Below are 144179 nucleotides of genomic sequence, written 5' to 3' on the forward strand. Positions count from 1 at the left end.
TTGGGTCATAGTTGTAAAACATATAGTGCATTTTACATAGATAACCTTTAGACCATGACTGACTGACTCCTCTTGCATTAGCTCCATTGCTCCAAGAGCTTGGGGAAACTTATAGATACGCTTCAGACCCATATATATATTCAAGCAAAAATTCAAAAATGCTAGTGAGGCTCAGGGACATTCAGACAGGCTACTGGCCTGAAAGAGATGAAAATCAAGGCATCTTAGACAGTTGGGAGGCAGATACAGACAAGACCACCTGTTCTGTAAAAATGTAACTTAAAAGGAAATAGTCATTAGGCTTGTATCTCAGTAAATCTCTAAGCTATCAAGAATGGCATCTTCCTAGAGGTATAGTACAGAGAACAACCTGACCAATGTTTAACAGAAGCCTATGAGCTTGATGTGGATAAAAATTACAATCCCTTAGGTTCATGCTAGAAGGGAACACCCCTAGAGCGTGACAAATGCACCTATTCTGCAGTATTAGCAGTACATCTCAAGCATTACACTTGTGAATTTAGTCTATTTTTTTTAAACTCTCAAAATAACTACCCCCAAACACTTTAGTTACACAGAGCAATCCTGTCATTCATAAGGTGCAGAAAGGATGTCAACCTGTGTATCAGAAGTTGGAACAGAGATGACAATCAAATGTCTTTGGCAGAGGTAAATTGTTACAGTGCCTAACTACTCTTACAGTTAGGAGTTTTTACTAATGTCTAACCCAGTGGTTCCCAAACTTTAACAACTTGTGAACCCCTTTCATTAAAATGTCAAGTTTTCTGAACCCCCTCCTAAAAATGAGTATTTCCAGGGATTTTCCCCTTTACCTGAGTATAAATTATAAAAGCAGTGATCTTGGAAATATAAAATTTGTTTTTAATGACATGCTTATTACACACTTTATTATTATTATGTATCATTACAGTGTTTTTATTACATTAATAAAACGGCAACACCCTTCTAAGATCTCACTTTTGTAGCATGTATCACTTTGAATAAGCCTGTTATACGACAAGGCTCCTATGTTTCATCAAGGAGTATCAGATGTGAAACAGCATGAAGGTTTTTAAGAAGCCAACTCAGAGTTCCTCCTGCACAAGCATTCAGGCCTTGAGCAGTCCAGGCAAACAACGCAGGTTACAACCAAGCTTAAACTTGTTCTTCATAATAATTTTAAAAACAAATACTAGTTACCTATTTAATTTTAAAAGCAGAAAAAAATATCTACCTCCCTTTCTATTTCGTATAAGGAGTCTTGAAGTTTAAATCTCCTCAGTGTGATAGATATGCTTGCTTTGATCTGCTTAGCTCTTGGAAGTCCAGGGGATCCAGGCTGCAGACCCCATGCTGCCTGGGGTCCCTAGAGACAGCTCTGTTCACCATTAGGGAATTTTTTCCCCCGAGAACCCCGTAACATTTTGTGAACCCCAGTTTGGGAACCACTGGTCTAACCTAAATCTCCCTTAAATTGCAGCAAAAGAGATTTAGGATCTAATGAGGGATCCAAGGAAATCCGTGGTAAGGTAAGGATGGGCACCCCTCTTTGTTTGTACTACTCGTACAGGGATGCTACCCAAGTCACTACCCAAACCTAAACATTGCATACTACATGGTGGACTGAGACCTGGACCTGAAAAGTTTGGAGCTAGTTATAATTAGAGACAGGTAGCCCACAATGTCAATAAAATTAGCTCCTATGAGAGGAGTCACCTGTCAGTGTATTTTTGATGTTGGATATCAGAATGGTTCTCAGTCCCACATATACAGTTCTAAATTTAAATAGGACCGTCAGCACTCTCTTCTCTGAAGAACCTTAGCAATGTGCCTTTAATTCCCTGAAGAAACAGCAACCCTTGAATGCAAAAGCAAAAAAGAGGCTCTGAAGTCAACAGGCACGACTTTCTGAAGCAGACTGATTCTATGACACAGTAACCTGTTTTTCCTATGGAGGCTGCATAGCAGAGAAATCTTTGGGTCCATGAGATCTCAGAACTGATAGAACTGTGGTGAGTATATGACCCTCAAATCCTAAGGGAGCCTCTGATCCAAGCACCAGTTCTCAGCAGCTGTATTCTCGTAAACCTGGTCCAGGGCAGCTGAATTTCTACTAGACTTACCCATCATGGATTGGCTGGAAACCCAAGAGAACCGGAACATGTCCAACCCAGAACTAAGGGAACTGACAATTTCAGAAAAAAGTAAACTGGTATCCAAGACTTCAGACAGTATGGGGCATGGTACTTCAGTCTGCATCAGAGGGGTGTAAATTTTAATCCATACCAATTAGCCTGCTTGAACCCTGCAGGCGTGCACTAAAAGTTCCCTAGGAGCATTAATGTAGTACTGTTTGAAACTGGACTTACAAGAGTCTAAGAAGGATCCAGACCTTTCTTTTTGCCTAGAAGGAAGGGCCAGACAGATGGGCACCAGAAGGGGAAAATCCCTCTCTCAGACAAACAGGGCATCTGACAATGGCCACAGAGGAAGCACAACATTAAAACTCTGCACTGTAACAGAATCTAGCATTCCAGGTCTGATCAGAAGCTTTTAACGTACTTTCCCTTATCAGTGTTGTGAGGAGTGCCACAGAGGATCTGCTTCCTAACGCTACTATGTTGGGCATAGAACCAGAAAGGCAAACAATTCTGCAAAGATTCTGGTGTTGGAACTTGCAGTAGCGGACCACACCAACCTGGGTAGATTCAGGGGGGGTCTCAGTGATAAAGAATCACTAGACAAATTGCTCGCAGAGATATCAGATCCTCACCATGTCTGGATCCTGGGCAAATGGATTCATTCTTGGCAGTCCTTCAAGTTTGGCTGTTGAATCCGAATTCAAGCGATGACCCTGGATTCATGTTCACCTGCTAGATCCAAATGCAGGATTGCTCTTGGCTCTGAATGCAGATCCATACTCGTCAGCCAGATATCCATACTCAGCATTTTTGTTGTTGTTTTTCCTCTGGATCCATATCTGGGTTTTGCATCCCTGGATCTATCCTCCGTTGCAGGATCCACTCTCTGCAGATCTAACTTCTTTGGAGCACAGATCTAACAGCCAAAGAATCACTTTCAGTGTATAGCTAGGTCTCTAAAAGTCCACATGGATAAACTCAGGGACCTGACAAAGCTTGTGCCAGAGGGGAATATTTTTTTAAATATTTTTTAATTTAGCCAGATTGACTAAGTGGAAACAAAATTTTCTCTAAAAAGCCAGAAAGATTTAAAAAAATAAACCAACAAAGAAAGCAACAAGGACACCGTTTGTGTGTAATCCGAGCTCACTGCACCTTTGGTTGTTAGAAGGAACTGAGGAGTGGTCACTCCTCTTTTTACTGCCAGGGAACCCTCCAGGATGGGAGGTAGAGAGAGGGGCGAGTGGCCTCACAAGGCAGGAACAGTTAACCCTTAAGAGGGAAAATGCAGAAGCTCATCTTGAAGAAGGAAGGGGGCTGTTACTGAAAACAACAGATATTTCCAATGTGCTGTGCACACTGGAGTTTAATAAAGGATAAAAAAAATTCTGTAGTCCGTGTGAAAACCAACTGTGGTGTAACATGCTGAGCAATGTATGTGTTTAGATCATTTGATGCACAAAAGAAGCTGAAAGGTGTTTTTCAGTTCAACTTAGCAACAGCGTTGCCTGAGGAACTGCTTTAAAAGACAGTAAAGAAAAAAAAACATTCAAACAATTAAGCACCCACCAACAAGTGTGTAGCTAATAAAAGGTGTTTCTCTCCTCTTTTATTGTGTAATACTTTATCACAGAAACATGATATTTACATATATACAGACTGCTGATCATAAAATCTTACTGAAGAATTAGTCAAAAAAAATCAATTTACAAAAACCAAAAGCTGTCAAGAGAGATTCTGGGTGCAAAAAGTCATTGAAGTTCCTAGGGGACAGTTCTGTACAGATAAGGTTTTCAGTTCTTCAGGTTTTGATAACTTTAGACAAAAGAGATCTGAACCAAAATGAGCTAAATTTGTCGGCTGTACATTTGAGATGAGGCAGTTTTTTTAAAGTGTTCCTCTTCACACCGTTTTCTTGATGATCAATTCAACAAGTCTCAGGAGGCACTAGTTTGTATGTTTTTGGAAGCCGCAAGCATCGCTCTCACTTTGGCCATAAGATCCTGTAGGGAGTAGAGAGGAAAAATCGTCAGAAGTTTCCTTAGTTTTTAATCAAGAGTTTGAAATGGAGAACTCTCTGCACTAAAGTCAGCAGTCCTATTGGTAAGTTTCCCAGAGGGTGACTACACTCAGTCAGGACTTAAAAGCACTGGCCTCTTGATTTCACAAAACCACATACTATAATTTTAAACTAATATATATATCAAAAGCAAACTTTTTAAATAGCTAAGAGTTAAATCTCACTGTAAAAAATCTCAATAGCAAAGAGAAATGAAACAACAAATGATAGGGTAGAACATGTGTGAGGTGAGTAGGTGGAAAGAATGGAACTGAGGCAGTGGCTATCCACAATACAACACAAGATGAAGGGCATACATTGCAGCATGAACTTTCATTTTCATGATACGCTGATTCCAATGGTACCAAGCCCCCTCCCCCCCACCCCAAAAAAGAGAATTTGGAGAAGACTCTTGCTGCAGCAATTAAAATTCACCTTTAGAACACTAGTATACAGTATTTTAAACAAGTACTTCCACAAAGTCAGAATAAAATATAAGAGAGCTCCTGTCCAGAGTCACAGCACTTAATTCTGTCCTGCCAATATCCAGTAGAGGCAGTTCCTCACAAAAGAAATGTAATTTTATGTAAGTTGAGCCTGATGGCTTCTGTGAAGCTTTATGACTACAAAATATTTTAAAAAAGCTTCTGAATACCAAATGCAAAATTACTAAAAATGTGTTTACTTCGAAACAGTAATATCCATCTTCCATAATGCATGTCAAAAGATGACTTGCGATACATAGGCTAACACATAATATCTAGCACTTATAGACTGCTTGCAAACACTTTACAAAGTATGTCAATATCATTATCCTCACTTTATAGACGGGGAAATTGAGGCCAGGAAGGGCCACCACTTGCTCAAAGTTACCCAGCAGGTAACACAGCTTTTCCGAGTCCCAATAAAGTGCTCTATCCACTGGCAAAATTAATTTACTTGTGTTTCAGAAATCTGTGAGACCTGAATGTAAGTCTGATTTGGAGAAACAGCACAGAAATTCCACAAACAAAAGCACACTCCTCCTCTTTTTGCAAACAGTAACTGTTTTAACTACTATTGAAATGTTGGAGCTGTCCTTCAGACATATTTTAACATTTACTGCAGCTGAGAAGCTGACATCAAAGGTTGTAGATAATACCTTTTCTCTTGTTACGTTTGTGTTTTGAGCAAAAGCTCAAATACAAACTGCTTGTCACAGAAACAATTTAGTCTATCTAGGAGCTATTTGTAACAATAAAAACCTGTCTCAATTATGCTTTTCTAACTGATACTTAATTCACTCCAAGGACCCTAGCACCTCTTATAGCTAACTAATAATTCTAGTGCATTTACTTGGCAGATTACTAAGAGCTATGTACTAAGAAAACTGTCTCTATTTTCCCTCTGTGGTTGCTATATTTCTGATTCCTTCTCTTGGTTTTTCTTTCTGCAGCAAAAAGTAAAAAAGTATTTTGGAAGTGTGTTCCTTTGACAGAGCAATGGGTAAAGTACTAGCCACTTGTGTATAAAGGAATTACATTTAAGAACAGTTTTCATTTTCTGGAAGAATCATCAATTTCTACAAAATGGGAAAAACAAATAGCGTGCGCGCGCACGCACACACACACACAAAAGTCATCAAGGGCCAAATTTCTCCATAGCAATTGTGCTTCTGAAAATGACAAAAACTGCAATTAAGGTATTATAAAACAGTCTTCCTCAAAACTGACATATACAAAGAAAGTTAAATACTCTCATTTAGAAACTAAGCTACTGAATCAAATTAAAATTTTATGTGGATTATCTTTTTTAAAAGAAATGGAATATAGTTTGAATATCAACTCAATATTTTCTTAATATTAATTGTGTTAAAGGAAATGAATGTACTAAATAGCTTTAAAACATCATTTTGATTAGCATAAGAAACAAGCCTTTGATGAAACCATTCATGATGTTAAAGTCATGAAGTGATCCACAGCAAAATAACGTATATCTATATTATGCCTAAATGGCAAATAAGTCTTACTACATCTGTTTAAAAAAAAAGTGGTTCTTGTGGCACTATTATATTTAAGGGACTTCTTGTTACAAATAACCTATTTTTAGATTTATAATTCAGCACCAGAAGAAAAACTTTAGAAAGTATTATTTTTGTCTATTTTCAGCCAAAATTTTAATAGGATGTGTAGCATCCACAGACACAGTAGTAAAAAAAACAACCACCACCCTAATCTATAAAAATTAGAGATGCAGAGAGATAAGCATGCCCCTGCAGACATGAAGGGCCCATTACCTACTAGGACTTCTTGTTTTACATACCCCTCTGTATACACATCTCTCACACACACACACAGAGAATGAAGTCTGTTAACACAAAACAAAACCCCCACAGCAAATCATGGGGTAAATGGGGCGAGGGAAGCATGGTCAGCCGAAAACTCCTCCCCAGAGCTCAGAATGAAATGTTTCCTATTTCCAAGCACCACACTCACATCTCTTACACCTCTACATTCCATCTATATTTCTTGTGAAATGCACTACAGAATGCACTTCAATTGGAAGTCCATTTCAACTCTTTTTAACTCTTCCATTATGCCTACGCATTGCAATGATGATTTTCCAAAAACTGGGTGATCCTATTACTGTTGAAATTCACTCGTCTGGATAGTACAGTATGATTCTAGATCAGTGTCCCAGCCTTCACTCAAATTTTCTAGCTGTAGCTAGCAGATATTTTTATGCAGAACAATATTGCCAATGACTGAACAGTTTCTAGAAATAGTCTTTTCTACTTTTATTTTATCACCCCTATGCCTGGTTAAGCCTTCCCCACCAATGACAACTGTTTAAGCAAAAGTAAAGAATGTTTAATATAACAGAAGCAGTTCTGCTCTGAAAAAGGTCTCAGTAAAAATGGCATCCATGTTTATTAGGTCTCAGTGACATAAATATTAAATATTGACCGTTTACAAGAAAAATGATTTTGCCCCCACACGAGCTTTGCAAACTTAACCTGGTGTCAAGATAGGTTCTTCAATAAAAGATGCTGCATGGCAAATTAGACTCTCAGTAATTTTTGCCACTTATGACTGAATTTGCACAGGTCTCATTCAAAGCATAATTCAGCCTGTTGTACTTTTATTACTGGTTATGGTGTAATATAAGGCCAGGTAAAGTTTGCAAGCATAGCAGTTGGAAAAACTATTTTATTGTACAATGAACTATTTTAATATTAAAACATAGAGCATGGACTCTCACCATACTTAAAGTTCTACATAACACAATTATACAAAATGCCTAAATGAGCATGCTACAATGATGGTAATACACTTCATTAAACAATAAAGAACGTCTTAATTTATACCTGAGTTATTTTACTTTGCACTGAAGACACGATTGCTGAAGAGATCTGGCCATCTTTTTCCTGAGAAACGCCCCTAAAAATTAAAACTTAAGAATTAGAAATGTATATATTTTCTAGCTGTATCTCAGGCAACAATTCTGTCTTGTATCTGCATAAGTCTCCCTCATATTGCTCAATAGTTTTTATGTTTCACTGGACTATAATCAATACAGGTCACTGTCACAGAGGTCATCTCTCACATACCTGTGGCCAATGCTATAGAGCTGGGGTTCTCAAACTGGGGGTTGGGACCATTCAGGAGGTCGTGAGGTAATTACATTGGGGGAAGGGGAGGCAGGTTTTGCAAGCTGTCAGCCTCTACCCAAAACCCTGCTTTGCCTTCAGCATTTATAACAGTGTTAAATATATAAAAAAGTGTTTTTAATTGGGGGGGTGGGGGGGGTCCTCCACACTCAAAGGCTTGCTGTGTGAAAGGGGTCACCAGCACAAAAGTTTGAGAACTACTGCTATAGAGAGCTCTGAGTATCACTGCAGGAACTGTGAACAGACTCTACTCAATGGGTAATTCAGTTACGAATCCTCAACAACAATTGCAATCAAAAGGAAAAACAAAGAAATCCATCCCAACAAAGTGTTATGATTTTTAGTAACTTTAACCACCTTTTAACTATATGATTTAGATTATGGTGGTCTCAGTAGGATCACTTTGGTTCAAGTTGCACTGAGATGTCTATATGGAAAAGGAGCACTATTCCTGTTGTGTCTCCCTTAAATGACTGTTTCATCTCTCACATTTTACACTCACTCTTCCCTGTGCAATTGAGTTCTCTAGCATTTCCTCCGGCCTGAAATATTTTTTTAGAAAATTCACCCTTTTTGAAATTTGGCCCTGAGAGTCTCATAGGGTTCCCCACAATCTCAGGTCCCCAGCACAGTTCTAGTACCCCCTCGCCACCCGCAACCACACTGACTCACAGCCCTAACTTCTTGGAGCTCTGTATAACTTGTATTACAACCCTCCATGCACAAATCCAATCAAAAGATACATTCATGGTCAAAAGCTGTCAGTATCACCATATGCCCTTGTGAAAGTGTTACCTGGAGCGTTCTTGGCTGGATTCCCTACTCTCCACAGGAGACACACTAGTTGAATGTACAGAGTTCTTCTGTGTGGACTGTTTGCCTGGTGACATGGATGGTGAATGAGACCTAGCTTTGGACTTGGTACATGATCTAGACCGTCGTTTCTTCTTCTTTTCATGGGGGCTTCTGAAAAAGGAAGCATTTTATTGGAGGAGATTTAAAATTATATGTTGTTAACCAGTTTAAGCAGAAATCATATCAGACATTTCTAACAGATTTTCTAGCCCTCCTGGATGAGGTGCTCCTTGTGCATTGAGTACGCACTGTAACCATCATACCATGGGTAGTTATAGTCCTATGATAGTAAGAAGGAAAAACTCACAGGAGTCCTCATACTTAAGCGATACATTATGATTCCCAGACTTCAACCCAGTACCTGAGCATTAAGAGTACTTGCGCCTCAGCCCTTACTTGACCTTCACAGAAACACAGGAATTAACATACCAATCAGGAATCAGATGTTTCAGAGGAAGGTGCAAGAAAATCCTGTAATGGACAATTATAAAATAACCTGGCTGTAGGGAAAGTTTGATTCTAACTCCCTAATGACTTGAAGCATGAGTGTTCACAGTCTTTATTTTTTAATCCATTCTAGAAGAACTATGGACAGTCTCATCTAAAAGTCAAACTGATAGCTTATATTTTCCTTCTAAGCTAACAAATCTGCTTCTGTGACCAAACCTACTGCATGACAAACTTCAGTCCGAAACAAAATTACAACTGAGCTACTGTATCTCTCCAATAGTCCTACCCAAAGCAATATGCTTGGGATTGCTTTGAGTAGACAATATGACCGTTCGCTATAACTGACAATCACTACTATAAAAACAGGAACAAAGTAGACTTATGGGTACATAAAATTATTTTTATTGTTGACAAAACAAGGGGACTACACAAATATTCTAAAACTATATCCAGCACTGAACTCTAGTGTTGAATTCTACAAGTAAAACTGGAGATTGAGTAATCTAGATCTTTATAGCTGGCTATGAATTTACAGACTAACATCTCAGTTGTGTAATTAAGATTACTGATTCAACCTCCATGCAACAATTCATTGTATTCCTGTCCCCCACTCTCCTACTTTACATTCTCTCTATTTTTAAAAGCTTAACAAAAAACAAACTATTAATGTCCACTAGGGAATCCACAAAGTTCTGCTATAACTTTTACAGTCTACCATTGGAAGTAGATTATGAGTTGCTTGATGCTTCTAGTGTGCCTTAACATTTCAAGCCACATTCTAAATGTCACAGTTATTAACTCACTCCAATTTCAATGGAACTTTTCGCCCCTGAATAGCCCAATTAATGTACTTTTTAGTGTATTTACTAGCCTAAAAGAGTATCTTTAATCAGAAAGTTATTATAATGTCTGGAATGAAGTTCTTGAAAATTTATGATTTCCTAAAAAAGCCCAGCACATCTCTGGAAGATGAGAAAAGAAAAAAGTGTCTTACATTTCTGTGCTTAGTATTTTTCAGGATGAATGGTGGTAAAGTTGTAAAAGTACAGTCTTTAAAGCATTATATATACCCCACATCATTCTCTACATCTTATTCTTTTGGGTAAGATTTCCAGTGAGTTAACATTAGTAACCAAAAGGTATTGTTCAGAGCAGTCAGTGAAATAATTATTATGTTTTAGATGATTACTTTCGGACGGCACATAGTATTTAATGCATTCTATAAAATGAAGAATTGATAAGATTAAACACTAACTTGCTTAGGGAATAAAACTTCAATTTTGTTCTATCGATATAATATGAAAAATGGCAAACAAGTACTGTACACAGCTTAAGACTTAATCCAGGCAGATACTTCACCTCTGAAATATCAGTTAACATTCAGAAGTAAAAAAACCCCTAATCTTATAATTACAAAACTCTTACACTTTTACTTGCATTTTAAAACAGAAAACAATATTCATGACAAAAACAAATACATTAATTACTTATACTTACCAAGTGATACTGAACATCAGACAAGTTCACGGACCTATTTAAGCTCCCCATTACCATAAGGAGCAAAGCCATAGGAATCAGCTATCCCTTGACTAGTAAACTCTGTATTTTAATTGCTGTGTTTCTTAAGTAGCAAACTATAATTTTGTGCTGCGAAAATATTTCATAGAGCATGAGTATTTATTAAGTTTTGAATAGTGCTTTTCTAAAAGTAAAAATATGTTTCACTGTAAGCTTTTTTATTTTATAAGTTTTTATTCTAACACCATGTAATGACACACTGGTAGTAAAATATCAAACAATATTAAACTAATCACATCTCAATTTTCCATGGCTTATTTTTCAACAGCACATACCATAAACAGGATGTCCCAAATCTCTCTCTCTCTCTATCTGGAGTGGACGTACCATACACATTCTTAAACTAAGGCCATTTCTTGTTGTCACTTTTTGATTTGAACATACTCTACTTTTTTCACCAAGCTCATTGTAGGTTGATTATTACATGCAATTTAGAAATACAGAAATAGGACCTACACTGGAAAAGGCAATCAGATGTACTCTAGAAATATGTCCTACTATACTTAATGAACAAGAGGTCGCTAATTCATTGAAGTTGACACAAGGAAAGCTGGCTTCCGGGTCCTTGCAGGTAGTATGTTTTCCATTCATAAAAATCCTACAGGCCAGCTTCACTCATGATTTTTTGCCTAGAAATCCTTCGCTGAACCCCAGTAATATGACTAGCAAGCTCTCAGAACTGCCTGCATGTTTGTTTCTGTCTAATACTGTTTCCCCAGTTGTTTGAATTTTTGGCATTTACTGCCAGTTTTTATTATGCATTGTTCAGTGAACTATACCCACAAGACCTTCGTTTCAGCTTTGTGCTGGAGATCTGCTATATGGTTTCTAGCCATATTAAGAGTATAATGCTATTTAAAATAATTTTAAAGGATAAAAACAGATTTCCTTCTTGAATCATGGAGCTCTTCAAACCAAGCAGCCACAATTCAGCACCCCTAGTAGTCTAGCAACTGTAAGAATCCTCTATTCATTCAAACTACTGAACGGTCAGCCACTCATACCACTAAATACTGAACGTAAGTGTATGCACACCTAGTGCATGACTTGGGGGAAAGGATTCATTTTACTTGACATTCTGGTTTTTCAGGGAAAGGGAGAAGGTTAGACTTATGAATGTTGAGTCTTCTGATCTACTTGACCCAATCCACCAGGAGTCTGCCACAGGGTCTTTTGTTACTATGAGGCAATAAATATGGAAAACGAATTCACCGGATGAAGTAAACTGGTGAGGTTTCCTTTAAACCAGGGGTTCTCAACCTTTTTCTTTTTGAGCCCCCCCGCTCCAACATGCTATAAAAACTCCAGGGTCCAGAGGAGAGGGGGTGTTGAGGGGGCCTCAGGGCTTTAGCCCTGTGGGGTGCCAGAGCTCTGGCCAGGCCCCATAGGCGCAGTTTGACTTTTATTTTGCTGGGGCAGGGCCCGGTGGGGCTTGGGCCAGCTCTGCATAGCAGAGCCAGGAGAGAGAGCGCCACCTCCACCCTGACTCACCTCAGCAGGCCACGCAGGCTGTCTGAGTTGGGTTAGGGTGCAACCAAAAATTATAACTCAAAGGGAAGGGTGTGGTCAGCTCAAAAAGTATGAAAACTGCTCAGGTGCAGGCAAGGTGCAGCTAGGAACTGTATGCACACAGGGGGGTAGCTCAGGGTGTAGAAAGCAGGGGTGGGGGTGGGAAGGGAATCTAGGGGCTGTATGCCGGCAGGGGCACTCTGTGGTTCCTGCTCCCAGGGGCTCTGCTGGTCTCCCAGGTCCCCCCCACCCAGGTGGCTCCTACTGGTTGCATGAGCAGTCAAAGGGGGCTGGGGGCTGAGGAGCAGGTGGGGCTTTGCGCACCAGCAGCAGGAGATGGGGGTGTGCTGCAGCTGCCCGCCCAGTGGTACCAGCGAAAGCAGCAGCTGCCCTGCATTGCCTGGCTCCAAATTCCTGCTTCCAAGTTGGCCAGGAGGCAGGGGAGAGGAGGAGGTGGGGTGTCCGCAAAAAGAAAAGGAGTACTGGTGGCACCTTAGAGACTAACCAATTTATTTGAGCATGAGCTTTCGTGAGCTACAGCTCACTTCATCGGATGCATACTGTGGAAATTGCAGAAGACATTATTATATACACGGACACCATGAAAGAATACCTCCTCCCACCCCACTCTCCTGCTGGTAATAGCTTATCTAAAGTGATCATCAAGATGGGCCATTTCCAGCACAAATCCAGGTTTTCTCACCCTCCGCCCCCCCCACAGACAAACTCACCCTCTTGCTGGTAATAGCCCATCCAAAGTGACCACTCTCTTCACAATGTGTATGATAATAAAGGTGGGGTGTGTGTCTGTGCCCCCGGACTGCTCCACTTTGGTTAAGGAACTGCAACTTAACTCATGGGCTCAGGGCTTCTCCTCATGGATCCATAGAGGCCCGTGGACCCCTGGTTGAGAACCGCTGCTTTGAACTGTGCAATCACCCCCTCTATTAATAAGTTGCAGGAGTATGCAACTTGGATTCTACCAGGTTTTTAATTTTTGCTATCAGTACGAGAGTAAAAGGACGTATTATTCCTCAACTTGAATGCACTGCTGCTCTGCAATGGGATACATGATAGGAGGGAGGCAGGGAGGCATAGCTCAGTGGTTTGAGCATTGGCCTGCTAAACCCAGAGTTGTGAGTTCAGTCCTTGAGGGGGCCATTTAGGGATCTGGGGCAAAAACTGGGGATTGGTCCTGCTTTGAACAGGGGGTTGGACTAGATGACCTCCTGAGGTCCCTTCCACCCTGATATTCTATGATTCTATAGGGATTATTCTCATTTTTTAAAAAATAAGACAAGTGGAGACCAAGTACTTTTTTTAACCAAACATGGACAACAATGAAAACAACTTGCTCCTTTCCCACCCCACAACAGAGAGGCAACCTAAATTTGGGACTGAATAGGATTCAGAGACAGGCATATGAAATTGTGACATGCACACTTTAGATGCAGTTACCCCAAAGAGTGCATCTAATTTAGCTTTGTGAGTGCATATGCATGTGTGTGCTCCCAAGCTGATGACTGCACACATTGCACAAATATCTGCACATCTAAACTGAGAGTGCATGCCCATCAACCCTTAACAACTTTGCAAACGTGTACTATTCTACAGAGCTCACTGACCTGAAATGATGCTTTACTTATGTAATCTCATCACAGACTAAAACAGACAAAAAGCTTTTCATTTCAGAAAGACCGTATCTGTGTTGAGCATGTAAAGGCAACGGAGAAAGTGATTTATGGCTTATGACACAACACAGCAGTAATTAATTTTATTAAATTTTTACTGTGTTTTGGGCTGCTAAAATAAGTGATCATTTTTTCAGTATGCCTAGACTTTATATCGATTTAATGACTATAGTGCACGTCATCAAAATATATTTACGCTTAGTAAATATGCAGTTTAGCACAAAAATGAAGGTCTAAAAGAAATCAAATTTTATAACAGGCGTTTTAAATGTAATGTTTATCTCACAACGCTTATAGAATATGCCTGTTTAAAAATTTAGGACAATGGTAGATATGTAGTTACTTTAATTTGTAGAAAGATCTTGAAAAATACTTTTATTAATAAATATTCACAATAAGAGCAGCACATGACTAGAGAAGTGAATGTGTGTACAAAAAGTGAAACAGTAAAAAAAAAACACTCAGGTAAACCATGTTTTTTGGTATTGGGAATTTTTTTGGTCTAATATCCCTAAAGTAACACAAACTGCAGTTTCTCCTCTTCAGAGCACAGACTGCACAAAGCATCTCTGACAAAAGTAGGTAAGGGAGCATTTATTTTTCTCATCATAGAAACAAAACTTCCACATCTCCAGTACATAAGCGGCTGCAGTGTAAATGGCAGAAAGAAACCAGAACTCCTACAGGAAAAAACAGTGACCATTTTACAGGTTGAGTTCCACTTGTACATTCAAAATATATTCTACTCTAAAATGTAATGTGTGCTAAAGTGTGCTGTCCCCCCTCCCTTCCTCCATTTGTTAGCTTTAGATCCAATCATGACTATGCAATTTTCACTCAACTAAAAAGCCAATATGGCAGGGCATTTCGGCACACACTGCCAGAGAATCTTACCCATGGGGGAAGGAATGTAGCCAGACACTGGGAATTCCAAGTACAAATCTGAACGGTTTCCAATATTTGCAGGAAGGAAAGCACAGCAAAGATGTTTCAGACTGGGAAAGGGTTAGAATACTCCAACTACAGTGCATCAAGCAGCAAGCATGAACTGTAAAATAACCTGTCACTGTACCAGATACATCCAAAGCATGTACATGCTCATCACTTTATGATGTAGACCTGTACACACATTCTATACAGGAGGGACCAGTGTTTCTACCGCAAACTGTTTTTTCACAGGTTGGCTTGTTACTCATTATATAATACATGGCTGAACCAAAGCCTCAGCTCACAAAAGAAACAAGCTTTACATAAACAGTACACACAAAGCAACACACAATATTTAAAACTCCAAATAGGGCATTTGTCATGACTGGTGCACATACCTGGAACGTGTGCGTTTCCTACTCATTCCAGGACTGTTACTAATGCGATAAGCCGTTGGAACAGCCCTTTCCTCTCTTCGCCTTTCAGGTGAGTGGACCCTTCTCCGAGGAGATCTCGATCGTGACCTGACCGGGAGGGAAAAAAAGTTTTATTTTTTGTTGTTGTTATTGCCGTAATTTGTTGTATTATTTTTATTTCAGTGGAATACGTTGTCATCAAACCCAACTATGGTGCCATTCAAATGCTTATTTGATTTCATATCAACATGGGATATTCCTAGTCTCTAAGGCTTGCCAGGGTCACGAGGGTTTCTCACCATCAAAATATTTTATTTATATTTATGAGAATGAATTACTTGCTCTTCACTCTCAACAGGGGAAGAGGTGCCACGTGAACCACTCTCAACTCATATTAGCATTGGGATGTCAGTGCAGTTAGTCAGTTACCTCTCATGGGAGACAGTTTGCTAACTGTTATGCTTAAGTCCATTTTGGTTTAAAGCCTAGAATCTTAAAGTTAGACTTGACTTTGCCTTTCCAAATTAGCAGCATGCTCTAGTGTTGCTGCATCATGCAGGTAAATTGAAAACAGTGAAGAGACTGAGTTAAAAAGATAATTTTGTTTTGAAATTTGTAAGTTTCCTCTGAATATTGACAAGTCAAAGAAATTCTGTTCCTTATGCTGCAGGAAAATCCTGATTACTCAATACTTTCAACCTATGCAACTGACTAACTCCTGACCAAGACTCTTTAGCATTAGCACTTCAACTTGAAATGTCTGCCCTACAGAGAGAAACAGAGCGCGCCCAGTTAAGATCAGAGATCAATGTAAGAGCGCACGCTTATCTCAAAGATTTAAGGCTAAATGTTTGTAAAAGTAAAACCTGAGCATTTCCCAATAGAGAATACATACAATAAGAAAAAAGCAAAAATCTTTCCTTTACGTAGCTCTGTTCCCAATAAGATATGTAGATATAATCATTTTGCTTAGGGATTTTGAATTTTTACTCCACTCTCCTTTATACAAGACACTTTACCCTATGTACCTCAAGCATTCATTTTCTTCAGAAAACCTAATTTTGCAATGACTAAGAGACAAGCCATTTGTAAATCATAGATCCTATTACAGTCAAACAGACCTACTGAAAGGAAAATCACAACAGCAGTTAAGTACTGTATTGCTATTTAACTGCTTTTTCACTTAGAAATCTGACCTTTACCAGGCCTTTCAGAAGGATTAAAGGAAAAAACAGATTATAAAGTTTGAGGTCAGTCAGACACCTTGACGTTTTACCAGGATTTCCCTCTAAAGAGCTCCAGCAGTCAAATCTTTTCGTTGTCGAAGCTGCCTGATAATTTTCTCGCTCTGTTGCTGCTGCCATTGATGAGTTGCTCAGACTCGGCTCCATGCTCAGTGTCCCTGTGGATGCTGTGAGTCTGTGATATGGAGGCACACACTTCACATTGAGAATAAATGTGCTAGTTTTGGTATTAACTAGAATCCTGAAAAGACTTAATCCCTTAACCAAACCTGAACCTTAGTGAAAGCATGCTTATATGGACGAGCCTACAAAAGTCCAAACAATCAGAAAAATGCATTAGCTTAACATATTTATGAATTGGGTATGATTGTTTTGGTTCTGTAACATTTTTCCAATCACTTCAACCTGAAGAGATTTAGCCACTAGCCTTCAAATGATTAAAAAATGGCTTAACTTTCTCATTGGAATATATGGAATTATTATTTAAACTAGACTTCATGAGACATTCATAAGGCATTGTACTCCTTTAAATAAAGTAAGTTAATACCAGTCATATTGTTTAATACGCTCTCTTAGAAGTTCATTATTCTATAAAGTTGTCAGGTCACATTACATCTGAAGAAAGTGGAAGTATTTGAATAGATATTGCTTCCAAGATGAATAGATGGATTCTGGAGCAACAGGAAACACCCATTTTACAAATTAGGTGAGGGATTGCTATTTTGAGGTAAATTTTAGTTCAATTTTTGAAACCGGGCCAATGAAAAACATAGCACACGTTTACCTATTCCATCCAGCTTGGTTTACAAACTAACCCTTTAATGATGCATCCTGCTCCTAATTACTACCCATGGTTCATTAAGTGGATAAATGGAGTAGGTGGCTTAGCAGTAAGCTATTACTAAAGTGCACCAGGAAAGTGATTATCAAACGGAAGTTTAGAGCTTCCAGCTCTACTCACAAGTTCAAAATGCAGACTTACATTTTATCTGCAAAATCATTAAATCATTCACTATGTAATGAGTTGCTTTGCAGCCCCTTTTCTCCTCCCTTCTTCCCACTCATGCCCCATGCATTATCCTAGATTTTGTGCTATGATGATCTATTTCATACAAAATAGGAAGATTAAGACTCTCATTAATATGGTCATTATTTACATTTACTGGTCATCAACTGTGAAATTTGAAACTTCTCAGCCAGAACATCATGCGCAAAACTTCAGTGATTGACATTCTATGCTACTAAAACAGAGCACCACTATCAGATACAATTTACGTCAAATTTGTTATGGTGCTTTGAAGTTTATTAGAAAAAAAGGGCATTGATGGAGTGTTGACTACAGATGAACAAGAGGGTCCCAAAACTTACTTGTTTTCCAAAACAGTTCTAACAAATTCACCCACATCTGTTTGCATTAGACTTTAATAATTTGTGAATTTGAGGAAATATCTTTATGGAGCTAAAATGTCCACAGGAAGCAGGGCTGCAACACACTATGGGGCTATTGTGCATGCTTTATTGCTTTCTAAAACTCTAGATGCATCTTCTTGGTCTGCAATCAAATCCTTGGTATATCAAGAGCTTTAGGAACTAGTTTCAGGATACACATTTGGGAACAGTAATGGAAGGAATACATATTTATGTAGAAGAGTCATTTTTAACATGACAAGGACTGCAATAAAATTGGGTTCCTCACCCATCTACAGTTTTTTACCTTGTCTAGGAGAATTGCTTTGATCACATGTTTAAGCAATACCTAGTTAAATATCTTACATCAGCCTGAATCAGTGATGTTATTTGAACAGGAAGTGAATTCTGCAACTTCAACTGTAAGGTACAAGATTAAATTAAGTAAACTATTTAAAAATTAAGCTGTATTAACATCAATGGTGCATCATGTATATTTACTAAGCTGTGACTCTAGTATGTCAACAGTGTAAGAACAAAAAAATATATTGCACTCTTAGTCTCATTTATACCAAATAGCAAATTGCACTGGCAAATTGCTACTCTTCTAAAAATAAATACCACACAAGGATTTTTTTAAAGTTATGTAAAAGCCTCTAAAATCACTTGCTTGTGAGGCAAATTTGGCCTATCACTCATACAAGAAAAAAGGCAAAACAAAAATTAAATATGCTCTGAAAAGTTAAACAAACATATATTTTTAGCTTCACTTCCCTCAGCTCATCCCCTATTAACTTGCCCCAACAAATTAACTACAATTCTTATGCTGAACCAAATTATCCCTTGAGGATGTTATGCCCCGATGTATTTTTACAACTACATAAGCAATAGCAACCCAGGAGCCTGTAATTCAAATATCAAGGTACATGGAAAGTCAAATCAACACTTATACACACATTCTTTAACATTTGAAAAGAACAAATAGTTTTCCAAATGAAGTGAAATGTGTGCCAATAGGTCATTATTTGTTTACACATTTCACAACATAGAGTTCATTACTGTCCAATTAAAACATATCCTAATCAGAAATTTTGGAAAAAGTACAGCTTCTCTTTTGGCTGTCACAATTAATTTAAACTACTAATTTAAACAGCTTCAGACCCAAGACACAAATCTCTCCTGTGTAGATACATCAAGTTTAATGTGCTGGTCTGTCAAAAAGCTATGAAATTTTGGTAATTCTGAAAAGATATCCGTATTCTGGAGTGCTTTGTTGAACAGGCTCATAAGTCAAACTTAAAAAAAAAAAGTTAAACAGGAAGTCTCTCTCTCCGTAATTACTATCATTCTAATCTGCTCCATGTGCAAAGTAATCACTGACAACTGCTGTTAAAATCTGAAGGTTAGGAACTGCTGCCTGCACAGCACAAAATGAGATTACAAAAGCATAACACACCTGTTTAAAATAGTTTTAAGGTTGACACGGACAAATAAAGCAACTGAGGGTATGGCTACACTACGGACCTTACAGCAGCACATCTGTGCCGCTGCAGCTGTGCCACTGTAAGGTCTCCTGTGTGGCGGATCTATGCTGGAGGGAGAGAGTTCTCCCACCAGCATAATTAAACCACCCCCAACGAGCGGCGGTAGGTAAGTTGGTGGGAGAGTATCTGCCACTGACATAGCACTGTCCACACCAGCACTTTTGTCAGTGAAACTTGTGTCGGTCGGGGTGTGTTTTTTTCACATCTCTGACCAATAAAAGTTTTGCTGACAAATCTGCTAGCGTAGACACAGCCTAAGGCTGGTAGAATTTATGTAATTTAATACCAGTGTCCAGGCATTATATGATAGCCCTTTATCCCAGGTCACTGAGTGGGGCTACTCATCATAGATCAATCTTTACAAATAGTTTTGAGTAATGGATTACAAGTGGGAAACAATATACTTCTAATTAGTCTCTACATCTAAATAAGGTATGGTATGGTAGGAAGTCATAACACTGGGTCTTGTGGGAATCTAAAGACTGAGCAACATGCTTATTGCAATGTCTGACTCTAGGCATACAAAACAAGAAAGATGTGCGAGAAGCCACATTTTGTATGCGACATGACAATGCAATGCTTTAACAGCTCTATTGAAATGATTCCGACTTATCTACCAATTCAATTGCAAAGGTGTTAAACTTGCTTTAGTATTAGGTTACAGACCGTGAGTTACTTCAATTTAATTTTTTTTCATTTCACACTGGTGTCAAAGCTCATATTTAACATTTTGACACAGGAACGTCTCCATAAACTTACGCTGAAATCATTTTGTAATATTGTCCATTGTAATATTGTCTTGAGAAACTTTCAGCTAAATTGTTTTACCAGTGTGGTCATGTCATCATTATCTTTACAGGCTTGCATTGAAACAATTTGCCATTGTCCTGATACTGTAAAATTGTAGCCACAAGCATTCCAACGTGACACAAAACCCTTGGTTTTTACCCAGATTTCTGGGGAGTGATGAACATCAGGGCAATTTGATAGGTCTGGATTGGATTGCCATTTCTGACTGGTTATTCTGTTCTAGGGAGCTGTTATTTTTGTCAGTGTACTTTTACAGTTACGTCAAGGGTACAAAGACCTAAAGTAGGCACTTCCCTCTTTTTGTTGTGTATCTAAATCATTGTCTTCCCAACATATTGGGATCACAGCATCTATAAACACGCAATTATGGTTACGGTTGAAATGTTTTGTTTCAACATTGCAGTGACATGCATGCAAAGCCTATCCACATGTTATGGGAGCTATTTTTACAAAAAAGATTTTATGAAGGTGACAAGTACCAAGCATATTCAACAAGATTTATAAAATTTTGATGTCAGTTGGTTCTAAACTTAAACGAAAACAAACCAGCAATGCCTACTTAAAGGATTCTTGTCTTTCAATTAATCCTTTTCTGTCTAGAACTTGGCAAAGAAAGGGAAGACACTGTACCCAGAAGATTTTTTTTTTTTAAATATCTTCTTACTAAATACTCTGTAAAGATAAATGAATTCCTCTTTGTAAGCAAGCGAGCCTGGAAAAATAAACCTTATGCTTACATTAGCCTGAAAGTGACAAGGAAAGCAAGCCAAGGCCTGTTCAGAGTTGCATGAGGAAAGCTGAAGTTATGTACACTCATATGTGCGTTTAAATAGGTACATAGCAAACATGTAAAACCCTACGATCAACATTAGAAAATACATGTGAGACAGCAAAACACTGTTTTGAGACCCATTCACTTGAGATCAGATTCTTCTATGTTCACTGGGGCTGCATCTGTACACTCTGTCCCAAAGATACAAGGGATGAAGTGGGGCCAACTGCCACAGTTCCTTTGCCAATACTGTTTCCTACAGGAGTAGGTCTCCACATTAGCAGGGAAGGATGGTGAGCCAGGGGACCCGTGTGGGCAACACATTTTGAAGAATCAGTTACTGTAGGATAAGTAACTGTTCTTTTTTCTTCAAGTGATTGTCTACACAGATTCCACTGTTGATGACTAACAAGTAGTTGTCTACTTGCTTGGCAGTGGGTATTTAGAGTCCAGCCTAAAGGCCAATGCAGGACTGATCTACTAAAATTGGCAACCAGTTTGGAGGCCTGTACTAGGGAATGCATAGTAAATGTGTGGATCAAGTTCCATTCTTCTGTTCTATACACCTCAGGTATGGGTATATTACCCAAACAGGCACCTAAGTCTGAGCCCTTGTGGAATGAGCTCTAATATGGCTGATGGCTCTTTCCTGGTTAACTTGTAGTAAGTTCTTATACAGTCTGAGACCCACTAGGATAACAGCCGAGGATATAGGTTGCCCTGGGCCCATCAGCAAATGCAACACAAAGTTTATGGGTGTTCCTAAATTTCTTAATACTATCTGAATAAAAAGATAATGTTGTCACTACATCAAGCTTCACACAGGGTAGGGAGAGACTGAGGAAAGAATACCAGAAGATGAAAGAACTCATTTACGTGGAATTCCAAGACCACCGTGGGGAGAAACTTAGGGTAAGGTCTAAGAGTAACCATCTCTTTATGAAATGTATATGGAGGACCTGGCATAACAGTCTGAGTCTCCCAGCTTTACTTCCTTACCCTGGCTACAATTGAGAGGGTAGGGAGGGAGTGCACAACCCATCAGCCTTGGGTTCCAAGGATATGGGGCTCTTGAACTGGGGGAAAGACATATGAGCTGCTTCAGGAATTTTGTCACTGTAATGTGGGAAGATACAGTGTGGCCCTTAATAGAGAGATGATACTGCTGCCAGATGGATTCTTATTAATGGATGGAGTCCAGACTGCTTCAAGGTGAAAGTCCAAAACTGACACGGATGTTGTGAGGGCAGAAAACTGGTGCTGAGATGCCCAAATAGAAAACCTTCTCCATTTAGCTCTGCAAATAAGTCTAGTTGAAGGTTTCCTGCTCTGGAGCACAATGTTCTGAACTGCAGCAAAATAGCTTTGCTTTATAGGTAGGGTCCTACCAAATTCAGTGTCAATTTTCATGAATTTCACGGTCACAGCATTTAAAAAATCTTGAATTACACAGTTTCAGATATTTAAATCTTAAATTTCACGGTGTTGTAACAAAACATGAGCGTGTATTTAAAAACGGTAAAATACAAACCCCAAAGGGGGGTTGCAAGGCTAGCCTTACTTCTGCACAGCTGCTGGCTGGGTGCCCAGCTTTAATGGCAGCGCTGCTGCCAGCAGCACAGACGTATGGGTGGCAATACCGTGACCCCCTTCTATAATAGTCTTGCAACAGCCTTTTTGGATCAGGACCCCCAGTTTGAGAAACACTGTGTACTTTTGTATACTTTTACACTATAATATAGGATAAAAGTACACAAGAGATCAAATTTCACGGTCCATTACACATTTTTCACAGCCATGAATATGGTAGGGTCCTATTTATGGGATTCATTCAACCAGCATCCAGGCTGTCTAGTGCCAGGATGCTGGGTGTGGGTGCAGGATCTAACCATTGTTCTAGGAGACCTGAATAGAACAGGTAAGATGGTTGTGCTGACAGTCACCTAATCTGAACCTGAAGAACTGCTTGGCCCATGCTGAGGCTACTATGATTACGCATCCTGCGTTCTGCCTCAATTTCTTCACGGAACTTGATATCATGAGGTTTGGTGAAAGGCATATTATCCTCGGGGATTAAGAAATGAAGCCGCCATCTGACAGGGAACTTGGGACTTGTGCCTCCTCTGAAGCAGAAATTCTGACACTTCTTGTGGTTTGTTGCGAACAGATCTACTACCTGCAAAAGACACTGTGCAGAACTGACTCCTTGACAGACCATTTTTATTTCTTGGAAAAGTCCCTGCTAAGCGGGTCTGCTAGAGTATTTGAAGACCCAGAAGGTGCAGAGCTACTGGCATTATCTGGTGCTGAATGCACCACTCCAACACGCATACAGCATATTGACACGGTAGGGATGATCATGTTGCCCCTTGCCTGTTGATACAGTGCATTGCTGCAGAGTTGTCCACCAGCACTTTGAAGGCAGGATTTCACTGATCTTCTGTTAGTGCTATGGTGTCAGAGAATTTCTCCCTGTTTATACTGAGACCTACAAAGGTGAAAATTTTCAGGACTGTCTGGACTGAATCAATTACCTGTAGTGATCACCCTTGAATTAGACAGTCATCTAGGTAAGAGTATTGCTGGATTCCCTGTCTCCTTGGATGACTTGCCACAAACAAAAGGTATGTGATAAAAACTTGGCAAGGTAAAGAGGATGAAGGGCAGAACTCTATTAGCAGTAGGATGTTCCTAGAAGGAATTTGTTACTTCCTGTGAGCTGGATATATGGTGGTATGGAAACTAGGCACCTTGGTGGTCAAGAACTGTGGGAATCAGTCCATAGGATCTAATGAAGGAATTTATAAAAAAAAGTCAGAAATAAATCACCATTCTAAATTTGAAAATTGCAGATGAAGGTATTGAGATGTTGAGGATGAGCCTTCACAAGCCTTGTTCTTCTTTGAGAGTAAGAGGTAGTGGGAATAAAAGCCATTGCTCCTTGTTAGCAGATGAATCAGACTCCCAGAGGCCTTTATAGATTAACCGAAGTCCCACAATGCTTTGCATCTAAATCTTAGTGTTGTTGTTGACTGACAGATTGTGCATCCTCTTGCTTTGACCTGTTGACACTTAGAAAATTGTGTCCAGATGTCCAGAAAACCAAGAAAGGGAATACTTATTGTTACAGATCCCTTCTGTGATGAATGTCTTTAGCTTATATATTATGTAAATTAACAGGCCATGAAGGGAATTCCATGGCTCAACAGAGCATGAGAATGGAATTCTGTCTCTTTCGTAGACATATATGTTATATACAAGGATAAATTTCTGAACACTAGTTGGAAATAGACCAGGCAGCAGGACTGCTTCCCCAGATCAGTATTGTATTTGCTTTTCTTTATCATGCTGATTAACCTTTGACTAATAAACTTTGATTAATAAATTGATTGGGCCTGGATTATCTGACATCTCATCAATAATCTAAATTGAATTTTAACACATTGAACTCCAAGGGGATCCTCCTACATTGTTCCCAGTTGTAAGAGGCAGTTTACCTCTTGCTTCTTGTGGGGGTGGGGGGAAGGTAAGGGAGTTTCTTGTGAGAGGTTAAAAAAAGAAAACAGATCCCATGCTGGTCCAAGCAGGCTCCTAACAATAGCATTGACTCTTCGGCCTATTTGAAGCCCCAAACTGTGGAGCAGCTGAGGAGAGCAGAGGGTTGCCTCCACTTTAATTTCTGCCTCTTCCTTCGAGGCTGTGAGGATCCTAGTGATAACTGTGTCAAAGAACGCTGCCTGAAGCATGGCTTGTCTTGGTAGCTTTCTTTTTGGAGCAGAGACAGAACCCCAAGTTGCACAAAGCTGCCCTGAAATCTTTGAGCGCCTCACCTGTGTCAAAGAACGCTGCCTGAAGCATGGCTTGTCTTGGTAGCTTTCTTTCTGGAGCAGAGACAGAACCCCAAGTTGCACAAAGCTGCCCTGAAATCTTTGAGCGCCTCACCAGTGCCACTGTTAAAAAGACTGTTGCCCTCAAATGAAGAGGTCTTGATGACTTGAGCCCTGACAATCTCCTCATAGCAGCTGCAGTGGCCTTTGTTCATATGAGTGACAGACACATCCAGCACAGTCTGCAGAGATGTTCTGGCAGTTAGGCAGCCCTCAGTCAGAAGAGATTTCAGTTGGTGCTCATTGGATAATTTATCCACCACATTGGACAGTTTGTACCAATTCAAAAAATCATATTTTGAGGGTATCAAATGGCAGTCTTCTTCCCTCCTTTATAGGTTCGCAGACAAATACACCTTTTTGACCAGAAAATCCTAGCTTTTTGGGGTCTGTCTCACGAGCTGTAGACTAGTTCTTTTATCCTCTCCGGTAAGCTTCTACCTGCAGAGAGCCAGATATAGGATATTTGGTACAAGTATTCAAACCCCTTAGCAGGAATCCAACATTTTCTCTGTGCTTTTTTGAGATAGCAGCATCCATCTTTGCTTTGGGCCAAACTGATTTGGTGGGTTCCAACAGATCGAATGGCATGGCCAATCTCTCTGGAGTTGCACATCAGAGATCATCAAAGCATTTATGCTCCTTCTCTTGTATAATGATGATTCTGCTCAGGAGATTGCTGTTTTTTTCCACTCTCCTCTTGACTCTGCAGCAGCCATGGATGGAGTTGCCTATGGAGGCTAAATTTGCTTCTTCAGTGAGACGACCATTCTCTAAACACAGTGGAAGACACTAGCTTTCTACAGTAGGGTTGAAAACCCCAGAAAGCAGGGGATAGTGGCACAGTGAAGGATGCTAAGTGGAGTGCTCTTCCTAGCTCCCCTTATTGTTTTCTGGATTCTCTCCCTGATTCCCATTGAGCTACTTGGGAGGAGATGAAGGATAGGTAGGGGATATTTCATTGCTATGTTCATGGAAGGAGGAGAAGGAACATATCTCCTCTAAGGAAGGGGCAGTCCTATCTGAACACTTCACTGGCCAGGTTGGAAACTAGTCTACAGTAGGCAGGTTTGTAATAACCTCCCCAAATCTTTCTGGAACTCCAGAACTGAGCCAACCAACACATCACTTGGCAGCTTATATTGCTTCAGTGCCAAATAAGTTGATACTAATGCCTCAGGTCCCAAGGAGATAGTCTGTACTGATGTACTGGGTACAGTCACCACCAAGAATGTGGGAGTCAATGAGGACATGCTGGGTACCGAAGTCTGTGCTGAGGGGCCAGTGCTGGAGGCAGTGCAGTCTTTAGCTTTAAACAGTATCACGTGAGCTGCCATAGATGTCAGTACTGACTTATTGGCAAAGGTATTCTCTTACTTATGACTCTTGACTGAGCCTGGGGCCAAGTCCGGACGACTCATGTGCCTCCTGCTAGGTCCTGAGAAAGGCAACCTGTACTTTGGCTTGTCACTTCTTGCCTCTACTGAATGTCATTGCTGATGTAGTGGGGGATGAATAAGGGCTAAGAAGTGGCCTGTGAGTTCAGAATGGAGTCATGGCTCACCAGGACACTGACCAATCCACAGATTGAGGCTTCTCCCAAGACTTCTCAGAGTCTGAGAAGATCTGCACTGACTTCTCCACAAGGAGAAGTTTTATTCTCAACTCCCTCACTCTCTGGATACACCTGGAGAAGAAATGATACATGGAACAATGTTCCAGAATGTGCCCTTCCCCAAGGCATATCAGGCACCAAGATGTCCACTGTTGACTGGCCCAGCAGAGTTAGATGGGGGACATGTCTGACAGACATGTTTAATACCCTAGTGATTTAGCCTCTGCCGTAGTCATAGCACCGCTATATAGGGTGCAGGGGAACTGTCCTCAACAAAATGAAACTTAAGTGACTGAAAGAGGTCAAATTCAGGGTTTTATATACATGTCAACAAGCAACGGAAACTTAACTACACTAACACTATCCTAAATCTAAGGTGAACTGCAGAGTGAGCAATGATGCCAGGAGTTCCACCTCACAGCCACAGGCAGTAAAGAAGGGCCTGAGAGGTTGTTGGGCCTGCTCTGCCCTTTATGCCCTCAGACGAGTGAGTTGAGAGGGCATGGCATCAGGGCACCTAGGATGCAAGCATCCCCCAAGGTACACAGCTAGCCAAGAGAATCCGATGAAGTGCATAGGACACATGAGCACTAAGAGTGGAATCTGCGTGGAAAATCACCCAAAGAACTCTAAGGTACTAAAAGGGTTTGGGGACTTTTTCACAGTGTGGACCACATCTCAAGTGTCTCATGGACACCGCCTCTCCCATTTGCAATCATGCAACTTTCCTGTGTTGACTGCAATATTTGCTTATGTGGTAATATAACAGGAATGTAGTTCTGTATTTTTAACTGACTGTAACGGGCTTTTTTAACCAAGTTAGTTACACAGTTTTTTTGGCTCCCTTTCCAGTCTAATCTGTTTCTCTCTCTCGCTGATCCCCTGCCCAACTGCTTAGTTTCGTTCTCTACTCTCCTGAGTGTGTTGCTCAACCACCTGTTCCTCTCTTTTCCATTGCTTATCTAGACATGACACCTTGTTTCCTTATTCCCTTCTGCTCTACTTCTCTATCCCAGTACTAGCTGCAGAGCCATTGGTAGCTCCTGACACTCTTGCTTGCAGTTTGTCCTGCTGGTGGCCCTGGTCACGGAGGACAGCTCATACTTCTTCCTCTGCCGATGTAGCTGCAGATCCCCCTCCCAGCTGGCTCCCCACCTTTGTTCCCAGCTATTTTACAGGTGTCCAGGCTCCTCTTTGAAATTAATAAAAACACCTGTAGAAATAGGTGGAAATAGAGGGAGTCATCGCCCTATGACTTAACACAACCACAGACCATCAACAAGCGTTTAATGGACCAGTTAGAATCATTTAGTAGATTCACTCTAAAATTGTGCTTAGAAACTATCTTGCAAATACTTAAATGAAATCTTTCGTAACATTATCAAATATAAAGATTATATATTGACTCAAAGTTTTCCAGTTCTCTTATCTACATTATACAAGCGGATTTTCTTTCTAATGTGTATAGAAAAAGGTGCAGAGGCAAATTAAATACTAGCCCAAATAGAATAGTAAAGCATACTTTCCACTTCCAAACCCACCTTGAGTGCCTGACAGTTCTATAGGCAGTGGGAAGTGAATGCTTTGCTTTTGAATGTGATCTAGACCTGGTCTTAGACGACGAATGATATTTGGAAGGTGACCGAGATCTTGTCCGAGATCTTTTCTTGTGTTTCTTTTTTTTCTTTTCCTTTTCTTCATCTTTGGGAGGATCTTTGTTTTGGCTTGAAGGCCTTTCTGATGATTTCACTTCTACGGTGGGTAAAGTTCTGACTCCAGTCAATAAAGGATATGGCATGTTACTGACAGCCTGAAATAAGAAATAAATCAATTATTAACATGACTTTCAGTTTTCAGCAAAGATTATGAAGATTTTCAATGTGAGGAAATCTATCGGATCTCACACATATGCATGTTAGAAACAGACTGGCCTAGAGTACACCGAGCAAAGAGCTAGGAGCCAGATATTCAGGTCTAATCCTGGGACTGCCACTTACTTGCAGTGTAGCCTTGATAAAGTCACTTAGCATCTCCGTGTAATGGTTTTGCTATATGTACTTTACTGACCTTTGAGGGAAGGAATACTGGAGGAGTCTATCAGCAATCATATTAAAAATTAACACTCATTTATTTTACTAAATATTTCTTTTGAGTTATGAAAATATAAACTGAGGCATCTAGCAAAAGCCCTGGGCACCCCAACATAAATTAGATCAAAATTAGCTGCTAACTCCACAAGAGCTACCAAAACATAACCCCGTCAACACTTTACATTTTCAAATGCTGCAGAAACATTATATAAAACAGTCTGGAAAGGTAAGGCTGAAATCTTTCAAAATGTATGCATGCTTCAGCCAGAGCTTAACATAGGCCGACATTGCCCCCCATACTCTCACGCAAACAGGTTTGTGCGTGCCTAATCTGGGCACAATTTTGAAGATTACAACCTTGGTTTTAAAAGATTAACAATGGTTCTGAAGAATCTGGTAGTATCAGATAGACAGGTTCTCCTCAGTTTATGCCCTCAATTTAAAGGGATAAACTGGACACATATACTCTAAAAAAGGAATTCCTGTATACATTCAACATTCAGTTTTAATGCAACAAGGCAACCTTTCATCCAACACTGTATTAGTTTGATTGCAATGTTCACAAAAGTAGCAAAACGAAGAAAAAATACCACTACAAATCACCCCTCTAGTTTGTAAAGTAAACATTTTGTATAAAAAGGGTTCTAAGCCCATAAAACTACCTTTACCCTAAGGATCAAAAGGGTCATTGCTGAATTCATGCTAAATTAATAATTTAGTCTGCAGTCAATTAAACACTGCACACCCCAAGAAAATTTCAATTGATCATTTTTTGCCTCAGAACTCTGCTGAAATGGCTTGTGGACAACAAATCAAGTCAGACACTGTAGGTTTGCTCCTTATTTCAAATTCTGTCAATCCTCAAACTGCTGTTTCAAGGCACCTGGAGAAATCAGATTAATCCCACCGTAATTTCCACTCTGCTTGGTCTGACAATTCCACCATTTGATACTGTGATACCTGCTGTGACTTGAACAGCAACTAATATGTTAAAACTTAGAATAAGCAAATCAGAAATTGGTAATCTTTTCTGCTCTCCTCCTTCTTCTACTGTGATTATGTCAAGTCAACACTTCAAGACATTTGGATAATTGGAAGCTCTGTTTCTGGTCAAATATTATGCCAAAGTCATGTTTCCTCTCTGAGCTTTAATTGACAATAGCTATTTTACAACGATATTTACAAAAAACATGGCAATAAAGCTGTACTGTGGTAGTATGCTTCAAAGACCATAAAGACGACTGCATCAACACTTGAACTAAAATGAGACTGCTCCTCTTATTTCAAGATGATTAGTTTACTAGAAACCCGTTTCAAATAAAGCTACCCTTACAATTTATGTGCTATTTCAGACAGCTTTATCATCTCTAATCTTTAAGGTTTCCAAGCAGACTACTATGGCCAATTTTTGTTCTCCGGACATGTTTCATACATCAGCAAGTGCAGTACCCCAATTTTCTTTTTGAACATAAACCATTATGTAAGAGATTCTCCTAGCGTCTCTCCCTCCTACCATGTCACCTTTCTTCATTTCAGCTTCCCAAGGCTTATGTCTAAGCTCTCCTAAGCACCAAATCAATAAGCAATTGTGCTCTATAAACCGTAGGAGTGCATGAGAATTGCTGTGTGTATTAAACAAAACCAACTGACTCTGCCAAGGTTTTAATCCCAGACTAAAACAACCCCAAAAAACCAGCGCAGCAAATAAGGATTAAAAACATAAGATACAAAATGCCTTTCCAAAAGGAGGGATGAGAAAAACTTTGGGAAACTAACAGAAGCTGAAAAAAGTGAAGAAAACCTGAGAAAAAGAGCAACAGCAGAAAATAGCTTAATATCCCCTTAATAATGGGCACAATACAACTGTACAACTCCGAATTACTAAAAAAAGTTCATGTAAACTAAAAATATAAACACAGCTCAGTTAATCATTTAAACTATCTGCTTCATTTTGATGCTATCAGGCACATAACATTGTTATGCAATCTTTTACTAGCTTTATGCAAGAGTCATTTCTGTGTTTATGAGAAAGCTCCCCCGGTCTGAGAATAATGGGCGGCTCCTCGCTCTCCTTGATGGTTTTAGAATACATTATAATTTCCAATATTGTAATATACTTCACAAAGGCATTTTCAGAATGTTGTATCATAATTTTAAATAGGAGCTGAGTGAGAAAGCAGATGCCAAAAGGACGAAGCAACCAAGATTGTAACTGTAATTAAACAGGATGTGAATGCAGGTATTAGTATTAAATACTATGTCATTACTCCAAATGGCCCTATCACTAGTATGGCTTAAATTAATTTACCTTGCTACAGTACTCATGGCAGAGCCTTCTGACTCTTTTCCCTGGTTGATGACACTTCCCCTCTTGGCATTTCTGAAATAAAGAATTCCAAGTTTTTGGCTGACAATCCAGGAGGGCAATTGTTCCCCTCATGTGACAAGGAACACCACTTACTTATGATCACCATGGCTGCCTCAGGTCTGGGTGACATGTTCTGGTGGTTTGCATGAGGTAGATATCCACAGACTAAGCAATCAATTAACACCAACAACTCATTTCACAGAATGGAAACAGAGTAGCTGTCCGATGGCTTATCAAAGCAGTGACATGTGGGCAAAAAAGCCGTGAACCAAACACTACCCAGAGCAAGAGAATCCTGAGATGCAGTTTAAATTTAGCTATTGAAAAAGGCAATGTATCTTGGGAACAAAATGTACATATAAACTTAAACATTAAAAACCAGACAAGCCAAATCACGTTAAGTAGATCCTCATGTTAAAAAAAAGAAAAGAAAAAGAAAAAAAGAAGCAAATGACATGCATCAGGTAAACCCTTAAAAGTCATTTTCAGGTGAGTGAATAAGTTTTCAAACAACATTAATGTAGCACCCCCTTTGCTGAGATTCTACAGATTTAAGTTTGACAGTCGGTGTGAGTTTTATACATTTGCGATAGTGGGGAAATCCTGTTGGAAGTTAAAAGCATTCACAACTCAAAACACTGTTTGAAGAATAGTTGGGAGAAACAGCTCTAATGTAATTTGCCACCAGAACTTAAACTTGTCTTTTATTGTATCAAGAGGAGTATGACTATGCTATTTAATGCAGTTCCCTTGTAGACAAGAACTGCTGAATTTTTAAGGCTAATTTCTTTAGTCATTTTTCAGAACAGAGAGAATGTCTTTCATATATATGAGCTTATGCACACTATGGACCTGAATATCCAGAACAGTTATCACTGTTTATATATCAGTTACACTAGCATAATACTGGTGTAGAAGAAAGGAAATTCAGGCCCTAAATTATATAATTAAAGCTTTTCATTTAATACTTGCGCACTCAGTAGAAAGCTTGCTGGTGTGTGATGGCTGGTCAGAAACATTTATGACAAATTATGTTTTTAAATGTATTATTTAAGCAACCCTGAAAAATTAGAGAATTTTAAAGAATCACCTTTCCAACCACCTCAGCTAAAGTTATACACAGAAATCCCAAATCTAATATATATATGAACCAAAAAAACAAGAGTAAGCTCTGCATAATACCATAATAAAACACCATTCAACAATGTAACGAACAGCCTGTTATTCTTAAATAGAGATAACTTTGAAATTAAATTTACATTTGCAGAAAATGTTTAACATAAAACAAGTTGAAACTGTGATACCCACACTTAACACCTAGCACACCCCTAGTAATCTGTTAGAGCTTGAGGGGTGTATCTAATTTACATTATCAATTCTCATTCACCACAAATTAATGCACACAACCATGATATATACTCTATTTGTCTTTCGCCTTAATAGATTAACTCAAGCAACCAATTTTTGTTGATCAGCAATAAACCCACAATTTATCAACTCTCTACAACAGCAAAATAAGAACAAAAAGGGTTAACACTTGCTACATTTCAAGGCAACACAGATCATAATTTGGATATTTAAAAAACAAAATATTTCCAGAGAAAATAGGACCAATTAGCTGGCCTCTCACTACTCTGCAGATGATATTCTACACAGCAGATGAGTAGGATTATACAACTAGGCAACTTGACATGCCTTTGCCTTAAATTATACACGAATTTTAAAATATATAAACAAGCACCACAGCTGGAACAGAAAAATCAAACAATACACTTATTAACTACAGCATCGAAACATCCAACTCATGAAGAAATGCTGTCATAAGCATCAAACATTTTCCATTAGTGCAACTCAGACATCTCTTTGGATCACTTAATTTTTTCATGCAGCTACCACAATTCAGAGGTGTAAACACAACACTGCTCTAAAAATCTATGTAACAAGATTTTGGCTGTCAGAGGCAGGTGGGAAAATAAATGTATTACTTATTGCACACCTTAGGTCTGCACAGTACATCATATGCAGGATTAATGGTCTGAAGTCAACCTTTCATTGGAAGTGTAAATGAAACTGCTAAATTCAAAATAATCCAGAGAGTAGACCAAACTGCTGTACAGAGATTCAAATGTGGCTGTGGGTTGAGGTTATTAAAATGGAGATATGAAAAGTGACTAACATTATATTGGCACATTCCCTGGTTACAATATCCTGGTCCAAAGCCATTAACAGTAAAATGTTTGGAATTATAAATTATATATCTTGTACATAAAGATGCATCAACTGAGTTTAACCGTCCTGTTTATTTCATTAAAGAGCAAAGATCTATAGTGGTAGTTGTAGTAAATTTCCCCTCCAGTAAATATTTGTAGAGACCACTTTAAAGTATTCCTAAATTCAATAATTATATGATATGATGATCACTATGTAGCTGACAACTTTCACTGGTTTCATTAGAGCCTTAAAACAGGTTTCACTGCACAGTACCCTATGCACTGTCTAAATTTAGATCTTCATAGGGTGGAGATGAGTATCGTCATGTTCAACAGAGCTATCTTGTAGCAAGTATATTTTATGGGGTTTTTTAAAGAGAACCTTTTGTCGTCGTCAATAAATTCCATAATATGGCATTATCTGAAGTTTCATCTCCATCCAATAAACAAAAGTAAAACAGCTGAAGAAAACTATCATGATGGGTTTTGGGGGGAAAACCTTTATCAAGGCAAAGTTTTGTGTATTTTGTATATGTAATTGTACGTGTTTGTATTTTGACATCCTCTAGCAAAATGAGTGAGGTTTCACTGAAGTGCTGTTTTAACTATATGTAAAGACAAAAAATATTACTGATGAATGAGTGCTTCTGTTTTTTAAAGTATCATTTACCTAATTTCATGTTTCCTCACCATTGAATTATTGTATAAATACAAGCCAGTAGCCAAACATGTGGAAAAAAAATCTGAAATCCATGAAAACAAAATGTGAAAGACATTCTAGCACAAAAAATCCAAAAAACACAGCAGCTTGAGAAAGAGCACACACTTGACTTCAGTACTGACCGTTCAGCAAAAGTGTCAAGCAATTTTTTTGCCATAAGGCCCCAAATTACAGCCATTTCTTACAGTGAGAACAAACATGTGGGATCTTCTCAGAAGGACAGACTATGAGACAAATTAACTTTGAAATGAAGGGACAAAATACTGGTCATAAGTATATGACTACAACGTGAATGACATATTGGAAACCACAAAGGGCAGAAGGTGTCAAAAATAGGAATCAGAGACAATGCAGTTAAGTTACAGGATTTATGAAAGGAATAGAAAGATTGACCCTCATTTTGAACAGTAGCTTCTGATGTTTTACAGCTAAATTCCAAGAAGGGCTAGGATAAAACCAATGAATCCACATGGGAGCCTCATCTAGCAGACTAGATGAGAGCTCTTCGTAAAAAACAGTCAAACATTTTCCCAAAGTGCAGATAATCAAGGCTATACGAAAGTTGTGGTTTTGATATGGTCACACCAAAACCACAAAACTGCCCCACATCCAGTCGTACTCCCCACCACTAGGGTCCCCAGAAAAGAGTTGCTATCACAGCCCAGAATGGGCAGCTGCACATGGACCGGGCACTGCTACCACAGTGACAGCTCAGGTTCTCCCTCCACAGTGCCTCCCCTGCGCCTCTGCTCCCTAATGGCGGCTCATTTCAGCATGGTCATCCCTTGGATGCTACTGCCAGTGGCAAGGACAAGACTCTCCACAGTCGGCTCTGTGTGCCTCTGCTCCCCACCAATAAGGAGAACCACCTGGCTTGAAATAGCATCTCACCTCATGTGCCAGGTCAGAATGCCACTCACTCAAATTTGGCGCGGCCTCCCCTCCGTCATGTGGTTACCACAACAAAACTGCTGTGTGTGACTTTCTTACAGCCCTACAGTTGATGGAATCACAGAGGAGACACATGTCATTGCAGAAGGAACAGAGAAAGGTTTTGGAACTGAAGAGAAGGCTACCAAAAAACGTTTAACATCTGGGTACATTGTGAAGCTTTTGCACTACTACTAGGGCCAAAAGACCACGACTCAAAATGTTAATTAGTAGATTTTATTTACATTTTTTCCCCTGTCACTAAGTAAATATATTTTATGCTTTTCATTTTTTTTTTTTTAAAGAATGGCTGAGGATTAAATCCCTGATACTGCTTGTATGGCAAAACTTTAATGGACTTCCACAGTGTGGAATCAGTGCTTAAAGAAGAATGTTTTGAAAAATGCTTTACTTACAAGGTGAAACAGAAGACCCTGAAAAGACTCACATTTTACCTGAGGCGATGGACATTATGTGATCAATTATGACATTAAAGCCCATTCCACAATCAAAGCAGGTGACATCTAATTTATGTTTTTTAAATTATCCATTTAATAAAAAACTGAAATGAATGGCAGCATACAAAAATCCAAGCAACCTCCAACTGTATATTACTTAATTGTCATACTCCTGACTATATTAGTAAATATGAAAAATGTGTGCAAGACATTGATTTAGATCTCCCTCTTAGGCTTGACAAATTTTGACTAGCTTTCTACTTTTAGACTGCATTATGAATTTTCATTTCAATTGTTAACATGTTACCCTCCATAGAGTTAAAAATATTGTCATACATAGCACAAAAACAACAAACATCTAAAAGAAAAGAACAAAGAACAGATCTTCAAGCCTAAGACAATGAAAGGCCAAAAGAGATATTGCTTCATGCTATAGAACCCTCTATTCCCACTGGCTACTAGTGTCATTCAGAGCTCTCGGTAACTTTTGGTACTGGGTCTCTACTCACAAAGTCCTAAATTGTTTCTGGTGTTAATTGCCTCAAGAGATGTGCATGTATATTGTAGTAATAAGTCAAGATAAAACTTTTTAAAAAAATTACACTGCTTTGCATTCCACCTGTAAGGTTCAGTTTTCTGTTTCTCTTATTTTTACAGCTGTTAGAGACTACAAGAGAACCATACAAACAGGAGTAAAAATGCAACTACAGCAGAAACCAGTTTGACTATTTTCAAGGTACAGTTTAATGCAAAAAGGCTTAAAAACGTGAGTTAGATTCGATAGCGTCAAACATCCTACACATGTGGTACCAGAGGAATCAATTTTGAAGGTATAAAATAACATGCAGCACTAGCATTACTTCAAAAACCATTTGATAGAGGTAAAACAGGTTTGCTCATTCTTTGAATCTATCTACATAGTTAGCCAGCATGATCAGGGACACAACTCCTTGGTCTGGGAGTGCCTAAACCTCTGACTGCCAGAAGCTGGGAGTGGACAACAGGAATGGATCACTTGATAAATTGTCTGTTTATTCCCTCTGAAGCATCTGGCACTAGCCACTGTTGGAAGACAGGACACTGGGCTAGACAAACCATAGGTCTGACCCAGTATGGCCATCCTTATGTACTTCTCCAGCTTTTCCCCTAAGGCTTTAGCTTTCACTTTCAATCACAGTCTACATCTAGACACTAGAGGGTTGTTGCCTATGTCAGGAACTAAAGCAAAGCAGTGTTGTTGTAGCCGGGTTGGTCCCAGGATATTAGAGTGACAAGGTGAGTGAGGTAATATGATATTCTGTTTTATTACCTATCCCTTCCCTAATGGATCCTAACATTATGTTAGCTTTCTTGATGACTGCTGCACATTGAACAGATGTTTTCAGAGAACTATCCACAATGACTCTACGATCTCTTTCTTGAGAGGTAACAGCTAATTTAGACCTCAACATTTTGTATGTATAGCTGGGATTATTTTTGCAAATGTGCATTACTTTGTATTTTTCAACACTGAATTTCATCTGCCATTTTGTTGCCCAGTCACCCAGTTTTGTAACTCTTTGCGGACTCTTTCACAACATGTCATGTTCATCTATGTGTCTGATAATTCTGCTCTTTACTACAGTTTCAACCAGTTTGCCCGGTAGTGAAGTTAAGCTTACTGGCCTGTAATTGCCAGGATCGCCTCTGGAGTCTTTTTTGAAAAATCAGCATTACCTTAGCTATCCACCAGTCATCTGGTAGAGAGGCTGATTTAAGCAATAGGTTTCATACCACAGTTGTTAGTTCTGCAATTTCATATCTGAGTTCCTTCAGAACTCTAAGGTGAATACCATATGGTCCTGGTCACTTATTACTGTTGATTTGTTCCAAAACCTCCTCTATTGACACCTCAATCTGGGACAGTTCCTCAGCTTTGGCACCAAAAAAGAATGGCGCAGGTGTGGGAATCTCCCTCACATCCCCTGCAATGAAGACCGATGCAAAATATTCATTTAGCTTCTCTACAATGGAATGGTCTTCCCTGAGTACTCCTTTAGCTCCTCAATTATCCAGTGGCATCACTGATGGTTTGGCAGGCTTCCTATTTCTGATGTACTTAAAAAAAATGTTGCTGTTAGTTTGTCTCTCTTTTGCTAATTGCTCTTCAAGTTATTTTTTAGCCTGTTTAAATATACTCCTACACTTGACTTGCCAAAAATTATGTTCCCTTCTATTTTCCTCAGTTGGATTTGACTTCCAATTTTTAAAATACGTGTTTTTTGTCTCTAACTGCCTCTTTTACTCTGTTTAGCCATCATGGCTTTTTTTGGTCCTGTTACTCTTTTTTATTTGGACTATACATGTAGTTTAAGCCTCTATTATTGCGTAAAAATGAAAATCAATTAAAAATTAATTTAAAGATACTCCTAGAGTAAAAAGAAAGCTACAGTTAGCCTGGTAAAATTTTAGCTGTCATTTATGTTATAAGATGTGACATACATTGTGATCAGTATTTCATGATTTAATTACGAACCAAAGATTGATGACTACTGTTGTCTATGATAATTATACCATTCAGTGACAGAGCAAATACATTTTCACTCAAAAGACAGTTATATGGCTGTAATAAAAATGCAAGATTCTGTAAAATGAGATAGATTCCTGTTATTTAATTAGTCCATTTCCTTTAAAAAAAAAAAAATCAATCGGCTAGTCTCCTGATAATTAAAAACAAATATACTTTTAGAACGTGTTAACATTTAACGTCTTTTGATCTATGATGCTTCTTTAAAAGCTTGGCTACTTAAAATGCAAATCTTATAAAAAGGATTTATATAATTCTTAAAGCTACAGGCTTTAAGAAGCCAATAAGATACTGTTATGCTCACCTGTTATCAGTAGACTAACGTGTAATAGTTTTATACTAGTGATAAATTAGTTGGCCGTTCTACTGTCTGCTGAAAAAAAACTGGTTAATGATTCAGTAATCTTTAATCCAGATATGGTAAATTCCAGTAACCTGCTCACACTGACAAGACAATTGCACTTAATTTCTCTGGTGACAATGATCCAGAGAGGCATTTAGGGCAGTGAGGGGACACTACTGCTAGTTCTATTATTCCCCAGAACCAGATCTTACATTATCAACATTCAAGCAACTTTCAGCCTTTACCTGTATGAGAACAACACTGTACTGACTCACTCACTCAAAGATTTTGAAAACTCCCCAACTGATTCTTGCCTTGTATTAGATCTAGTGAGGTTGACAACCATATCAGCAGACAAGTATTTTAGTGGTACGAAAGAGAGGCGGGAAAGCAGCCTCTCACAGGCCACATGTCTAAGGCTATGTCTACATTTAAAACACTACTATGGAACATCTACAGCTACTATGCTGTAGCACTTCAGTGTAGACACTACAGCAATGGGAGGGATTCTCCAATTGCTGTATGTAATCCACCTCCATGAGAGGTAACAGCAAGGCTGACCAAAGAATTCTTCTGTTGACCCAGTGTCTATCCCAGGGGTTAGGTCGGCTTAACTATGTCTCTTTTTCACACCCATGAGATGTAGCTATGCTGATTAACTTTTCAGTGTAGACCAACCATAATTTTCTTGCTGGCATTCTAGACAGGCAGTAAGAGGTAATCATCCCCACCGATCAAAGACTGAGCATTATAAGAAATGTGCAACCTGATACTCCAAACCAACTTGTTACAGATATGTAGCTGCTTTAAAGTTCCTCCAGTACCAAAAATACAGGTTCCTTACACTATATAAAGACTCAGTGGAAAAGAGGAAAAGCAAAAATAAAACACAAGGGACCATGTGATCCCATTAGTTGTGCTTGTGCAACTTCCACTGAAGTCAACCGATACGCAACTGACAGCATGATTAGACCCCTGGGTTCTCTCACTGTCAGCCTTTCACTATAACTCAGTGTCCAATTGCCCGGGGCTTCTTGTGCACACACCTTGTTTGGGTCTTGTATTAGCATTTCCAGCAGCGTAGTTTTACACTAAATTTAAGTCAATTTTCAGTTCTCTAAATAAACCACATATATGCAAACCACAGATGAACTGTATTGAAACCTCAAAATGCCTCTTCTAAAACCCAAATATAGATTAATAAGCAATAAAGTGAAAATGAAAAATACTATAATATTGTACTTCAATCTTGAGTGGGTCGGATACTGATCCATGGATTTTCAATGCAGTGTTAGATTTAAATCACACCATGCTTTTTTTTTTTTCATTTGATTGTATAGAACATACAAACTGACAAATCTGAGAAATATTATTACCAATATCTACCAATTGTGATCGATAAATTTCTGTTGATCTAAAAAATATACAAGACATCTGAAAAGACTAACAGACGTCTAAACTGAGGTGTCTGTTATCCAGGAAGAGCTTGTAACTTCTAAGTCAGCTTAATTAAAAAATAACGTAAAGTCAAAGAATTTCTGTGCATAGGTTCTCTTGATTAACTACTACGGTACATGGAATTTACTCTTAATTTACCTCCATATTAAAGGAATTCTCCTCAATTTTCTCAACTTCTGCTTCTGCCAGAGGATTCTTCAGGGTCTGCAAGAACAATGCAGCTTTCCGTTTGCGTTCCGCTTGAAGCTGCTTTTCTTTTGATTCCTTGGAGGCCTGTGCTAGCTTCTCTCTTGCTGCAGCTGCCAGTCTGTCCTCTAGTTTTTGCTTTGCTGATGGGGGGAACATACAAAGATGCAAGGAATTTACAAAAAATTACTGTGTCTAACTCAAGTATCTTCACATTTCTTTTGGGAACGATGTATTGGTACACAATATGAAGCCACATTAGTCTGTGAAACTGTTAGCCTATAGAAAGAATGGCTGTTTTTCTTCAAACATTATTTATTGTGGATTATTAGGGTCTTCTCAACAAGGACAGAGGTCGACCTAAAACCACCAAACCTGCATAGGGATACTAATCCTTTTCCTGCCCCTCACCCCATTAACATACATATTCAGTGACAGCACAAGGCTTTGTGTTGCTGCTACCATTTTCAATGTAGACTGCTTTTTATACTAAATGGTTAAACTCAGATAAAAACCCTTCCCACACTTCCAAATGCAAGATTTGCAGAGTTGTCCTAGGGAGTGAAAGCCTACCATTTCCTTCCTTCCCCAAAGCGACTCAAGCTGGAGACAGAAGGGGAACTGATGCTCACAGCCCAGCACAGCCACCTTGGGGAAGGGAGAGCGGGAAGGAGGGAATTTTTCTTCTTGCGCATGAAGTTTTGATTAGATTTTTTTTTCTTTTTAAGAAGTGTGTTTCTTATCTACTCAGAAGATATTTTCAGGAGTTCAACTTCATTCTCATTTACATCACTTCCTGTCCTGCAAGATCCCCAACAGCACTTCTCTGAGGTACAACCATTGTAACTGCAGTTTAGGACATCACCCTAGAGAATAATTTTTCTGTAGCATTATGAAAGTGGCTCCCTTTGACGATCAACTAGTTACACACTCTTAATATAGAATGCCACTAAATATGATGTGTTTCACACCTAACAAAATACAGACATATCCCCGCATTTAACTGCAAATATACCATCAAGTGCAGATGTATCATCTTTAATATTCTAGGAGCGAAGGGCAAGATATATATTCTTTCAATTGTTTTTTGGATAAAAGGAAAATCTGAACAGCATTTTTTCATCTACAATAGATTAATTATTGTATAAAAACACACTCCTCTACATCAAGATATTTTCAAATGTTGTCCTATAAATGAACTGGATTATTTCAACTCTGTACAGTATTTCGTCAAGTTTCTGAATAGAGATTAAAAACACAAAGAAACGAGCTAATTTCACAATAACTGAACATTTAAATAAAATCTCTTCAGTAGACCTGAAGACCACAGGGAATTCCTAGAGAAAAAAATACTTTGAGAGTTAAAACTGGAAATGTATACATGTTAAACAACTAGAACAGAGAACACTAAATATTAATTCAGAAAATACTATTTGACAGTTAATTTCAAACTAACGTTCCAAAACAAAATGAATTCAACTTGTATTCCTGCTCATTGTCAACCTAACTGGGATATGTATAGCTACAACTTTCAGAAACTTTTGATATCATTGATGTTTGAAGGAAATGAAAATCTAACATTCTACACATATGCTGCCATCCATGAGGAAGAAGCAAGGTCCCAAACCTGTTCCAACAGATGTAGTATTCTCACATTTGCACCAAGTATATGAAGAGTGAATGGAGTAAAGATGTGTATATCTGGCATGTATATGGAGAGAAAAAAAAAATCTCTGAACTGTATCAGGTGCATGTGAGATTTCTAGTCTGTATAAAGAAGGTAGATAAGGATATGTAAGTTATCCAATTTATAGAATGGTAAAAGGGGTGTTTTTTCTCCTCAGGACTTTATCTAAAGGTTGAGGTACAAGAATGGCATCATGATCTTTACATCACAGCAGTAAGATGAGCAATGGGAAGATGTTACCTCTAATCTCTGTGGAGACAAAGATGTGGGAAGAAATTGATATCTCTGGCTATTGATGGCCTGTAAGTCCAAAAGGAATTGGGTCTGTAGCCAATATGTGAAAGTTGATGATTAGTCACAGCAAGCGAAGAGACAGGGAAATGTACATGGTGTAAAGTAGATATGTAGGTTAATCAGGTCAGAACTGAATTTACCATTGAACTTTAAATATTTGGATCTCAGAAGATTTAGAATTAAGTGTTTTTGTTCAACTCGAATGCTCTTATGAGGATCTTTTTGTTTATAATATATCTATCTTGAAAGAGAACTCTAGTTTAAAGATCTCGGCTGGTGAAGGTACTTAAGACTTTTTTAGTGGATACATTATTATGAAGGCAATATATAAAATATTTTGTCAATAAGCAACTAAATGTTGTTTCTATTTCATATTATAAATTAGTGATGCAAGGTAGTTCATACCGTAGTGCATACGTGTTTTCTGAACAATTCTCTGCAGGTTTATTCTTGCATAAAAAGTTCTGTCCAGAAATGTTGTAATTCCTAAATTAATCAGGAAAACATGAGAGTTCTTCCAAGCAGATACAGTGATGACTTTACAAGCTCCACCAGGAGAGTCAGCAGTCCTTCCAAATCCCTTGAACCAGAGCTATATGGCATTTGGCCCTTTCAAGCTCCATTGACTTGACCAATGAAGCTATAAATATCAGCCAAGACCTGATGGAGCTTCTAGGAAGTTTAGCTACTAATGCTAGATGTTTCTGCCTACCTTTATAGCTGTTTTCAATATGCAGTAGTTCCTATTGATGCTTGGTGAGAAAAAAAATATTTTAAATAATTTTTTTTCTTTAGATTAGCTTTTTAAATACTACTTTGAAAAAAAAGGTTTCAAAAGGGAAAAGCATAACTTTTTTTTTTTTTTAATAAAATCTCGTATCTCCAAAATAACTTTTCAAAATAGCATCAGTTTGCCATAAAACTGTCTTTTGGCTTGAGACCATAGGAGAAATTTCACGTCCATATGCCCATGAGGAAATTAAATTGGAGAGAGGAGGGGGGAAAGACATGACAAAAGAGGTTTTTTTAATGAAAATTAAGTTACAATGTTTACTACAGAATTGATACTTTCACTAAGTATTATTGAGCAACTATTCTTCAAAGAACTCTTGTTTACTACCTTCAGGAAAACAAAGTACTTCTGACTATTAGGAATTATAGATTATTATTATTTCTTCAAGGAAATTAAGCAAAGCATACTGTGATAATGTGCTATGATTACAAAAGCATCCTGATTAAAAAACAGATTTATTTGGTTAATTCTGTTTAAGTAACCTTAAAATCATTAAATACATACTTTTAAACTGGATAATAGACAAATTGCAAATGACAACTAATTAAGACCTGCAATGTAATTTATATTGCCACTGCCTCTTTAGTGAGGTTTGAGTGATACATTTCTCCATTTCACATTTTATAAACATGGATATACCAGCTGTAAATTTCACTGTCTCAAAATATGAAAGTCAGATACCTTCAAACTCTGGCAAAATTAATTTTACAGGATTCAGAACAATTAGTTTTTATTAGCAGAAAAAACAATTTAGGTATTTAAACCAAAAACTCTCATACTGATTTAGAAATCTTACAAAAAACCCTCTTTATAATGTAACATGTAACCAGCAGAGTTTGAGCACATAGGCTGCTTCTGACAAAATATCAATACCTATTAGCTGTACAATAATTCCCGTTTTAAAATTTGTTTCAATTAAAAAATACTAGCTAGAGGGTCCCACGAAAGATGATCATAATTCCTTAAATTCAGACTGCTGCTCCTTTAAATGAAATTTACTCTCTCCAAACTTATATGTTTACTAATGTTAGTAAATATATTAAAAATATATTTTATCTGTCCAAAAGATAGGCAAAGAAAAACTCCCTGGAATATGACAACGTCTAACAACTTTCCCTCACCTAAAAGTAGGAAATAGTTTAGCCTCTACTCATTTCATTAACCTGCCACTCCAAAAATATTCACCTGGAGTTTAATTGGGAAGATTTCAAATAAATACTTCTGATAAACAATTTTACTGAAAACAATAAGTTTTTTTCAAAAATACTTAGGTTGAGCCTTTGCATCTCACTGCCATAGTAACAAAGCACGCTCAGGCAAAGGGAAAGCAACATACATATTCTATAGTTTCTAGTGTAATGCATTTAAGATACAGTCTTTGGCAAATTACAATTCCAGATTTCACTGTATTATGGAAATATGTAAGTTTTAATTTGATTAAACTGTTAACATGTATTTATATACGTGGTGTGTATATATATATATATTTCATATTGTGACAAAGCTCTGTCCTTGCCTCCACGGGTCCCGCGTTTCCTGGCGGATTTCGCTAGCCTCAGAGGCTCACTGTGACCCTCCACGTAACCCTTCTCTCTCTAGAGACAAGGGTCACAGTCTACTGAGCCATTTTCATCATAAGCCAGCAAGGGAGGTGAGAAGTTATCCTTCCTTGCACAGTCTCTGTTGTCTCCCAGTCTCAGTGATTAATCAGGGGGCAAAGGGGGGGGGGGGGGAGCCCGGGCCCACCCTCTACTCCGGGCTCCAGCCCAGGGACCCTAATAGTATCAGCTATGGTAGCTGACCTTTTAGAAACATGACATGTACAATTCCCTGGGCTACTTCCTCCACAGCAGCCCTCACTTCCTCAAGCTCCACTTCACCCTTACCTCAGGGCCGCCTTCCTTGTACCTGATATGGTGTGTACTACTCAGTCTCTCCAACAGCACAACTTCCTTCCAGAGCTCCTGACATGCACCCCCACCTGACTAACTGGGAGGCTTTTAACTAGTTTTAGCCAGCCCGACTGGCTTAAGGTGTCCCAATCAACATAGCCTTCTCCCTGCCTTCTGGAAAGTTCTTAATTGGTCCCAGGTGTCTTAACTGACCTGGAGCAGCTTCCATTTCACTTAACCCAGTACCAGGGATTTGTTTAGCCTGGAGCTAATATATCTATCTTCCACTACTTTTCTATAGCCATCTGGCCTTGCCCCATCATAATATATATATACATGGTTTTTATGTATATGGTTGTCAGAAGTTTAGTAACATCCTCCTTTCCAACCCTCCCCAACTCCTTTCAACCATCCAAAATAATGTTAATTTCATGGCCCTCACCATGTCACACCCCTATTGTGTCTATTCACTGACTTTTGGTATAGAGTTCCAACCCTTCACCTTCACTTTTAAAGGCCTTAATAAGACTGCATCTGCTTACAATTCTTCCCTTGTTTCTTCCTAGTCCCTGTCTTGTGGTCTGCTGACTCTTCTAGGCTTCTTGTTCCTTTTGTCTCTCTTCTGCTGTCCCATGCTTTCCCCAGAGGCCTCTCTGCTTGTAACAGCCTCCCTCTTCTCACCAAGCATACCCACTCTCTTTGTAATATATCCTCAAAACTCACCCCTCTTGTACAGCCAATGACCTCCACTAGTGAAATATGGCTTTACCTTTCTAGTCTTACCAAAAAACAAACTTGCAAACTTCCCATGCACACCTTTACTGTTGTAATATTTATCCCGCTCCTTTTTTATTTCCTACGTTTTTCTCATTTATATTATAAATTTTGTGGTTTGTACTATAAATCACAAAGAATTTCTGTAAAGCACCATGCAAAATCATACTGAGGTATACAGAGAGAAAAATGTAGTGACACTTTTCAAATTTTTCTTCATGGGGAATAATTTATAATTTTTATTTAATGTTAGTTTAGATCAGGAATATTGTCTATAAAGCGTGTGGGATCAAAGTGCACAATATAGCTGTAGTTTGAAAAAACCAAATTATATATCCGGGTTGGCCAAACTGTAGCTTGTGAGCCACATGCAGCTCTTACACTGTTAAAGTGTGGCTCGTGGAGCCCTGCCTTCCTCACCCCACCCCCTCTCCACTTACTAGACTGTGGGGAGCTTGGGACCTCGGCCTTGCAGCGGGGTGGTGGGGTTGGGGCTTCTGCCCAGCAGGGAGGGGGGTCTCAAGGCAGGCATGCTCCAGCTCTCGAACTTCTGAAGATTGTCATATGTGGCTCGGAGGGCCAGTAAAGTTTGGTCACCCGTTATATACTTAAATCAAAGTTGGTCTGGATGAAAGTTTTATTTCCATTTACTGATAAGCAGTTGAAAAAGAACAGCTGGAAAACTATTCACTTGTACACACTGCTCTCATATTGTCAATATCTCAAACAGGATCAATTTAATAAGGTCAGCACCATAAAAAATTCCAAACTATTTAATTCTGTTAATTTTGAGCTTTATTAAGTGCACTCCACAGTTTGTTCATTTTCAGATATTTTGATTTAAAAATATGTTAGAGTAGCCCTTTAACGTGCACTGTATAACAAAAGGCACGATAGTTTTTCAAATGATTGTCACAATAACTTGAGGGCAAAACACAAAAACTGTCAAAATGCAAATAATCCTCTCAGAAGGAGAAGTCTACTTGTCTAAAGTCTTTCTGAAATTTTATTTTTAATGAACAAGTATATTTTGTATTTTCATGCTACAAATGACTTCCTAATAAGATTTATATCCCCACTGGAAATATAATGAAAGCAGACCTCTGCTCTGATGGACGTATTAATTAAAACCTCTTCCAGTGTAGCCTAGCACAGGGATTTTGCCCATATTTTTATGTTGGAAAAGAAAAAGGTAGCAATCCCTTAATATTTAAATTTAAATTGTTTTGCCTTTGCTGCAGAAACAATGCCGCACTGTTGCCATTTAACTGATATTCAATTGGACATGTAAGCAAAGAAGCTATAATGTTTGTTTTCTATAGCTGTAGCTACGAAGGGAAAGGCAATACTGCACTCTATACTAGCAAGTGCAAAAAGCAGTTCTAACTCCAAGTCAGCGAAGCTATATGTTCACATCTAAAAGCAGATTTTTAGAAGTTTATAGAAGTTAACTCGTGCAAGTGAGTGTGTTATGTTCTTCTCCTAACCAAGGGTTCAAAACTTCTAAAGCACTATGAAGGGCATCAGTCCTAGCCCTGAAAAGAGAACCTGGCTTTGAGAGAGAAAAGGGTATAAATGAATCTCCTTCCCTAACACAGGGACAAATTTTATGTGCAAATGTACAAGTACAATGCATATGCATATTGCAGGGCAACTATTAGCCCAAAGCTCAGCTGTCTGCTTGTAATACCATCAAATGCAAAGGCATTGAATTCTCAAGCAGATCATCAAATAACTCCTTATTCAGCTGGGTGCTTCTGCAGTAGTTAGCTTTTTCCTGATGGATAAAAGACTTGTAGACTTTAATGTCAGAAGGAACTAACATAATCATCTATCTGACCTCCTGCACATCACAGCCCACAGAATCTCACCCATCCACTCTTGTAGCAGGCCCATAACCTTTGGCTGAGGTACTGAAGTCCTCAAATCTTGAGGACATGACGGCTGGAAATGTCAAATATACCAGTAATAAACCTGAGTTCTGTATTTGTAACCTATCACATTATGAAGTTTTTACTCTTGCAATAACTCTCCTTTAATAGTCATTCATTTTTATGAGAGTTGAACTGGGCTAACTCAGTAATATTTTTAGTGTTTATTCCTTTACTTAACTTGATCTGATTACACTCAGTCTTCACAAAAACGACAAATTATTTTGTAAAATACTGTATGTTCCAATACTTTTAGCTCAAAAGACCAATCTCTAAGTCAATTTTCCTTCCATCATTTGTACACTAAGATCTCACTTCTTACAGTAAGAATAAATTCAGCACTTCTGTAATCCAAATTCCCCTGTGGTACAGGAATGGAAGGGAGGAGGAATCAGATAGTCTCAATGCATGCCTCAAAGATGAAAATAGTTACAAAATGTAAATACAATGGGTTAAAATATTAATTTTTATATTACTTTTGGCTAAATTAAAGTGGGGAGGGGATTTCAGGAAACGGATTAGGCAGAAGGAGAAAAAGAAAATGTGGTATCATTCTTTAGCGGAAAGTCCTCCATATAATGCATATACAGGAACGTCAAATGGTGTCTGGGAATATCCTGTACACTTGAAATGTTTAATTGAAAAGCTTTATATTAATATGTTCTGACAAGCTTTTAAAGTAGCCAAATGCAAGTCTGAGCTATCATCTTCATTACTATTATATATTCAAGGATATTCTACAAATGAAATGGTAATTTAACTGCATTTGTCCATTATGAGATTACAAAATAGAAGTGATTTGTAGTTTAGAAATGTAGTTGCTTAATCACTAATAATAGATACTTTTAAACTTTTTATAAGGGGCGAAACCCATTTCTTGAAAGACTTTACAGTGCTTTGCTTCTACAGAGACATTTTCCTTAGATCAAAACCTAATAAGACTTGGTAGAAAGAAAAAAGCTAGATGAAGAGAATTCATTCCTATAAGTGAAAATAGTCTTCATATCCACAAAAAGTTAATACCCTTTTTCTCATGCACATTAAAGCTGATCACTGACTTTTTTCAATTAAAATAAAATACATTCAAAGATAAGGATTAGACTACTGCAGATTCAACAACAGAAGATGCATTGAAATAGGTTGTTGAAATAGAGACAAACTTTGTTTGTACAACAGCAAATTAAGATTTAAAATACATATTTTAAATATCATGACCTGTAACATATGGCATAAATATTTATATGCTGGGGGTTTGTACTAGAAGCCACAGCAGTTAGACCTCCTGCCATAAGAAACTTTACCTCTTTCAGATTGCACCATATCTCCTGGAGTTTGTGCTGGGGAAAGATACATCATTCCATAACACTATTTTAAATTATATTTTTGCAGTTACAAATACAGAATTTATAAAAGAACACCTATCATTCTCCAACTACCTTTGCCAGCCATGAAAAATGAAACATGCCAATATAAATACAGTAGTTTATTCTCAGACAAAAGTAATAATCCAAGCAAAAAACAAAAGCAAACCACACTCCACGTTACTCTCAATACAGCACTGACTCTCACCCCTCTTTATACCCAACACTCCTCAAAGTTTGTGTAAACAGATATGCTCTGCAGCTTGCCACTTTTTTTTTTTAAACATACAACTGTTACAAGCAACATTCACTGATGATGAGAGAAAAAAGTTTTAATGTATTGTGTGAATCTGATAACTGTTTGTATAGTTATTTTCAGTTTCCACTATCATTTCCTGCATTCTACACAGATGCTGGATGGATATTTTTGCTGTGCCAAGTTTTTGGTATGCATTTTCTTTTAATGGCTGACTAACATTTTCTATGTGGTACACAATTCTTGTTGTTAAACAACTGTATTCCACGTTTATATTTATTAGTTACTATACCAAAAGCCTAGTATCTGTGACATATATGCATCATTGCAGTAGAGTATAATGCATACTGCAAAAAGGATATGCTATTAAGCGATTCCAGGATACGTTTTCTGAAGCAACAATATTCATTTGCATGATAAAAAGATGAGACGTATATAAAAGCAAGGTTTTAAAAACAACCTTCATCAGTGTTTTGTTCATACACATTGTCAGCATTCACTTGTATAAAATTAACATCTAATGTGAAATAGCTTGAGGGTAGCTGATCCCCTTAAACGATCACTTCATTCAAATCTTCTCTGCCCCCAAACACACAAAATAAACAGAGCAACAGACAAAAGCTTATAGCAATGCACTACACCAGTAACAAAAGAGCAACACATTGTCTTTAGAGACTATGAGTATGATACATAACTGAAAGAAAGCTGGAAGCATTAAGGGTTCTACAGAGAAAGCCTACAAAAAAAGGCATGTCCATACATGTTAATACAGCCTTAAAACTAAAAGTTTAACATTTCACTCAGGAGCTGTAACCAAAACAAAGCAATATCATATGGACTAATAAAGTCACTCTGCTCCAGTGTATTAATTTGTGGCTGGTAGGGATGCCAGCTTGATTCCTTACATTCTAAACTGACAACAGCAATGTATGGGAAGTCTATGTGAGGAGATTAGCAAGCAAGTAGAGAGAACAGTGATTCAAAACATTTTCAAAAACAGAAAACATAGTTAAGATCCAAAATAAGTAAAACCAAGTCTTGTTTACAATGCTTTTGAGGTCTGAAAAATTCAGACTCCTTTCGGCAATTTATCATTTTCAGTATTATACAGCATACCTTGTTTGGCTTCCAACTCCTCTTGGGTAAGCTGAGGTTTTTTCTCTTCAGCAGCAGTACAGGGAGTGGCGAGTGTTGGATTATTATTTGAAGAGTTGTTAGCATTCTCTTGGCCTTCCTTGCCCTCTTCCTCCTCCTCATCACTGTCATCATCTAGTTTAACACGGTTTTTCTCCAAGGGAAGGAGGTCATTTTCTTTGGCCTTGATTGCAAAGCTTATTGGAGCAAATGATGCTGTTGGATAAAGGAACAACACTTTTACATATCACTAGCACTACTGTGGAAAGCAGGTTAAATTCTTCTGCTTAGTTAATTACCACCTCTGCAGATTAACTTCTGAAAGATGAAACATGACTCCCCCATTTTTACAATCCTCTCGCTCAAAACACAGTGTGCTGTTAGCAGTACACTCTACTCTGGGGAAAGGGAAAATAGCTGATGGTTTTCCCCCCACCAATGTTTTCTAGCTGCTTCTATAAATTGCTCAGCCTTCTCATTAGAGATGCATTTACATGTTGTTTTCAGTATTCATCACAAAAAAAGTTAAATAGAACTAAAATTAATTTTTATATCTGGTCCAAAATAAAAAGACCTCATTGTTTATATAATCTCTTCCTCGCAAAACTTAGCATGCAGCATTTGAGTGCTTAAGACCAGCACATGCTAATGTTTTCTACACTCATATAATGCTATTGTTTAAGGTTAGGCATGATTTATACATTGTGTGCTACAGTTGAAATAAGGAGAACTTTAAAAATACATCATGAAGTTTGTAGCCTGGAAATGCATGAGACATCTAGATTTGTAGTATTAAGCTGTGCTTTTTTACTTTACATCTTAAAATCCTTGCTGCGTGGGGTAAAAATACATTCCTCCTCCGCATTTCATACAACTTGACACCTTAAAACTGAAGCAAATAAGTGGTTACCAAAATTTCAATCTCATTACAAAAATGGCCTGTATAAGGCAATAACTACACTACACCACTGTTAAATCATTATGAGGACAGATTAAAAAAACTGGGACTTTTCAGCTTGGAAAAGTGACAACTAAGAGGTCTGTACAATCATGAATGGTGTAGAGAAAATGAGCAAGAGTAATTTACTCCTTCACACAAGAAATAAATAGGCAGCATGTTTAAAACAAACATAAGGAAGTAATCCTTCACACAGGGCACAGTCAAGTTGTGGAACTCATTGCCAGGGGAAGATGTGAAGGCCAAAACTATAATAGGGTTCAAAAAAGAATCAGATAAGTTCTTGGAGAACAGGTCCATCAATGGCCATTAGCAAAGATAGTCAGGGATACACCCCCAAACTCTGGGTGTCCCTAGCCTATAACTGCCAGAAGCTGGGAGTTGACAACAGAGGATGGATCACTCAATGATTGCCTGTTCTATTCATTCCCTCTAAAGCACCTGGCATTGACCACTGTCAGAAGACAGGATACTGGGCTAGATGAACCACGGGTTTGAACCAACATGGCCTCTCTTATGTTCATTTAGCTCAAACTTCAGTGAAAAGACATCAGTTTAGTATTTATCTGCTAGTTGTTGAGCTGCCTTTTCTGACCTGCCACCAGGTTTGACAGAAAGACCACACGCAGTCCACTGGATCAATTGTATAAAAACAGTTACAAGTCACAGGTTGAAAAAATATGATAAAATCACATGGACATGAGGCCAATGGAACACACAAGCTTTTAATAACCCTTTGGTATCAGCAGCTGGAATTTCCCAATGAAAATTACTGAGAAATAAACAAGCAAGTTATAAACAGAAAACTCTTTTTGCTAAAAGATAAGGCAAAATTTTTCAGATGCTTAGATGTGTTATAAAAAGAATCTAACTGATGTGCTGAAAAAGGATGAAATTCCAAGGCACATGAAAAAGTTCACATGAAATAGTTGTTTCCATAACAGTATAGCACTCTACAAATAGAATAATACTGAATATACCTTTAGTATACTCAAAATACTGAAATGGAAATAGCTTGCAATTTCTACTTGTCATTTGGACAAAACAGGACATTTTATAAAACAGAATGCTGAAGTTTAGAATGGTATCGATAATGGGAAAGAAATATCTGCCAAATAGGGTCGGTCTTAACATCAGATCTGGAAGACCCTGATTCTTCAGAAATATGAGCTGACTTTACCACAATCTGAACTTTTCTTACCCTTCCAAGAAATGTAAGTAGAGTTCTGCGCAGGTCATTCTGTGGGTCTTTTGGAACAGACATTATTTAGGTCCTATCTTCTCTATGTGTTTTTGTTTTAAACAAAAGAGTTTACCCCAGATGGGGAATGAGTTACAGTTGCTCACACAATCCTAACTGTAACAGTCCCTGATTTAAATCCTTAATTGTACAACCCTAATATTAAGATGTAGATGTCCTAGGGGGAAAAAAAACTTATTTATTGATGTGTGTGTGTATTTTATATATAAAAATAAAATAAATATATAATATATATATAAATAAAATAAATCTGCGTGTGTATATACAAATAGGTAAAATAAATAAAAGGACTGGGAAAAATACAAAAAAGCTACATTCTGGAATAAATGGCTAGATACCACTAGAACGCACCTTGTGAAGACCCCAGGGGAAAAAACCTCCCACTCCTGTCTGAATGTCCATGAGAGTAGTATTCCCTCTTACTAAGCAAACAGCCTTAATTAGTCACTTCCAACCTGTGCATTTTTCACCTGGCTAAATAAGCAATGCACACATTTGTAATACAGCCTTCGTTAGCTGTATACCTTACAAACTTGGCAAAAAGCTGTGCAAAATTTATTATCTATGCGTAAGGCTGCACGTTTGTCACAGAGGCCACGGATTCTGTGACTTCTGCAGCAGCCCAGTGCGGCTGGCCCGGGAACCACCTGAGCAACTTGGGCAGCCTCTGCGCCAGTCGCACCAGCTGCTGCTGTTGCAGTCTCAGCCCTCCCCACCCCCCAGTATCAGGAGTTTGGGTGTGGGGGAGCTCAGGGCGGAGGACTGGGGTGCAGGGTGGTGCTTACCGGGGGGGCGAGGGGGGCTCATCTCCCTGGAAGGGCGACAGCAACTCCCCTCCCTCAGCTCCTAGCTCCTTGTGCTGCCTCTGCCCGCAGGCACCAGGGCTTGATATTTTGTGCATGAATCAAAGTATTTTGTATCTATAAGTCTACTTATTAGGTCTACAATTCTAGGGACTCTATACTTAAGTTAAATTTAGTGTGTGACCAAATGGCGGAATGTATTGGTACAGCTGTGCCACTGTAAAATTGTAAGCGTAGACATAGCCTTAGTTTTCCTAAGGGGGTATGTAGTCCAGTCCAGGACTCTCTCTTGGAATACGTCTATACTGCAATTGGGAGCATGCTTCCCAGCATGGGGAGACAGACACAGTTTAGCTGTGCTCAAGCTAGTGCATTAAAAATAGCAGTGTGGCCACAGCAGCTCCGGTGGTGGATGGGGCTAGTCATCCGAGTATGTACCCAGATAGTCTGCCTGAGCTGCTATCTGTGCTGCCTTGGCTACGCTGCTATTTTTAGTGCACTAACTCAAGCACAGCTAACCTGTGTCTGTCTACCCATGCTGGGAAGCACACTTCCAGCTGTTCTGGAGACATACTCCAAAATAAATTCCTGGACTAGGCTACAGCTGGCAGTAAGTGCCATCTCTCGCAGAATGGCAGAGGCTTTAACAATGACAAACAACTGTGCAGACCATAGGCTGAAGTTTGAGAACCACTTCTCTGTTAGTCTGTGATCTATGCTATAAAACAGTTTGAGAATGTCTAGTTTGGAAAAATCTGCTAGACTTGGCTCTGAATGGAAAAGGGAAACAGTTGCTGATTGAAAGGACAGGACCTAGATGAAGGGGGTGGGTTGGTTCCGTCAGTGGGGAAGGAGACGCTAATCATTCCTCACTGAGGGAACGGGGCCAAATGATGGTCTTTGGACCACATGGATATCTTTTTGGCTTTTTCCTGAAGCCACTTTCGGTCTTAAGTGGATCTGCTTAGGGAGGCAAACAGTGGCAGAGGTGCTCTCTGGGTAGTTGGACAGGAACTCAGCCATACTTGGGGTCTGGGGTAAAAGACGCAGACCTGAATAAGTTAGTTCTGGGGCAGGCCTGGAGTGGAGGTGACTGTGGCTCCTTGAAAAGACCAAGGGATCTAGGTTCCCAATGGGAGCTCAAAAAGCTCTGGGAGCGAAGCAGCGCTAGAAGAGGGAAGGGCACAGGTCAATAGGAATAATTACCTGGAGCCTCTGGAAGAAAGGGGGTTGCCTGCATGGGTCTATTACTCACTACCTGTTAAAAGACCTTGGTATGGAGATGGAAGGTTTTCACTGCCATACATTGCTTCTCTTCCCTCTAGCGCCCAGAAGGTTCTATCGTTTGGGTCTGATATCTGCCCTTTGGCATCTAGTGGAAGAGAAATTTTCAAAAGCCCAGGTCTTCCAAATACAATTGTGTAAGGCCTTCAATTACCCCAATAAAAAAAGGACTTCAGATTTCTGAAGACACCTGTGGTTCATGATCTGCTCTCTACTCTTGGATTAAGATTTTTTCTTTAAGGACACTAGATGTCATTGACAGAAGTTTAGTTGTTCTATTTGCCCATTTGTTTAGCATAAATCATGCGGAGGCTCAAGGATCCTGTCTAAACAAGATTACTAAATTGTACATTAGAAATAATTCATATGTTAAACAATTTAAGAGTCATGTCAACAAAACAAGAACAATTATGACCTAATGTGTTTTTATCATTGCAGCATGCTGTAAAAAGAGGGGGGAAATAATTTTTTGCTTCCTTTCCCAATAAATCAAGTAAATAGATGGCAACAGCACAGGAAACAGGCCCTTCAAAGGAAATGTGTCTACCACACAGACTTGGTGCATTTCAACTCCATTAGCTGACTTTGCAAGGTTGGTCTTAAACATATTTTCCCCATTGTTCTCAAATTAAAATTTCACAGGCAGAAAATTCATCTAGCATTAAATAGACTTCTCCTTCAGCAAGGCTTTTTCTTCCAGCAAAGGAAGAGATAAGTAATTGTGGAAAGTGACCTCTATATACTTCCAATATTTGCAGTTTCAACTAGACTACAGCATTTTCCAGATGAAATAATCAAGCAGAAGTCTTAAAGATTCCATTTTATCCACAACCCTATTTTTTCCAATGTTTTCAATTATTAGTTTAAACAAAACAGACTTATGTCCTGATATTTTTAAATTAGTTAGCAATGGCAAAAATAAGGTTCCACTAAGTTAAAACACCATATAAAAATATGGTCTAGTGCTGAATAACTCAATTTACTAAAAATTCAATGCTATTTATGGTCAAAGAGTAGACATCTGAAATAGACTAATCCTGAGAGATACAAACTGTTTCAATCACTAGAAATTTTGAGGCTAGTTGTAGTTTCTTATTGTTCATAAAACAATTCAGCACAGTTTCGTGTACAGAAAAGTTGGTAATATATAATAGATACCAATGGTGGGGAGGGGAGAGAACATTTCATAAGGGTAGCCTTCTTTTTGCCAATGCACAAACCATCCACAAATTTGAGTTATTTTTGCAGGCACAAATCAGGTAGTTAGAAGCACATGAAGTGAGATTTAGGCCTGGTCTACATTACAAACTCAGGTCGACATAAGCCACATTAAGTTGATCTAACACCGTATGTGTCTACACTACTGAGTCCCTTCCACCGACCTAAGTGGCCTGTAAAGTCAACTTCTGTACTCCACCTCTGAGAGAGGTGCAGCACTTGATTTGACATCCATGGGCTGACACAACTGTATTGTCTAATTCGAATGAATTGGCCTCCAGGAGGTGTCCCACAGTGCTCTGCTGTGACCGCTCTGGAAAGCGTTTTCAACTCCACTGCACGTCAGCCAGGTACACAGGAAACAGCTGCTCCCCTGTTAAGCCCTGGAAACTTTTGAATTTTCATTTCCTGTTTGACCAGTATGGAGAGCTCACCAGCACAGCTGATCACGGAGACTCACGGCCGCAAACGCGCTCCAGCATGGAGTACACAGGAAGTGGTGGATCTTATTGCTGTGTGGGGAGAAGAGTCTGTGCAGGTAGAACTCCGATCCAGCAGAAGAAATGCTGACATCTATGCCAAGATCGGGGCACGGGAGAGAAGGGCTACACCAGGGACATGCTGAAGCTCCTTTATTTTCATGCAGCACTGCTTCAAGTGTACCAGAAGACAAGGGAGACAAACAGGCTTTCTGATTCTGCCCCACAAACATGCCGCTTTTATGAGGAGCTGCATGTGAATCTTGGTGGCAACCCCACCACTACCCCAAAATGCTCTATGGATATCTCCCAGGAGCCTTAGTGACTTGCTCAGCTTATGGTTGAATGGGTCCTTACTGCAGTTCAGGCTGCCTGTGTACAGCTTCATGAACCACGGAAGCAAGGAGTAGGCTGGGTTCCCAGGATAGCGATTGGCATTTCAACATCACCAATGGTTATTTTGCAGTCTGGAAAGAAAATACCTGCTTGCAGCTTTTTGAACAGACCGGTGTTCCTAAAGATGTACAACGTCCTGTCCTGCACCTTTCACCGACATCAACATTGGATGGTCAGGAAACAGCCCCTGTGATACATTAGCGCTTGCAACATCATTGAGAAGTACCCCTTTCGGCTTATGTACTCTTTGGCAAGGGGATCTTGATCCCAAGATAGACAGAATGTATATCACTATTGCCCCACCACAGTGGGGCGATATCCATGGCAAAACCATCCACTATGTTCTGCAGGTTGCCCAGAGTCATTACCCTTCTTAGCAGAAGTCTGTTGATGGCCCTGCAAACTTGGATCACAACAGATCCCACGATAGATTTACCCACTCCAAACAGATGCCCCACTGACTGGTAGCAGTCTGGCGTTGCAAGCTTCCACAGAGCTATTGCCATTCACTTCTCCACTGTCAGAACAGCTCTAATTTTAGTACTGCTGCACTTCAAAGCTGGGAAAAGCTTCACAGTTCCTGGAAAGTGGCCTTATGAATTCAAAAATTCTGCAGCCATTGCTCATCATCCCATAACTGCATAACGATGTCCCACCAGTCAGTGCTTGTTTCACTGTTTCAAGGTGATGCATGACTGTCGCCAGCAACTGTGAATTGCTCTGCTCTGTGTCTTCCAGCAGGGCTGCTTGCGTGGCATCACATTGTTCTGTGTGGCAGCTCCTGTGTTGGCTGTGTAGATAGTGTAGGATAAGGCACAAGGTGTTTGTAATGCTCACAAACAGTGTACAGCAGAGCGGGCTCCATGCTTATCATGCTATGGTGTCTGCGCGGGTAACTCAGGCTTACAAAAAAGGCTTGGGTTGTTCGCTGTTGATTTCAGGGAGGTAAGTGCATCATGGGAGACTAACTCCATGTTCCCATAACCACCCGTGCCAATGTTTTGGTCCCATAAGGCATTGCAAGTCCAACCCAAAATTCCACTCGGCTATGTACACTCTGGGATAGCTACCCACGGTGCAGTGCTTCGTGTCTCAATGCAAGCCCTACTAGTGAGGAAAAACTCCGCCAACACGAAGAGTGTAGTGTGTACACGCAAGATCGACTTGCTTAAATCAGAGGCTCGATGTCGACTTACATGAAGTCGACTTAACTTTGTAGTGCAGACATGGCCTTAAACCTAGCATTAGTTTTGAAAACAAAGAAGGCCCACAAATATGGAGGCTAGGATTTTGCCCATCTGAAAATTTATACCATGATTTCTAAACTTAAGAGTGAGCCAGAACATACCATTTGTTAACATTTAGAAATTATACTTTGTGGAAGTGCAGTACAGATATGTAAAATTATGAAGATCCACAAATATTAAGTAACTGGTCTATAGATATCACTTCATTTTACATACTAGTTTTCAGCCATATAAAATTCTGCTTTCTTCTAACTTTTTGACATTCAAGTTACTATCCTCTTGGGTTTCAAACTCAAAGTTTGACACACTGAAATATGAAAGTAATCAGATTATTCAGTTTGGTGCTTTCGGATGCCTTTACACCGAAGTCCTTTCCTTGCTAATTATAGATTTGTTTTTAACGTATGCCTACAAAGACTTCATCTTCCAACTGTCTCAACATACCTTTCACCAATTTACCATCGCTGATAGTTTTATTGACAGGCGAATCCTTTATAATTCCCGGAGCACTCATCTCAGATGCATCTTCAGAAGTGTCATCATCCAGAAACTGAGTTTCACCCTGTGTGTCAGAAGCAGTATCTGCTGGAACATCTTCTGGTAAAGATGCACCCTTTTCAAAGAGAAATTCAAAATGTTAATGAGCACAGTTAATTGCTGAAAGTAACAATGTCTGACATGCAATCCATTTACAATATACAGCATAAAGTTGACTATCCAAATGGCTTCATCCTCTGATACAACATTTTAAAGACAAGTTCAGTGTTTTCTACAAAACGACAAGAAAGTGTTGCAAGAGGAATAGAATATACTCTTTTGTTTGACCTTATGTACAGCTTTCATGACTCCAGCATCTTTCCTCTGGGTAAGGACACATGCAACTACTTTTACTATTGTTGCTTTATTTATTTCTTTGAAAGATCTATTAAAATTAACTATTTTATTTTAGTCTTCTTCCTCAATCCACTCCCACCCTATTAACTAACCCGCACAGGAAAAGCCGAGGAAATCAAGTGCTCTGAAGACCAACAAGCCTGAGCACTTTTTAAAGAGGGAGAGAAGTGCAAGTTCTAGCACATCCATCACTGAAAATGCTCTACCACAAGTTGGCTGTGATGGTAAAAAGATCCACTTTGGAAACCCCAAGGTTAGAAATATTTTGAGGAATTGTGAATCCACCTCCCATTTACAACTCTAGGAGACACGTCTGCTGAGGTCATCAGTCATGGTGTTCTGTATATGCAGAACATAAGAAGCTGAAATGACTATCTGGTCAGCTATGTCTCAATTCCAGGGAGAGAGAGAGAGAGAGAGACCGAGCGCACCCCACTCTGACTACTGATGAAAAACAAAGGCCACATTGTCATGATCTTGACAGATTTGGCTGTGATCAGGGGAAGAAAGTGGAAGGTTGAATAGAAGGGAGGTGACTTCTTGTCTCAGCAACTGATCGTGAGATAGGTCCCTGAACAGGGAATATGAGAAAGGAATGGAGGTGAAAGACAGAATAACCAGATATTATGACCTCCAATATCCATATATCAGACGCTGTTCTTCCCCAGGAAGACTGAAAACAAGGAAGCGTCCCGGGGAGGGGAGGCAGGTTGAAGAATGGTATCAGAGGGTTCAGACTCTCGACCACACCATCAAATGCAAAACGTTTAGATGACATGGGTGGCTGAGATGAATTGGTGGCAGCAGCTTTTTTGAATAGCTTGTCGCTTAGCTGGTGTTTCAGGTGGTCTACGGAAATCAGAAAAGGGAACTGGGTGAGATCGCTGTGCTGTTTGAGACCTGCTACATTCTCTTATCTACAGGTGTAAAAAATCTGAGGGACCGATGCATGGCCCTCAAATCCTTCAAGATGTCAAGTGAGCCATCTGTACATTCTGAAAACTAGTGACCATCAAAGGGAAGGTCCTCTACAGTACTCTGTACACCTCCCTAATGCAGATGGATAACTGGAGCCAAGATGCTTTTGCATCATGATCGCAGTGGAAACGGTCCAGGCTGCAGTACAGGCTACATCTAAGGAGGCCTGCAATAGGGTTTTCGCTAATAGTTGCACTTCATGGTCTTTAATTGTTCATGCTGATTCTCTGGCAAAAGTTAAATAAAGCTGTTAAACTCATTGTAATTCAGAGAGTCATATTTTGACATAAGCGCTTGATGATTCACTGTTCTGAACTGCAACGTTGCAGAGGAATAACTCTTATGACCAAAGAAGTCAAGCTTAATATTGGGTCATCTACCATGTTCATTAACCTGCATCGACTACCTGGGAATTCGATGCTGGATGTGAAAATAAAACTCTGAATCCTGAATTGACACTGTTTTTTGCCAGCAAGTTTACAAGTCGGAGTTAATGTAGGTAGAGTCTGCTCGATGATATTGGCAGGCTCTAGCAAAGTTTTATTGACAGGGAGGGCCATATGTACAGAAGTATGTAAAACATCCAGTTTACGAAAGGAATCCTGGACCTCTACTAAGGGATCTGAAGCATATCAGTTATGTGTTTCATCAGCTTCTGTAACTGCCTGAAGTCAACTACCAAGAAAGGTGGTGGGGGCATTGCAGTCTCAGAAGATGACGAGATATTAGTATGAGGTGTCACCTCCTTATGGGTAGGGCCCTACCAAATTCAGGGTCCATTTTCATCAATTTCAGGGCCAGAGGGTATTAAAATTAGTCAATTTAATGTTTTCAGATGTTTACATCTGAATATTCAGTGTTGTAACCATGGGGGTCCCCCAACCAAAGAAAGGTCATGGTGGGTCACAAAGCTGTTGTAGGGGGGCTGCGTGATTGCCACCCTCACTTCTGTGCTGCCTTCAGAGCTGGACTCTGAAGGCAGCAGCTGCGGAGCTTCCGCAGCTGGGTCTGATCCTCCCCATGCTGCTGGGAGCGCCCCCGCCAGGAGCTCCTAGCTGCTCGTCCTGGTTAGTCTAGGAAGGGACAGGACTTCCTCTTCCGATGAATGGCCACTCTCAGGGGGAAATCAGACCCATCTCCGGCTACCTCTCCCAGCGCTCAGTGACCGGGACCCAGAGGTAGACAGAGCACGAAGCCTGCTCAGAAGCTGATGTACAAGGAAGCTCTTGGATCCAGGGTCAGAAGCTAGTCTTAGAGCTTGATTCGTCATCAAGAGCTCGAATTTTATTTCCTTGCTCTCACAAGATCTACATTTGAATGAGGAGCAGATCTTATATTTTGCTGGTATATGGGTTCTCCCAAACACTGAAGACCCAAAAATGTCCACCTCTAACTGGGATAGCTTCCCCATAGGAAGGGCAACTTTTAAAGCCTGAGGATCTTGGCATAGCCCAGATGACAAAAAGTCCAAAATAACCCCTCAAATGATGAAACACAAACAGAGGGGAAATGACAATCCCAAACTAAAACTATCTAAACTATGCTAAGTAAACGTGAAGCTGGCAGTCTCAACCCTCCGTATCAAGCTGAAGGCAGTTGAGAAGAAACCAAGGGTGGTTTGCCTGTGCAATCCTACATATCCATAGTATGAGTCACTTGGACAGGGGGAATGGATACTACCACCAAAAGACTCCGATCAAAAATGCAGGGGATGCATGCACCACTGAAGCGGAGCACCAATAGGGACAATATTCAGAAGAACATGAGCTTTTTGATTTGAGTCTCTCACTCTCTAAAAGTCACCAGAGAGCTCCGAACCAAAAAAGCTTCCCAATGAAAATCACCACAACTAATACATCTCAGCTTTGATGAAACAGCACATTTTAACAAAATTGAATTTAACTGAAATTATCCTCACCAGCTTTCTTAAATGTAAACAAATTATAGCAATTTGTCAATAGATATGCAGTAGCAGACCCGGTTCCTGATACGTACAAAAACTTAAACAGGTTGATGCCTGTTCTATTCCACTTATTTTTCATGCAGTTTCAGTTTATTTACCTCTATTAGTTATCAGATTTTCTCTCCAAGTAAAAGTGAGTTTTCCAGAAAATTATGGAAATATTTTATTCAAGTTACTGTTTACAATATTATAAAATGAAAGCTGAAGGTAAACATTTGACAGCGCCATAAAATAGCAGTGTTAACATTTTTATCACATAAAATATAATTTTTCGTATTTTCTAAATATAAAGAAAGCTGAAGGATAAAAATCATTTGATTTTATATTGACATTTCAGAAATGAAAGATCTGCAAATTCAATTTCTTTTTTATCTGATACAGTTAGTGACATTATTAGAATTTACATTGGTTTATGGCATGCAGCTCCATGCGATAAATCAGGTGTAAATAACTTTATACCTGTTGCAAGAATAAAGAAAAACACAGCCAGAGATATGACCTTAGATTATTTGTTAAGAATGCCTTCCCATGAAGTAGAGAAGGGTAGAATTAATTATTCAGGGAAGACAACTGATTTGAGATAGAACTGATTGGTGAATGAAGGAATTTAAATACACATGGTCTTCAGGAAACCTGAGAACAAAGGTCATTTTAAACGTTAATGCTAACAGGCACTGGGGAAAGTTTCCAAGCTTTGGCTCCTCTCATCATACTGGAGTGATTTGGAAGACTTGACAAGCAGATGCTTGGTTTCCACCTTCCAATGAACTAGATCAATCCCTTTATCTCAAACTCTGATGGAATCTAGAGGCTGTTACTGCATTAAAACAGCGGCATTACTTAATATAGGGGGAAAAAGGCTTGGATTCATTCTTTGCTTATTTATGCATAAAAATCCCAAAAAACACTCATGGAGGGGGAACTTCCATTATCTATCTTGTTGCCAATTACTTGTCCCTGGTGAATTTTGTGGACCTAACAGCTATTCAGTTTGCTTAACCACTGACAATGACTGGAATCAGATGTACCATCCTGAGACTGAGTTGGCATTACAGTCAGTACATGCCAAGTTGACGGATTTAAGATAAGGGAGCCTACAGTCCACATTGTAGAACTGTGTTACATTTGGTGCTTAGGCCAATCCTTGGTTATTCCTGTTCTACAGGACTATAAAGCCAAACCTAAAAACTGGTCAAGTTGACCAAGAAAGAAGTTATTTGTACCATTTTATTTTTAAATAGTAAAACTCAGTCAATATTTTTCACTCTAATACTAATCCTGTGAGAGCGTGAGAACTGAAAAAGCAACACAGTATAAGTTCATGTAACTTATTTCAAATCAAACACCTTTAATGTTTTCCCATTTCAGGTTCCCACGTTTGGTTTTAAGTTTAAACTAGAAAACAACTGTAAGATAAACATTAGCAAAGAAAACCCAATAATTTTATATTCATTGATTTAAAAGTCTGATAATACACAGTTGTAGCATTGTCCAAGATAACTGAATAAACTCTGAAATTAATATAAATTTTGTTCTGTCATGACTACTGATATTCTGACTTGTAAATAAAAATATATTTCTCAAATGATATCTAAACTACTTAAAAAATTTGTTAAGCCTCACAATGCTAAACAGGCAGGTCAAGTCTTCATAATGTATCAGTTTGAACAGCAACATAAACAAACTTTGTAATTTATTTTTGCCCACACCTTGAATGAAATTAATAGCAAGTGTTTAGCATTCTCTTGCTGTCCCACTGCAATAACTAGAGTGAGAAATCAGGTCAACATATTTTTCTTCACCAGTTCCAGAGAAGCTACCCAGGAGCACTAGAGAAATGGAAGAAAAAACCCAAATACGCATAACCTCAAATGTCTCATAACCCCCACATGTATTTAGTTTCTTAGAATGACAGGCAAGGGCTTTATAACCTGTTTCCTTTGAATACAGATATTCAAAGATAGCAAATTAATGTGACTCATTAACTATGCAAGGTGGTCAAAAACTTTTCTTACTAAGTCTGTTGTTGAAGCAGACTTATTCTGTTCATGTACATTGCCCCTTTCTTGACCCTTTCACTTATACAGTGTGCTTTACTATATAATACAAGGATACAGGACAAATTATATATGAAAATCCACCTAACCTTTTGGAAAAAGGAAACAAACATTTTTGAGAGAGCTGAACTTTTCAATACAAAAATCAATTAAAGTGGAAAAAACGTGTTTTCTCTAAGTATTTCTTTGAAAGAATGGATGCATGCTGTGTAAGATTTTCCCTCAACTAGAGAAACTGCAGTCGAACATTTTATCTGTTTTTTTTAAACATTTCATCAAGTACAATTACTATAAAATATAAGCTCTTCGCTGATTTAACAGAACAGAAACTAGATTTCCGTGTCTTAATTGTAAGGTATTACCTAAAACCCATTCCCTCACTCTTCAATAAATATGTAGATTAGAATAACTATATAAGTCAATTTACCAACAATTTTGCATAGATGATACCCAACATATAACTTATTTGTTATACATATAACCCTTCATGCTGTCCAATAGACTGCATTTTATATTAACTCCTCTGCCCAAAATGGCTGTAATATGATGGAGCTCGAAATCTTCCAGCCATTTCAAGAGTAGTCTGATTAGCTGCACTATATATCAGTAACCCTGCTGGTAATAACCAGATCTAATGTCTCTTTTGCTTCTTTTGAATTTAAAGTAAATCTAAATAACTTAATAACCAAAAACAATGCATTAAAATGTATGAAAAAATATGAGTGAATATAGAGGCAAGGCTGTCACAATTCTTAAATCATTCTGCTGTTCCTGATTAATTCTGAATATATCAGATATTAAATTACACATGTAAAGCCACAAATTACACATATAAATTGCCTGCAATGCCTAAGTAATATGGGATGATTTAAAAGAATAATGGTTTTCCATTAATTTGTTTTGCCAGTAGCATTACTTCAGCTATTTCTTTAAGGAGGTACAGTTTCAAAATTAATGCCCAAAGCTGCCCTCCCTCCAATTTGTATTATTCTTGGTCTCAAGCTCCTTGGGGGGCCTTCAGCAGAATCAATGAAGACCATTTACAGTGATCAGAATGAAAGATCATGCCTCTTCTAACATACAATATCCTGTTTAGTAATTCTTAATTTGTATTTATACATTCTTTGACAAAGATCAGGGGGGAGCTAGTTAGTGACTTTAAACTACTCCAAGCTGCTCCTGCTGCTATAGGGAAAACAATTTATTTCCCTATCAGCAGCAGCACTACATCATTACCACTTCTTGCTCTGAAGCCCCCTGAAGGGAGAAGGAGAGAGGTGAGGTTGTTACTAACCAGAATTGAGTTAAGGAGTGAACTCCTTGCTTTTAGCAATAATTCAGGGCAGACTGGAAGTATTCACAAACCATCTCTCAAGAAGAGGGCTGGTTTTCATGCACTCCTGGACCCTCTTCCATAATAGCAATGGCAGCATCAGAAGCACCTCTTCTTCATCCCATCACTGGCTTGAAACCTCCTTTGTTCATTACTTTTTGCCATAACTCCCACAAAAGTTACTGGGATGCAAAAAAGAGAGAAGGCAGGTAGGAGGGGAGATAAGGGATACCACCTGAGTGGCTCCTTGCTTGATTCTGAGAGGAGACATCTGTGTAGGGTCACAGCACATAAGCTTGGACTTTGCTTGTTGTCAGGCCTCCCGTCTGACAGCCTCTGTCTGAGTCTCAAAGATCACCCAGACCTTTCCCTCAATCAGAAAGTGAATAGAGGGTTATTAAGAAACCAACTCAGGGTAAAAAGTAACTCAAATGGAAATTAAAAACCACAGATTGGGGCTTAATTATTTAAGAGCTTTCCACATTAGAGCACAATTGTTTTGGCTGCGTGCAACACTTCAAGCTACCGATGCATATGAAATAATTAGCTACAGACTTCAATAAGGAGAGAGAAACAGGAATCCTCTTTCTTACTATGGATATTTTGAGCTGCCATTGGTATTTGTGAACTAAACTGTGAGAACGAAACTCCCCAGATGCTTTGAAATCCGCAACAGGGATGATACTGTTAGAAGAAGTCATAAGATTCAATTGTCGTAAGATTCAATTATTCTGGTATGGGAAAATGCCAAGGTAAGAAATATATATTAAATGAAGTATTGAAGTATATTAAATGAAGTATATTAAATGGAGTATTCTCCATAAAAAAAAGAGCTGAAAGACTTAAGGGTCTGAGAATTACATAAGCAAAAACAAACTATTTCAATAACCCTTCCCTAATAGATTATTCTGAATATACTTATTGTTTAAAGATTTTAGATGTTAAAGAGGGACCCATTCCATATTTTATATCTCAGTCATCAGAGGTTTTCATCCCTCCCTCCCTCTGCAGCCATTCATTGGCCAAGCATGAACTAATCTAACAGTTTAGAGTGATAAAATATAACAAAATAGCATTGAGGACTTGATCCTGTACCTACTGAAGTCAATGGTAAAAGCTGATTTAAAATGATGCAGAAGCAGGCATCAAAGGCTTTATATTTGGTTATATCAATAAAGTATGCAAAGAAAATACTGTTATCCGTATTATTAAAGCACAAATAGCTTTAATCTTTTAGAAAAGTAAGGGAATTATCTGCACAACTACACAGGGAAAAGTTCGCATAGTTACACAAAATCTCAAGGAACTTATTTAATCATGTTCTGTTGGCTTCTTCGCTATACTCATCACCAGGTCTGAAAGTTACAATACTTCAACTTTAAATGGGAATCCTTAATATCACTTTTCTTTGACACATCATTTCCTCAAAATTTTTTTTTAATAAATGCTTATTAATCTAGGCAACTAATATAGAATCTAAGCCCACTGAAGAATAGCTGGATATTAAAAAAAAGAAACTTACATAAAAATTATTAGTTTCTATTGAAATCTTGTAGTTTTAATAGTCTATGAATAATTTACAAATAAATTGTTTTCAAAAGCACTTCATTACTGAAATCCAGTACAAGTGAAAATACTACACAAGATAAAATCTTACTAAGTATAACAACTGATACAATTTCCTAGAAAATTGTTTCAATTTCACAAAATTTTCTGGAGTACAGAAATTATGCCTTATAAATACTAGCACACACTAACTCAGGGATCAGCAACCTTTGGCATGCGACCCACCAGGAAAAGCCGCCAGCGGGCCAGGCCGGTTTGTTTACCTGCCGTGTCCGCAGGTTCAGCCGATTGCAGCTCCCACTGGCTATGGTTCACTACTCCAGGCCAATGGGGGCTGCGGGAAGTGGCGCGGGCTGAGGGATGTGCTGGCTGCCCTTCCCACAGACCCCATTGGCCTAGGATGGCGAACCGTGGCCAGTGGGAGACACAATCGGCCGAACTTGTGGGATACTGCAGGTAAACAAACTGGCCCGGCCAGCCAGCTGCTTTCCCTGGCGTGCTGCGTGCCAAAGGTTGCCAATCCCTGAGCTAGCTAATAAATTGAACTGGACTATGTTAGAACTATATTAAGAATTTGATCTATATCCATGAAAGGGAGGAAACTGCTAGTAAAGAGCAACACTGCCCATTACTCACCATTAGCTGCAAATCTTCAGACTGTGAATGGTTTTATGAACTAATTATATGCCAAAGTTAATTGTTTAAACCAGAACTACTGTGCAGCACGTTCATTCCTACGAAGTCTACTAATTTAAGAGCAGCCTACACTGTGTAATGGAAAGTCTGTTAGTAAGAACAGTCCTTAGCTGCAATACTGCCACTCTACAGCCAAAGCTCACATACCCTTGAATTTGCACTGTAAACTCTCTAAAATAGTTTAAAATAGAAATGCATATATTTAATCCTTACATGTGCTTCACCGAGTTATGTACAAAGTTACTGTCACTTTAAGAGAAGCTTCTGGTTAGAAGATATCTGAAGACAAAGTTCTGAAAGATTTTATAGCAGTTGTAGACGGCTAATGAGAGGAAAAACCAGGCATCTGTTGAGAGCCATGAGACCAAACTGCTCGGCCAGATGCTCTAAAGAAAGGGTTTGGGTTTAATTACTGTTCTGTAATTCATTTATATGGATGTCATCACTGCTTCTAAGAAGGGTCCTCCTGCTGCTGCCATTGCTCTATGGACAGCTTACTAAGAGCCTGGCAGGCAAAGTTGTTTTTCACTGGGTAGTTCGGTAAGAGCAATTTAAAAGTCCTTTTTGGAAGCACTTTCAATATGCTGCTCTGTCCTATTATATCCACAGCCTGTGAGAATACTGAACCTGCTTATGTGGCAATTTGCTACTTAGCCAAAAAGCTTCATAAATCCACAAAAACTGTAATTTTCTTGCCTTCTTCCACTTTGCTTCTCTATCTTCAATCATGTGGGTTCTGTGTTTTCTCCAAAAGTAGAAATTCAGTGGGACACAGAAAGAAGCACGTCTTCTCAATTCAGAACAGTCAGTCAGGACAGCTGCCAGATTACACTGACCTTCTCAGTTAAAGTTTCTCTGAAAGGTAGTGGATCAGAAAAACAAAGAGCTACCTTAGGGACAGCAGGCTGAGACATGCAGGAGGAGGTAACTGCTACTGCCATGTTCCTAAGCCTCATGGGAGCAGAGCGCCACTCTGGGTTTTGGATCTCCACATAGCAGCTGTGTAATTTGTGAGGAAAATAGAAAGGAGCATAAACACTGGCAAATGAAGTGTAAAAATACAATTAGGAAGGCCAAGAAAGAATTTGAGGAACAGTTAGCCGAAGACTCAAAGTAATAGCAAATTTTTTTTTTTTTAAGTACATCAGAAGCAGGAAGCCTGCTAAACAGCCAGTGGGGCCACTGGACGATCGAGGTGCTAAAGAAGCACTCAAGGACGATAAGGCCATTGCGGAGAAACTAAATGAATTCTTTGCATCGGTCTTCACAGCTGAGGACGTGAGGGAGATTCCCAAACCTGAGCCATTCTTTTTAGGTGACAGATCTGAGGAACTGTCCCAGGTTGAGGTATCAGTAGAGGAGATTTTGGAACAAACTGATAAATTAAACAACAATAAGTCACCAGGACCAGATGGTATTCACCCAAGAGTTCTGAAGGAACTCAAATGTGAAATTGCAGAACTGCTAACTGTAGTCTGTAACCTATCATTTAAATCAGCTTCTGTACCAAATGACTGGAGGATAGCTAGTGCGACTCCAATTTTTAAAAAGGGCTCCAGAGGTGATCCCGGCAATTACAGGCCTGTAAGCCTGACTTCAGTACCGGGCAAACTGGTTGAAACTATAATAAAGAACAATATTGTCAGACATATAGATGAACATAATTTGTTGAGGAAGAGTCAACATGGTTTTAGCAAAGGGAAATCACGCCTCACCAATCTACTAGAATTCTTTGAGGGGGGTCAACAAGCAAGTGGACCAAAGGGATCCAGTGAATATAGTGTACTTAGATTTTCAGAAAGCCTTTTGACAAGGTCCCTCACCAAAGGGTCTTACACAAAGTAAGCTGTCACATGATAAGAGGGAAGGTGGTCTCGTGGATTGGTACCTGGGGCACCTGGCACTGGCCACTGTCAGAAGACAGGATACGGGGCTAGATGGACCTTTGGTCTGACCCAGTGGGGCCGTTCTTATGTTCTTGTTAGACTCCCGTATGTGGAGCTCAAAAGGTTCTCAGAATGTTTAACTTTTCACATTGTCACCACAAACATTGTTTGCTTATGATATACTAGAGTAAAGGTACAAATCTAATGACACTTTCTGGATTTATGTTACATGAAATAAAAGGCATCCAAGTCCCTCCCCAACACAAACGCTCTCTACAGGAATCAGTTTTACATATTCCTCTCTGAATATAGAATACAAAAGAACAAAATGATCTACCTTCCCTACCACCTGTCCTATCATAAACATACCTGAGAGTTGTCACTGTTCTCTTTTTGAAGGAAGAATTGTTTCTTAAATTCATAGTAGGGATTATATTGGTGCCATGGTTGCAGGAACTCAAACCTGTTAAGAGAGTAGGAAAAGTAATTTGTGAAATATACATATGAACACAACAAATGCCAACAATCATTTACCTTCTCACTACCTCAGGCACAGGAACAATATTGGGTATTCTGAAATATAATAGCTTATGCCTAAATTCCCAGGGGATATATGCATTCAGAAGCACAGCTTCTGGATTCCGAGTTTTAGCATTCATGTTTTAGCATTAACTTTAAGTAGTCCCTTGAATTTTAACATAAAAAATTACCAAATACCTTCCTTAAAACACTTTTATTCAGAAATGCATGCGTTGCCAATAAAACAAACAGTCCAGCTAATTTTTTTTTTTTTAAAGAATATAAAATGAAAGTTAAGAGAAGACTTTCTCACCTCAGATCATTCTTGGCACGAACACTGGTTTCAAACTTAATTCCATTCCTAGCAACATATTCAGCCAGCTTGTCAATAACAGGTTGGATATCTGGAGGTGGGGGGATAATGGCAACCACTGGCGCAATAGTGCTGCAAACATCAGAAGTCCATTATTTATACATAGGCGATATGAACACATTTCTATTTAATTATTGTTTTACCAAAAATTTTATACAGAAGTCCACTCTTTGGGCTGCCCTGTACTTCTACAGATTAAATATTTGCTTTCAAGCAAAAAATTCATTACAATAAACCACAAATTACGAAAAACCATACATTCAATGGATCATTTTGGTTCACCTAGTCTCATAAAAATGAGATATTCTGCACCAATGTTATCTGAGGAAACTCTGGAAACAATCACAAATACAGTGATTAATAAAAGTGTTACAAAACATTTTACATTGGTTTATACAGTAGTGGTGCACATAATCCAAGCTGCTTTAAACAAAAACAGTTGTTACAAGTGTCTAAACTAATCACAAGCAATCTCACTTGATATGCTTTTAATGTCACACAGCTAAATTAAACATGCCTCAGATATGGATCAATTTCATGCAGGAAAAGAACACATTTAATATTTTAAATGGAATTTATGTGTGGTAATAATTATATTTCTAGGAATTTATAATACATTTGTAGTGTGTCCCTGACCACATCTGAGTCCAAACTATAAACTAACCATCGCCCCTACATACTGTCAATAAGAGGCATTCCATTACATTTGGTGAAACTAAAATTAAACCTTCATTGCTTAAAAAAAATATTTTTTTATGCCAAATATAGGAAATATACATGTAACATGAAAGTATGGTACCTTGCAGCAGGTGTAGTAGATGTCAACCCACTACTGGAATCAGTTGTATCTGGGGGAGGTGGAGGCGTAGTACCAGGAGGTGGAGGCACTGATGTTACTCCTGTAGAGCTTGACACAGTCATCCCTGCAGGCAGTGCACTGTAATAGGTGGCAACATCTATTCCTGGTGGCGGAGGTGCCAGGCAATAGGTTCCATCAGGTAGCATATAGTAACTGTAATACATGGCTGCCACTGTTGCTATAAAGAAAGAAAAAAAACAAAACCCTCAAACATTTGTTTTAAGATCAACAGTTCAGGAAGTCTGAAGAAAAAACACATGGTAAAAAAAAAAATAGATTTTCTGCACTGCTACCGTAACTAGAATGTCACTGATTCACATTTCAAATCAAGTAATGTTTTATTCCTTTTCTTACACCAGAAAATAGATATGGTTCACATCAACACAGCTAGGTTAAATGAGGCAGACATATTGAAGGTGGTATCGGAGCACATCCAAGGCCAAATAGAAACCAAATAGGCATTGGCAGTGAAGTGAACCACTAAAGGCACATGAAAAGAATGCTAACATGCAATTTTTCTTCATGAAAGTTAATACTTAAGGTATTAGCTAAATTAAAACCATGTGTACACTCTAAATATTAGGAAAAATAATTTGTATTTTATACTCAAAATCAGCTTCTTTAATTTGAGGAAAGATAATTAGAGCATTAATCTGAGAGGTAATATGAGAGTAAAATTAATTTTAAATACAGAAAAGTTCTAGCAAAGGTTTACTTAATTCTAAATACTTTTAGAAAAAAGATTAATGAATCTTTCCAGGTTACCCAGGACAAGTAAAATGTTAGTTTACATAAATTGCCAAAAATCCAGGTTGCCTGGTTAAGCAATTTTCCCCTTTTTAATATTAAAGACATATTTGCAGTACAAACTTTCGGACTTAAAATTACAATTTAATCTGTATCCAGTCATGTAGAATAAGAAACAATTTGCCCAATTAATTAGCTTTAAAACTATACATTCATGCACAAAACCTGAAACATTAAAGTTTGCAAGGGTTTTTGGTTGTAGCTGGAACATGCCTTACAGAGGAATGTCTATTTAGAATACTTCAGCAGTAGCTTATAGCCTCACTGTCATGGGCTGCAAAAGCCTGCATAATTCATATGCGCTACTAGCACAACAAAATTAAGATTTTACCCTCAAGAGACAAAAAATACAAAATTCACAGCTGTTAATGTGTTATTCTATTAATTATAGATGTACGAATCCCTCATTTATGAAACACCAGCTGAACATGCCACTGGTGTTCAGTTATGAACAGCATAATTTTCAGTTGTGAAAATAAGTTGGTCTCATCCGATTGCCAGTGGATTTTTCTCTACAGCAGAGAGGACAAACTCCAAAAAATTCAGAGATGTTTAGACCTGGAGAGAGGGTTTAAGCTTATCTCAAGTCTCTATCCATAGCAAATTGCATGATGGCTTGGGTGAAGGGCAGGTCTCGAAAGGCTCAGGACTAGAAAAGCAGTGACACTGTACACTAAGCTTGACATGCATTAATAGACTTGTGTAGAAAGCCTGAATGGCCCATACTTGTAAAGCCAGGTCTTTAAATCCTTCACTTTCATGAGCCCTGTATTTCACCCATATTTAAAATCTAACAGTGGAATTACCACACCTGTCCCTTCCATTCTGTCTTGTACCAAGGAATAAACAAACGGGTATTGGGAAAGAAATGGCATCCAGTGGAAGCCAAATATTCTCAAAAGAGAACTGCAGGGGTAAACATGGCAACTCAAGATGCAAGCTCCATAATGAAACAGCATAGGAATGGTAATAGCTGAGCTAGACTTGTATCTCAGATCAAAGAGGTTATCTTCTAAGTAACAGAAAAGAGAACCAGGGCTTCAAGTTGAGTGAGATGCCTACAGGTAAATGCACATGGGATCAAAATGAGGAACCTTCAATTCAGCAGGCCTCTCGCAATTCCCATCTTTGACAACAGGAAACACCCACACAGTTGATTTCACTTCCATGCAGAGAGCGTATCAGGCTCCTCAAACACTGCCCCGTGCCTGTGAAGGAGAACTGCCCTGGTTCTTCTATAAAGTGGTATTCCAAAAATGCAGGAGAAAATGAACTACCTCCATCTAGCTCAATAGGGTTTTAATTCAGAGGTTCCTGTCATTCCGTGAGGTTTTTGATTTTACCACAGAAAACTGCAATGTCTAGTTTTTGGAATTCTACAATCCTTCCCCTCTCATTTACCCCAAACTTTACTTATGATACGTGCAACATAGTAAGAGCGATACACCTTTTAGCTAGTGATTTATCAAAGGCTGGTTATATTGCTTAACAGATTTAGAAACCAAGGAAATTCAGTGCAATGATTTCACATTCCCAAAGTTCAAAATTTTAGTTTAATCTTTATCTGACTTTAAACATGCATTCTATCAATTACTATGCAGCAGTGTTTGTATAATTTAATTTAAACAAGACTGGAACAGAAAAAAAAATCCATGCAACAATTTCAAATGCAACTTAGTAAGAACTTTTCAAAATACAAATAGGATTGTGCATAAATTTTTAGAACTTTGATACAGATTTGAAAATTATGACTAACCTTTAGCATCCAATACTCTGTATTTGGAAAGATTGGTACATTTCTTGATTGTCTAAATTATCTGAATTCTCCCATCCATGCTTAAGAGAATGGCTGATTTAGCAGAAAGCCTATCACATCTCCAGATATTCCCTTACAGTAAAAAACAGCATAAGGAAAAAGATTCGCTTTCAGCATCTTAAATGCACTGAATTTATTAGCACTAAATTGCCACCAAAGAACTTCACTTCTATAGATGAGCAAAAGGGTGACTACCTGGCCACCGTGTTTAGAAGATTCTGAGACACCAACAATCTACAGGAAAATTTATTGCTGCTACTGCTTTGCTTCTGAGAGATGCGATTCTAAAATTTATCAAATTCATGAATATGTCTTGAAGAAAAACTCATTGCACCGCACTGCAATTTACTAAGCTAAATTACCGATACACAAGATAAAACCCGTCTGTACAGATATAGCCAGATTCAATGCTCATACAAGAAAGGACATAACTGTAGCAAAATCCCCCAATCAGTCCTATCGCCACCTTTTTAACATATAACTTTTAAGCACAAGCATGTATAATATATTCTCCACCATAATAAAGATGTCATTTAGATGGAAAAAAATACAAACATAAAAATGTTCCTTTTTCCCCCCCCTTTACATTTACAGAAAAGCCACTGCTATGTTCTGATTTTGTTAAGTAGCAATTATGACAGCTGGATCCTGGAAGTACCAAAAACCAATCATAGAAATTTTTTCAGTCTCCTCAAATCACTACCCACTCTTGAGAATGTAGGCCACAAGGAATCAGCTCAAGGCAATGAATTTACCAAACACCTAGCTACGCTTGTATTAAAGACTTGATCCTGACTGCTGCCATCAAAATGAATTTCCAGATTTGGATTCCAGTGTTTTGGATGCTGATTCAGTCCTCTCTAGAAACATCAGACACTAGTCACAGATACAACCCATCCTAAAATTACAATGATGTTACTGTGTAGATAGCATGAAACAATCATGTCATCCTCCATGATATATTCAGATTTATGAAATGGATTGCAGAAGACATCCATAGATTATCTTGGATTATCACATAAATAACCACAAAGAATACTCAAGTTGGACACCATCTGAATTTCTAATGTTAAAAAAACCTCAATATTCCCTCCCCCTCACTTCCCCGATAAGAAAAATTTGCAAGGGCTTTTTTATGCATCATAAAGTAGAAAGACAGGTGTTCAGTTTCTTACCACTGAGTTGTGGAAGCAGACAAATTTCCCTCAAATTTCTAGCCTTTACTTTGCCCTACCTAAATATTTTATACCTATCTACTTATTACAAAGCAAACATTTTAAATGAAGATTAGCACAACTCTACAATGGATCCTCTATACATGAAGGGGCACATCTCCCTTTCACTTCAGTGAAACCTGTATCCTCTTATGCCAGAGCTTAATTTGGTCCAATGACGGTGTCAATGAATACTGTACAAGAACTGTGGATGATTTTAATATAAGTTTTGTGGGAATCTGAATTTTTCCAACTACTACATGCGGCAAGGTCTCAGAATGTAACGAATTAGTAGCTAATGCCCCCCAAAATTATATATAAATCCATTAACAGCCTACAGATTCACTGTTTAAATGCCGTTTGTGTAGGACTGGCTCAGCTTGCTAAGACATTATGCAAAAGGTTCTTTACTAAGTGATGGCATCAACAAGCTGAAGGTTTTTCAGCTTCCAAAAGCAGACAAAAATCTAGACAAAATACAACTCGTGAACTTTAAACAATAAGATAGAAGTACACTGTTTGTCCCAGGTGGTTACAAAACACTTGAAACATTTTAAAGCAAAACACTTAAACGTCGATCCTTAACTGACTTAAATTAATGCTTTGCATGAGCACAGGGCTGTTGAAAGTTGTCAACTGCAAGATCAGGGTCTGAAAGAATAACCACCAAGAGTTCACTATAAACCCCTTGAAAAAAAATGCACCACTACGGCTTTAGTTATAAAATCTTAATCAAGAAAACAACAGTCATGTCTTAACAGGCTTTAACATCAGTATGATGTTACAGTAACCCAAATAACCTGAGTTAACAGGGCATCACCAGAATGTACTACTAGGATACTGCCAAAAACAGTGGTTAATGACAGTTAAGAAAAAACTAACACACATAACTAAACAATACCATGCCCTGAAGAGACACCCAAGAGATCATTTTATGGTCAGAATATGAAGATTAAGAGCCCTTTGTAATTTAATTCTAGGTAGTACAACAATTTACGCTATGCCTATTCTTATATGTAATCCTGTTTTCAGATTAAAACTATCCACTTCAACAATATCTTGTAACAGCAAGTTCCACAAGTTAATTTTATATTGCATCAAACTATTATTCTGTTTTACATATTTTAATTTTGATGCTTTAGTTTCACCATATCCCTTCATAGTCTTCTATTTATCACAGAGATGCATAATGCTTCCTCTTCAGTTATACAGTTTATACCATTCTGTTTTATCTCCTCCTACTGCTCTGCATTCTAACTTGACCTCACTTTTAAAGTCTCTCCTAGGAAAGAATCACCTTTTGTTGGATCTTTTTTATTTCTATGCTATTTTGAGATAGAGGAAAAAGCCATTTTTTAGGAAAAAGTTAATATGAAGTGCAATCATCCAAAATTACTATTAAGACCTTGCTATTTTCTTTTTTAATTGGTAGTTTTATTTCTTCCAAGTTGTATGGAGATTTATAAATACAAATAATTTTAAATTTAATTAATTATCAATAGCTGCAATAAAAAAGCCTTATACTACTATTCAAATGTAAGCTTTATGCCCTTTTTGAACAATTTACCAGATAATTTTTACTACCAAGAGAGCCTAAGAGACATTATGATCACTAAAAAACACTTCAGAAATTATTTAACCCGGGTAAGTGCTTTACTCTGATAAAAGCTTGAAGCCATCTAGACAGCAACTTTGTGCATTTGGTTTATTGAAAAGTAGACTGGAAGATGGAGTCAATTCTCATATACAACCCATGGTTAGAGCTGCTTTCTTTAAATGTATACAATAAATCAAAGAGGGAAACCAAGGACAATGAGCTGAGTATTTAATGAGGCTTATTGGCAATAAAATGCTGCCCGACTGCATTTACAGTAGGTATTTCTTGTGGAGCTACCCTAAAAGAAGCTCAGAGTGAAAGCAAATTACTAACTAATTCTTCTCCAAAGCCATATTTTTGGAGGTTGGGGGTAGGGAGAACCAAAAAACCCCAAGCAAACCCCCAAACCCATAACCAAAATAAAACCAAAATGAAAACAAAGAACCTTATGCAGTGTTTCACACTGGGATTCCTTCAGCAAAGTCAATACTCAATCCTCTTCAAAACAGTTCAAAAGCATAGCACAAACAACATGGTACACAATAACAAACAGCGTTTATGTGTAAGATAGTTACACATGCTGCATGCTCAAAGGTAGACTATTTTGCAGTTTCACTCTAATACATTGAACAACCTTTCAAAAAAGTTTCCCACCTTGCAAACTTGGCAGATCCTAATGGCTGATAGTACACCAAAGGTTTATAAATAAATCCTAGTAGCTGAAGATAGTTAACAAGCTGTGCCACATTCACAAATATCTGCACTATTCTGATCAAATGTGACTTCCATAAGGAAGGCCGTGAATGATCGTATTTGTCCTTTCCAAACTAGAATGTCTCTACAGGAGACGAGCAAGGGTTGTTTTTACGGTGGCAAATGAGCTGCACACTGGATAGGTTAAAACTTTACACAGTGCCAATTCTCTGGTTCTCAGCTGATGAATCTTGTCCCACTTCCGGACTAAAGGTAAATCAAGAGAGACAGGTAATACAGAGAACACGTCACAGGTTCTAATTCCCTGTTTATAGGCATGTGCAAAATAAATAAGTTTCCTCAAAGTTTTCCATTTCCCAGGCTCAAAGGGGAATCTTACTTCAAATTTATAAAACCTCTCTTATTCAGGCACAGATTTTTAAAAAGTTGTACTGCTTATACTTCCCAAGGTAGTCACTTGAAATTTATGCTGGAAGGCACTGAACAAGTTGCGTCACGCAGACAGCCAGTCACTGCATTTTGGGATGTTCTGAGCAAACTGATCAATTTAGCCAATCAAAAAATACGAGTTGCAGATGCATTTGTGACAACACTAGCAGGAGGATGAGAAAACAGTACACCTAACAGGTGTTCCCTGGAACTGTCCACTAGAAGATCATGAAGCACAGCCGGCAGGGAACTGGTATCTTCTTGGTGGGACAAGTACATTGTTTGCAACATCAACTGTATTTCTCATTTTGATTCAGGAAAAAATAGTAACATGCACAGAAGGTTATGAGCTCTGAGAGTTTTGTGTAATGTCAAATTTAGTACCATGACTGATCTAACAACAGTAACTGTCCTCTGAATCTCCTTGAAATCTATCCTCTGGTAAGAATGACCGACAAGGAAATGAAACTGGCCCGTGTCAACAACTGAGCCAGCATGAAGATTGACCATTTCTGATTCAATCAGCAGCAATTAACAGAGCACTCTCTCTCTCCCTCAATACGTTCATCTGTCTCTAAAATAAGTAGGCCCCAACCCACTGGAGTACTTGTTGCGGGGTAGTACCAGCACTTTGAACTGAATCTGGAATTGGACACTGAGCTTGAGAAACTCACAGGAGGCCTGGTGTGAGATCATTAAGTGATATCAAGATAAATTACTACCAACTACACGAAATGCAAGAAAGTATGGGGCTTGATCTTGAGATCCCATATGCCCACATTACCAAGGAAATCAGGTAAAAGTACTGAATTTGTGATTCCTGGCATTATATGGTGTGACGTTATTGACATGAACTGGGACCGTATAGATCATTGTTCCAACCAAAGTCCTGTAGTGGCACCAAATCTTGTATAAAGGGGATCAAATAAGGTGTCTAAGACAAGGTTATGGTTTGCTGGTTATGATTATGCTATCTGTATATGTGTATCATTTTTGTAGTTGAAGTTATGAATATTGGCTCTACACTGTCTGTATTTCAAACTTATGCTATGCTTCTGGGTGACACCCCAAACAAGTTGGTGTCAGCTCTGCCTAGCCTGCTTGATGGCCCATTAAGGACCATCAGCTATACAACTGACCCATTGAAAGAAGGCAGATGCACCTTGTGACTCAACGTATGCAGGGACATGCCTATGGCTAGAACTCTGAGGTTTTTCCATGCCACATGATGGATAGCTTGTCTTTGGGACAAAGAAAGCAGAGACCACATGGCAAGAACTATAAAAAGCTGCTGCAGCTCCTCCATCTGGTCTTCAATCCTGCTTCTTACCTCTGGAGGGACTTTGCTACAAACGGAAGCTCTACACATAGGACTGTAGATGTACTCCAGAGACTTGATTTGAACCTGCAGTTTATTCTATCACTGCTACAAGCCTGAACCAAGAACTTTGTCATTACTGTATGTAATTGATTCCATTTAACCAATTCCAGCTCTCATCTATATCTTTTTCCTTTTATGAATAAACCTTTAGATTTTAGATTCTAAAGGGTTAGCAACAGCATGATTTGTGGGTAATATCTAATTTGTATATTGACCTGGATCTGGGGCTTGGTCCTTTGGGATCGAGAGAACCTTTTTTCTTTTCCTGGGGTATTGGTTTTCATAACCATTTGTCCCCATAACAAGTGGCACTGGTGATGATACTGGGAAACTGGAGCGTCAAAGGGAATTGCTTGAGTGACTTATGGTTAGCTAGTGGGGTGAAACTGAAGTCTTCTCCGTTTGGCTAGTTTGGTTTACCTTGGTGTGCATAGGAACCCCAGCCTTGTTCTGTAACTGCCCACCTTTTAGCAATTTGTCCTGAACTGGCACTCCCAGTTGGGTCCCACCAGAACCAGCATCGTTACATATCGTATAAAAGAAATTTCATTTTCTCTCAAAATCAAAAACAAACTTAACCTCTTCAAGGCTTAATTAAGATACCAGAAAAATAATGTAATTGGTGTAAAACTTACACTGGAAAGTTACCAGTCCTTAGATACAAGGACTATCCATCTTAGAAAGATGGTCTACTGAGAGACCAATACTACAACCTCTCATTACTTTCATCTATAAAGAGGACAGTTCTCATATTTACTATAATCTTAGTATCACAATGTACTTACAATCTGCAGGATAGTCCACTTGTGATGTCTGTATGGCTGCACCATCTGCTGATTGTGGGGTAGATGAGTTATTGTCAGACTGAGCTTTGCGGACAAGTGCTGCAAGTGGATGATCAGGATCCACCACTTTCAAAGGCTGCAGAAATTGTAATGACATCAATTTAACACTTGAGCAACAATTTTAAGTAAGCATTTAGAATTTCTGAATTTGAGGAAGAGTAACAGCAATTTAACTCCCCCTTTCCCCCACTGACTTCAGAATGTCTCATCATTGTGCTTTAGAGAAATACCAACAAATTGACACACTATTTGGAACACAAGTCTGAATGGATCTCTTACACATTAAAAGTCTATCATTTATACCTCTCACGTCACCCTGGCTACCAACCCACTGAAAAGTCTTACATTTATCACAAAAACATACCTGAAGTGAGCAGTAAGAATGATAAAACAGCATATCTGTATATTTTTAAATAAACCTGTAAGATGAGGAATTCTGTAGTGCCCTACAAGTAACATTCCATCAAAGCTATCATTAAATATCAATGGTGGGTCTTGTGAAAATATGAGGTATCTTATTACAGAATATTAGGGTTGGCAGAGATCTCAGGAGGTCATCTAGTCCAATTCCCTGGTCAAAGCAGGACCAAGACCAACTAAATCATCCCAGCCAGGGCTTTTTATCATTGACCAGTTAGCATTTTTGCCATTCCCCTTGAACATCCTCAAAATATAAAATGAAAGATTAGTCTTCATTATGTTCTTTTAGCTGTTTATCTCATTACCATCAGCAAGGTATCTTGAATAAATTCAGGAAACAAAAATGCTTAACAATCTTGTAAAAATAAGACAAATGGATAACATTTAATTGTCGAAATGTTATTCAATTAAACCATCATTAGATACTAGGATTCTATTAAATTGTAAAAAGAAAACATGAAGTTGAGACAATGTATGAAGGGACAGGATCTCTTAAAGAACTGTTTATCGCTGATATATAGTTAATATGGAAACAATCCTTTATTGTTATGCAACACAAAAAGGTGTATTCAAAGCCAGAACACCTCAAAGATAAAAGCAGACTGCTAAAAATAATATGATTTACATGTCAGGGTTCAGGTAGGATTTTTTATTCAAGTGATCAGGAAATAAATGTTAAACTACTTTCCTAATAGGGAAAACCTGACTTGAAAATAAAAAGCAAATTTTTCCCCCCAATAATTTTCTAAATCAACTGTGATACTGTAGCAGATCTGCGATTGAGAAGTTTCTCCTTCACAACCCAGCTTCTGAAGCTTCTCGACCTTGTGCTCAGGACATAAGGTTTTGGTCATTAAAAGTATGTCACAATTTCAACACAAATACTTCGCTACAAAATAACAGAGGAGAAGGCTGGTTGTGAGGGAACAGAACTATTCAAACTACCAATCTTGGCAATTAGCAAGGGTGTCCAGGAACTTAAGAAAGCATAAGGTAGGAAAACTGAAAGCACTAAAGTTATATATTCCAAAGGTTTTACCAATATGTAGGCTCTATTTTTTCCGGTTGTGTCAAAGCAAGGTAAGTACGGCATTACAAAGATGGTACTATATACAAATCACAACTTGCCATTTGAACCATTACAACTTAGAACAGTAGTTTTAATATGGTCAAATACCTTTTATTATTATTAGTACTACAGTAGCACCTTGGAACCCAAGTCATGGACCAGGACCCCACTGTGATAGGTACACTACAAAGAGAGCAAAAAAGAGAGCCCATTCTCCAGAGGGCTTACCTTCATAAGCTCTTCGAGTCTATTGCACTTTTTTGAGGCAAAGAGACTCGGATGCAGGTAGTTGCCATCTTCATCATCCTCATCATCATCCTCTTCATCAGAATTAACTTTTGAATCTACATAAAAGCAAATGTTTGGGGGCGGTGGGTTAGTTCGATTTCTCTCTCTCTCTCTCTTAAGAGGTGTCAGGTAGGGAGAAAGGGAGCAGGAATAAAGTTAATTCTGAACACCATTAGAAACTATGGCTTTAAGAAACTCAGTCATTCAAGGAATAAGCTACATAAATTCTAATGTCTGAATGAACTTTGACTTCTTTAAATCTGGTATTTTATATCTCCTTTTATTTTCCAATAACAGCTACAGAACAAAACTGAAAAGCCTAATGAATCCTGACAAACTAAACTATTACACAATAAAATTAAAATGTTCTCTTGTGACCATTTAAAAGTTGGCATTATTTACATAATGTCAGACAGATACGTACATATTTTATAAGCATAATTTATAGCAGTTCAAGTTTGAATGAAATTTATGTGTAAAGTAAATTTCCACTCTCACTTGTATACATGGTTGAAGGCTTTACAAATGTTTTAAGTTGTTTCAGCAGTGTAGGCCAAGCCCCTGGCTACAGATAATTAAAAACCCTGAAAAAAGGGTTAAAACAGAAGAGGCATAGCAGCATTACTAGCTATCAAATTATTACTCAATCGGACAAACTGAAGTCTTAAAACCCTTTACTGTTTTACAGACAGACTAGTAAAAATAAGAGACACAAACAAGCATGGTGAGCCATCAAATTAAGACTAATATTTAGTTGCATGGGGTAATTTTCCAATGGACTAATAGAATTTATAAGCAAATAGAATTTATTATAGGTGCTCCAAGACCACAGCAGCTCTTAGATCTGAATAATATAAAATATTCTCCCTTTAGAGATTTTTTTTGGAATTCTTTTGCTGTAAAAATATACTTCCTTTGTTCTGAGGCACCTTATCAATCTCAATTATAGGATGACAGAGTATTATCATACTAACATGCCAACCCTCCAAAAAAAAAAAAAAAAAATGGCTGTTTATTTCTTTTCTTCTTTGTAGAGTGTGCATTCCATATTAGAGCAAGGGGGTGTGTGTGCCCGGCAGATTTTTAAATTACTTTATTTTGACAGTACTAGTTACATATTCCTAAAATTTTACTTGCAAATATTGCAGCTCACACATACTGGTGCTACATATAACTTGAAGTTGTCAACATTAAGTAAGCCATTAGTTCCTGTGTACTAATTAGCTGAATGCTTTCTCAGTGATTGCCCTGCTCTCCCTCTACCCAATGTATTCCCCTTCGGGGAAACAAAAATCAGTAAATAATTAAATGAAGACGTCACTTCTTTTACATTTGTAAAATATTTATAAAATACAGTATCATGCAATTAATTCTACAAAAAGCAAATGCTACTAGAAAGGTGCAGAAAGAAAGCCAAACAATAGCACTTTTAAAACATGTGGCAACTTCCATCCAAAAGCAGGCTATACACAGTGATCACTTCATGTACCCATGATGTTCAGCCACTTCTGGGGTAATAAGCAGCCATTGTTAAAGTACATAGCAGCAATGCACAACAGTTTAGGACAGGAAGTGATCACCACCTTACTCAAATGAACCTGCTGGGAGTAATTTACAGAGACAGAATGCAGTAACTTCCATGTGGCCCTACCTTATTCCAGTTCAGATAATTGCCTCATTTTTGCAAAATAAACCAGAGAACATTTATAAAACCACACATGATCAAGACACGCATTTTATATCAAACAATAACTTACTCTTTTTTTCTTCCATTTTGTTTTCGGAAGGAGCAGCATATCGTCCCTCCTTCATAGCCTTCTGAATGAGTTTGTAATAGGGGTTGAGGTAGTGATCGAATCGCAAGAAGTCAAACTGAGAATTGCGGGCTTGCTTGGCTTTCAGCATAATCTCAAACTGAACTCCCTGCTTGCACACAAAATTAGCAGTACGCTCTATAATTGCATGCATTTTTGCAGTTGGTGGCTATGGGAACAAAATAAAAATACTTATGAACACATTTTACCAAACAATCCATGAACAATTAAGTAAATTAGCGAGACACCTGGCTAGCGTTAAACAAAGGAAGAGCTTCCAAGCTTCCATATCTGAAGAAACCCTGAAGATTCACCCTGAAGATTCCTTCCTGTAAACTTCTCCCACTAGTCTCTCTCAATACAGTTACCATTATTTCTGCTAGGGGAAATTAACATCATTCTCAAAGTATGCAAATAGTGTCCTAGACTGGTAGAGAGATTGATATTAAGTAGCAAGACTTCCTCCAGGAAACTGTATCTTAGCAGGTTTCAGAGTAGCAGCCGTGTTAGTCTGTATTCGCAAAAATATCTTAGCAGTGTCCTCTGAACGGCAATTCCTCTGTGCTGCCACTATCAACCATATAAAAGTTTGAATGCTTTTTTCAAGCAATAATGCTAAACAGCACTACACCATTTTCACCCACTACTGGGGACTAATGAAAGCTGCCAACCACCCTTCCAAATAAAACCAAACCATCTGGAGAACAAGAACATAATTTAAGAATTGAAATGCTTCATAAACAGTACTGCTCACTGTCTTTATTTAATTCGCTACTCAGCTCAGTCTATTTTTTCTTAACTGCACATGATGAATTTCTACAATTAAAATAAGTGATACCCAAGAAGAACTAGATGCCACAATGGTTCATTCTATGTTTTTACATTTTTTGCACTGACAGATACAGAAGTCTGAGTAGAGCATAGCAAGATTCCATTTCAAAACAGCTAAGGCAACCATATTAAGATTGGTGCCATTTGTTTAAATGTGGAAAAATATTTTTGTTTGAAGGTGATGTAAACACAAAGGACCTTTATTTTGGCAAGTTTATTTCTACTGAAGTCTTTATTAAAATATTAACTTGAAAAATAATCACACTTTTTTCTAATTTTTCCCTCCCCAACCGTTCCAAGTAACACCTGAGGTTATTATAATTAAAAGTTAGCAAAGAAGTTCTCTCTACAGTATCAGTTTCTTTACTTGTGTATCTGACAGACTTTGTGCACAGCCAGTTTCACAATGTAATCATTTAATCAATCAGTTGGTCTCTGGTGACCCTTTTGAGCAGCAACAGGGGAGAGAAACAGAAAAGGAAAATATGACTGAAACCATAAATATCAGCAGGAGAACTCAAAAGGCAGAGGATGTATCTGAAACTATTTTTAACTCTTTCTTCAAATACACTAGATTTAAAATTAATGGTATCCCTTTCATAACAAGCTCCTGAAAAATATATGCCAATCAATTACTCCTATGCTGACAGGGAAACTTATAACTGAGATTATTAGTACTACTGGCCTATAAAACAAAATGTATTTTTAAAAATGGGGTTTGGGATTGACAATAACTCTGTCAAAAACAGAAAACTTGCATTTTGGATAGCAACTTTGGATTTTTTGATAAATGGACTGATGACACTTGGCGCATGTCACAAACTTAACAGAGGACCCTAGCAACTTCTAGAAGGTCCTTGGAGGCACACCATCAGCCATCTGTATGCCCTCATAAATGCAAAGAGCAGTATCACAACTGCAGTCTACCAGGTGAGGAAAAGAAGATAATGAGAGGGGAGAGAAATGGAGAGCCCAGAATAAAGAGATTCCTGTGATCAGAATGGTTCATCTGGATTTATTCTTAATGTACCAATGGGAAAATACAATTGAATAGGGTTCTACCATTGACAGCAACTCAACCTCCAACATTTATAACAAAGAAACCCTACTGCAAAGACAAGTGCATTGAAGGAGTATATTTATGGCGCACTCTTATACGTCTACGATAGTTTCATTACACAAACATTTCACAGAAACCTTTGGAAAAAACAAGAAATCAATAAAACAAAAAATTCAAAATTGTAAAACAAGGATATAAGATCTGTTAAATGAATAGCTCTGATATGTACCACATGATACCAACATTAAACAGGATGAAATCCCTCAATGAATACCTAATGAAGACAAAGCTACGGTATACTGTGTGTTCCAGTATTTACTGCACTAGTAATACAGTGTTTACTCAGAGTTCTCGTAATTTTTGCCAATTAAGAGCTCATCAGCAAATTGCTAAGTAATCTGTTGCCTCTGAGATGAGGCAAGTCCACAGAAACATTTTCAAAACATTCTATAATACTTTATGATAAAGAATCCCTGTGTCTGTTTATATAAAACGTGAAACATACTGAATTCCAAACATTCACAAATGTAGTCAAGCATCAATGGTACCTCACTTCAGTGAAATCAAACTTCCGTGAAGAAGGAAGAGTTGATTGAGCCTACGTTTTTATAGAAAATACGTAAATTGTATCGAGTTCAAAAATTACATTGCATGGATTGTGGTGACAGCATGGAATGAAACGAAAACTTCTGTGGTTCTGATATTCCCAAAATAAGGGGATATATTTCTTAGACTTTAGTAATTTTTCATCACTCTTTCACAAAAGTCCTCTCTAACATGGCTATAGTTGCTGTTTGCTTACTTAGTGCACCCCTATTTTTAATTTTTTCCCTCTTTTTTGTAAAAAGTTGAACTTTAATATACTTTTGCTCAAGGTTTTGTCTTTGTTCCAAATGAAAAGACAGATAAAAATTATATTAATGTGGTTCTTTATGCTTTTATTTCAAAGAATTTGCAAAAGTTTATCATTTTATCGGCACATAACCTAGTTTGTTGGCTGATGCGTTTTGGAATTTTAAAAATAAACACTACAAAAAAAATTACGTTTTCTTCCAGAGTACTTTAATCAATACTGTAAGTGATGCTAAAAGCACATTACACTAAAAATTATACCCTTTTCAATGGAGCAAGTAAAATATGACAATTCTAATTCTTTACCACCTTTGTCAGTTGAAATTAACCCACTAATTTTAAAATAGCTGGATAGATTTTAACTCAAAGACAATGGAAAAATGCAGTTAAAACCTATGAATGGCTATGAGAGTTTATAGCAATAAGGGCAATATTAAATATACACACATACCAGTTCTACATCAGGAGGTACGCTCAGTCCCAAGGGAGCAATGAAAGGTTCTTCATTTTCTTCAACATTTTCTGCCTGAGCTGCTTCTACAGTAAATGACAAAGTGAAATGCTACAGTACAGAACTAGTCAAAAAAAATGAGAGATACAAAATATGTATTAAAATTTTAAATAAAGAATACTGATAGGATCTGTGGTTCAAGGAATCAGAATTCTCTAACTGCTGGGCCAGGACAAGTGCTGAAAGTATTTGCACTACTCACCATGAAGGGTTTCTAAAGGCACTGGACCTTAAGAATCAAGTTATACTAATTACTATCTTGCTTTTCTCTGCAATATGGAACTTGCTTATATTCAGCACTGGACCAGTGCTTGATTTGTAGGATATTGTACCAATGGCTTATTAAAGGTCCAATATCTGACAAATCATCAACCCCTGACCCAGTAGTGAACAAACAAGTCTGATATTGCAGACAACTTCCATTATATCTTGAACTACTTTATGTCATGTCTATTTTTTTAAATAAGCTTTTCTCTTCCAAAATTAAGGGGCAATTTTTCAATGCAGTGGATAGAGATGTTCCTTTCTGCAACTAGGCAAGTTGTAGAGCTCCTACGTTCCCAATGCCACTAACATTTATTCATATGTGCAAATTACTCACATGAGTAGTCTCACTAACTTCAGTAAGGCTCAGTGTGGGCACAGGTGTCCACCCATATGCAATGCATTGCAGGATCAGGACAAGCATGAATGTGAAAAAAAGTGTTCGTTTTTTGTTTGTTTGTATTACACACAAAGGCGAGTTTCTATTGCTTTCCATTATGTGGAATAATATAAGTATATGTGACTAAAAACGTTTGCCCTCTACTAAATATTTACTTTATTAAAATGTAGTTACTGTTTGCACAGAAAATTTGTATTTTAACTAGTAGTTATTTTAGTAGGCTCCACTTTACTAGTTTAGACTTAATAGCTTCAACACATGACTGAATCCACTCTCACCTTGACAAACTAGAGAATGTAAACAGTGAGAAAGACTGAATGAGAAAATGGACAACATGCACAGCATTCTATTTTTGTACTTCCAGGCAGTTCAACCAGCACAGTGAGGTTCAATATTTTATTATTGGTGTTTAGCTTCAGTGACCTATGAAAAATGATGTGCAATACTGCTAATATGAAGAGATAAACAAAGCAGATATATATAAAAAAGCAACAGTTCTCCTCTACTAGGGCATGTTAATGCTACACAGTTTCAGACATTAGAGAAAGATGCATGGAGACATGCTGATCTGATTTCAAACAGTTGTAGGCCACACTGGTAACATTTCCCTCTAGCGGAACATACTTTAAGTGGAAGATTCAAGAAAAGATATTTAATCTTTTACAATTCAGAGAGGGATGAGAATTGTAATGGTCTCTTTCCCTTCCGCTCCTTTCATTTCATATCGAGTTTTGGAATAAAACTGTAGATATTTAATAGATTTACATTATACAAACTTTATTTTGCACAAATATAAAAAAGGAAGCAACAATACAGGAAATATTTATTTTTACTGTATATTTAATAAATGTTTTGTCCATTTGATTATTTTATGTATAATACCATTTTTGAAAATTAACTTCCTTTAAGAAATAAAAGTACAAAGAAGAGCATGACTGCAACATTACAATGCTATTCTATTTAGTAACCTTTAGAATTGAAGCAAGTGTTGCTCCTCCATACTATCCTGCAGCACACGGCAATCCATCATTTACTGTACTAGATATACATCAAAAAAAATCCAGAAATTAAACTGTTGAGGTATTTCATTCTGAATAAAATAACCCTCTGATATAAACTTTAATCCAAATAAAAATAGATTACTTTATCGTGGAAATAAAGAAAGTAGGGGCGGGGGAAAAGCCAGAATAGGAAAGTATAAAACTTCTGTGAAAATAAGAACCCTCCTTCAGAGGAGGCCCCCAAAGTCCACTTTGTTCAGGCCTCTTGGGAAGACATGTTTGATGCGATGCAGATATGATGGCTTTGACAACTACTTTATTATTTGTGTGGAAAGTCAGCAGGATCGGGGTCTAAGTCTGTTACAGGTTCGTGACCTATAAACCATTTGCTTTATTTGGCATCCATAGTTCAGAACGGGCAATTACCAAAAAACCCAAAATAAATTACAGTTTAAAAAAAAAAAAAAAAAGAGTGGAAGGGTATAGGGGATTTTAGGTCAAATGTTCCACATAAGAAAAACAAGATCCTGAAAGTGGAAGCAAAGTTATACTAAATAAGTTTAGGCTACATCTGGACACTAGCAGAGTTGTAAATTTGTAATTGTGATTAACTGGCTTTTTAAAGTAATGAGCATGTTATGTATTTTTCCAAAAGAGAACTAGATTACAATTGCTTTCTTTAAAGTGATTGCTAAAGTTCACATTAACAGGTTACACTGGTGTTTATAGTCCAAATCCAATAACTAATTTCTGCTCCACACTGACTTGTAAATATGGCATGTTTACAATTCACAGGTCAACATTAAGGGAAATCTTAACTGCACCATTCTGTTGAAAATTCATAGCATGATAAAATACAGCAAATTACAGAAGATAGATCTTTTCATCTGCTGTAACAACTGTCAGCCCTTTTCCAAGTATAATCAAGCCTTACTAGAAAATCTACTTTGCTACCTCCGTCTGTTTCTACAAAAGCATTTCGTGCAAGGTACATTTAAACAAGTGATTTCACTGTCAGAATTCCATTTTAATGAACTGCCTTAAGAACATCCATTTCCCTTCAGTGGTACTGACTCTGAAAGCGCAGTACAAGATCTGATGCAATGTACTCTAACATTATAAAATTTTAAAGGTATTTCAACTTAAGAAGAATTCTGGCAGGGGAGGAAGGGAAGTGTTGTTGTTTTCTTTTTGACAGAAATCATACCACTAGTAAAGAGGGCTTTTTAAAGACTTTAAAAAAAAAAAAAAAAAACTTGAACACTGAGTAAGAGAATGTAATAGCTCTCTGATGTTTTTTCCATTAGAAGAAATACAGTTTAAGAGTAAGTCAGATCAACAGCTTTAACCAGGCACAGCTTTTCTACCAAGCAAGACAGAGATTTCTGTTTGTTCCTTACACTAAAACGTCCTCATCAATTGTTGTCATGATGAACTGGAAAAAAAGTTCAGTTCTGAACAAGCTCAATTATACACTAAATGAAATTAGAGTAATTTGTCTACACTCAACTACAAAGACAAAAGTGTACACCATGAGGAAAAAGTGGATTTTAAGTCTTTATCTATATTAAACATCAATTTACTGGTATTATGGAGAGAAAAGGAGAACGAAGCATGCTAGAAATAATATTTAGGAAAGCTGGAGTGGAGCTTAAGTGTTTTTTAAAATAGTGAAGTAAAACATTTTCCAATGACACAGAGTCAACATGATCAATGCTAAACTACAGTTCCTCGGTTAAAGCTGGGCTCCCTTGAGATACTTGAAAACTATCTATAGTAATTGAAAGTAAAATAAAATTCAAAGTGGCGTGATATTAAAATACTAGGAGTTATTCAGAATGTGCACTGAGGTTGTATTTGGATGTGCTGCTTTAAAAGTAAAGGATTGGGATTCAGAGAAGGGCTACAAGAATGATTCAGTGATCATATGAAGTAACAATGAAAAGATAGGTAAATAAATCCCATAGAAAAAAGATAAAAGGAGGCAGGATAGAAGCGTACAAAATAATGAACTGAACAGAGAAAGCAGATGAGGAGCTTCTGCGTTAACTTTGTCTCATAATACAAAACAAGGGGACATTCAATAAAATTAAAAGGTAGCAAATTCAAAACTGCTAAAAGGAAACACTTTCTCCAAACAACGTGACTGTGGAACTGATTGTCACCACAAGAACTTAGTAAGATTAAAAGAAGCACTGGATATTTTATGACTCTACACATTCTTGTTATCCATAACAGTTTAATATACTTTCCCGTATTATCTTAAATCACTATGGGGCTTCAGCAAATCTCTATTATACATCAGGATCAAATCTAATGTAGTGTGATTATGTCCCACCTGCTGACTGCAGGGTTCTTGCACCTCCCCCTAGAGCAGGGAACGGCAACCTTTGGCACGCAGCCCGCCAGGCCAGTGGGAGCCGTGATCGGCCGAACCTGCGGACATGGCAGGTAAACAAACTGGCCCGGCCCGCCAGGGGGCTTACCCTGGTGGGCCGCATGTCAAAGGTTGCCAATCCTTGCTCTAGAGCAAGGATTCCCTAACTGCAGTACATGTACTATGGTAATGAACTTCAAGTTCCATCCATTCACTTTAAGGTGATATGTGAACCAATAAAGTTTGAGAGCTGCTGCTTTAAAGCATATGACACTGGCCATTGTCAGAGACGGAATACTGGACTAGATGGACCTCATTTCTGAATCAGCATGGCAATTCCTATGGATATTGCACCCCTTTAGTAAAAAACAAAGTTTTCAATCTAGCCCAACAACAGCAATGCTACAGCTATGACTGAAATAGCATGTCCATTCAAAACCTCTATTTTGAGGCACTTGCAATCCTAGAATTCATTAGTATTCTTCATGCTACACAGAGGCAACTGAAGCAGAACTGTCAATCAGGGCAGTGTCAGCAGAAACACCCCTTCATCTTCCCAACAGATGGCTAATTCCAAAACTCCAATGATTACTTAACAAAAGAACATTCCAGACTAAAGACTAATTCCAACACTGGTTAAAATTGAATTTGCAGGAATGTGAATTTTAATGCAGGTCTATTTAACCTCAAAAAAATATCTCAGAATGTGTGAGAGTAGCAAATAGTCCTTATGTGAGGAAAAGAACTTTTACTTTCTTGGGCTTAAGCCCATTTGCCATCAACTAAATGAAAATATTGTAGCTAGCAATGCAGCTAGCTACAGAGAGGCACAGAAGGAAACTGGCTAGTGAACTGATAAAAAAACCTTCAGAATTTAATATTATAAGCGGAGCTGGCAGCAAGACCTATTGAGATTGTCTGACATTTCCCATTATAAGACCTTGTTTTCAGTTATTCATAACTTTGCAAAACTAACCATTTGGGCTGAAATTTTTGATACAGGCTCAGGCTGTTTGTTTTTTTTAATTCAGGCAAAATGGTTCAGCCATTTCTGGGAATAAGGCTAGGGAAAAACACATTGTTTTACCCATGTTAAAAACATCTGGCAACCTTTTCTTTTGAATGTTCTGGTGCCCTCACACTTTTGAGAAGGGACTTGAAATTAGATTCCAGGCCTGCTGATGACCTATGTAGATACATCCCCAGAGCAGGTCCACCCTATGCAGGGGTACTGTGGAAAAGACAGCATGTGAACATGTAATTAAAGACCAATATAATGCACCTGCAGAAAGCGGCCAAATTAATTTGCACCAGTAGCGGTTTTATGACAAGTTGGCTGGCTTGTCATGGGGTGCAGGCTACAAGTCAAGTTAGTAAAACTCGACAGCTGCTAACATAATCACTCTGTGCAGCCACTGTTATTTTGTAATGTTGTATTTTGTCACTTGAGCTGAGTGAACTCTGCAGTGGAGACATAGCCAGAGATAGATCTCATAATGCTGCTCAGAAGTGAACCGATAATCATGTGGCTTCTTTACAGATTTAATCAAATTGCTGAGGCCTTTTCAGACCCTAAAATGACCCCTAAACTTGAAGAATATGTCCTAATTCCTAAGGAGAGTCTAACCTTTTGCCTTTTTTTCCCAAGAGGCATTCAGATCTACTTAACAGAATAGGAAGTGTTCCTCCCTGCATCTACAGAGAAAGAGAGAAAGAAAAGACAACAGCTGAAGATTTCAGATACACTGAACATCAGGAAGGAAGTCGCAGGCTAAGCCAGGAATTTTCATTTTTCTGAACACTGGCAAAAAGGATGAGTATTTTCTAAGAGGAAATGAATTCCTTATCCACCTTCTGTGAAACTCTGGTCTGCACACACCTTCAAAATTGTCTCTGTGCAGCACTTACATTCAATACAGCTACAATAGCTCAGCTAGTCTCTGTGCCGAGTTACATTGATCAGAAAGGCAACAACATGGAAAATGAATGGAAATGATGGGCGCAAACTGATGTGATATCAGAGTACTGAAAAGCAAGTTACGCTCCAAAGAAGCATATCTTATTTCTACCTCAAAAGGTTCTACTTGATTCACAAGGGGACACTTGGTTAACTTTGGTGGTCCTGCTGAGTAAAAGAAACCTGCAAGAGATAGCCTGCCGTGACTGACAGAACTTACATTGAGTACAACTGTGAATCTGTAAGAACTTCAAAATGACTGGTAATGTGACTTTGGTGGCATCTAGATTTCTGCCTTTCTATATATAAATATTCAAAAATATTTTTTTTTAAAAATCCAAATCCTTCTTGATGCTTCCATTACAGATTTTCCTGGTCGTCAAGATAACATCTTTTTCAGTGATTAAAATGACCTTATACTTTGTCCGACTCTCTCAAAAACTGCGCTGCCTACTTGAGAAAGACGGAGTTCTAATAAAGTATTGGATCTTGCACTGAACAATCTTTGCCACTAAGAGTTTGAATATCTAGAAAGGTCTTGAGTTTTCTTGGCCAGTGAGGTACCAGTGGTATCATCAGTTGCTTCATCATGGTTTCTCTCCAGAATGAGTAGACACACAAAGCTGGAATTTCTGTTTGGCTAATTTTGGTTTCCATGTATTTTCCTTCCAATGAACTTCTTCGTTTCTGAACTCTCTTCTGACATAATTCTACCAAGGGTTTTTCCCACAGAACCACTGGCTGGCTAAATACCATTGAGGTTCCATTTCCCTTGCAGCATGGTGGACCAGCTCAGTCAGCACGTTATATTTCCCTCAGATGTGTATAGGCACTGGGGGACAACAGATGTTTTTCTTCCCATTTAACTGTCAGCCTCGCCCTTCTACTGTACTGGGCATGTTTTATTAAAGTTACTGGAATGAGAAAGCAGGATTATATCATCATGCGTAAGAAACGTTCCCTGGCAAATGGAAAGGGTCCTAATAGTTGTGAACAAAAACTTTCAAACATGAATAAGGTGTTAATTGCAGTGCTGAAACATTCTAAATCTATACAAATCTCTGATTTAAGGCCTAAATCCTAGCCTCAGTGCACAAACAGCCAAGCTGTGCATCTTTCTGGCTCTGTTCCACCCAACTTGTGGCTGTCTTGTTGTTGACTGGGTTGAGAAACCTTACAAAATAGGACTCTTCTGTGCCAGTATTTTTCTCCTCCACTGTTGTCTATCTTGGTGACATGTTAAGATTCTGCATTTTCTGAATATCTGCTTCTCCATATGCTTTGTAATGGTTCTCACTGAAAAGTTACTTAGCCTCAAAACTGCTAATGGTGTCAGCTAAGTTTAAGGTATCTGCATTCCACGTGTGCATCCTGTGACTGATGTCATAAGCCTTTGCAGAAAATTTTACTTAGTCTACATCTACTTGCTAGGGTAATCTTATGTGAGTGACCCTTTGTGTCTGAACTGCTCTATCACATCAGGACATGAAGTCTATTTCAAGTGTATGGCAACTTAACATCACTGCATCATCTGCAGATGATGTTTCAAAGTACTGACACTTTCTTCAGCCTGTTCTTTCAAAAAGAAATCCAAGTTTGAAAGGATTACAATACCTTCAGACAGAGAAGCAATAGCTGTACCCAGTTTAGGTAGCTGGAAAGTTTGCCTTTGGGGACTATAAACGCTTCCTGGGTCTGCCTGCTGATTCACTACTGATGGGTTCACTACCCCCGCTGCAGCCCTAATAAGCTTTCCGATACAGAAATGACAGCAAATCAAATATTCTTCTCTCAAATTGGTTGGGTAATATATGCTTTGCCTTTTATTTCGAGTTTCTTTTTGGGATCACAAATAGATCAAAGCAGCAAGTGTTTGTTTAGCATAATCTTATTTTTCAGGTTGCAACATGATCAGTTGCACGGATACATCTTTTACCTAGAATCCCACTCATTATTTGAGCATGTGTAACAGATCTCCATAGATTCTCAGATAATGAGCTTAAGTAGTTGCTGTTCACCTCACTAGGCTGTGCACAGTTCCCCCATGTGAGGCAGAGGATGCAGATGAACCTCAAACTTGCTCTTGATCACCTTGGATTTTTCAAGAGACTTAGGCATACATGTTTTCATCAAGTCACGGTATCACTACAAAGTGCTCACACTGAGAAAAAGTAAAGGTGCCCTTGGAAAAGAGCCTTACTTGAAGCTACTTTTTACATATACACAAATTTTGATGCTATTTCCTTAGATAGCTGATAGCCCACTTGTCTCATAGTGATTAAAAACTAGTGCTAAATAGGCAGAAGAGTGAGAGAAAGCTCTTGCAGCCTCTGCCTTGAAAAACAGAAGAAAAATTTATATTAGAAAATAAGGGGCGGGCAGACCCTTCAGTGACACTGCCCTGGATTGAGAGTTCAGCCCCAGTCAAGTGTAAGAACATACACAACCTTCTACAGGGATCTGCAAAAAGGATTTAATAGGGGAAACTTTAAAAAACATTACAGACCAAAGTATAAACAGACAAATGACAGGAAATTTACAGATCAAGAGCTCTTTCTTCAGCCCTGATTAATTCTATCATCCCTTTCTATTGCCTGGGTCTCAGAACACCAGACTCTCTCACACGCTGCAATAAGAAATCATTTTTCAAATTGCTAAGTAATGTAGTTACATTCATAGATGCCCCAACAGATGATGGTAAAAATCAGAAGTGTTGAGACACTCAATACAGCAATATTTTTAAAGCACACAGTGGATTTTGTTATAAGTGCAAAGTATTTTCATTGAAAATGAAATAAAAGACTATAACTCTGAATTTTATGGTGTATGCCTGTTACAGGCTCCTGTAATGGCACTTTAAAGAAAAACAACTTAAAAAAAATTTAGGCTGACAAATTTTAAAACACATTTATTAATAGACTACAAATTATACATCTTAATTTTTCAAAATTCTTCAAATACAATTGTAGGAGGGTTTTTCAGCTGCCCTATTTATGTTTCTAGGGGTCTTTTCAGTTAGTCAGTTTCCTCCTACTGATTATAAACAAACTGCATAAAAAACTAAAATAAGATTTTTTTCTAATTTCTTGAATTCTAGTTCTTAGCTGTAACAATCATGTACAAACTTTTCAGAAAAATATGATTTTCAAACTGAATGTAGCCCTTCAACATCATTTTATGTTTAGTTTACATAACCATTTTGCATTTAATTCAGTTGACGTGTTTTTAAAACAGTGAAACATTCTTCCAGCTTTCATATGAAACCCTTGCCAATTAAGGGGGTCATTGAGGGCTCAATGACATTCCAACATGACACAACTATCTTCCCTAAACTACCATCATAACATGAGAAAATGAATGCCAAACGATGACAACTATAGCCCACATTATTACAGTAATTGGGAGACCCATTGTGCATTACTGAATTTTGTGAATAAGAACACAATTAAAAAAACAAAGATAATGTATCAAATTTATTGTTTCCTTATCTTGACAATTATGGTTTTAATTATAATATTTTGCAGTAAAGTGGGAAAAGTAATATTTTGAAAAAAATAATCTTTTTAAGATGAGAACTCACTGAAGCATCTCCTATAAGAGCTTTGCTGAGACGTTACCAACTTTTAAAAAAAGCCCTCAAATTATGACATGTACATTGTAGTGAAGTATGGATTCACAACTTGCAACTGTAAAAGTAGTAAGGGTAAGTGAAGGTGCTTTTACCTTTCCCTACCAATCCCCAATGTTTATTCTGATTCCTCACCTCTTTCTCTGGAGGCCTGCTGCTCTTCCTCCTCCGTGGGTTCTGAAGGATCATAATAATCACTGCCATAACTGAATCCCACGGCGTTATAGGTACCATCTTCTGCTAAAGCTTCACTCAGTCTCTTATATTCTTCCTCTTGAAGAAAAATGAAAATTCTAATTACTACTATGGAATATAATTAAGCTACACTATTTCTAAAAAAAAAAAAAAAAAAAAAAAACCCCAACCCCCCCCAGAACTGTACCATTGTTTTCAACCTAACTTTTAGATAAAAATTGTGTTCTTCACACTTTAGGCATAGTAACTTTTGCCAGCAAGTTTGTGAAAACCAAAGATAGCAGAATGCATGTGCCTTTTGTTGACCATTTCCTCCTGCTGAGATAAAGATTTTAGTGGTTATACAGTCTAATATAATTAAGGAAAATGCAAGAACGTTCAGTTATACAATACTGTTAAAGAAGAACAGTTAAAAGGATGGTGGGGGGTGTTTTGTTTTTTCAAATCCCAGTCTGCCCTCAAAATCTGGGCAATTTCTGTGTGGATCTATATATAAACTATCCTGAGGTCCTCTCAGACAGGCAAAGACTCCTGTTTTTCGAATCCACTGGGTACTGTCAAGATAATATCAGAAAGAATGAGTATAAAATGAGTGGGAGTAAATTTAATGTTTTAATTATTTAAATTTAATTAAATGTGTTCTAACTCAGGAAAGTTTCCTTGAGCAATACCTTGCCTCGCCTCCTCCTCAAGCAAGTCCGTATGCAAGGCTAAATACCTCTCTTCATCACAGAGAGCATCTATTCTAGCCTCCTCTTCAGACAATTGATAATCTCTGTTCCATGTGGAATATTCAGCATCATATTCGGAGAGGTCATGGAGGTGACCACGTCCATCATACCTGCAAGATGAAAAAGCTGGTCAATGCAGAAAACTTAGGGTTTGGGTTTGTGTGACTACTTAAAAATACTTACCCATTAAAATGAAAAAAACACTAATATGTTAAAACATGCCTCACTTTAGAAGTTACATTTAATTTTGCTACTCACTTCACACCAACTATCAAAATGAAATATTTTAATAGTCTAAATTCCTCTCTAACAGAATAATAAAGAGTACAATTAAAGGCAAAAGTATCCTTTAATAGTTTAAATGGGATCCATTTCCTTAATAGTTCTTACCGTATATGGTTCAACCAACCATTCAATGTCACTTGCAAAATACTTTTTCTGGAAAGTCAAATAGCTTACATTCACACAAACCCGAATACATAAATACCTATCCGTAAGAACCAAACGGTCGAAATTTTCTCGCTTCTTTCTGCTAGTCCCGAACTCTCAGGAGAGATCTTCACCAAAGAAACTTGCGTCCATTGGAGGTAAAATCATGGCTAGGCTCGACCCCTAGCCATTTGGCTGAGGAAATAAGTTCTGGGTTATGTGATAGAGAGACAAACATACATAGGAACAGTAACATATACATGCAATTTAAGGAGGTTCACCATAAAAATGGCACCAATAACCAACGATGTGATTTCATCTCCTAAGCAGAAATGGTTTTGTGTGCAAAAAAGTGCCGCATTAAGATAACGTTTGACATATTTCTCCTTTATGTGTCAATATTAGAAACCAATAGATAATAAAGAGATAGTAAACTTCACTCCGCTGGTTAGTCCTCACACACACAATTCTTGACTGAGCCATCTTGCTAAATCAAAAACAAAGAAAGTACATATAACTAATAGAAAATGTTATTGAGATATGTTGGTCTTGTTAATCAAAAGTGTTTATCCACAGGCAAATTTCTGCCCCAGTCTTCCCACAGTAATAGGCTTTCTTCAACTGGGGGAAAAGATTTCATGCTGTTGGGGATAAAAATCTGAATTTCCAAAGGAGCTGATAAGGTTAGTGCATAATGTTTCATCTGATTCTAACTTTTGTTCATAAATGCAAACCTCCTTAACTTACAAATGTAGATTGTTATTGGTTTTAAATGTTATGTATACATACATGCACATACTTAGAGTTTGCTCCCAACAATTGCTGCAGCTGTTCTATCTCAGGCCATTACTGTATGAAACCACAACGACCTTAATTTACACCACAGAACTGGCTAATGAAATTTCTCATCACAAAAATAAACTACCATTAGATGACAGGCCCCATCACTAAGTTTAAACTTCCATATCAACAATAACGTACAACTATACACTAATTAATTTCTGATCTGTTTTCCAATTTAGGTGTTTGATTTCAATTAGTGAAATCATAAATGGGAAAGACCTGTTAACTACTCCAAACAAGGCATCTGTGAATCTTTTCTGCCCAGTCCAGTCTCACATAATGGGGTTCCCACCACCTCCCTTCAATGAATATTTATTCCAATAAAGTAGATATGGTTGCGAACCTAGGACCTGGAAACCACATGTAACCACTGAAAGAGGCCTAATGAAGTGGGAATTGAGGGAGCAAATGCCTACAGTATGTGATGTGATCCTTTTCAAACCAAAGCCCTTCAGGTTTTCCCATTTGAGTCTTCCGGTCCAACCACAACTGCTTAAAGCACTGCGCTTTTCAAGCCCCCACAAAATACTCCCGACCTGATTCTCCATTCCTCCCCCCCCGCACAAGAGCCACTGAAAAGCAGGTTTTGAACTAATATATTCCTCCATCTGATCCTGAGTTGCTGAATCTACTGCAGAGACCAGAGGAAAAAAAATCAAATAGCCAGATCCTGTTAATCCCTCAGACTGTGAGCTGCTACCAACCACAAAAACAACCAAAAAAGCAACTCCTAATTGAGGTTAGAAGTCTGAAACTCCTGGGAAGGAAAGCTAAGTGGCCTAACTGCCACAACTCATGGCATAACAAGGGAGCAATCAGGCCAGGAACTACTTTTTAGGGGATCCCATCGGCACTTTATGGTCTAAATTAAATGGAGGAATTCAACTCAGCCTAATTTCCCTCTCTGTGCAAATAACCTCCCCCCCCCGTCTTGCTTATGGACCCCACGATTTAAGTTTCTAATTTAGCATTCCCTTATAGCAAGAGCCCCCCTTCTTTTGAGGTGAGAAGCTGCTTGGGGTTTGATTTGAAAAGGAGCAGATTATCCCCACCCCTCCCCACATACACCCACCCTGACAGGGGGAGGGGACCCCAATAAATACCATCTGCCAGAGGAAGGGGAGAGACTCCTAATCCTGCCAGAGAGGGAAACCCCAATACTCCCTGCCAGAGGAAAGGGTTCCCCAACATCGCCACGGGGACACCCAAACCCACTGCCAGGGAGAAGGGCCTCCCTTAACGCTGCCAGAGACGAAGCACTCCCCCACTCCTCCTGCCAGAGGGAGGCCCCCACACACCCCGCAGCACTGGGGGAGGAGCAGAAAGAGGCTATCACAGGAGATCTCGCAGCAAAGGCTGGGGGTTGGGTTGCACCGACCTATCGATCATGATCTTGGGGTCTCCCATCCAGGGGATGAGGTGCCGGCCCTGCTCCTGGTACTGGGCCTTCTCGTCGTCCCGGAACAGCTTGCAGGCATAGCCGAACACCAGCAGCTCCACGCGGCTGCCCCCACCGCCTCCTCCGGGGGGTCCCGGGGCCGCGCCCCCGCCGGACAACAACATCAGCGGCGGCGGCCCTGCCTCCTCCACAGTCCGGCGCGGCCCGCCAGCGCCTCCGAACATCACGGGAGGGTGCGAGGGGAAGGCCGGGAGCGCGCTAACAGCGAACGAAGCGAGTCAGCCCGGCCACTAAACCCCCCACCCCCACAACGCCGCGGTCGCCATCGCCCGAGACAAAATGGTGGCCGTTCCGCTTCCGGTCACAGGCGGGGTAAACAAATGTCTGGCTTCCGGTAAGCAGCAGATTCGTCATAACGCACCAAGCTGTGGATTAATCCCGCTGCGCGCCCTGGGGCAGAGTGGGAGGAGATGCAGCCAGGCAAAGGGCCCGGGGCGGGGAACGACTGGAGCCAGGCAGGGTAGCTGCGACCCGAGAGTGGCGAAACTGTCCACGGGAGCTGCGGGGCTGGGCCGCGGGAGAGTCGAACGAAGGGCGGGCAGCTGGAGAGAGGGTAGGCAGGGCCGCGGGTGCGGGGAGGGGCGCAGGCGGGGCTGTGGGGGGAGGGCATCAGAGGGAGCGATGGGTGGGGGCAGTGGTAGTGGGGGGCAGCTGGGGGCTTTGGAGGGGGGCATCAGAAGGAGCTGTGGGGAGGGGGCCAGTGGCAGGAGGGAACTGGGGGGGCAGTGGCAGGAGGGGGGCAGACGGGGCCATGGGGGGAGGGGCATCAGAGGGAACGATGGGGGGTGCGGGCAGGTGGGGGGCTATGGAGAGAAGCATCAGAAGGAGCTGTGGGGAGGGGGCGGTGGCGGGGCGGCCAGGGGAGAGCTATGGGGAGGGGCATCAGAGGGAGGGGTCGGGTCGGGGCAGGGGGGCTATGGGGAGCAGCATTAGAGGGATGTGAGGGGCAGTGGCAATGAGAGAGACAAGTGAGGACTCTGTGGGGGCATCAGAGGGAGCGGTGGGAGGGTCAGTGACAGTGCGGGGGCAGCCAGAGCCATGGCGAGGGAGTGGCTGGGCCACATTGAGCGCTGGGTCCCTGGATGCAGACAGGTGAGGGTGCAATGGCCATTGGGAGGAAGCTATTTCCCTGTAGCAGGGCAGTGCCCGGGTTCCACTGTTTCTGGGGCATGTGTGATGCCTAGAGACTCCATGACCAGGCTGCTGGGGAAATTGCAAAGTGTAGCACTCAATAGTTAGGAAATGCCAGTGGTTGCCCATGCAGCCTGTTTGTCCTCGTTCCTGCCCCAGCCCTGACACCTGTTCCTCTCCTCTGCCCCATATGCACCAGTTTGTCCCTGTCACAGCACAGTCCTGTCTCTTCTCACCCAAGTCCTTCTCATACTCTGTCTGATCTCAGGCTTTTTGTCCCAGTCTTCCTCCTCCATGCTGCCTGGCCTAAGCCTGTGGGAACACATTGAAAGCCCAGGAGAGAGAGTTTCTGTGGTCCCAATTCCTGTGCATAGCAGGGAATACCAACTGCAACAAAAGTCTTGTTCAGTCTTGTATCCCTGGGCAGGGTTATGCTTAGTGTAGATGGAGACTGGAAAATTTAGGTGCAAAATTCTGATATGTTTCTACTGAGCATATGTAAACTGAGATTTTTCAGAGGTTTGTAACTTGCCCAAATTTGGGTGAATTTTCTTGGATACACCACAAGGCATCCTGACTAGGGTTGCCAGGTGTCCGATTTTTGACCGGAATGCCCGGTTGAAAAGGGACCCTGGTGGTTCCAGTCAGCATTGCTGACCGGGCCGTTAAAAGTCCGGTTGGCGGCGCAGCAGGGGAGGCAGGCTCCGTGTGCAGCTCCGGGGAAGCGGACTCATATCCGGCTCCTAGCAGGCAGTGCCCCAAGGGCCAGCTCCACAGTTCCCATTGGCTGGGAACTGCGGGCAGGGCTGGTGCAAGGATGTTTCGTGCCCTAGGTGAAACTTCCACCTTGTGCCTCCCCCTCTTCCCCAGAAGCCCTGCAGCAGCTCCCCGCCACCACTGCCCCCCGCCTGGGGAGTCATGCAGCAGCTCCCCGCCCCAGCTCACCTTTGCTCCGCCTCCTCCCCGAGCACGACGCCACTGCTCCACTTCTCCCACTCCCAGGCTTGCGGCGCCAATCAGCTGTTCAGCGCCGCAAGCTTGGGAGGGAGAGAAGCAGAGTGGGGCGGAGTGCTCAGGGGAGGAGGCGGAGCAGAGGTGAGCTGGGGTGGGGAGCGGTTACTTGCTGCTGGCGGCCCTCCCCGCACCCCCCCTTTCCCAGCTCACCTCCACTCCACTGCCTCCCCGGAGCGTGCTTTTGGCCACCCCCAACCACTTGGCGCTCTAGGCGGCTTCCTAGTTTGCCTAGTGGTCGCACCGGCCCGGCCTGCAGGCAGGGGCAGTGCATGGAGCCCTTGGCTGCTCCTCCACCTAGGAGCCAGAGGGACATGTCGCCGCTTCCCGGCAGCCGCCTGAGGTCAGTGCCACCCAGAGCCTGCACCCCTCACCACCTCCTGCACCCCAACCCGATACCCCAATCCTTAGCCCCCTTCCACACGTTGAACCCCTCATTTTTGGCCCCAACCCAGAGCCCATGCCCACAAACCAGAGCCCGTACCCCCTCCCACACTCCAACCTCCTGTCCCGGTCAAGCCCTCTCCCACACACACAACCCCTCAGCCCCAGCCCGGAACCCTCTCCTGCACCGCAAACCCCTCATCCCTGGCCTGCACTCTCAGCTGGAGCCCTCATCCCCTCCCACACCCCAACCTCCTGCCCCAGCCCAGAGCCCTCTCCTGCACCCCTCATCCCTGTCTCCACCCCAGAGCCCTCACCCCCTCGCACACCCCAATCCCCTGCCCCAGCCTGGTGAAAATGAGTGAGTGAGCAAGGGTGGGGGAGAGCAAGCAACAGAGGGAGAGGGGATAGAGTGAGTGGGGGCAGGGCCTCTGGGCATGGGGGCAGGGCAAGGGTGTTTGGTTTTCTGCAATTAGAAAGTTGGCAACCCTAACCCTGACACCAGGGCAATCCAGCCTGCCAAATTCAAGTCCTTGCACCAAAGCATGTAGGCACTAGAGCTTCTCAATGAAACAGTTATAAGAATTATTTTAGCATGGTGAAAACAATGTGTTTTTCCTTAATCTCATTTGTGGAAACAGTTGAACTATTTTTGTTGAAACTTTCAAAAAAAAAAAAAATTCACCTGAAGTAGATACTCAAAATGGAAAGTGTCAGTCCCAATGATTAAATTTTGGTAAAGTTATAATGTCCTATAATGGGAAGTGTCAGGCAAACTTAATTATAGACAGTGCTACCAGTTCTGCCCATAATGACAACTCATTGACTTCCTTGTACTTACTGTAGCTAAAGGATTTAATACATTGTTTAAAGATTATGTGGTGCACAAATATTGACACAGAGCTGAGTAGGGCTGCATCTTTGTGTCTGAAGGAAGCCTGCCAAAATGTGAATTTACTTAAGGAGAAATCTAGAAAATCCCTTGGGCATTTCATCTGCTTCTGTGGCCATGAAATTGAATAATAATACATTGTGTCTCTATAGTGCCTTTCAAAGTGCACTACAAAACCTAATTAAGCTTCACAGTCCTCCATTTAGTTAAGTAAGACGCGCATATAATTTTATATACACACATAATTTCACCCACCAGTGAAAAGCAGTCACATGGTCGAGTGAGCAGTCAGTCAAACTCCTCCTAACAGGAGCAGGTAGACAGGGATTTGCCAGGATGGCTATTGCCATCCTTAGCCTTGCAGTAGAGCAGGGGTCGGCAACCTTTCAGAAGTGACAGGTTTCAGAGTAACAGCCGTGTTAGTCTGTATTCACAAAAAGAAGAGGAGTACTTGTGGCACCTTAGAGACTAACCAATTTATTTGAGCATAAGCTTTCGTGAGCTACAGCTCACTTCAAGTGAGCTGTAGCTCACAAAAGCTTAGGCTCAAGTAAATTGGTTAGTCTCTAAGGTGCCACAAGTACTCCTCTTCTTTCAGAAGTGGTGTGCCGAGTCTTCATTGATTCACTTTAATTTAAGGTTTCGCGTGCCAGTAATACATTTTAACGTTTTTAGAAGGTCTCTATAAGTCCATGTTTTTAGAAGCCCTTTCTAATGAAAAACAAGAGAGAGACATACCCACCCCATTTAAGCCAACAGCCCCACAGTTAGAGCACTCCCAAGGGAGATGGGAAACCTGCTTTCCAATCCCCACTTTGCGTGCTTTGGAGCAGAGACTTGAATCCATGTCTCCCTGGTGAGTACCTAAACCACCAAACTACCGGGTATTCTGGGGTGGGTTTTCCTCAGTCTCTACTGTTGAAGTTGTTCCACTCTGTATACTAATTAAATATTCATTGGGTGAGAAAGAGAGAGACTGACTCTATAGCCTGATGGGCAGGGTCCTCCCCTAGGCTATAGGAGAGTCAGGTTCATGTGCCTTCTCTAATAAATATTTAATTTATACAAAGTGAAACAGCGTCAACAGGAGAGCTAGAGAGCATCCCACTTTGGAATACCCTGTAGCTGGGTGGTTAGGGCATGTAGCTGGGTGGTGAAAGACATGCTCTAACTCAAGAGTGCAGGGGTTTAACTTTGGGCCTTCTCTAACCACTGAGCTTTGTGGTATTCTGCAGTGCACACGGCAAGTCACAAAAACTGCAAACCAGGTTGCCCCCTGCTGTCTTTTGTGTGTGTTAGGCATGCTCCAGGCATGCCCACTGGACTGATCCCAGCCAGTGAGATAGGCAGGGGAATGCCTATCGTTTTAAAATCCCATTGGGGCTTAAGCATGAATTAGGTGCCAAACAGCTTGGTGGTATCAGGACTGAGGTGGCTTTGCACATACCCATTGGCAGAAAACCTAGGTTCTGAGAGAGGACTACACTGAAAGAACCATAGGCACATCTTAGGCAAGTGTCTTGCCTAAGGTCATATAGGAAGAATATAGTGAAACTGGGAACAGACCTTGCGTCTCCCAATTCTTGTGCTAGGACTATAACCATTAGGCAGTCTTTCAGGGCTCTTAATGAACCAATGCTCTTGATGCTTTTCCATTGGGCAACAATAATTATTTTTCCTTCAGTGTTTGTAATGAAGTTTAAAGTTAATCTGATTACTTTTATTTTCTTCTTTGTGTGCACCAGCGTCAGCACTGATGTTAAAAACACTCCAGGGAATAGAATTGATGTCATTGGCCAAATAACTGCAGTCTTGGAAAACAGTGATGCAGAACAGATATTGGAGTAGACCAACGAACTACATTTATTAAGGGGAAGAGCTAAACAAACCACAAGACATAGTGTCTACAAAATCCAGGACTCAGCCAAACTGCTTAACTTCAGCAGACTGTAACTGAATACCAGTGGGAGAAACCTTTAAACTACAGGCTTCTGCCACAAAGCTTTTATATAGCAAAATGCCCATGCTGCCTCAGTTCCTGATGATTATCACAGCAGTGTTATACCTTAAATTAGCCCCAGCTGGCCTTGCTGGACTGCAAAGAAGCCAATTATCAGGCAGGAGCTGACAGAATTAGTTTCTCTCTTGCTGGATGAAGTTGGGATAAGAATATTTATTATTTTCTCCAGCTTGTCTTAGGTAAGATATCCTACTTTCATTTACTTGGCAGGGGAGAAGCAATAAAATAAGTTAAAATAAAGTTTCCACTCTGAGACTGACACCTGTCTCTTCTCCCTAGTTTAGCAGAGGTGGACATGGCCCTGTTCAGTTTCCGCTTAAATCAGAGGAGAAAAAGGTTTCCTGTGTGCTTGCAAGGAGGTTTCAAAAGAAAGCATGCTGTGTTGATTTTACAAAAAAGAAGAAAGATAATTAACTACTGTTTATATCAGGGGTGGGCAAACTTTTTGGCCCAAGAGCCACATCAGGGTTGCTCAGCTGTATGGAGGGCCGGGTAGGGAAGGCTGTGCCTCCCCAAACAGCCTGGCCCCTGCCCCCTATCCACTCACTCCCCGCCCCCCTCAGACTCACTGACCATCCAACCCCACCTGCTCCTTGGCCCCTGACTGCCCTGTCCCAGGACCCCCACACCCCTAACCACCCCCCGGGACCCCAGCCCCTATCCAACTTCCCCCCGCTCCCTGTCCCCTGACTGCCACAACCCCTATCCACACCCCTGCCCCTAACTGCCCCCTGGGATCCCAACCCCTATCCAACTCCCCCTGCTCCCCATTCCCTGACTGCCCCCCCCCCACTGAACCTCCACCCCATCCAACCACCCCTTGTTCCCTGACTGCCCTTTGGGACCTGCTGCCTCTTATCCAACCACCCTACTCCCCGCCCCCTTACCATGCCGGAGCCAGCCACGCCGCCATGCTGCCTGAGAGGAGCAGCGGGCCAGAGCGCTGCCCATGCGGCAGTATGACTGCGGGGGGAGGAGGGACAGTGGGGGAGGGGCCAGGGATGAGCCTCCCCAGCGGGGACCTCAGGGGCTGGGCAGGACGGTCCCGCGGGCCGGATGAGGCCCATGGGCTGTAGTTTGCCCACCTCTGTTTATATCCTATCTGTATCACATGCACTCACACACTCCATAAGAAGGAATTCATGGTGCAGAGAAGTAATTAAATAAAAGCTTTCGGAACAGGGAAGGAGTGATGTTCTCATCCTGTGTCTTCGTAGGCTCTTTTATCAGGGATCCTCTGAAAAGGAAAACTAAGGAGAAACTGCATTTCTTCCTATGCAGAACTTTTTTTCCCCTACGCAAGTAAAAAAGGTCATTTTATGTGTTTTGCTTTGTGTATATAGTACTTTAATGCTGGCTGTTTATTAATAATCCAAGCCCCATACAGTGGTGCACAAAGCAGAGGACGACTTTCTCTTCCAAAGTCGTGTCCCCCAAATTAGAATGATAATGCAGTTCAAACACACAATACAGTGGATGATCATAGGAATGTCCATTTCAGATTGGTGCAGATTTCTCTTTTAAACATTTCCCTGGTAGGTTATCATGGAAAGCCTTAGTAGAAAAGGTGTGTTACGTGAGAAGATTTGAAGGAAGAGAAGGCAGTTATTTGGTGCACACAAATAGAAGGGGTTCCAGCATAGGCAGTGTCATGAGAAAAGGTGCAAATGTGGATGCTGGGGAAAGCTACAAAAAGAACATTTAGGAGAGTGACAAGGTGGGAATGGAGACCGTTAGACAGGAATAGGAGGAACTATCTGACTATGAGGGAAAGGCAGAGTTGTGCAGGTGAGCACATGAAGTTTCATCTTAGTGCAGAAGGTTGGAGGAATCTATGCTATATGGCAGAGGTGGTCAAACTGTGGCTCATGAGCCACATGCTGCTCTTTTATCATTAAAGTGCAGCTCACGGAGCCCCACAGGCCCCCCCGATTCTCCACTTACCAGACTGGGGGGTATGGGGGGGATCAGGACCTCTGCCTTGCAGCAGGGTGGTACGGTATGGGGAGGGGGGTCTTGGGGCTTCAGCAGGAGCAGGGCTGAAGTCCCAACTCGTGGCTCCTGGCAGGTGTGCCCCGACTCTCGAACTTCTGAAGATTGTCATATGTAGCTCGGCAGGCCAGTAAGTTTGGCTACCCCTGATATATGGGGAGACCATACGAGAGAGGAGGCTGCCTTGATCAAAATGGGATATAACCAAAGCATGGACAATGTTTTTTTGGATGAGAATGTTGAGATTGTGTATTACTCTACAATAATATTATAGAATTATTTTAAAACTATAACTATAGTTATTTAGACTACAAAAGACATTCCAGATTAGAATAACTTTGACAGTCATCAGCTATTTGAAAATGTTTATATCGTTTTTTTGAAAGCAAGAGAAATTGGAATAAATAATCACTTCCTAGAGAAAGTGTTGATATGTGTTATAGACAACACCATGAATGTATAATCTTTGTTTTCTAAAGGGGTCTGTTTTGCAGAAGAGAGAGATTTCCTTTCTCTTTATCTCCTTCTAGAGTCAGCATAGCTAACAGCAATTTGGGGGAGGAGGTGCTTGCTGGTGCAATGGGCTCATGCACTTGCCTTTCTCCTTTGAAGACCTTTTTTAAAACCTGGTTCAGGATACACGAGGAAAAGCGTTTGTCTCCAGTCTTGTTTCCCATTTGTTCTCTTCACAGTTTGGCACAAGTCAGCATCATTAACAGGCAGTGTTAAAAAATAGCCCTGTGCTAGAATAGCAAGGGAGTTATAGATTTGTTAAGGAAACTTGCCCAGACCAGAGCCTGCCTATGATAAAATCCCTCATTTACAAGGCTGCTAAACTTCTCATAATTCAATTATCAAAAAAGAAAAGTTCTCTAAATAATTCTGACTTTCTCAATAGAAGTTATAGCCACTTTTGCCAGTGCAGTAGGATCCACAACATAGCACATCCAAAAATATATCGGAATGAGATCACTTTTTCAATGCAGTACACTGCATAAAGTGCATGGTAGTAATAAGAGCACCATAGGTAGATAAATTATGGATATTTTACATACAGCAATCGGTGCTTCCCAGTGTTTAGGATCTTTTTCAAGTCACTGGTATGAATGTGCACTGATTCATGAGTTTAGCTGCTCTACCCCTTTGTTTCCATGAGTTGTTCACGTTTCATGAGCATCATGAGTCCCCATGGATGAGGTAAAGATTCCATTTATTGATGTGTCTAAAGGGAATAATGAGTTCCAAAAACTCTGGATGCAGATATAATTGTGTGAAATAGAAACATCTTGTGTTACTTTGCCACATATAAAAAAAATCTGCATCTGTACATTTTTGCTATATCTTATCAACTTTCTTATGTTGCCTTCTCATTGGGTAGGACAGCGGTTCTAAAACTGTGGTCAGGACCCCAAAGTGGGTCACAACCAATTTTAATGGGTCACCAGGGCTGGCTTAGACTTGCTGGGACCCAGGGCCAAGGCCCAAGCCTAAGGGCTTCAGCCCTGGGTGGTAAGGCTAAGGTTACAGGCCCCCTGCCTAGGGCTGAAGCTCTTGGGCTTCAGCTTTGGCCCCCCGGCCTGGGGTAGTGCAGCTTTGACTCTTCTCCCCTCCCACTGGGGGTGGCAGGGCTTGGGCGAGCTCAGGTTTTGGTCCCCCCTCCTGGGGTCCTGTAGTAATTTTTGTTGTCAGAAGAGGGTTACAGTGCAATGAAGTTTGAGAACCCCTGGGGTAGGGGGATTTTTCAGAGAGAACTTGGGGCGGTGAGTGATGCGGTGTACACCTCCACACAAGGTGGCAGAGCAGGTTAAATTAGGATAATTAACCTGATGGGTTGTACCTGGGGAAGAGCCAGGGATTGAAGGCCTGATTGAAGATGGAGCCCAGCTGGAAAGGAACAGGCAGGGCTAAGATAAAGCCAGGAAGCTGGCAGTAGCATGGGGCTGCAGTAAGGGAGCCTGTAGCCACTCTCTAGTTTGTAGAGAGGGAAAGAAGGGAAACTAGGTGGAGAGGGTGTAGGGAAAGGCTCAGAGGAAAGGCAGGAAGGCTTAAGGGAGTGCAGACTGTGGCTACTGATTAGAGGGTCTGTAAGATGGAACCTGGAGTAGAGGGTGGCTTGGCTTCCCCTACCAGTCACTGGAGAAGCGCACCATTGGGGAAGTGAAGGAAAGACAGCCATCTTGGAGGAAGAGACTTTGATACGCTCGGAACGGGGGAAAACACAGTGACCTAGCCAGAGAGCCAAGCATAAAGACACAGCACCCTGAGTCGCAGAGAGTGAGAGAGAGCACAGTGACGGGGCCTGTAGCAAGCAGCAGAAAGGGGTTTTGGACCAGAGTGGAACTAATCCCCAAATGTGGCCAGAAGGAGGTGCCCTAGTGGTGCATGCACCCCATGACATGGTGATATTAGCATTATAAAATATTTGTATTAGAGTAGCACCCAGAGACCCCAATCGGGGTAAATGATATTGTTCCCTTTCCCCATCCACCCACCCACCCTCCCTTCCTTTTCTGTCTTCATTCCAAAAACATGTCTCCAGGCCTGCTCTTCCATAGCGTGCCTCCAGCCCGTCCTCTCCCACCCTGCTGCTGTTTCCCATTTAAAGGCCACAGCTGAGAACCTTTCTAATGTCCAGACTTCTACTCAGAATCTGAATGCCTGGGCTGTTCTTTCCAAATGCTGGAATAGACAAGAGCTACAAAGCTGCATCTTAAGTCTGCGGCTGGAAGAGAGCCATAGTAGCAAGCTGTTGAAAACCAATGTGTGTTTTTTGTTTTTAACTGCAATTAATATCTTCACTGCTGACATGTATGACATCATTCTATGGATGCATGTTTGAAAACAGTGAATTCTAGTTTACACATACCCCTGGGAGCTGATGTTTGGATTTGTTTCTGTGTTGCTTATAACACCAGTTTTCTTGTTTAGTTGTTTTTTCCAAACATGCTTCTCTGCTGGACAATATATACTGTGATTAGAGAATTTTCTGTAACATTGCATGCAGCACTGGAAATTAACAGTTTTATAATGTATTCAATTTATAATTAAACAAATACTTTATATTCAGCCTTCATCTTCTGGATCTGATTTTATGTTGTTACTATAGAAACACATGGCATTTACATTTTGGCAAAATATCCATAATGAATGTGGGTTTTTGGGTTGTTTTTTTTAAAGTGAGTTATCAATGGATTGCTGCTTACATTCTGACTTTTTTAAGTAATATTTTGTCTTGCACATACACATTCGGTAATCAGAATTAACTGCCTCTGGTAGATAACACAGCAATATGTTTAAGGGCACACTTTCAAAGTTGGTAACCCTGCTGTCTTGCCTCAAGGAAATTTTACATTAAATTCTATGTGCAACAGAACAACCAGCCTTGTGTTACAATCTGGCTAATAGTATTTGTGTCTTCATAAACATTAAGAGGAATCCTGTTTGCAAGAGAAGAGAAAGTCATAGCTCAGCAGGTTTTGTACATTCAGAAAACAAACTTTTTACCTTAAGCAAGGCTTGCCTGCTGTACATGTTAGTTGGTGAATATTAGTGAGAATCATTGAGCTAGTGATATGACATTACTGAACTAACGAAGTAGGATGAGATCAATTGTCAAGAAGAAAGTCACTCTTCATACACACAAATACTTGGCTTTTATGTAGCACTTTACAACTGTAACGGAGTGTCCTGCCTTTAAGGGCAAGATTTTTCAACAGTGACAAACCCTATTGGCTCTCTAAACAAACCCCCGACAAGTCACTCCTTAACAAACCAATACCGAGCACTGCAGTTCTGTTTAACAGCTGTAGTAACGCACGATAGCAGCAGTGAACTTGCTGATTACATATTGAAACGTTACAGAAGGGGAGGACGAACATAAGGACATATTTCACACACACTTTCTGTTGAAGTGGACTGAGATCCAGGGTGCCTTGTTGAACGCCGCAAGGCTCTAACCCTTGGAGCTTTGAACAGCCCAGCTGTTTGAAGACTCCAGGTGGTTAATTGCTTCCTGGTGGTGAGGGGCGGAGCTGAGCTAAGCAGGGAAGACTGGTATAAAAAGCCACCTGGTAGGCAAACTCAAGGGTTAGTGAAAAGAGGAGTTTTGGAGGGAGTGTGAGAGAGGCTTCCCTTCCAGGTGCAGCACTACATTGGATATAAAGATGGTCAGAGATGGAATAGTGATTTGCCTGAAAATCGAAGGGATTTCATGTGCATGAAGTGCAAGTTGGTGGCTGTGCTGGAGGAAACGATTGTTGGATCGCAGGGGCAAGTTAAGATGCTACTGAAAAGCTGAGGAGTTCGTAGGCAACCATATTCGGAAAACACCAGTACCCCAGGTTCAAGGAAGAATGGAGCTGGCCACCAGGAATCTGAAAGAAAGGGAGTCAGAGGAGGCCTGGTGGTTTGTAATCACCAGAGGCAGGAGGTCATGGCAGTGTTCTAGCTGGCTGGCGACAGATGCAGATGGGCAGGTTGTAGCCATCCGAAAGAAGACCAGGAGGAATTCCATGTCACTAGACATTTCAAATTGATATCAGGTCCTCTGTGACAAATTTGGAAGATACCTCTCAAGATCCAGCAGGTCTAAGGGAATGGATAGATGTATGGGACAAACGTTGATGGCAGCTCGGCCCAACCCATAAGAGAATCAAGCTTGCCCACAAAGAATTCTCAAACTGTCCAAGGAAGATAGACAATCCTTGCTGGAGATTTCAGTATTCAGAAGATTGACAAGACTACACTGTAAAGGACAGGCGGACAAATAATCTATTTGTAGCTGAGCAAATAAATCGCTACAAATAAAAAAACTTGTTTTGCCTTTTCATTGTGTTTGCACGTTGTTAGCGAACAGATCACAATAAACAATACTCTCCAACATATTCATATTCATAACTTTCTCCAGATCTGCACATGGCTTGCAAACATTTAGCTGTGAATATTCACAATTAGCAATTTATCCTGTGTTTGGGCCCCAGTTGTGTTTTCAACTGGAACATCTGGTCAGAAAGGGCCCTTACAAGTCTAGTTGGCAGCACAGGAAGGCTCCCTACGCGACTCCTGGGAAGCTGCTGGCATCTCCCTCTGGAACCTAGGGGGAGGGTGGCCACAGGGGTTCTGCGCACTGCTCCCGTTGGCCAGGAACCGCAGCCAATGGGAACTGAGGGGCCAGTGCCTGCAGGCACAGGCAGCACGCGGAGCCCCATAGTTGTGCCTCCATCTAGGAGCCAGAGGGAGCTGTCACTGCTTCCCGGGGGCCACCTGAGGTAAGCGCCGCCCAGAGCCCACACCCCCTCCCATGCCCCTGCCCCAGCCCTAAGCCCCCTTGTGCACCCCAAACCCTCATCTCTGGCCCCACCCCAGAACCGCAGCCAGAGCCCTCACCCCCTCTCGCATCCCAACCCCCTTGCCCCAGTCCGATGAAAATGAGCGAGTGAGCAAGGGTGGGGAAGAGCGTGCGATAGAGGGAGGGGGGATGGTGTGAGCAGGGACATAGCCTCAGAGAAGTGGTGGGACAAGAGTGTTTGGTTTTTTGCAAGTAGAAATTTAGCAATCCTAGGTGCTAGTAGGCCCAAAGTTCTGCCCACGTAGATTGGGGCCTAGAACATCACTGTTGTTTGCTCTGTTTGGTTGGATGGTTACCTAGGAGTTTAATGAATAGTTTAAAAATATGTAAGTCAAAACCTGTGGGGGAATAAATCTTTTTGTATGTAAGTGCACTAAAGCAGTCTTACACTATGTTGTAAACACTTATTGGTAGTTATATAAAATGGTTCTTTCTCTGTTATAGAAATGCATAATGAAATTATTTGCAATGCCTTTTTTTGTGCCTACATTTATATACTAAATAAGTGCATACAGTTAGACGGATATATTAAAGATTATAGACTGCCTTTTATTACACAGTTGCCCTTGATCAGTGGGAGTTCCACCACAGGTAGATGGCAGTACACAGCCCTTGATTTCCAAATATTGTGCAGTTGAATAACTGTGTCCAGGCTGCTGAAGCTCTCTTCTTCCCTTTTTCAAGAACTGGTGTGAACACTGGGCTTTGCAGGCCTCAAATCTCCTAATTTTGTCTGAGAATAGTCCGCAAAGTACAGTATCAATTTTGTACCATCTTGTATTTCTTGTAAATGGCAGCCTGCTCATATTTAAACTACATATCCTGGCCGCATTTCCCAGTTCAATAAAAAATACCAGCCTCTGACAATTTGAACTAATTCCATTTAGTCACGAATGAAAGACAGATAGTGTGTAGTCTATATACGTAATTCTGTCAGTTTCGAGCCAGTATGGATCTCTATAGATCTGGGTGATGAGCAGCTATTTCGCTAATTAATTAAAGGCTGTTTAGTGACTGATCAAATACATAACCTGTCTCTTTATCACCTTCGTATTCCAGACTACAGAATAGCAAATAATCTTTCGTTTGCATAACAAATATCAAGTGAAATTTATTTTATGAAGGTAAGGCAGCTGTTAATTCCTAAATTTTCTCTAGCACTTATAGAATAACTCAGTTATATGCATGTTTTAAAATTTTAAATTTATAAATGCCATGTTCCTGGTATCTTAAAAGTAGGTATTTTCTTATATCCTGTTTAGGGCGCTGCCTCCACAGAGAGTGAGGCGGTTAGCATAGCATATTGGAGGGAGCAAACAGGAAAAACAATTATTTGTACTGATGGGGTTTACCCCTGTTTCCAGCAAGGATCAGCTGCACTGGTTCTGCTGCCTGCCTACTCTAAGGCATGAGTGCAGCCATTCTGGTGGCTGGCTACTTTATAGCTATAACTGGGACAAATCCCCAGGTTGGACAAGGACAAAGAAGGGCTTTTGCCTTTGCCTTTTAAAAAGTTTACTCTTCCCCATAAAACTACAAACCCGCTTTGCCATATTGTGGGGGTAAAGTTTTACAGTGGGGTGCTTCATTACCAAGCAGTGAGACGTGTGTGTCCCTGAGTGTTGACCGAAGTATAATTGCTTGTCTCACGGATATCAGTATCAAAGTCTCACGTGTATGAGACGTTTCTCTAACTGCCTTCAGGAAATCCTTAACAGCATCAGAGAAAGTGATGGTTTGGTAAATGGCTCGCCATTTAGTGCTGAGTTTTGGTTTGAGCTGTGCTAATTAAGTTGTGCCGCAATAAAAATGCGCTCTGTTTCCCAAGGGTCTCGATAGATACTATCGTGGCAAATGAGGTGATTATTATTGTCCGTTTCAGAATTAAGTGGATTTATAACACTGAGATATATCAGACCAGTTCTGCAGCTTGAGCATCTATATGTGTGTCTAACTGTGTTCAGGGTACCGGCGGTTTGTAGCATGGAATAGATTTGCTTTAATTGTTGTTCAGAGTCAGCTGCAGTTATGTGGAGTGTTAGGTTTATTTGAATTATCCAGGCAAGGCCACTTCCTATTGCAGCTCAAAAGGCCAAGTTATCTCCTCAGAGTTGTAGGTGCAGCTGTCATTGAAGTTACTGGGTCAGGCTCTGGCACCCTTGGGGAATTCCCTTCAGGGCAGGAACAGCATAGCATTTGCACAACAGCTTTACACTACCCAAATCATAACTCCTGCTGGAATCTGAGTGAGGGAGTGGCCAAAGTACAGAACTCTCTGGCTAGTCTGAGCTGTGGGGCAGCACAAAGCTGTTATGAATTAGTGAAGCATTTAGGACTACTCTCCTTAGTGCTGGAGGTTGGCTGCTGGAGTAAGCTGAAGAAGAGAGGGACAAAGGTGGCTCAAAGCCTGAAAGATGCAGCACAGAACCTGGCACAGGGTGTATGTGCGTTGGAATAATCTTTAGCTAGCCTTTTTTGGGTTGTGTTGGGGAGAAGTCTCTTTGTGAAATACTGTTGCTACTTCTTGGTTCACTGACTCCCTCTGAATTTGCGGGAGGAGGGGTGAGAGAGAGGGAAGGGGTCTATTATAAAAAGTAGAGATGCTGGTTAATGAATAAATCTGGACTTAACTCCCTTTTCATTTTTTCTTTGCTGTTCAGCTTTAATAGTCTGTATTTCAGCTGCTCAGTTTAGACTCTGGAGAAGGGCATAGTCTAAACTTTTCTGTAAAGTGCTCTCCACAACCATGCAAGTGTGAAATTCTCTTCTGTGCTCATATTGATGGCAAAAGTGGTGCAAAAGCCTTTCGGAGGCTCACGCAGGGTGAATTTCCTTTATATAAATAATTAAAACCACCAACACATTTTAGTTGATATCCACTTCAGCATGAATTTTCACAGATTTTGTGGTATGTCACTCAAAGACTTAATCTGGAAACAGATTGACCATTTGGTTAGCATCTTTAGAAGGAACAACTTTCAGAACCTGCCTTTGGGGTATGATCCAGACAAGGATCTCCCGGCTTCTGAATTATAACAAAGAAGGTCTGGTATATTGGAGGTATGGGAGTAAAACTCTATGTAAAATAGAAGTCATGAAAGCAGAATTCATGCTTTTGTGTATCATTTTGCAGCATGAATGCATTCAAAAATCATGAGTCAGGCTCCCAAAATTATGAGACTGGGTTAAAAATGATTTTTCAGATAACAAATTTTAGGGGTTTTTTTGCTTACCTTGTAGTTTTTTTGAACCTTTAGGATTCATATTGTGCAGCTTTTCTCCACAGCAGTGAGGGCTAGAAACTTCTTTTGTTCTTGTTTTCAATGTAAGCTGATATTCTCACATAATTACATGACTCAGGAACTGGGGCTTTAAGTAAATCACCAACTAATCTAAGGCTCATGATTAGGGCCCTTCCAAATTCACAGTCCATTTTGGTCAATTTCATGGTAATAGGATCTTAAAAAGTCAATTTTATGGTTTCAGATGTTACATCTGATGTTGGAACGGTGGGATCCTGATCCAAAAGGCAGTTGTGGGGGGGACGAGGGGGTTGCAAGGCTATTGTAGGGGGGTCGTGGGATTGCATCTCCTACTTCTGTGCTGCTGCTGGTAGGGCACTGTCTTCAGAGCTGGGCAGCCAGAGAGCAGCCGCTGCTGGCTGGGCACCAAGCGCTAAAGCCAGCGCCAGCTGCAGTGTAGAAGTGAGGGTCACAGGGTTTGGGAGGAGGTAGGTTACCATATGTCCACGTTTCCCTTGCAATCTCCCTGCCTGGATCGGGGGCTGGCAGCTCGGGCATTAGCCTCGCCGCGCAGGTCGGGGGCTGTCCCAGCCAGTAGCCATTGAGCTTTCTGCAGCCGGGGGAGGTTCATGGAGGTGGGTCTTACCTGACTCCTGGAGTGGCCCCTGTAGGCGAAGAGGAAGTCCTGTCCCTCCCCAGTCCAGGCTGGGATTAGCAGCTGAAGCCCAGCCCATAGAAGGAGCCCCAGGCTGAGGCACCCCGAGCACTGCCCATCCCTTACAATGGCCAGATTTCATGGGGGAGAGCAGATTTCATACTCTGTGATGTGTTTTTCATGACAATGAATTTGGTAGGGCCTTACTCATGACAAAATCAGGAAAATTGGCAACACTGGTGTTTTGGTGATCTCACAGAAACTACCAGATTCATGGTCTGCATTCATCACAATGTTAATGGGGAAAATTCACTTTCAATGATATTAGGAATAGACTAACTGTCGTGAAGTCTTATGTGCCTCACCTTATAAAATCCCAATGTATATGGAGCCTGCACATACTATACTTTGAGTAAAATCCTCACACAGTCAAGAAAACGAATAATAGAAAATACTTGGGTGCAACCTCGCTCTGGCTACTAGACTGCAATAGTTGTCCAGAGCATGAAACAAAACACCAAGAGCTGTACAACTTAGTGTTGGATGATAGGAAGTAACAGGTGAGTCGTCTGGTGTGACAACTGAACAGAAAGATGTTTTTAAAAACAAACGTTCAATAAAAAAAAAAATCAACAAAGAAGGAAATCACTCAAGGGTTTGATTGATTGATTTGGTACTACAGAACTTAAACCACTACCAGAAATTCTTGTCTCTGGCCAGCCTGAAGTGTTTTGCCATCCAAGGTGGAAAAGGTTTTTGATACTCCTTAAGTAGCAGAGTTGTGTCTTTTTTTTTTTTTTTTCCAAGTGATATGGCACACTCCCCACCCTGGATTTGGGTGCCCCGGGTGACCATCCTTAAAGCTGTCTCTGCTTCTATCTGTATCTAACCTTTGTGTTTGAGGCTCAAAGTACTGTACAAAGAGGATGCACTGAAAACTTGCAGAGCTGATGAGCTGCTTTCAGACTCAGAAATATTCCATGGCTGCTTTCTTCCAAGACCACACAACCTAACAGCGAGTGAATGACATATTGTAACTATAACAATATCAGAAATAGCTATGAAGTTTTGAAAAGAGATTTTAATTTTTGAAGGAAGTAAAATATTTCCAATCCACTCAAAATTCAATGTGGTAAGTGTGCCTGTCTTAGTGATGACAGATCTTTCACTGGAGGCTGACCTGGGAAAATAGTCTTAAGTCATTTTTCATGCAGTTGACTGTGATTCTTTGTTTTTATCCTCATTGTAAATGAGAAATCTGATTTGCATGGATACAAGGACAAAAATGGGATGAGTAATTTCAAGGTTTCTGCGACTAAGCATGGGTATTCCACCTTCAGAGACAGCCACCATCAGCTGAGTTCCTGGTCCAAGAAACTTAATTGCAGGGTCTTGTAAAAAAAGTTTCGTTTTATCAGTTTGTCTTCTAACAGCCTAATCAGTACTGCCAAGGCAAGATCACCTTGGATGAAAGGGTTAGTTGTTTTTGAGCGTCTTTAGGAAAGTAATCTCACAACTGGGTCTGAAGTTCCTTCAGATGCTTGTCAGTCTGTGATTGCTCCCAACTGGCTCTCTGAAAGTATGAAATAAGAAAAATCCACCAAGGTTTCATCTTTGTACTTTGGAAGACCATTTTCCAAGTTTTATGATGAATGCTTCTATCTAGTTTTCCATGCTGAACGAGGACAAAAAGTCAAAATGAATGTTGAAAATTTGTATAAACTGAAAGTCTGGGGGGAGGAGGAATTCAGTTTGGATCAATCAATACATTTTGTTTCAATTTCAATGATAAAAAACCCTACTTTTTTAAAACTCCAATTTGCTTAAATTTTGAAATGAAAAGTCATTTCAAACCAGGAAATCAAATCTTTCATTTCAACAGGTTTTTTTAAAACTACTTTTCAACAATTTTTGAGTCAGGAAGTTTTGTCAAAATGGCGCCTTTACTGCAAAAAGTTTGTTTCAACGAGTTGACATTTTTCAACAACAAAAAAGTTCATCAAATTCCCAGCTGTTTGGCTTGAAAAAAATATTCTGCTGTTTTGAGTCATGGTACAGCTTTTTAAAAGCAAATCTTCAGCACCTCAAACATACAGCACAAATTCTACAAGCTGGGCAGCACCACAGACATTAGTTGACCCATTAAAGTCATTAGCTAAGTAATCACTTCATGAGTTTTTGAAAGCAGTCACTGGTGGACATGCTCAACCACTGATAGAGTGCAAAACAGTATTTGACAACGCTCTGTTTCATTCTGGTTGCTGCTTCAGGGCTCATAACTCTTGAAATCATGTCACTAGTGGAGAGAAGGGATAAGATTTCCTGGAATGGCATGTGATTCACAGAGATACTAAAATGCCTCAAGGGCATCCGTGTTGAGACTGCTAGTTTGAGTAATCACGTCTAGTTGAGCTTTCATTTCGGGGGCATGATCTTATTCCTCCAAAGTCTTCGAGCCCCACCCTGGACACCCCCTTTTCCTAATATGACATAGAAGTCTATATGGGAGGCCCAGAGTATCATTGTTCTGGTTAGGAAACTAAAATTTTCAGCTGCCAGGTACTGACAGAAGCAAAGTACTGTAGGGTATCTTGAGGGTTCACAAAGACAATCTTTGTCTGATGTAATATTTTTGTGCCTTACCAATTTGGAAGTGTCTGTTCCTAAAAGCATTCCAGTTAGCACCACACTCTGGAACACGGTGGCGGGGAAGGAAACACTTTAAAATGCTGACCCAATGAGAAAAATCTGCCTTGGGCTGATAAGAGGAAATTTAAGTGAATTAGGTTTATTTTTGGCTTATCCTTTGTACACGAAGCTTGAGGTATAACTTCATTTAAAAAAAAAAACAAACCTGTTGCTGCCCAGGGAAATACCAAACTGAATAAGGTATGTTCATTCAAGTAAGGTACATGTAGATTGTATGTGATTCTCTGATGATGGCTATTAGTGGGCAATAACATGAACAAATATGTGCCAGAGACATTCCATATATTTAAGACAGACACGCCCTCTTCCGAGGAGCTTACAATGGAAGGCTAATAAAGGAAGTTGTTCATTCAGGGTATACCTACATTGCACAGGAAGCCCAGGCTCTGACGCAGGCTTGAGTCCAAGCCCTGCTTTTGTCCACGCACAGATCAGTCTGACTCGGGTCAAGAAGCACTCAGTACCATGTCCTAGGACTTTGATGTGTGGTGGGTCAGAGCCTAATTCCTACTGATCTGGTCCACGTCCTGTCATTCAGCAGTGTGGACATAGTTCAAGCTGCAGACCTGAATTGGAAGGCCTGCATAGTGCAGTGTGGATTCATTAGCACAGCTGTGAGACCTGGGTCCAGCAACTGTAAATCCAGCTTTACAACGTAGTGTGAACACTCAAGCACAGGCTTGGAAACACAGAGTCCACAAGCCCAGGTCCCAGACTATGCTTAGTGTGCAGTGTAGGCATATCCTTAGGCACAGCACAGTGACTTAGGGCATGTCTACACTGGCCCGCAGTTCGGACTACAGCTGTTCTACAGTAACTAGGAACCTTTTAGTTCACACCTGCAGCATCCACAAGGGGGGAGTTAGAGCATGCCACTTTCATGTGTACTGTTATTCACACCCCCTGTTGCCCAAACTCCAAGGCCATGTAGACATGCCCTCAGTATAAACTCTCATATGTTGCCTTCGTTCTGTACAATCTTGTTCATATGGAAGTACAGTAAATTTTACTGGGGGATAAATAGTTGTCATACTGAAGGAGAGTACGTCCAAATGCTATTAAAACAAAAACAAAATGAATGCTCTTCAGCAGGCAGTCATTCACTCCTTAAGTTCCTTTCAGCAGAAGTAATCTACATCTAATACTTTAGCGTCATTTGGTTACGAACATAGAGTTAGGCATATTGGATCTGACAGCTGGTCCGTGCTCCAGAGGAAAATGAAACGTTCCCATCATACACCATGGGTGTTTTGTGCATTTGGGGGAGTTTCATTAGTTTCTGTGAGATGATGCTTGATTTGTGGGATAAACAGTAACACTTGGCAACTTGGACCAGGTCTCCAAGTATTTTCATTTAGTATATGTGTGTGTGTAACGGCCTATATTGCTGATTAATTTTATGCATGTAATCCTTTTTTAGAGGAGAGTTTCTCTCATTGATCTTTCTCTTCTCCATGCCTCCCTTTTTAAGAACAGTTTGGGATCGTTGATCAGCTATCGTAATGATTCCCATTTCTGGAGAGGAGGGTCTCTTCCTGGAATTGCAGTGGACAAAAATAGCTCAAAGGCTTTGACAGGATGTCCAGTTCTAGGATTTCATGTGGACTGGCAGAACTGACTTGTGCTGGAAATCAGATTAGGTGGCTCCCATTTACTCTGGTCCAAGAATGTGTGTGTGTGTGTGTGTGTATGTCTGATGCAAAGGGGAATTAAAGAGTGGGACAAGAGGCCTTGCAGGAAAAGCCCTAGAAACAACCAGTTCAGGAGGAAGCGTAGGCCAAAGTTTGTGTTTTTCCTTAGCTCTAAGATTAAAGGAAAAGCCCAGGTTGAGGTGGGGGAGGGAATTCTAGAGTGTGTGTGTGTGTGTGTATGTGAGAGAGAGAGAGAGAGATGGGGAAGGGACCATAGCCTTCATGAGATGAGTTTTATTTATGGATTGATAATTTCTTTTGTAAGCCCTGTCATTGTGCTCAATAACATACAAAACAAGGATGTGGTGCCTTGTCTCAGCTATTTTACAATCCATTTGGCACTCCCTTTCAGAGAAACTATAAAGCATGAGATATAAATTCATAAATCTTCGTGGGGATAGAAAATTTTAAAAGTGCTTGTGTCTGATGTGTATACACCATTTTACATTATTTACCATTTTGTGAGTTAACTTGATCAATGCTGAATTGATATCATTGAAAGTCTTTAAGACTACATTCTGATGTCAATTACACTTGGGTAACCCTGAAATAATGTCAGTGAAGTCAGTTGCAGCTGAGATCAGAATCTATTCCAGAGACCCCAAATCACCTGGAGAAATTGACAGGAGTCGTCTAAAGCTTGCTTTTGTACATTTAAAAATACGAAATGGTGGCTTGAGATGCTTGCCAGGTGCTCACTGCAGTAGTCAGTGGTGTTCTTTGTTCCTCGTACAGGAAAATAAGCTCACCAGTACTTTTTAAATCCTTGGAGGGGCTTTAAAATCCAAATGATGGTGAAGTTTAGGAGAGATGGATAGAAAAACTAAAATTGACACAAATTAAAATGGGCTTTAAATTGTTCCAAAGAGGGCAAGGGACAGAACCTCTTATCTGGGCAGCTCAGTTGACTGTTACTCTAAGCAAGTTCATATACAAACAAAAAACCTACAGCAGCAAAGAATGTTAGCCTGTAAAGCTGACTCTTTTACTGATAGGTGACAGAGAAGAAGCATTGCGCTGTCATTATATTACTTCGCAATTGAGAGATGGCATCTCCAGTCCAGGAAATGCACTTGTGTCTTGAAGGGAATTCCACACTTCACAAATGGTTGAACTGTTGTTCAGTACCTTTGAGCTGGGGGCGTAGAAGTGTTGGTCATTCAGCAATGTCGTTAAGAGCTATGCAAAATGAGATAAGTGATGATACAGACTCAAGATGTTTAGTGGTGAAACCAATGTGTCTTGAATTTCCTCCAGTGGGTATTCCATTAGAGCGCTTTGACAACTCTTACTAATTCTACTGCTTTTTTTTTTTTTTTTTTGCCAGCGCTTCTTATGTTTCAAATGTGTATTGAGATAAGAAACTGCCAGTGCTGGAGGGGCCCATTTCTACTGCTTCTAAATAGAATTTGTTGCTCTTCCCCCGTTGTAGTTGCTGGGAGATCTGCAACTGCCAGCAGACAAGAATGAGAGGCTAGTCCTTGAAGAAGAGTGTTAATTTAGCAAGTTAGGCAATATGGAGCTGTGTTAACTACAACTGTGTGGTGTTTGGATTGTTGGGAAGCTTTTAATTTTAAACTGTGTGTGTTCCTAACAGGCAGAGAATAAAGAGCAATTCCTTGGAATTTCTGGCCCTGTTTTTGTTCTGAAGCCAAAACAGCCTGATGAAAGAGTTGTCTTGAATGGTCTCAACATGGAGTGTTCGAGGGAAAGGTGTAGAGATGATACCGGTCTTTCTGAATGGCTCTGGGCTGTGTTGTATTACAGACTATGCTGGAGGGCTCAGAGTCATTCAGTGAGCTTCAAACTGAGAATATGGACTGGGGGAATGGGTAAAGCAAGTAATTCTGAGCTTTGCAGTCAATTGAGCATCAGAGGCAGCCTTGGTGATTGACTGTATTTGGGCCTGACAACTTAGTACTGGGAGCAGTTTGTCCTTTTAAATGTGTGTTTCTCTAAATAATCAGCTGGTCAGAAATCACAGAATGGTAGGAAGTGGAAATCGTGGAAGGGACCTCGAGAGGTCTTCTAGTCCAATCCCCTGCATTCGTGGCAGGACTAAGTATTAGCTAGACCATCCCTGACAGGTGTTTGTCTAACCTGCTCTTAAAAATCTCCAATGCCAGAGATTCTGCAACCTCCCTAGGCAATTTATTCGAGTGCTAAACCACCCTGACAGTTAGGAACTTTTTCCTAATGTCCAACGTAAATTACCATTGCTGCAATTTATGCCCATTGCTTCTTGTCCTATCCTCAGAGGTTAAAGAGAACAATTTTTCTCCATCCTCTTTGCAACAAGCTTTTATGTACTTGTTATTATGCTCCCTTTCAGTCTTCTCCAGACTAAAAAACCTAATTTATTAAATCTTTCCTCATAGGTCATGTTGTCTAGACCTTTACTCATTTTCGTTGCTCTTCTCTGGACTTTCTCCAATTTGTCCACATCTTTTCTGAAATGTGGTGTGCAAAACTGTACACATTACTCCAGTTGAGGCCTAATCAGCACAGAGTAGATCAGAAGAATTACTTCCTGTCTTGCTTCCAGCACTCCTGCTAGTACATCCCAGAATGATGTTTGCTTTTTTTGCAACAGTGTTGCACTGTTGACTCCTCCATAGCTTGTAATTCATTATGACCCTCATGTCCCTTTCTGCAGTAGTCCCTCCTAGGCACTTGTTTCCCATTTTGAGTGTGTGCAACTGATTGTTCCTTCCTAAATGGAGTACTTTGCTTTTGTCCTTATTGAATTTCATCCTATTTTCTTCAGACCATTTCTTCAATTTGCCCAGAATCTTTTTGAATTTTAATCCTATCCGCCAAAGCACTTGCAACCCCTCCCAGCTTGGTATTGTCCAAAAACTTTATAAGTGTGTACTCTATGCCATTATCTAAATAATTGATGAAGATATTGAACAGAACTGGACCCAGAACTGATCCCTGTGGGACCCCACTCGATATGCCTTTCCAGCTTGACTGTGGACCACTGATAACTACTCTCTGGGAATGGTTTTCCAAACAGTTGTGCACCTTATAGTAGCTCCATCTAGGTTGTATTTCCCTAGCTTGTTTATGAGAAGATCATGTGAGACAGTTTCAAAAGCCTTAATAAAGTCAAGATATACCACATCTACCACTCCTTCCCATCCCCCATCCACAAGGCTTGTTACCCTGTCAAAGAAAGCTGTTAAATTGGTTTGTCATGATTTGTTTTTGACAAATCCAAGCTGTTATTTATCACCTTATTATCCTCTAAGTTTTTGCAAATTGACTGATTAATTATTTGCTCCTTTATCTTTCCAGGTACTGAAGTTAAGCTGACTGATTTGTAATTCCCTGGGTAGTTCTGATTTCCCGTTTTATAGATGGGTACTGTATTTGCCCATTTCCAGTCCTCTGGAATCTCTCCCATGTTCCATGACTTCTTGAAGATAATTGCTAATGTCTCAGATACCTCCTCTGTCAGCTCCTTGAATATTCTAGGATGTATTTCATCAGGCCCTGGTGACTTAAAGACATCTAACTTGTCTAAGTAACTTTTAACTTGTTTTTTCTCTATTTTAGCCTTTGATCCTACCTCATTTTCACTGGCATTCATTAAGTTAGATGTCCAATTACTACTAATGTTTTGGAGAAAATTAAAGCAAAAAGATCATTTAGCACTTCAGTCATTTCCACATTTTCGGTTATTGTTTTTTCCCCCTCATTGAGTAACGGGCCTATCTTGTCCTTGGTCTTTCTCTTGCTTCTAATGTATTTGTAAAATGTTTTCTTGTTACCCTTTATGTCTCTAACTAGTTTAATCTCGTTTTGTGCCTTGGTCTTTCTAATTTTGTCTTTACATACTTATGTTATTTGTTTATATTCATCCTTTGCAATTTGACCTAGTTTCTAGTTTTTGTAGGACTCTTTTTTGATTTTTGGATCATTGAAGATCTCCTGGTTAAACCAGGGTGGTCTCTTGCCATATTTCCTATCTTTCCTACTCAGTGGGATAGTTTGCTCTTGTGCCCTTAATAATGTCTCTTTGAAAAACTGCCAACTCTCTTGAACTGTTTTCCCCTTAGACTTGCTTCCGAAGGGATTTTACGTACCAACTCCCTGAGTTTGCAAAAATCTGCCTTCTTGAAATCCATTTTCTTTATTGTGCTGTTTTCCCTCCTACCATTTCTTAGAATCATTAACTCATCATTTCATGATCATTTTCACCCATGCTGCCTTCCACTTTCAAATTCTCAACCAGTTCCTCTCCTATTTGTCAAAATCAAATCTAGAACAGCCTCTCCCCAGTATCTTTCTCCATCTTCTGAAATAAAAAAATTGTCTCCAGTACATTCCAAGAACTTGGATAATCTGTGCCCCGCTGCACTGTTTTCCCAACAGATGCCTGAGTAGTTGAAGTCCCCCATGTCCAGCAAGTCCTGTGCTTTGGATGATTTTGTTAGTAGTTTATAAAAAGCCTCATCTACCTCCTCTTCCTGGTTAGGTGATTTGTAGTATACCCTGACCATGACATCACCCTTGTTTTTACCCCTTTTGTCTTTACCCAGAGACATTCAACAAGTCTGTCTCCTATTTCCATCTCCACCTCAGTCCAAGTGTGTACATTTTTGTATATAAGGCAGCATCTCCTCCCTTTTTTCCCAGCTTGTCCTTCCTGAGCAAGATGTACCCTTCTATACAAGTATTCCAGTCAAGTGTATTATCCCACCAAATATTTTGCTTCAGAATATAGAGCCGATCCAGTGACGTACTGTGCACCCGGAACTCCACTGACTGTGGAAGAGGCCCCACACTTTGGAGAATTTTAGTAACTAGGGTCTCATTTTATGTTTCAAGTTATGGTCCTTGTTCCATTACAGTTAGAAGTTGCTGGTGGGCAGAAAGTGAATGGATTTTAGTGCTGGGTTGTGGTGGAACTTTTGCTGCTTTCTGACTTGTCATACAGCTAACTCCAGGCAATTTGTCATCTTTACAAGCCCAGGTTTTGGAGCATGCCATTCTGAATCAATTAATGGTTTAATTGTCTAAGAACTTTATCTGAAAATTGCCAATATGGGTTTGGAATGGACTGCAGCAATAAAGTTGTGTCAAGCTGCAGTGTTAACAATCTGCCTCTGTTCACCGATAAAGCCTCATCTGCCTTGTTCATTTTAGCAGCTGTTAATTCTCAGGACCATGGGATTAAGTTGCTCTGGCTTACAGTCCTCCTGTAGTCAATAGGAGACTTGCCAGTGACTTCAGTGGGAACTGGATTGATTCCCTCTGTGTTGGAATTAGGAGTACCTCATTATATTGGTTTGAAGTCTGTTATTACCTTGTTAGCTATATTGGTTCCTATTCGGTTCTTACAGTTGTTTAATATATCACCAAGGGCTTCTGTTTTGGTGCCAGTCTACCTTTGTTTATAGATACCTCCGATTTGTTCTGTCATTTGGTGGTCTGGATCTCTCTCTCCATTTTTGTGCCCATCATTATTTTCAAGTTTATTTTAAGATTGAGGCCAGCAATCTTCTGAGTATGTCTTCACTTTCACGTGGTCATTAATTTTAGCATGTCTGAGCTTTAGTTTATTGCTTCATGTCAAGAGACCCAATTACCTTTAGTAATGCACAGGAATTGGATTTATTCCTTTAAATTATTTGGGAGCACTTTAGTGGCCTTTTCTGTCTTCTGTATTTCAGAAGTCACCAGCACCCTGCCAGCACAGCAGTGAATATGTGTAGCTAGGCATAGCATGTTCTCCATAGTTAATAAACACAGGTGACTTGGACCCCACTCTACCCATGTGTTTCTTATTACATGTGTTTGAGTAAAGAACAAAAGACAACAGTTTTGTCTGGCACTTGGTATCGCTTAAGTATTTCCCCTACTTTTAATAATCTGACTATTTTTTACCATCCCCACTTGTAGAGTGTTTCATACTTTTATCAGATTCTTGTCTTGCTCTTTAAAACCATACAGTATGATTCACAAGTTTGAACAGGGTTCTGTTTCTGACTCGGCCACGGATTCAGTGTGACCTGGGGGTGGCATCACAGGCCTACATTTTCAAAAGTTTGCTCTAATGCTGTCAGAGGATCTCAAAGCCTATGATAAAGGGGGACTGGATGTTGACTCCAATTGGAAAAGTACCTGATATTTGTTTACTCCAGTTATTATTCCCATTTTATAGGCAGAGACAGAGAGAGGTGAAGAGCTAAATCTATCAAGATTGTCCACTTAATTTTGTGTTTCTTTAGTTTCTGGGTGCCCAGTTTGAGACCCCTAGTGATTGACTTTCAGAGAAGCTGCGTACAAATGCCTGGCTCCTGTAGTCTTCAGTAGAATTATGGATGTTCACCACTGCTGAAAACCTTTCATGTGGACAGTCTAGAAGAATTAGCCCTTAGCCCAGGGGTGGGTAAACTTTTTGGCCTGACGGCCACATCGGGGTTCTGAAACTGTATGGAGGGCCAGGTAGGGAAGGCTGTGCCTCCCAAACAGCCTGGCCCCTGCCCCCGTCCACCCCCTCCCACTTCCTGCCCCCTGACTGCTGTCCGCAGAGCCCTCGACCTATCCAAACCCCCCTGCTCCTTGTCCCCTGACCGTCCCCTCCCGGGACCCTACCACCTATCCAACCCGCCCTGTCCCCTGACTGCCCCGACCCCTGGGACTCTCCCGCCTATCCAACTGCCCCCTGCTCCCTGTCCCCTGACTTCCCCTCGGGAGCTCAAGGACCAGGCAGGATGGTCCCGTGGGCCGGATGTGGCCCATGGGCCATAGTTTGCCCACCTCTGCCTTAGCCTCTCTATGCCTCAGTCCCTCACCTATAAAATGGAAATAATGAGCCATCTTTACCACATATTTTGAGATCCTGAGATGAAAGCTGTGCTATACAAGCCAAATGATTATTTCACTTACCCATAAAGTGAATATTTCACAATCTCAAGAAAAGTTACTTATTTCTGGGACTTTTAACATTGATTTATGCATCTGATTTACTGCTGGATTATTATGGTTTCTGTTGTCTTCCAAACTAACTTATTGCAGATTTCCAAGCAATTTGGATTCTGTTGCTCAAGGTCTCTGTTGGAAGTTACCTCCAGGTCACATTACCTGGTTTTCATGACAATTGCATGGACTTCCAGCCAGAGCTCATTATAAGGCTACTTTGCTTGGTTTCTATATTATAATGATTTCAGTCCCTCTTCCACAGATCTGATGACTATGTCTGAAAACGCTAGTTGCCCTCCTTTTATGAAAGCTAGTTAACTGCTATGTATATGAAGCTATAATTCTACTAGAGGACATGTCCTCAGGTTATTCTTGTGCTTTGTGGAATATGTTGTGTTGGAGACGCTGAAGTACCGTCTATTTCTGCCCACTCATTACAAGTGGCATTTAAAGGGATCTGAGTAGGTAAGGCTGTATGAAATGTTCAGTGACCCACAAAAGCAGGTGAAACTTGCCTGGCTTTGACATGAAGCCAGAACTTGGCTTATGTTCACTGGAAAGTGCTCAGATTTCCCCTGTGCTCTTCGTAGCTGCCCTGTTCAGGATCTCCAGCCTCCGTTCCACGCTTACCATAAGGAGACGTCATGTTGAGGGTTGACTAGCTCTGCAGCATTTTCATATTCCCCCAAATACTTTCCCAGAGATCTTCACACTTTCCTCCTTCAGAGAACATCTGGTTTGCCTTCTCTCCTGTAAAATTTTTGGATGCAGAAAATTGATTCTTTAAGTTGCTGCAGCAAAGGTTCCTGTTCCTATCTCTGGATAATTAAGGAGGACCTGAGATGTCCAGACTTCCCAGTAACTCCTCAGAATGTTTTCCGAAGTTACCACATAAGGGACTCTGAAATTTCTCAGCCCCTAGGCTCACATGGTGTGGGATTTGCATAGTTTCACTTTTTAGCTCCAGCTGGACCTGAACGTGTTCAAAGTTTCAGCACCCTCACAAACAGTGTTTGTCAGGATGGCAAATCTCTCATGGCCCCAAACTGATAAAATTCACAATGTTCTACTGGATGGCTTAAGGAATTGGTAACGAGACATTAAATCTTTAACATCTAGGTTATATATTCAAATTGATCCTAGGTCAGTAACGAAAAAGGTTACCAATCTGATGGCTCTATGGCGTCCTGTGTGAAATAAGTTCAGTGGGCTCAGTCTAGTTCCCTTTTGGACTAGACTGTTTTTGCCGGTAGTCTGAGCAAAGAGGCAAAGGTTTGGGGGCCTGGTCACTCAAGATCAGCATTGGGGCACATTAGTTTGGAGAAGCTTGCACTGCCATTCTACCTGTTTTCTGGATAAAGAGAGAACTTTACTCTTCAGGTCTCTCAATCCAATATTTTCACAAATTCACTTATTTCCCCACCTTTAAGTTCAAATTAGTTAGCAACATCTTGTTAGCAAAGATCAAAGTTTAGTACCCAAAATGCTTTTTGTGCCTCTCTTGTTCAAAAACCTCCCCTGTAGCACGATTCATAAGTATCTGTTACTTAGGGTGACCAGATGTCCTGATTTTATTGGGACAGTCCCGATATTTGGGGCTTTTTTCTTATATAGATGCCTATTACCCTCCACCCCCGTCCCGGTTTTTCACACTTGCTGTCTGGTCACCCTACTGTTACTTTACATATTTGACTAAATGTCCAATCTGTAGGCTGCTGAATTAGACAAGATGTTCCAAATCCTGGAAAACTAATCCTGATATCAATGTACCTTTAGGTCTGGTCTACACTAGAAAATTAGGTTGGCTTAACTCCATTGCTCAGGGGTGTGAAAAATCCATAGCTTTGAGTGATGTAATTTAGCGGACCTAACCCCCAATGTAGGTAGCGCTAGGTCAATGGAAGAATTCTTCTGTTGCCTTAGCTACCGCCTCTCAAGGAGGTAGGCTTTAGTGTAGACATACCCTATGTTGGCACAACTTATGTCACTTAGGGGTGTGAAAAAACCACCCCACTGAGCTACGCTGACATAAGCTCATGTGCACAGCACTATGTCAGCAGGAGAATGTCTCCCAATGACATAACTTCTGCTGCTCTTGGAGGTAGTTTTATTATGCCGATGGGAGAGCTCTCACCTATCAGCATAGCGTGTCTTCCCCAGATGCACTGCAGCAGTACCGGTACAGCTGCAGTGCTTTACATGTCGACATGGCCATAGATTACCTATGCCAACAGGAGAACCCCTCCCATCAGTGTAGGTTGTGTCTACACTGAAGCGCTACAGCAGCACAGCTGCGGCTCTGCCTCTATAGTGTTTCAAGTGTAGACAAGCCCTAAATGTGAGCTTGGGAGTTAATGTCTGGATAATTATGATAACTGAGTTCTGGCTAGGAGAAGCCTTAATTGTGTTTGTTCCTAAGCAGTCCAAAGCTCGGAGGCCACATCAAAAGACTGTTGTAGAGTCCTGTGCTCTTTATTTCTCAACTCCATGTTCAATAGCCTTCTGGGCTGCTAGATAGTTATTACAGTTCAGAACAATTAGGTGTATAGAAAAGTAAGCATAATATGTTTTTTCCCTAATGCAACAAGCAAAGGTTGTCAGGTTCTCCTTATATAGACAGCTGTATGGACAAATATTTTTATCTGGAAAAGCAAGGAATTTGAGTTCCCATCAGCTAGGACCTGTCTCTGAAAACCATTTCTTAAATATATATATATATTCCTTATATAAGTAGCTACATTAAAGTTGTCATCCTCATGAAAGATTTCTTGCTGTCTTGGCTCACATGTGAAGAATTGCTCTGCTAACCTCCACCTACAAAGTCTCTTGTTCTTGGTGCAGCTTTCCCCCAAGATCCATTCACTTCATTATTTTTACTGCCAATTCCATCAGTGTCTTTCAGTGAGCATAAAACTTTGGAAAATGCGTGTAGTTCTCCAAAAAGGAAGATCCTCTCAGTTATGAGTCTTAATATTCAGGCTGCCAAAAATCTAATGACTCCACTCTGTGCTTTCCACTCCTATGGTAATTCCCGTTTGAGGTCTGATCAGTTTAGTCTTTCCTGGTGTTCTGTTCGACACAGAAAATCAGGAGCATTTCATCCCCTCAGCCATCAACTTCAATTTGCATTTTCAATTAGTCTTGTATAAGAAGATCCTTTTGTTTCTTGTCCTTAATGCATTGCAGAATTTTTTTTCATTTTCCCCTCACTAGTTGCCATATCTCTCTTGCATATGTTATGTATGCAGAGACCAAATCACTTACACAGAGAAAAACGTGCTTTTATACGCTGTAGAATATGGTCTCTTATACCAGTGAGTGTTCACCAAATTACTCCATTAGTAAAATGCAGTGGAGTCCACTTAGAGTGAACTCAGACATAATTAAAATCCATTGATAGTGAACAGGCATGAAAGACCCAAATCAGATCAATCCGTTTCAGGTGTGATTTTTGGTAGTGAAATTGTTCTATGGGGGAAAAAATCCTACCCTCCTATGGGCTTAAATCCTGAAGTTCTTACTCAGGTTTCACGTAGTCCTTTACTCTTCGATTTCAATGAGGTTTTCTTCAGAGGAGGCTGAATAAAATTTGAGTAGGGGCTTCTAAATATGGCCCAAATTCCCAACACTCCTATTCATCCTAGGCAGATGGGGCTGTAATGCCTGTTATTGTGGGTTGCCTAATGCTTTCCATATTAAGAATGTTGTCAGTTGCTTATAACTTTGCCAAACTAACGACTGAGGTGGATTTTTTTTTCTTTAAAGCTTCAGCAAAAATTCTTCAGACGCTTTTGAGAAAGGGCATAGAGAAAAATGTGCTCTCAATGTTTTAAAAACCACGACCCTTTTCCTGAGAAGCTGCACTGCCTCTATGCTTTGGAATTAGGACTTGAAATTTGGCAAGGGCATCTCGCTGGAGTCCGGGAGGTGCCTTTTGTTGTGCCCACGAAAATTCACCCACATCGGGCATCATTAAAGGCTCTGAAAAGTGCTGTTTTCACATACTCAGAGGTTCATTACAAGCTGTCAGCAAAATAGGCTGAACATTCCATCTGCACTGAGATGCTCCAACCCCACAGAGTTCCTTGCCCTGGGGGGGAAAAACCTTCTTTAATCCCTTTCAGCTGATATCAGGAAAAGGGCAGTTGGGCTTAGTGGTATCAATACAGGGACAGAACAGCCCAATGAAATCAAATAAATGGAATATGATGTACGTGCAAATCTGTTACAAGGCCCTTCGGGTACGTCTACATAGCGAGTGTCCGCCTGCTGCAGTGAAGCGTACAGCCCAGGTCGACGGACTCGGGCTTGTGCTACAGTGCTAAAAATAGTTGCATAAACTCTTGGGCTCGAGCTCTGAAGCCCACCTCTCCCCCTAGCTGCAACACCTACACAGCAGGTTTTTTAATGCCTTAGTGTGAGTCCTGCAAGCCCCAAGTCTGTCGACCCAGCCTCTGAGAGTTCCTGCTGCAGGCTGTGTAGATCAACCCTTTGAAGCCGGATGCAATTCAGGTGCTAGAAGAACAGGTTGATAAAAAGATCTGTACTGCTGATGCCTTAATGTTCTTTCCAAAGGTATAGGAGAAAATCTACTAAAGACTAATGAAGCTCAGTTTCATCTGTAGCAAAAGACTCACTTCTGCAGGGCGATATTGCCCAAGTACTCAAGAAGTCAGAAATCTCCATGCTAGTTTAGTTCCTTCTATGATGCCTCTTTTTGCATACTAAAAACCCAAGATGTGAACAGATAAGCAATACGTGTTCATTCATGAGGCTACGTGTGTGCTGCTTCCGTGGTGTACAGTGGCATAGCAGGTAATATACAACCTGTTTGGTAATTAGTTTGCTAGTTATAGCACAGAATGAATGAAGACTTTGCAACGCCGTTTTTTTTTTCTACTCAGGTAGACCAGCAAGTGCCATTTTGCTTCCCTTCAGATTTGCAAATTTTGCAGATTTGGAGTAACATCCTAAAGTTCAAAACTCATGTTTTGTTCCCTGTGAAGTGCATTGGGAAACTTTACTGTTTGCACTATTAGCAAAAGATCCAATTTAGCAAACTGAGCCTCACGGTCATTATGCATATTCTGTATATCATTGGAAACAAGATGCTCACTTTTCAAAGGACAGAGCTTTGTTTAGTCTAGAATTACCAAGACTATTTCTTTTTCCCAGTTATTCACATACATATTCAATAACAAATCCTTTATAGTGAAATATTTTTAATTGGCTACATAAAAAACTTGGCTGGATTTCCAGAAATATGTGAAGCCAAATACTGTAGTTAATAACTAGTAACATCAGGGTTTGCAAGAGCATTGCTATGAGCAACAGTGATGCAATTTAATGGCACTTTCTAGAATGTACAGAAAAAAGACAGTATTTCCTCATCTTAGCCTGAATCAGTAGAGGTTCAAAAGACACCGTTTGCTGTGAGCTTCCCACTGGCAAAAACATTTTAGTTAAAAACTAACATATAACATAAACATTCAACCTCTTGTACTTTTTTGATAACATCCTTCCCAAGCCTGTCACAGAACAACTTCATTACAAGGGTAAGGTAAGGACGTATTTGCCAGCTTCCTATACGGAGGCAGGGAGGTTTATTTTAATAACTGTATGGATCAGCATTGTTACAGCATCTACAAAAATCCAGCACCTTAGAAAATATCTGAAGATTGTGGCTTTATTGAAGGAGGGAGACAGGCAGAAGATCTAGATAAAACAATGGATTACCCTTTTCTTTTTCTTCTTTAGGTGAAACATATTACCCTTAAATTACAGATTTTTAAAAACCCAGTTTCTGTGCACCAAAGGATGACATGTCTGCACTGTGGAGAAAATATTATTAGTCCAATATGTTTTCTCTGCATCAAGGGATCGGATACAACTTAGGTTTTTTAACTTTTTAAAAGAATAAAGCTCATTCCCCTTACTTGAGCTGGAATGCAATCAAAACCACAAAAGGAATAAAACCATTCAAGAAATGCTTTCTTCTTTGTCACAAGGTTATGCATTTAACAGCTTGCCGCTGTTTTTCATTTCTGGTGGAGTGTCGTGCAGTCTATTTGTTTCCCCCCACGTTCAACATTTAAAATTAAAATGGCTTTGAAAAACAGTCTGACTGCTCCCTATTTCAGGACCACAGCTTTCCTCAGGTCAGAAACTGACTAAATTATGTGGGTGAATTAGGTTTCCTTGCTTGCTCGTCTACCACACCATTAACATTGATGGGGATGTGAAATGCTTTAATTCTAACCAACTTCCCTGTTCTCCTGTTGTTGAAATAGCATGCATATTCCAGGTAATCTTCTTTGTATTATAATGCACTCTTCAAAATATTTTTAAAGGCATAACAAAGTTCATAAGCAGAATGATGCAATTTAAAAAAAAATAAAACCCTCAACAGGGAAGTGCAGGAAAGAACAGCTTTTAGTATCTGAGGAATTTTTTTTCTCTGTACTTGTGGCACCTTAGAGTCTAACAAATTTATTTGAGCATAAGCTTTCGTGAGCTACAGCTCACTTCATCGAATGTCATTTGTTTGAGCATAAGCTTTTGTGAGCTACAGCTCACTTCATCGGATGTGACTAACAGACTATAACGGCTGCTACTCTGAAACTTTTCTCTGTACGTTGACTGGTTTTGATGTAATGCAAAGTTTTGAAGCTTTCAGGTGCATGTTCATCTACGTCTAAGCAGTATGTTAGTATTAATGGATATACAGGGAAGTATGGCTGTCAATTCATCTGATCAACAATTTAGTCACATAAACAAAGGATTATTTATAGAGAGTTTTGTGCCTCTGTAAAAATGCAGGGATCCTTTATATTGGGGACGCTGAAGCTCATGAAATTTGAGTTAGTCTAAAAAAACTGGGGCAGTTCAGAGATTAAAAAAATAGCATCTATTTAGAATATTTAAAATGTTGTTGAAGTTTTGTCTGCATTGCAGTGTTTGCTTTTTAAACCAATAGATGAAGTTTCATTGATTGTTATAAACAAAACTTAACACTTTTTTTCTTTTGTGGAAAGTATGTTTTATGATTTCATCAGGAAAAATAACTTCCTTGATGGTTTGTTTGTTCGTTTGTTTTTTTACAAAGTTTTGGATTTATATTCTGTCTTTTGTTATTGCTTGACCTCCTACTTGCCACCTCCATGTTTATTCTGCAATTAATAATGTCACACTTTGTGATCCATTGCTTTCAAAGTAGCACAAATTTAAGGACTGGAGTGAATATAAAAGTTCAATCAGCTTATGATTGTGTATTAAATCATCACTATAAAATATTTACTATGCAAGTACTGTAGCTAATTTTCTGTTAATCTCAGTGATGGCTTTCAAACTTACTTTAAGCCAAAAATTTACTCTTGATTAATTATTTAAAATTCCTACCTTCTGCCCAAAGAACAACAGAAAAAGGGAGTTTAGTTAATTTTAGGGCCTGGTCCCATTCTCAAATGAAGTCAATAGGTCTTTTGGCCTAGAGTCTTTAGTGCAACTAATTTTAAAAATTAAATCTATTTCACAGTTACATTTTTTTCCCCTTAAGGCTCTTGCGTTGCTGAGAGCTTCTCTTTTTGATAACACAAAGTGAAAGGGATTCATTGCTAAGGAAAACTTGCCTTTTGCATGCAACATTTTGAAACATGGAATAAAGTGTCGAGTATCAACAAGCCAGGCAAATGCTGTAATCATCATGTTGATAAGCTAAACAAATTAAACTCGCTAACAGCTCCAGCTACATTTGTAACCATAGCTACAGCATTCCAAACTTTTGGAGGGAAAAATACAGAAAAGTGTTCAGGGAACTAAAAAAAATGAAATTGTGCTTTCAGCCAGCTAGTAAGTGTGCCAACAGAAGGTCATATCTCAGTTCATTCATCCAAATGTGTGATTCATGCTTTTGCAGAGACCTGGCACAAGCCCTCAAAATAGAGTTTGAGAGAGATAAGTGGCCTTGCGCTGAACATGGGTGAATCTCTCCCCACCATTAATAATACAATAGCGGAGCTCAAACCATTCATGTATCTAGCCCCTGTGATGATTTAACATGGAGAAGGTGTCCAATCTGCCATTGCCTATCGTGCACAACGTAGTTCCCTTCAAAGTTTCTTTGTGTGTAACGGTATTTATCCAAACTTTATCTTAAACAGTGGGATTTAACAATGAGAAACTGTCGACTATTTGGAGACCCATTCTGTGTGTCTGGATGACTGTTTACCTGCCTACAGAACTAATGGTCTCACTGAAATTGCTGCTACCGGTTGCATGTGCAGCTGGTTGCTGGTAAATGGCGCCAGCCCAACGTCGCTTTCTTGGAAGGATGGTTAATTAAAGTCTCAGATTCACGGTCTGTGAAAGAAAACTACCAGCTTTAGGCAGGATCTTTTCAATCACACTCTCCCCAGTTGGTACCTTTTCATTTCCAATAATGAAAGAAGCTGTGTTGGAAGGTTGCCCTGCACACTTGCTAGTTGGATGAATCACAGGTTTTTTTAATTCCCCAACTCTAGTACAGTCGTCCTCCCCCCGCCCCCCAATTTTGGAATTCTATAGCTAGGGTTCCACATGTAACAGGAGCTGTTAAGGTTCAGTCTGCTCAGCCTATCAGAAAAAAAAGATTCAGAGGTGACTTAATTACAGTGTTTAAATACCTTCCCAGGGGGAGCAAAATATGGGCAACTAAAGGACTCTCTTATCTAACAGAGAGAGCAGAATAAGAACCAGTGGCTGGAAGCTGAAATCAGACAAATTCAAATGAGAAGTTAGGCACAAATTTTTAACCATGAGGTGGATTACCCACTGAACCAAACTACCAAGGGAAGTGGTAGATGCTCTATCTCTTGGTGCCTTCAGATCAAGCATGGATGCCTTTCTGGAAGGCATACCTCATCCCCTCCGTGCAAATTATTGGGCTTAATTCCGGGCTAATTGGGTGACATTTAATGGCCTGGGAGACAGAGGACGACAGACTAGATGATCTAATGGTCCCTTCTGGCCTTAAACTTTGAAGAATGAAATTTAGGGTATGAACTGGTGGTAGGTATAGGGTACATGCCACTATACAAGGATAGTTTCTCAATAGTTGAGGAATAATGTTTATTGCTCCTGGGTCAGTGTCACTTTGTGTGTGGGGGCAAACTCGGACTCTGCATGATTTATCAGAAGAAATTAATTATGCCCCTGCAATGGAGGTTAAGCCCCGGTGAGAAATTTACTGGTATTTCTACAGAGAGGCATAATATGCATTTTAAATACACAAACATGCTTTCTTATAGAATAATTGCTTCCTATTTAATTGTATTACCATAGCACCTACACAGGCTCCAAATGAGACTGGTGCATTCTTCTAGGTGCTGTCCATGCACATTGCAGTTCAAAGTGTGAATGCAACCTGGCTAGACTTGTTTATGCTATCACCACTGCCAAAGCAGTGTAGAAAAGCTGGCGCTGGCTTCAGCAATACAGTGTACATGCTCATCCCATACCCCAGGTACTAACTCGCGTTGCTGAAGCCTGTGTTGCTACCTTGACACTGTTATTTTTAGCGATGCTAGCATGGGCATGTCTACCCAAACTGCAATCACACCTTGGATTGCAGTATAGATATACTCATAGCGTAAGACAGGCCTGACTGCAAGAAGTTTGCTATTTAAAGATACAGGACAAAGCCTAACTAGAGGAGAGGAAACTTTAGCCCCATTATACTGATGGGAAACTGAGGCATAGAGAGATTATGAGTTGCTAGATGCCTGTGGTAGAACTGGGCATCAAACCCAAGTCCTAGTTCAGTGCTTTATCCACAGGACCATCCTTCCTGAATATTGCTCATGACATGGGGTGTTGACTTCCTACTGATGAATCTGCTGACTATATTGCAAAGACTTCAAAAGTTTGAAAGAGATTTTAAATAAGGGGCCAGATTAATTCTTGGCACAAGTTACAGATTGCAACTTCCTTGAAGCCAATGGAGCTGTTCCTGCTTAGTCCCAGCAGTGAATTTGTTCGAGCAAATTTGGATTTAATTTGGGCATCCCCCACTGCGGGCTCTGGATTGATATGTTACCCACAGAGGCTGGGAAGTGCTTGATAACATCTTTCTTTTGAAATTTTAACCCAGTAATATGTGCCTGTCACTCTGAATTGGGATCAGCAGGTCACACAACACATCACATTTCCTTCCCTCTTGAGCTGAGAAAGTAATATTTCTGTGATAGACAGCTGGCACAAGTTTCGAGAAGAAACTGTCAGGAAGCAGTTCTCTGAAGCCCAAAGGAAATATTAATGTAACTCAGAGATGGGGCTAAGCAGCAAAGTTTGGATCAAGAGCTGAACATCCCCCAGAGTTTGAGGCTGTTTAGGCCTGACCCCTTATATGGATCAAGGCAAGACAGGAGTTTTGCTCCCCAGCTATACTTCACACGAAGAAGGGCAGTCTTGGTGTTAAAGCACAGGTGCAGGCTTCAGAAGGCCTTGGTTCAGTTCCCAGCTCTGGGCAGACTCTGTGGGTGGCCTTGGGCAAATCACTTAATCTCTCAGTGTCTCAGTTCCCTAGCTGTAAAATGAGGGTTAATGCTTCTCTGCCTCACAGAGTGTTGTGCAGACAGTGATGGTGAGGTGTCCTGGTAGAGTGGGAGGAGCCTTTCCATAGATTTCGATAAAAATGTTACAGATAGAGGTATACAAACATATCTGTCCAGGAATTATTAATTTATTTGTATGGCAGTAGCCCCTAGGTGCCCCAGTCACAGACCAGGAGTCCATCGAGCTAGGCACTGTACAAACAGCGAACAAAAAGACACTAAGCTCTTTGCAGCAGCATCTATCTGCAATTTTAACATATATTCTCAATAACTTTAGCAAAAGCAATAACAGGAAAAACAGCTCTCAACATTATGTAATAACACCAAACGAGGGGAGTGCGGGGCCGGGGACATAGGTGCCGAGTTTCTAACCTACCAGGGGGCTCCCCCGGCTCTGCCCAGGCCCCGCCCACACTCCACCTCTTCCCCGAAGGCCCCACCCCTGCCCTGCTTCTTCCCAACCCCACCCCGCCTCTTCCCGCTCCGCCCCACCTCTTCCTGCCCTACTTCTTCCCCACCCAGTTCTGCCACCTCCCCCTAGTGCACTGTGCCCTCGCTCCTCCCCCCTCTCGCCCAATGCCTCCTGATGCCACGAAACATCTGATCCGCAGCAGGCGGTAGGTGCTGAGAGGGAGCAGGAGGCGCTGATCGGTGGGGCCTGCCAGTGGACAAGAGGTGCTGGGGGGAGGGGAAGTTCTGGTAGGGGGGCTCCTCCTCGCCTCCCCCTCTGCCAGCCTGCCGCTTGCCTCCCCGTTCACCACCTGCCCCCCTGCCCGCCCATTTTATCGAAGCGCAGGGGCCACCCAAAGCATGCGGCCCCGGACGGTTGCCCTGATTCGCTGTGCCTAAGGGACGGCTCTGCAAAGAAGCATAGGATTTTCCTCATCTCAAATGTTCAACAATGAGTCTCGTTATTCTTCCTCCAAGCAGCTGCTGTGCTTACTAATTAGGGAGAGAAATGAAAAGCTTTTATTTCCGAGTTTTATGTTTTTAATGCGGCAGTGGAAGATGGGGGCTGCCAAAAACAAATGGGAAAAGGAGATGTGCTTGATCTTGAGGAAAACCTCTCTGCTGAGCTAGCTAACTCTCCTTGTAATAACAAAGGGTGTAAGCTTGCACACCTGGTGAGAACGGGCTTCCTCTTTAAATTATGCTGCTTTGGGTTGCCCCCAGCATGATAAAGCAACAAGCTGATTGCTTTTTTGCTCTTCTCCTCCCAGCAGCAGATTCCTACCCCTAGTAAGAACAGTGATGTATTGCACACCTTACAAAAATAAGTCCCGATCCTTATGCTTAAGCAAAGTGTGTGCTTAACTTCATTGTGACTACTTGACTTCAGTGCAACTACTAATTTTGTTAAGATTAAGCACATGCTGAATTAAATATTCTGCTGGACTGGGGCTAGCACGCTCAGGTTGCAGAATAAATCCTACCTGATGCCTTTTTTTTCACAGACATAATACTTGTCACTGGTGCTATACAGATAATTATATAATCTAGTGATAATGGCATTCTAGGATACCTGGGTGGTTACTCATCAAAAAATGTTCAGCTAGTTTAAAACAAGAAGTTACCCGTCAACAAATCCACAATGTGTCTGTTTTTAGTGCTGCTTGTATTAGACAGAGCTATTGGGCCAATTTCTTACCTGTGTCAAGATCTGCTTGGCTCCCCAGAGGCAGAAAAGGCCCTGAGGGAGCTGATTATGGGTCCCTAATTCTCAGTAAGTTAGAGCTCCCTACCACAGCTGGCTGTGATCCCTAATGCAGGCACATGCCTTTACTACCCCAACATGTCCCCTCTGCCAGATTGGATGGAGAGGTTGGCACAGGAGGCCGCTCTGCTGCCTTTATGCCAGTTGAGAGTACCATTCTCCTGGGAAGTGAATACCGACATACAAGCAGAGTGAAGTAAAACTCAAGGAAGGATCATTGTAGAAACTGGTATCTTTGAGTATTTCTCAGGGAAATAACATTCCTGACTGGAGAGATCTGCTTTTTTGGTCAGGTCAACAAAATCGATTGTGTCTCTGTTATGTTTGTGAGGTGCATATGATAAATGCTTGTTATTTGGTTAGTACTTAAGTTTAATCTTTTCCATGCCCATCATAGTGTAGCATTGTTACTGGAGGGTAGGTTGTGGGAGACTTGGGAGCATGTTACTAATCATCAGAAGGTCTGAGTTTGGAACAAAATTACCCAAGAAAGTTCATTCCATTCTGCATCAACCATTCCCCCCAGCAACAGCCTGAGTTCATCTCTGCAGGCCAGCAGGGAGTCCTTTGAGACTAAATAGCTCCTGAAGAAAATTGTATCACTTATTAGCCATGTTCCCCCTCACTCCTTCTATTGAGTGCAATCTATTATTTGTGCTCCCTTCACCGCCCACAGGTCCATATTGCTACCAGGTACAGTTCCCAAAGTTCAACTCCTGGTTGTGTGTGTCACAAAAAAGAAAGCAAAAAAAAACCCCTCAAACACACACACAAAAAACACATATGGGGACATGAACACGGCTGGGGTTTTTTTGTTTGTTTTGTTGTGGTGGGGGTAGTGATGGTGTGGTTTTGTTCAGCAGAACTGGGAAATTTGGGCTGCAATTAAAGCATCAGCTGAACTATAGAATTTTATGTTGTCATAAAGAAAACCCTTCAGGATAATGTAACTCTATTATGTCTTTGTTGTATCAATGTGCTGCTAGACACATAATAACAGGGGTTTTTCTGGGTCTGGTACTTGAATTGCCTGGGGATGCACTAATTGCAGCAGCACATTTATCTCCTCCGTAATTCTGTGCCCACAGGTCACATATCAAAGGGCACCACTGAAGTACCTTAGTTAGAGACGACGGATTAACTAGGCCACTCACATGGATTCAGACCGTAATGTGGATGATTATATGGTGCAGGGAGTCATTTCAGCTCTCTGAACGGTTTTTAATCCCTCTTTAGATAGCTTCCTTTTGCACCTCCAGTACATTGATTGCATTAGTCACCTCCAACAGTGGCAAGACTGTGATATCCTTGTGATTCACTGGCGTGAATGATCTCAACTATATACAGTAAGGGCCAAATCCTGATTTCATTTAAGTCAAGTTAAGGCGAATTTTCTATTGACTTCAGTAGGACCAGGATTTTGTTTCCAATGGGATGATGATTTGGCCTAAGTGTTTCTTCTATAAATATGCAGAATTGCAAATAAAACATTATTTTATAGGTTCAGATACAACTTGAATATATGTAATTTCTTTCCATTTTTGCCCCATATAATGTTAAATAACCTCCGTATGATGACACAAATGTATTCACAATTCCTCCCAAGTAAGATACTTGAAAATACAACGTATTTAATCTCTTTATGGGTGGCCACATGGGAAAAAAATTAGCATCCCATGTAATGAAGCTGTCAGTGATTTTGTAGAGTGGATGAATACCACAAATCAGTACAAGTTGTTCTGCTTGACAGCATTCAGGAAACAGGTGTGTTAAAACTTGGCAGTACAATCTTAAAATATGGATAGAAAGAAATTGAATTTTAAAGCTATTAATTTCCTGGTCTTATACTGACTTGATTTAGCCAGAACGGATTCTCATCAACCAGATTAGTAGCTGCTGGGAGGAGAATTATTGAATTGGCAGAAAGAGTTTTACAGACTAATCATGTGAATGTGAAGAAGTCCAAAATTTCATTAAGGGGGACCAAAAACCTTTACAAGTGTGGGCAAATTCAGCTTTCAAACAGCCATCATTAAGTAACTGCACCAGCTTTAGGCTCACGATGGTCATTGGCAGGATGAATACCTTTCGCTCAAGAGCAGCTTTTTCCAGCTTGTAGCTGCAAGATGACTGACCAGATCTCTTTCCCCTGTCAAGGCCCAACTGTGGGATGCCAGGCATAATGAAGATCCAAATTGAGGGGCATGGAAAAAATGTACACAGGAAACTTTTAAGTGATGTGAGATTCTGTCATTCAGTGTAAATCTTTCTCTCTCTCTAAACTTTGGTTTCATGGTTCTTTATGTAGTTAATGTGGGGGCACCAGATTTGTGTGCAGCGTAGGGAAATTTGGGACTTAAATGAACAACATCCCATGAAATGACATTTGAATGACTCAGCAGAAAAAGTGCAGATGCAGTCAGCAAGAACTTGTCTTCCAAGGATGATATTTTTATTAAGAAAGAGAACCAAATTATATGCCCTGGGTGTCTCCAAAAAGGCAGTTTTTGTGAAGGAGTGAATTGAGCTGATGCTGGGGCTCAGGTAGTGCCTCCATCCCCCATCTCACTGTCAGCATTTGTTGAGTATAGTCGTATTCCAGTGAACCACTTATGTTAATCTACTGTTTGGGATACAGGTTGGCAAACTTGCTTTTGGGATGCTTTGTGACCCTTTGCCATACCTCAGCAATGTTTAGTTACATTCAGAGAAAGATGCAAACAGTAACCATAGAAGCTACCATTGAAAAAAAGGAGGAGCAAATAAGAAAATCAGTGAGGTGACTGTCACTTACATAATCCAGCATACAAGACCACTGCCTCATAGTAAAGGTAGTTGAATTGGGACTCCAGCGGTCCCCACAGGTGAACATCAAATGTCTGTAGCCTGGCAAACTACAGCAAAGAATAGCATCTGACCTTTTAATATGATGTGCAAACAAGGGACCCATTTTACAAATGCTTTGTTTGAGTTTGAACAGAAGCATTAGTAAATGGGTCCTTTATTTGCAGGAATGATTAACAAATTTTGTTTTGGAGTAGCTCCTTGCTAATGGCATATTATATCTACACTGACTGAAGATGTAGTGGTTCGATCCAGCCCTTATGCTCTGTGTTAGGGTTACATGGCTTCTGAAAGGTTTTAATGTGCATTTAAAAACATGGATTTTCTACAGAAAATAGCATATATCAACAGACGCTTCCTTATTTTAATGCCATGATGAAGGGCAGGACTTCTGTACCACTGAAACAGGAGTTAAAAGAAGTTATTCTCAATTATGTCTTAGGAATACTTAGTAAGCATTATCTAAGGTCTTGCCTACACACAGCTTGCACTGATTTAACTAAAGTCATGCTCACTCTTGGAACCAATGTATATTTAATTAGTTATACAAAGTGGAATGGCTTCAACAGGAGAGATCAACCCATCTTGGAATAGCCCAGAGCCTAGTGGTTAGGGCACTTACCTAAGAGATGGGAAACCCAAGTTCAAAACCAACATCAGTCAGAGAGGGGACTTGTACTGGGGTCTCCCCCATCCTGGGTGAGTGCGCTAACCCCTGAGATAAATGTTACAAGGGATGCTGCCACCTCCTGCCTGTGCCATCCTCCTAGGCTCTTTTGTGAGGCGTTAATGTGCTCTGAGCATGTCTGTCGGATCGGGATCCATGGGCAAGATAGGCAGGGGTCTACAAAAACACTACTTAGTTTGGGAGGAATGAAGGATTCATAGCACAGAATGGTAGGCTGCATGGTTTAGACAAATTAGATACTTTGCTTTGATAGGGGATTCCCCCCACCCTTGGCCTTGTGTGTTTAGGAGTTCTATGTAGCACTTTTTTTTTTAAATGGGCACACCTGTGACAAAAGCAATTATCATTTTGTCTGTGCGTTCGTCTGAATTGAAAAGACGGTTGGAGAAAAATGACAAAAGCCGTCTGTACTTCACTACAGCTGAACCCAAACAGTACACTCTTCATCTTGTAAACGTATCCATCTGTACCCTTCCCTTCCCGCCCCTGTCTTCAGAGCCACAACCGCAGACCAGCTGCTCTACCACAAGTGGAGGGCATATTATGTGACATCCAACTCATACTCAGATCTTGAGGTGACTTACCACCGACCATATAAAACGCCACCTATCCCAGCCTGTTAATACAAA

At 40.1% G+C, this 144179-nt stretch overlaps 1 protein-coding gene and 1 long non-coding RNA gene across 15 annotated transcripts; one reads left to right on the forward strand and one right to left on the reverse strand.

Annotated features, from left to right (window-relative positions):
- Nucleotides 1-3721: 3721 nt before the first annotated feature.
- Nucleotides 3722-100051, reverse strand: LOC102931209 (splicing factor SWAP). 14 transcript variants are annotated; one of them, XM_037878617.2, is made up of 20 exons: nucleotides 99628-100012; nucleotides 96918-97087; nucleotides 96187-96324; nucleotides 86365-86450; nucleotides 83114-83339; nucleotides 81297-81412; nucleotides 79520-79655; nucleotides 70717-70954; nucleotides 69858-69989; nucleotides 69395-69488; nucleotides 58097-58265; nucleotides 49989-50222; nucleotides 39837-40027; nucleotides 30953-31024; nucleotides 28096-28364; nucleotides 16539-16694; nucleotides 15258-15383; nucleotides 8645-8815; nucleotides 7547-7619; nucleotides 3722-4144 (listed from the first exon to the last, which is right to left on the reverse strand). In XM_037878617.2, exons 1-20 carry the CDS (start codon nucleotides 99870-99872, stop codon nucleotides 4079-4081), a joined length of 3108 nt encoding a protein of 1035 aa, XP_037734545.1. In that variant the 5' UTR covers nucleotides 99873-100012; the 3' UTR covers nucleotides 3722-4078. The 14 variants fall into 14 exon arrangements, 13 of the variants coding, with proteins under 13 accessions (XP_037734545.1, XP_037734552.1, XP_037734551.1 ...); XM_037878624.2 differs by having other exon boundaries at nucleotides 96965-97087; nucleotides 97465-99769; XM_037878623.1 differs by having other exon boundaries at nucleotides 96965-97601; nucleotides 99628-99766.
- An 11-nt stretch (nucleotides 100052-100062) lies between these two features.
- LOC119563767 lies at nucleotides 100063-110204 on the forward strand. The gene is made up of 2 exons (XR_005222361.2): nucleotides 100063-100261; nucleotides 104872-110204. It is a non-coding gene; the product is annotated as an uncharacterized LOC119563767 (long non-coding RNA).
- The last annotated feature ends 33975 nt before the right edge of the window (nucleotides 110205-144179 follow it).

The sequence above is a fragment of the Chelonia mydas genome, chromosome 15 (genome assembly GCF_015237465.2).
Source record: "Chelonia mydas isolate rCheMyd1 chromosome 15, rCheMyd1.pri.v2, whole genome shotgun sequence".
Lineage (NCBI taxonomy): Eukaryota > Metazoa > Chordata > Testudines > Cheloniidae > Chelonia > Chelonia mydas.

What these genes read in the sequence shown, in the direction of transcription:
- LOC102931209 (XM_037878617.2), bottom strand. Translation starts at nt 99,872, where the DNA reads ATGTTCGGAGGCGCTGGCGGGCCGCGCCGGACTGTGGAGGAGGCAGGG. An exon ending in AGTGGACTATCCTGCAGATT is followed by an intron (nt 70,955 to 79,519) that starts GTAAGTACATTG and finishes CTTTCTTTATAG; the next exon opens with CAACAGTGGCAGCCATGTAT. An exon ending in TGCAAAGTAAAATAACTCAG is followed by an intron (nt 4,145 to 7,546) that starts GTATAAATTAAG and finishes TACTCCCTACAG; the next exon opens with GATCTTATGGCCAAAGTGAG.